We start from the raw sequence: 110,107 nt of genomic DNA, 5'->3' as shown, positions 1-110,107 counted from the left end.
CTTCACGTCTGCTGTCCAGTGAGCTACCTTAATTTAAGTATTAACTGTATTTTTCTTACTTGTCACTCATTCTTCCGCGTGTATTTGCTTTTAGGAAGCTTTAATTGTCAGGTGCTATTAATAGTGTTCCATAGATTTCGTGTTTGTTTTGAATACAGTCAGAGAGAGTCCCTTTAGTCAGCCATAGTGCCAGTACTGCTAGTGTTTGTTTTCAATACAGTCCAGAGACAGGTAGCGCTATTTTCATTGTTTTCTACAAGAAGTGGCTAGCAACCACAGTTTAGTCAATAAACAGCCGCCTTTAGTTAATTAGCAGTCTAGTTAAAGGTTGATTAATTCTCTTCAGTAAATTGATTCCTTAGGACGGATAGGATGTGTGACTGCTGTGTACGGACGCTGGAGGAGCTGGCCTCTGTTCGCGAACAGCTGAGCGTGTTGATGGCCGCGGTCAGCCGTCTTCAGGCTGCTGCCTCGGAGTGTAGCGGCAGTGGGGAGTCTGGTGCGTCGCAAGGTACACCCCAGGTGTTACATGCTTCACCCACTGTCCCTGCTGTCGAGACATCTTCGCGGGTACCGGGCGCGGTTGGGCCACCCTCTCCCCAAGGGGAGTGGCGGGTTCAGCGGCGTTCGCGGCGCATGAGGCGGAGGGTCAATGTGGAGGCTGGCCGTGTGGCATCGCCCGCTCTGCCTGTGAGTGGACATGTGGCTGCTCCTTCAGCAAGGTCCGAGCAGGCACACGGGGGGAGGGGTTTATTAGTTATTGGGAGCTCCAACGTTAGGCGGGTGATGGAGCCCCTTAGGGAAATAGCGGGAAGGTCAGGGAAGAAGGCCAGTGTTCACTCTGTCTGCTTGCCGGGGGGTCTCATCCGAGATGTGGAGGAGGCCCTGCCGGCGGCGATAGAGAGCACTGGGTGCACCCGACTGCAAATTGTTGCTCATATCGGCACCAATGACTCCTACCATCTGGGTTCAGAGGTCATCCTCAGTTCGTAAAGGCGGTTGGCGGAATTGGTGAAGGCGGAAAGCCTCGCTCGCGGGGTGGAATCAGAGCTAACTATTTGTAGTATCGTTCCCAGAACCGATCGCGGTCCTCTGGTTTGGAGCCGAGTGGAAGGCTTAAACCAGAGGCTCAGACGATTCTGCGGAGATCTGGGGTGCAAATTTCTCGACCTCCGCTATCGGGTGGAGAAATGTAGGGTCCCCCTGAATAGGTCAGGCGTGCACTACACGCCGGAAGCCGCTACAAGGGTAGCGGAGTACGTGTGGAGTGCACATGGGGGTTTTTTAGGTTAGAGAATTCCCTCCCTAGGCCCGACAAGACGCCTCCTGAGACGCGGCAAGGTAGGAGTAGGCAAAATGCAACAGGGAATAACAATATTAATGTGCTAATAGTAAACTGCAGGAGCGTCTATAGAAAGGTCCCAGAACTGCTCTCATTAATAAACGGTCACAACGCTCACATAGTACTAGGGACAGAAAGTTGGCTGAAACCAGACGTTAACAGCAATGAAATCCTAAATTCAGATTGGAATGTATACCGCAGAGACAGGCTGGACAGTGAAGGGGGAGGCGTGTTTATAGCGATAAGAAGTGCAATAGTATCGAAGGAAATTGACGGAGATCCGAAATGTGAAATGATTTGGGTGAAGGTAATGGTTAAAGCAGGCTCAGACATGGTAATTGGATGTGTCTATAGGCCCCCTGGCTCAGCAGCTGTTGTGGCTGAGCACCTGAAGGATAATTTGGAAAATATTTCGAGTAGATTTCCCCACCATGTTATAGTTCTGGGTGGAGATTTTAATTTGCCGGATACAGACTGGGAGACTCAAACGTTCAGAACGGGTGGCAGGGACAAAGAATCCAGTGAAATTTTTTTAAGTGCTTTATCTGAAAACTACCTTGAGCAGTTAAACAGAGAACCGACTCGTGGCGATAACATATTAGACCTTCTGGTGACAAACAGACCCGAACTATTTGAAAAAGTTAACGCAGAACAGGGAATCAGCTATCATAAAGCGGTTACAGCATCGATGATTTCAGCCGTAAATAGAAATATTAAAAAGGGTAGGAAGATTTTTCTGTTTAGAAAAAGTGACGAAAAGCAGATTTCAGAGTACCTGTTGGCTCAACACAAAAGTTTTGTCTCAAGTACAGATAGTGTTGAGGATCAGTGGACAAAGTTCAAAACCATCGTACATTATGCGTTAGATGAGTATGTGCCAAGCAAGATCGTAAGAGATGGAAAAGAGCCACCGTGGTACAACAACCGAGTTAGAAAACTGCTGCGGAAGCAAAGGGAACTTCACAGCAAAAGTAAACATAGCCAAAGCCTTGCAGACAAACAAAAATTACGCGAAGCGAAATGTAGTGTGAGGAGGGCTATGCGAGAGGCGTTCAATGAATTCGAAAGTAAAGTTCTGTGTACTGACTTGGCAGAAAATCCTAAGAAATTTTGGTCTTATGTCAAAGCGGTAGGGGGATCAAAACAAAATGTCCAGACACTCTGTGATCAAAATGGTACTGAAACAGAGGATGACAAAGGCCGAAATACTAAATGTCTTTTTCCAAAGTTGTTTCACAGAGGAAGACTGCACTGTAGTTCCTTCTCTAGATTGTCGCACAGATGACAAAATGGTAGATATCGAAATGGACGACAGAGGGATAGAGAAACAATAAAAATCGCTCAAAAGAGGAATGGCCTCTGGACCTAATGGGATACCAGTTCGATTTTACACAGAGTACGCGAAGGAACTTGCCCCCCTTCCTGCAGCGGTGTACCGTAGGTCTCTAGAAGAGCGTAGCGTTCCAAAGGATTGGAAAAGGGCACAGGTCATCCCAGTTTTCAAGAAGGGACGTCGAACAGATGGGCAGAACTATAGACCTATATCTCTAACGTCGATCAGTTGTAGAATTTTGGAACACGTATTGTGTTCGAGTATAATGAGTTTTCTGGAGACTAGAAATCTACTTTGTAGGAATCAGCATGGGTTTCGAAAAAGACGGTCATGTGAAACCCAGCTCGCGCTATTCGTCCACGAGACTCAGAGGGTCATAGACACGGGTTCACTGGTAGATGCCGTGTTTCTTGACTTCCGCAAGGCGTTCGATACAGTTCCCCACAGTCGTTTAATGAACAAAGTAAGAGCATATGGACTATCAGACCAATTGTGTGATTGGATTGAGGAGTTCCTAGATAACAGGACGCAGCATGTCATTCTCAATGGAGAGAAGTCTTCCGAAGTAAGAGTGATTTCAGGTGTGCCGCAGGGGAGTGTCATAGGACCGTTGCTATTCATTATATACATAAATGACCTGGTGGATGACATCGGGAGTTATCTGAGGCTTTTTGCAGATGATGCTGTGGTGTATCGAGAGGTTGTAACAATGGAAAATTGTACTGAAATGCAGGAGGATCTGCAACGAATTGACGCATGGTGCAGGGAATGGCAATTGAATCTCAATGTAGACAAGTGTAATGTGCTGCGAATACACAGAAAGATAGATCCTTTATCATTTTTCTACAAAATAGCAGGTCAGCAACTGGGAGCAGTTAATACCATAAATTATCTGGGAGTACGCATTAGGAGTGATTTAAAATGGAATGATCATATAAAGTTGATCGTCGGTAAAGCAGATGCCAGACTGAGATTCATTGGAAGAATCCTAAGGAAATGCAATTCGAAAACAAAGGAAGTAGGTTACAGTACGCTTGTTCGCCCACTGCTTGAATACTGCTCAGCAGTGTGGGATCCGTACCAGATAGGGTTGATAGAAGATATAGAGAAGATCCAACAGAGAGCAGCGCGCTTCGTTACAGGATCATTTAGTAATCGTGAAAGCGTTACGGAGATGATAGATAAACTCCAGTGGGAGACTCTGCAGGAGAGACGCTCAGTAGCTCGGTACGGGCTTTTGTCAAAGTTTCGAGAACATATCTTCACCGAAGAGTCAAGCAGTATATTGCTCCCTCCTACATATATCCATGAGGATAAAATCAGAGAGATTAGAGCCCACACAGAAGCATACCGACTATCCTTCTTTCCACGAACAATACGAGACTGGAATAGAAGGGAGAACCGATAGAGGTACTCAAGGTACCCTCCGCCACACACCGTGAGGTGGCTTGCGGAGTATGGATGTAGGTGTAGATGTAGATGAAAGGACCGTGCACTGTTTCTGCATTACGAGAGTTTGCCGGAGCAAGGCGTACCTCAAGCCGTGCTGTCGAACGTTAACGTTGAGCGTTCAAGTCCAACGTGCTGCTGAACGCTCAGGAACAATGCAACTCGTGCATACGGTACGTGGGCCCCAACGTGGTATACGCGATCGCAACATACTCCAATGGCGCCGGTGGTCTAGCGGTTCTAGGCCCTCAGTCCGGAACCGTGCGACTGCTACGGTCGCAGGTTCGAATCCTGCCTCGGGCATGGATGTGTGTGATGGCCTTAGGTTAGTTAGGTGTAAGTAGTTCTAAGTTCTAGGCGACTGATGACCAGAGGTGTTAAGTCCCATATTGCTCAGAGCCATTTGAGCCACTCCAACGGCAGTTGAGGGATGTCTCTAGTTCGTAAATCACATTGTTTACTCAAAGGGCGCGCGTAAAACTCATACATTAGCTCTATTAAAACGCACATTTCCTCCATCGTCCACGAAAAGGAAAGTACCATGTCCAATCAATAAGGACACAGATTTATAAAAGTTACATTAAAAGCAGTGAGGTACAAATTTGGAATACTTCTCCGCATAAGAATAACATTATTTCATCATTCCCACATTTTTGTACTTGGGAAAAATTACGGCTGTAGTTTCCCCTTGCTTTCAGCCATTCGCAGTACCAGCACAGCAAGGCCGTTTTGGTTAATGTTACAAGGCCAGATCAGTCAATCATCCAGACTGTTGCCCCTGCAACTACAGAAAAGGCTGCTGCCCCTCTTCAGGAACCACATGTTTGTCTGGCCTCTCAACAGATACCCCTCCGTTGTGGTTGCACCTACGGTACGGCCATCTGTATCGCTGAGGCACACAAGCCTCCCCACCGACGGCAAGGTCCATGGTTCATGGTTCATGTCCCGAGGACATGCAGCTTTACTGTATGATTAAATGATGATGGTGCCCTCTTGGGTAAAATATTCCGGAGGTAAAATAGTCCCCCATTCGGATCTCCGGGCGGGGACTACTCAAGGGGACGTCACTATCAGGAGAAAGAAAACTGGCGTTCTACGGATCGGAGCGTGGAATGTCAGATCCCTTAATCGGGCAGGTAGGTTAGAAAATTTAAAAAGGGAAATGGATAGGTTAAAGTTAGATATAGTGGGAATTAGTGAAGTTCGGTGGCAGGAGGAACAAGACTTTTGGTCAGGTGAATACAGGGTTATAAATACAAAATAAAATAGGGGTAATGCAGGAGTAGGTTTAATAATGAATAAAAAATAGGAGTGCGGGTTACCTACTACAAGCAGCATAGTGAACGCATTATTGTGGCCAAGATAGAAACGAAGCCCATGCCTACTACAGTAGTACAAGTTTATATGCCAACTAGCTCTGCAGATGATGAAGAAATTGAAGAAATGTATGACGAGATAAAAGAAATTATTCAGGTAGTGAAGGGAGACGAAAATTTAATAGTCATGGATGACTGGAATTCGTCAGTAGGAAAAGGGAGAGAATGAAACATAGTAGGTGAATATGGATTGGGGGGAAGAAATGGAAGAGGAAGCCGCCTTATAGAATTTTGCACAGAGCATAACTTAATCATAGCTAACACTTGGTTCAAGAATCATAAAAGAAGGTTGTATACCTGGAAGAATCCTGGAGATACTAAAAGGTATCAGATAGATTATATAATGGTAAGACAGAGATTTAGGAACCAGGTTTTAAATTGTAAGACATTTACAGGGGCAGATGTGGATTCTGACACAATCTATTGGTTATGAACTGCAGATTGAAACTGAAGAAACTGCAAAAAGGTGGGAATTTAAGGAGATAGGACCTGGATAAACTGAAAGAACCAGAGGTTGTAGAGAGTTTCAGGGAGAGCATAAGGGAACAATTGACAGGAATGGGGGAAAGAAATACAGTAGAAGAAGAATGGGTAGCTTTGAGGGATGAAATAGTGAAGGCAGCAGACGATTAAGTAGGTAAAAAGGCGAGAGCTAATAGAAATCCTTGGGTAACAGAAGAAATATTGAATTTAATTGATGAAAGGAGAAAATATAAAAATGCAGTGAATGAAGCAGGCAAAAGGGAATACAAACGTCTCAAGAATGAGATCGACAGGAAGTGCAAAATGGCTAAGCAGGGATGGCTAGAGGACAAATGTAAGGATATAGAGGCTTGTCTCACTAGGGGTAAGATAGATACTGCCTACAGGAAAATTAAAGAGACCTTTGGAGAGAAGAGAACCACTTGTATGAATATCAAGAGCTCAGAAGGAAATCCAGTTCTAAGCAAAGAAGGGAAGGCAGAAAGGTGGAAGGAGTATATAGAAGGTTTATACAAGGGCGATGTACTTGAGGACAATATTATGGAAATGGAAGAGGATGTAGACGAAGACGAAATGGGAGATAAGATACTGCGTGAAGAGTTTGACAGAGCACTGAAAGACCTGAGTCGAAACAAGGCCCCGGGAGTAAACAACATTCCATTAGAACTACTGATGGCCTTGGGAGAGCCAGTCATGACAAAACTCTACCATCTGGTGAGCAAGATGTATGAGACAGGCGAAATAGCCTCAGACTTCAAGAAGAATATAATAATTCCAATCCCAAAGAAAACAGGTGTTGACAGATGTGAAAATTACCGAACTATCAGTTTAATAAGTCACAGCTGCAAAATACTAACGCGAATTCTTTACAGATGAATGGAAAAACTGGTAGAAGCCGACCTCGGGGAAGATCAGTTTGGATTCCGTAGAAATGTTGGAACACGTGAGGCAATACTAACCTTACGACTTATCTTAGAAGTAAGATTAAGAAAAGGCAAACCTACGTTTCTAGCATTTGTAGACTTAGAGAAAGCTTTTGACAATATTAACTGGAATACTCTCTTTCAAATTCTGAAGGTGGCAGGGGTAAAATACAGGGAGTGAAAGGCTATTTACAATTTGTACAGAAACCAGATGGCAGTTATAAGAGTCGAGGGGCATGAAAGGGAAGCAGTGGTTGGGAAAGGAGTGAGACAGGGTTGTAGCCTCTTCCCGATGTTATTCAATCTGTATATTGAGCAAGCAGTAAAGGAAACAAAAGAAAAATTCGGAGTAGGTATTAAAATTCATGGAGAAGAAGTAAAAACTTTGAGGTTTGCCGATGACATTGTAATTCTATCAGAGACAGCAAAGGACTTGGAAGAGCAGTTGAACGGAATGGATAGTGTCTTGAAAGGAGGATATAAGATGAACATCAACAAAAGCAAAACGAGGATAATGGAATGTAGTCAAATTAAATCGTGTGATGCTGAGGGAATTAGATTAGGAAATGAGACACTTAAAGTAGTAAAGGAGTTTTGCTATTTAGGGAGTAAAATAACTGATGATGGTCGAAGTAGAGAGGATATAAAACGTAGACTGGCAATGGCAAGGAAATCGTTTCTGAAGAAGAGAAATTTGTTAACATCGAGTATAGATTTAAGTGTCAGGAAGTCGTTTCTGAAAGTATTTGTATGGAGTGTAGCCATGTATGGAAGTGAAACATGGACGATAACTAGTATGGACAAGAAGAGAATAGAAGCTTTCGAAATGTGGTGCTACAGAAGAATGCTGAAGATAAGGTGGGTAGATCACGTAACTAATGAGGAGGTATTGAATAGGATTGGGGAGAAGAGAAGTTTGTGGCACAACTTGACTAGAAGAAGGGATCGGTTGGTAGGACATGTTTTGAGGCATCAAGGGATCACAAATTTAGCATTGGAGGGCAGTGTTGAGGGTAAAAATCGTAGAGGTAGACCAAGAGATGAATACACTAAGCAGATTCAGAAGGATGTAGGCTGCAGTAGGTACTGGGAGATGAAGAAGACTGCACAGGATAGAGTAGCATGGAGAGCTGCATCAAACCAGTCTCAGGACTGAAGACCACAACAACAACAACACGTTTTTGTAAAACCACAGGGTCAGTCTTACTTGATCAGTGTTCCTACTCAGTAGCAGAATCTTTGCAATATGTGAATTACGAAGTGTAAAAGAAAAAGGAGCAAAATATCTTTATACAAGTAGCGCAAGCTGTCCTGTAGATTAAGCCAATCGAACAAAGTCACCCCTCAAAAATTGGCGAATATATATTTACATAACATAAAATATTATAGTATATACTTATATTAAACTAATAATAGAGTACCAGAACCCAATAAAAACGCGAATGTTACGAAAAAAATTTGGAAGTGGCACGACGAGAGCGAAGTCCCAATTACACTCTTCTGTAGCGTGCAGAGACGCTAGTCATTACGCTGCAGCAATTACTTACTTAAAATGTCTAATCATAGTATCTTAGCTCTTGCAGAAAACCTTAATCGTAGATATGTTACTAATTGAAGTTTAATTCTAACAAATTATACCATGAACAATGCGTTTTGGGTAGATCTTCAGTGTGTCGCTGGCTTCAAATAGGCCACTCTCATAATACGCAAGTTACAATAATTCTTTTGCCACGAATATGATGTTTTTCATTATTTTATTGGAACGAATCACACAGTTAATAACAAGTTTTCCAGTGATTCTCAATTTGCTGGTGCTCAGAAAAGGCATATATACATATAGGCTTGAAATGAATGCCAATATGGCGCCTCACAACTCTGTACTGAAGGGAGACGGCGTGCGTGTGACGTAGGTGGCGTTGTGCCACCTCATTGGTCAACGCTCAGACGCGCTCTCAGAATATCTGACATGCCAGATTTTGCTCTGCACGTTCGGAAAGACTCCCGAGCGTGCTATTCCACGCTATGACGTCAGAAACTCGGCACGCTCAACTTTCGGATGCACGGTCCGTGTGCCGACGGCTTCAGCATGTGCTCGTATACGTGGGCGCGACGAGATTCTTTTTTTTGAACGCTAAAGATTTGCGATGTACCACGACACACTGAACTTGTAAGTAGTAAATCGGTAACTTCAAATAGGCTATCACGTAGAATCCAGATAGTGAAAGATTCGAAATTGTCTTAAATTGAATATTTGCAATAAAAGACTGGACATTACCCAAAGTTAGAAACTATTAATGATGGACCGATATAGGGACTGGACTTTGAAACCGAATTATGAGAAAAGAATTAACTTTCGTAAAATCAGTTAATGGACTCTGGAACTTCTTAATATCTTGGACTGAAGTATATGTAATTAATTCCACCCAGATAGGAAAAACTACTTCCTTACAGCAGTGTTAGGGTGTCAAAATAGTGAAATAAACCAGCATTCAGTGTTATTACTGCGTTAATAACTTCTTTCAATCAATTCAGTATTGTGTTCTCAGCAAATAATTATATGTGTGACGACATCGATTGTCCAAGGAATGCGGCGTGCGTAAGTACTCTTTGCCGCATTAACAAATTATCGCTCTGTTACGACCTATTAGGCTCCAGTAAACTGGAAAACTTTAGTGGAGATATTGGTGTTGTGCATGTAATGAAGCTATGACTAATACCGGAATAGGAACTGATATATCCCTATGTGTGGCTGTGTTTAATTGCGCCGAGGAGCACATACACTACTGCCCATTAAATGTGCTACACCAAGAAGAAATGCAAGTGATAAATGGGTATTCATTGGACAAATATATTATACTAGAACTGACATGTGATTACATTTTCACGCAATTTGGGTGCATAGATCCTGAGAAATCAGTACCCAGAACAACCACCTCTGGCTGTAATAACGGCCTTGATACGCCTGGGCATTGAGTCAAACAGAGCTCGGATGGCATGTACGGGTACAGCTGCCCATGCAGCTTCAACACGATACCACAGTTCATCAAGAGTAGTGACTGGCGTATTGTGAGCCAGTTGCTTGGCCACCATTGACCAGACGTTTTCAGTTGGTGAGAGATCTGGAGAATGTGCAGGCCAGGGCAGCAGTCGAACATTTTCTGTATCCACAAAGGCCTGTACAGGGCTTGCAACATGCTGTCGTGTATTAACCTGCTGAAATGTAGGTTTTCGCAGGGATCGAATGAAGGATAGAGCCACGGGTCGTAACACATCTCAAATGTAACGTCCACTGTTCAAAGTGCCGTCAGTGCGAACAAGGGGTGACCGAGACGTGTAACCAATGGCACCCCATACCATCACGCTGGGTGATATGCCAGTACGGCGATGACGAATACACGCTTCCAATGTGCGTTCACCGCGATGTCGCCAAACACGGATGCGAACATCATGATTCTGTAAACAAAACCTGGATTCTTCCGAAAAAATGACGTTTTGCCATTTGTGCACCCAGGTTCGTCGTCGAGGACACCATCGCGGGCGCTCCTTCTCACGTCAGCAGGTTGTACGTGCCGCCACCGGCGCCAAGCTTGTGTCAATGCTCTGAAAAGCTAATCATTTGCATATCAGAGCATCTTCTTCCTGTCAGTTAAATTTCGCGTCTGTAGCACGTCATCTTCGTGGTGTAGCAATTTTAATGGCCAGTAGTGCATTATTGCTGTGTCAGAGTCACAGATGGCAACACTCTTCAACACATTTGCTTTTGAAGCGAAACTAATTACTTCTACAACAGTATTTATGTATTAGAAAGTCGAGTGAAGCATAAAACTGCGAAACATTTCGTTCCCTACAAAGTTTTTTTTCTGTCAAGTTAAGTACCTGTCATAATAAGGACAACAAAAGAACTAGATTCATCTTATGCACAAAATATGTGTTTACGTTCCCTTTTTTTCAGCAGAGTAAGCTGCAGTTATACAAATATTCGAATGTATTTGTTCATCGTTAAGCTACAGCTAATGTCACTCAATCAGGGAGATTCGGTTGCTTTTACATGAATCTCATGATCATTCATGTCTTTTGATAACTTATTAACGCTTGGAGCGCAAAAACGTAATAACTATTTCGCAAATTAACTAGAAAAATATTGAAAAACAAACTTTAATTTTACGGCTGCTTTCTCGCCACTTGGGGCACTACTGTCGCACCAACTGTCAGACAGTAACAATTTACACAGTAGTGAGTGTCGCGGCTGTATATGTTAGACTGTGCCACCAATATTACAACAAAACATACCAATAACGATGCATTTTCGTGAGATCCTTGATGTACTGATGCTTTGAAATAGCATGTTTTTATAGGACATAGGTTACAAAATAAAACACACCAACTATGGGCTTCAAATAATTAGGACGAAACCGAATCTGGCGTCACCCAAGTTCCGCTTTTGATGTAGACCTGATGGAGCGTGCATGAGGCCCTTAGGAGCTGTAATATGCAGAAGCCACACCCCCAAACCTCTGCCAGATAGAGCTAAACAGCGTTTCAAGGTGTAACCTTTTTAAAAAGCATCACATGATATAATAACAGTCCCCAGAACTTTGATTATGATTATGTAGATTTGTTATAATTTGTTATAATTTAACTTCTGTCGTCCATTAAAGAGAAATGTGTTTTAAGGTATATTTTGGGGCAGCACAGCTTCAGAGCCATTAACTCGGAGCCACACCTGCCCTGTACGCAAATTTCAGACAACATCATGCAAAACCTTATATTTTTACAAAATTTTTCAAATAGTTATGTAAAGGGAAGCTGTATTCACATTGTGCATTTTTCCTCAATTCTATAATTTTTGTGATTTTGTTTCGAGTAATTGCTTCTGGAATTGTGCTGTTTGTCAAAACAGATATTTCACTATGTCTTACTATTTGCACTGAGGATGCTGATAGTGAAATTCCTTTGAATTAGGGGACTGTGCAACAACATTTGTAATAGTACAGAATTTCGGAATTCAGCTGAAATAAACTAGGAACTTTTCTGAAACGCTTTAAGATTGAGGAATTTTCTGTATCCGTGTTGTTTATAAATAAGCAAGTGTGCATACAACTAATTTTATTAGAATTTGAATAATACTTTAATAGAACAAGAGCACTTTAAAAAGCTGTTGTTTGTATGTCGTTTTCCAAAGCTGTTTCACAGAGGACGACTGCTCTGTAGTTCCTTCTGTAGATTGTCGCACAGGTGAGAAAATGGTAGATATCGAAATAGATGAGAGTGGGATAGAAAAACAATTAAAATCGCTCAAAATAGGAAAGGCCTCTGGACCTGATGGGATACCAGTTCGAGTTTACACAGAGTACACGAAGGCACTAGCCCCCCTTCTTGCAGTGGTGCAACGTAGGTCTATCGAAGAGTGTAGCGTTCCAAAAGTTTGGAAAACAGCACAGGTGATCCCCGTTTTCAAGAAGGGACGTCGAACAGATGTGCAGAACTAACGTCGATCAGTTGTAGAATTTTGGAACACGTATTATGTTCGAGTACAATGGCTTTTCTGGAGACTAGAAATCTACTCTGTAGGAATTAGCATGGGTTTCGAAAAACACGATAGTGTGAAAGCCAACTCGCGCTATTCATTCACGAGACTCAGTGGGCCATAGACACGGGTTCCCAGGTAGATGCCGTGTTTCTTGACTTCTGCAAGGTGTTTGATACAGTTCCCCACAGTCGTTTAATGAACAAAGTAAGATCATATGGACTATCAGACCAATTGTATGATTGGGTTGAAGAGTTCCTAGATAACAGAGTGTAGCATGTTATTCTAATGGAGATAAGTCTTCTGAAGTAAGAGTGATGTCAGGTGTGCCGCAGAGGAGTGTCGTAGGACCGTTGCTATTCACAATATACATAAATGACTTTGTGGATGACATCGGAAGTTCACTGAGACTTTTTGCAGATGATGTTGTAGTACATCGAGAGGTTGTAACAATGGAAAATTGTACCGAAATGCAGGAGGATCTGCAACGAACTGAACGCATGGTGCAGGGAATGGCAATTGAATCTCAATGTGGACAAGTGTAATGTGCAGCGAATACACAGAAAAAAAGATCCTTTATCATTTAGCTACAATATAGCAGGTCAGCAACTGGAAGCTTCTAATTCCATAAATTATCTGGGAGTAGGCATTCGGAGTGATTTAAAATGGAAGGACCATATAAAATTAATCATCGTTAAAGCAGATGCCACTCTGAGATTCATTGGAGGAATCCTAAGGAAATGCAGTCTGAAAACAAAGGATAGTAGGTTACAGTACACTTGTTCGCCCACTGCTTCAGCACTGCTCACTGGTGTGGGATCTGTACCAGATAGGGTTGATAGAAGAGATAGAGAAGATCCAACGGAGAGCAGCGCGCTTCGTCACAGGATCATTTAGTAATCGCGAAAGCGTTACAGAAATGATAGATAAACTCCAGTGGAAGATTCTGCAAGAGAGACGCTCAGTAGCTCGGTACGGGCTTTTGTTAAAGTTTCGAGAATATACGTTCACCGAGGAGTCGAGCAGTATATTGCTCCCTCCTACTTATATCTCGCGAAGATACCATGAGGATATAATTAGAGAGATCAGAGTCCACAGAGAGGCATACCAGCAATCTTTGTTTCCATGAACAATACGAGACTGGAATAGAAGAGAGAACTGATAGAGGTACTCAAGGTACCCTCCGCCACACACCGTGAGGTGGCTTGCGGATTATGGATGTAGATGTAGATGTATTTAGATGATAATCTTTTTTTTATTCGCCAGTCTTTTGAGTGGTTTGATATGACCCACAATGAATTCCTCTCCTGCACCAACCTCTTCATCTTAAAATTGCACTTGCAACCTCCAGCTTCAATTGTTTACTATATGTATTCCAATATCTGTCGTCTGCTTCAATATTAACCCTCTACAGCGGCCCCTAGTAGCATAAAACTTATTCCCTGATGTCTTAACAGGTGTCCTGTCATCCTGTCCCTTCTTGTCAATGTTTTCCCTATATTCTTTTCCTCGCCAATTCTGAGGAGAACCACCTCATTCCTCACCTTATTAATCCACATAATTTTCAGCATTCTTCTATAGCACCTCATCTCAGATGCTTCTATTCTCTTCTGTTCCAGCTTTCCGACAGTCTCTGATTCATTGCCATATAGTGCGGTGCTCTAAATGTACACTCCTGGAAATTGAAATAAGAACACCGTGAATTCATTGTCCCAGGAAGGGGAAACTTTATTGACACATTCCTGGGGTCAGATACATCACATGATCACACTGACAGAACCACAGGCACATAGACACAGGCAACAAAGCATGCACAATGTCGGCACTAGTACAGTGTATATCCACCTTTCGCAGCAATGCAGGCTGCTATTCTCCCATGGAGACGATCGTAGAGATTCTGGATGTAGTCCTGTGGAACGGCTTGCCATGCCATTTCCACCTGGCGCCTCAGTTGGACCAGCGTTCGTGCTGGACGTGCAGACCGCGTGAGACGACGCTTCATCCAGTCCCAAACATGTTCAATGGGGGACAGATCCGGAGATCTTGCTGGCCAGGGTAGTTGACTTACACCTTCTAGAGCACGTTGGGTGGCACGGGATACATGCGGACGTGCATTGTCCTGTTGGAACAGCAAGTTCCCTTGCCGGTCTAGGAATGGTAGAACGATGGGTTCGATGACGGTTTGGATGTACCGTGCACCATTCAGTGTCCCCTCGACGATCACCAGTGGTGTACGGCCAGTGTAGGAGATCGCTCCCCACACCATGATGCCGGGTGTTGGCCCTGTGTGCCTCGGTCGTATGCAGTCCTGATTGTGGCGCTCACCTGCACGGCGCCAAACACGCATACGACCATCATTGGCACCAAGGCAGAAGCGACTCTCATCGCTGAAGACGACACGTCTCCATTCGTCCCTCCATTCACGCCTGTCGCGACACCACTGGAGGCGGGCTGCACGATGTTGGGGCGTGAGCGGAAGACGGCCTAACGGTGTGCGGGACCGTAGCCCAGCTTCATGGAGACGGTTGCGAATGGTCCTCGCCGATACCCCAGGAGCAACAGTGTCCCTAATTTGCTGGGAAGTGGCGGTGCGGTCCCCTACGGCACTGCGTAGGATCCTACGGTCTTGGCGTGCATCCGTGCGTCTCTGCGGTCCGGTCCCAGGTCGACGGGCACGTGCACCTTCCGCCGACCACTGGCGACAACATCGATGTACTGTGGAGACCTCACGCCCCACGTGTTGAGCAATTCGGCGGTACGTCCATCCGGCCTCCCGCATGCCCACTATACGCCCTCGCTCAAAGTCCGTCAACTGCACATACGGTTCACGTCCACGCTGTCGCGGCATGCTACCAGTGTTAAAGACTGCGATGGAGCTCCGTATGCCACGGCAAACTGGCTGACACTGACGGTGGCGGTGCACAAATGCTGCGCAGCTAGCGCTATTCGACGGCCAACACCGCGGTTCCTGGTGTGTCCGCTGTGCCGTGCGTGTGATCATTGCTTGTACAGCCCTCTGGCAGTGTCCGGAGCAAGTATGGTGGGTCTGACACACTGGTGTCAATGTGTTCTTTTTTCCATTTCCAGGAGTGTACATTCCCAGAAATTTCTTCCTCAAATTAAGGAGCATGTTTGACACTAATATATTTCTCTTGGGTATGAATGCCCTTCTCGTGATTACTAGTCAGCTTCTGATGTCCTCCTTGCTTCGTCCATCATGGGTTATTTTGCCACCTAGGTAGCAGCATTCCTTAACCTCATCTACTTTGCGATCACCAATCCTGACGTTAAATATCTTGCTGTTTTCATTTATACAATTTCTCATTATTTTCGTCTCAATCCATATTCTGTATTCATTAGATTATTAATTCTGTTCAGCACAACCTGTAATTCTTCTTCGGTTTCACTGAGAGTAGCAATGTCATCAGTGAATCTTGTCATTGATACGCCTCCACCTTGAATTTTAATTCTATTCTTGAACTTTTCTATTGTTCCTGTTATTGGTTCTTCGATGTATAAATTGAACAATAGGGATGAAAGGTTACATCCTTGCCTTAAACAGGTTTTAATCGGAAAACTTCGGTCTTGGTCTTCCACTCTTATTGCTCTCTCTTGGTTTTTGCACACATTGTATGTCACTCATCTTTTGTTATAGTTTACCCCTACTTTTCTCAGAATTTCGAACATCTTGCACCAATTTACTTTGATAACGCATATTCCATGTTGAGAGATCTTATGGACATGTCTTGATTTTTCTTTAGTCTTGCTTCCATTATTAACTACAATATCAGAACTGCCTCTCTGGTGCCTTTACCTTTCCTACATCCAAACTGATCATCAGGTAACACATGCGCAGTTTTCTTTTTTATTCTTATGTATATTGTTCTGGTCAGCAACATGGATGTATGAGCTGTTAGGTTGATTCTGCTGTAATTTTCGTACTTGTCAGCTATTGCAGTCTTTGGAATTGTGTGGATGATCGTTTTCTGGAAATCAGATGGTACATCGACAGACTCATACCTTCAACATACTTACACGAATTGTCGTATTCTTGCCACTTTCTCTAATGATTTAAAAATTCTAATGGAATGTTATCTGTTCCTTCGCCTTATTTCATCTGTGTCTTCCAACATTCTTTTAAATTCTGATTCTAATACTGGATCTCCTATCTCTTCTATATTGAAACCTGTTTGTTCTTCGCCGGCCGGAGTGGCCATGCGGTTCTAGGCGATGCAGTCTGGAATCAAGCCATCGCTACGGTCGCAGGTTCGAATCCTGCCTTGGGCATGGATGTGTGTGATGTCCTTAGGTTAGTTAGGTTTAATTAGTTCTAAGTTCTAGGCGACTGATGACCTCAGAAGTTAAGTCACATAGTGCTCAGAGCCATTTGAACCTTTTTTTTTGTTTGTTCTTCTATCCCATCGTCAGACAGGTCTTCCCCCCCTGTAGAGGTCCAATATACTATTTCCGCCCATCAGATCTCTCCTCTGCATTTAACAATGGAATTTCCATTGCAATCTTGATGTTAGGGCCCTTGAAGGTCGTTTTGACTTTTCTATATGCTGAGTCAGTCCTTCTGACAATCATTTGTTTTATGATTTCTTCACAATTTTCATGTAGCCATTTCGCCTTAACTACCTTGTATTTCCTATTTATCACATTCTTAAGTGATTTTTATTCTTGTATTCCTGAATTTCACTGAAAAGTTTTGTACTTCCTTCTTTCGTCGATCAACTGAAGTATTTCTTGTGTTACCCATGGTTTCCTCACACTTACCTTCTTTGTACCTATGTTTTTCTTTCCAGCTTCTGTGAGTGCCCTTTTTAGAGATGTTTCTCCCTCTTCAACTGAACTGCCTACTTAGCTATTCCTTATCACATTGTCTATAGCCTAAGAGAACTTCAAGTATAGCTCTTCATTACTTAGTTCTTCCGTATCCCATTTCAGAGAGCAATGCCTGTCCTGAACTAGCCTCCTAAACCTCAGCAACTCTTCATCACTGCTAAATTGTGATCTGAATATGTATATGTTCATGGGTATGCCTTAAAATCCAGTATCTGATTTCAGAATCTTTATCTGACCATGACGTAATCGAACTGAAATCTTCCAGTATCTCCTGGCCTTTTCCAAATACACCTCCTCCTCTTGTGATTCTTGGACTCGGTATTACTAGCTGAAATTTATAACAGAATTCATTAGTCTTTCTCCTCTGTCACTCCTAACACCAAGTTCATGTTGTCCAGTAACCCTTTCTTCTACTCTTTCCCCTACAACTGCGTTCCAATCTCTCATGACTATTAGATTTTCATTTCCTTTTACATACTGGCTTACTCTTTCAGTATCCTCATATACTCTCTGTATCTCTTCATCGTCTGCTTGCAGCATCAGCATGTATAACTGAACTATCATTGTTGGTGTTGGTTTTCTGTTGATTCTGATAAGAGTAACCCTATCACCCTATCACTGAACTGTTCACAGTAACTCACTCTCTGCTCTATCTTGCTATTCACAATGAATCCTACTTCACTTATACCATTTTCTGCTGCTGTTGATATTATGCTGTACTCATCTGTCCAGAAATCCTTGTCTTCTTTCCATTTCACTTAACTGGCCCCAACAATAACTAGATTGGGCCTCTGCATTTCTCTTTTCAGATTTTCTATCTTCTCTACCATGTTCAAGCTTCTAACATTCCATGTCCCAATTAGTAGGATGTTATCCTTTCGTTGGTTATTCAATCATTTTTTCATGGTCACCTCCCCCTTGTCAATCCCCTCCCAGAGGTCTGAATGGGGGGACTATTCTGGAATCTTTTGCCAATGGAGAGATCATCATGACACGTTTTCAATTACAGGCCAAGTTCCTGTCGAAACGTATTATGTGCCTTTAAAGCAGTGGTTTCCATTGCCTTCTGAATCCTCATACCACTAATCATTGCTAATTCTCGGCCATTAGGGAAGTTTCCACCTCAAGGGCAAAAGAGTGCCCATATCTCTGCTCTTCTACCCTCTTTGACAAGTCTGTTGGCTGGAAGTCTTTGGCCGCCATTGCTGATGATTTTCATTCCAAATTAAAGCAGTGAAAGAGTTCAAACCTGGGACCAAGGACCTTTTCATTACTAATAAATGATGCTGCTTGTGGATCATGGGTGCAATGATATCCTATGTATATTCAAATAGCTGCTTCATGTTTTTATTTGTTTGGTGTACTCCTAAGATAGGAGATGGAATGTGACAGCAGAAATCTTTAAATTCCAGCTAGAGCTACCACTGCTGTACTGAGTTCCAAGAAGGACCTCATAGTATATCGAACATATAATTCCAGGAGTGTGAAAAACCACAATACTAACGAAAAATGTGATTTATGTAAAATTTTTCGTTTAGTACAAGTTCATCAACATTTAGAAATGGAGGGATTATTTCAGTCAATGAATAACAGAAAAATAAGAAACTACTGCATCACTATTTATGTGATCTGAATATTGAAAATGTTAAAAAGCAAAGCGGTATTAATTTGAGAAAAATAAAAGAGAAGAGATTTATTGAAAATCAAATGTTAAACCATTAACTCTGATATTCACCTTTCACATTACAAACCAATTGGCACATATTACATTTAATACAGAGTCGTGAGACACAGTCTGAAAAGCTTGGAAATGTGTTGCAGAGGATGTGCTGAGAAATAATTGTTAAGAAGAAATGGGTATGTTTCTTCGTTTCTGAGTTAACTAGCATTAAAGTTCACCAATAAGGCCGTTTTTCAGGCAGATTCAAGTGGCCCAGCAGATACAATTTATGTCAGCAGTTCTCATATCATAGATTATAACACATGCGACTGTTCACAACTTGGCACAGATTCCATATTTCCTATCGCCTCCTGTCCAATTTTTGTATCACTCTCTTGTTTCGTTTTAGGAAACCAAATGAAGAACACAGTCTCTGTCCTTACTGCTTGAATTAGTGTGCACAGTGGTCTGATTGGCGATTTTAATTCGAATTGAATAGAATTTTTTCTTAAGAGTTATTTCTCAGCACAATCTACCCTGAAACACCCTTACATGCTCTCCAGACTGTTTCTGACCTCATGTCTATGTTGAAATTCAAATTCGAATGTGGTAGTTCAACCGTCACTCTCACAGGTGTGCGATGTTTTCATATTGAAGGCTCAGAGCTCAAACTTGTGTAGAGCAGGCTACAGTGCAGACTTCGATTTTTGTTGACAATAGTGAGCTTGTTGTGTTGAGTTATTTTAGTATCTTCATTTTCCGTTTTTGTGGTGCGAGTGCGCCAGATATATATGTTCTTTCTGTGTGTGGCCATGTTCTATGACATTATAAAATTATATCTTTGATCGGAGTTTTATTCGCATGAACCGTGACGCTCAAGCTCTGGAACCATCGTATTTCATTGGTCTGTTGTGGAAAACCTTTGTTTTCGTTTTGAAATGGGTATTTTAAGTTTGACTTACATTCAGCCTACACGAAGATGGATAAATTGAAAACATACAGTATCCAGAAATTTGATGGTAAAAATTTCCAACTGTGAAAATATCAGTTGCTGAAAAAGTGCTCGATATCGTCGTGGGGAAAGCGAGGCCAAATGAAGCAGGTGAGAGTCAAACCGCTTGGGACGACTTAAGGGCGAAGGCGATGCTTATTCTATCTATTGCGATGGAATTTGACCAATTGCAATCTGTTATGACGTGTGCAAATGCAGTGGAGATGTAGGCCAGACTAAAGACGATTCATGAACAGCGATCCGCAATTAATAAAATGGTCTTGAAGCAGAAATTTTTTGATTACAGAATGTCGCCAACAGGCACAACTGCATAACACATCAGTCCAGTGCTGTGGTACAAGCGTCCGCAGCTCGTGGACGTGCGGTAGCGTTCTCGCTTCCCACGCCCGGGTTCCCGGGTTCGATTCCCGGCGGGGTCAGGGATTTTCTCTGCCTCGTGATGACTGGGTGTTGTGTGATGTCCTTAGGTTAGTTAGGTTTAAGTAGTTCTAAGTTCTATGGGACTGATGACCATAGATGTTAAGTCCCATAGTGCTCAGAGCCATTTGAACCATTTTTGTGGTACAAGCAGTAGCTGATATTGGGAAACCTGTTACAGAAGTTGACAAAATGGGTAAAATTTTGGGAAGTCTGCCAGAAAAGTTGTGTGCTAAAGATCAACAAACGTTCGATAATTTGACTTTAAGGTTATTGAAAGAAGGACAAAAACTTTTACAATGTCATGAAAACTTTCGTAGCTGTTAATGTGAACAAAACGCGCAAGTTCGGTTCAAATATCGTTAACAACTGTGCGTCTGACATGGTCAGTAGAAAAGACATTTTAAATCTGACTACAGAAAACTTTTGCCGGCCGCAGTGGTCTAGCGGTTCTGGCGCTGCAGTCCGGAACTGCGGGACTGCTACGGTCGCAGGTTCGAATCCTGCCTCGGGCATGGGTGTGTGTGATGTCCTTAGGTTAGTTAGGTTTAAGTAGTTCTAAGTTCTAGGGGACTTATGACCTAAGATGTTGAGTCCCATAGTGCTCAGAGCCATTTGAACCATTTTTGAACAGAAAACTTTTAGCCAAACTTGATACGAAAACTGATACGTCTGAGCATGAAGCTTCGAATGCAGAGCATGTATATGTTTTTGCTCCAGGTTGCGAAAACATTTGGTTAGCTGGCAGGGCTGTGTCAAAACATATGATGTCACACAAAGAGTGGTTCAACACACTTAAGCCATTTCAGTCGGATGACTCATTTGTTCAACTTGGAGACAACTCTATTGTCAAAGCAGAAGGCATTGGATCAATTGAAGTATTGTCATTAGTTGAGGGCAAATGGAAATCTCACACTTTGGAAAACACTTTATAGATTTCTAAGCTGAAGAAAAATTTATTTTCAGCGGGATCAGTCACAAAAAGAAGAATGAAAGCTATTTTTTACGACAAGAGAGTGGAAGTTCGCGGTTCAGGTCTAACTGCAGCAGGAATTGAGATGGACCACCAGTCTTATCAAATGTTGTTTAAATGTCCAAATGTGCTACAGGCAAATCCTGGGTCCCACCATGATCTGGCATGGGAGACTTCGGATCATTAATTTCGGTAGTCTCAAGAATACCGCTGATCTGAACTTAATACCTGGTTTCAGTTGAAGAAGGTTGAAAATCTTCACTGTGAACTGTGCCATTATAGCAAGACGAAAAGAAAATCTTTTAATTCAAATTTGCAATCAAGATCGAAACTTCCTGGCGAATTTATTCATATAGGTTTGAGTGAATCGATGAGAAAACCGTCTCTTGGAGGTGCACATTTGTACATAATTTTCAAGGGTGATTGCACTACATACAGGTTCGTGTATTTTCTTAAAAGTAAGCATGATACTTTCGCTGTGTTTTTGGAATTTCAGAGACTGATTGAAAGACAAACTGAAAAAAATCAAAGTTCTGAGAAGTGACAATGGAACTGAATTCATAAATAAGCAATTTGAATATTACTTCAAGCAAATTGGTATAATACACGAGAAAAAAAGTCCCTATACTCTACAGCAGAATGGCCTAATTGAACGAGAAAATAGGTCCATCGCTGATTGTGCACACACTATGTTATTAAGTATGATGTGTCTCACGAATTGGGGCACAGGCAGTAAATTGTGCTGCGTATATCTTAAATCGCCGACCATGTAAATCAAATGACAGTGTTACGCCATGTGAATAATGGTTTGGAAAACCTCCTTCTTTAGGACATATGAGGAAGGTTGGATCAACAGAATATGTACATGTTCCTTATAAGTTTAGATCAAAATGGGATAGTAAATCAAAGAAATCGATCATGATTGACTATGATGGGTATAGTACCAATTATCGCCTCTACAATCCTGAGTCAAAGAAAATTACAATCTACTGCAATGTATCTTTCAATGAAGAACAAATCCATAGCTTAAACATAGAACAGAATACTGAATTTTACCTGGGAGACCATTCTGCAGAAGATGTTGAAGAGGAATCTGAAGAGGATAATACTGGTGAACAAATGAAAAAATCAAAAAGATGTTCGAGAGGAATCTGAAGAGGATGATACTGACGATCAAATGAAAGAAAATCAAAGGATGAATCTTAGAGGTCGGTCTAATCTGTGAGCATCCGATATGATTCAATCAGAGTTTTATGAGCCATAGCAGTTTCACAAGATATGAAAATTAGGCAGTTTGATGTTAAGACTGTATTCATGAAAGCGGATTTGAAAGAAGAAGTTTACATGGAACAACCGAAAGGTTTCGTTGTAGAAGGCTCAAATTACGTTTGCAAACTGAAGAAGAATCTATGTGGACTCAAATGATCACCACGTTGTCAGAATCAAAAATTTGTACATTTTCTGACAATGTTTGGCTTTGTGCAACTGAATGCAGACAAATGTGGCTTCGATGTTTTAACAGATGACACTGATGTTTACCTGACGCTTTATATGGATGATTGCTTGCTTATTTGTAACTCTCCAAAAATACTGCAAAATATTTTGACAGCGCTGGGATCAATGTTTGAAATTACTGTGGGCAATAGAAAATAATTCTGTTGATTGGAAATTGAGCAAAGCCATTCTACAAAAGAAATCTACATAGTCCAGCAAAGATAGATCTATTGTTTATTTCACAAGTTCAACATGGATGAGTCAAAAATGGTTCAAATGGCTCTGAGCACTATGGAACTTAACATCTGAGGTCATCAGTCGGCTACAACTTAGAACTACTTAAACCTAACTAACCTAAAGACACCATACGCATCCATGCTCGAGGCAGGATTCGAACCTGTGACTTTAGCTGTCGCGCGGTTCCAGACTGAAGCGCCTAGAACAGCGGGGTCACAGCAGCCGGCTCATGGATGATTCAAAACCGAACTCCACTACTTTTGATGGTGGAACCATATTGCTAAGCGGGCAATCTCCCGCAAACCAACATGAGATAAAGCGGATGGAAAGCAAATCTTATCGGCAGGCAGTCGGCAGGTTAATGTTTGCAGCAACTGTCTCACAGCCAGGCACCATGTTCGCTGTGAGCATGGTGAGCAAGTTTTTACATAATCTGGGTCTCAATCATTGTCATGCTGTTAAAAGGATTATGAAGTACCTACAGTGGAACAGGGACGTGACCATAAGCTACAAAGCTGACTCTACTGGACTGGTGGTCTACTCAGTTGCCGACTTTGCTGGTCTACTCAGATGCCGACTTCACTGGTGACTGTGACACTCCTCGGTCAACGACAGGCAATGTGAATTTGTTAGCAGGTGGGCCTGTGACATGGTGTTCACGTCGACAGAAACGTGTAAGCAGATCAACAAAGGAGGCCGAGTACACAGTAGCTTCAGATGCTGGTGCTGAAGATATTTGGTTGCGTGGTTTTCTCAATGAACTTGGTTTTCAGTTAGACAAACCAACAACACTCCATGCTGACAATCAAAGTGGTATTCACCCGATTAAAAACACAGAACACCACAAAGATACCAAGGACATTGACATTAAATAGCATTATATACGTGATCATGTTGAAAATAATGAGGCTGAAGTTTATTATGATTATTCTAATAAACAGTCGGCAGACTTATTACAAGAATTTTAACTACAGACAAATTCATATTAAACAGAAAACCTCTGTTAATGATCTCAAAACAAACTCAATAAAACAAGACTGGGAGTGTTGACAGCAGTGAGCATGTTGTACCTAGTTTTTTTTTTTTTTTTTTTTTTTTAAAGGGGGTTTCATTTTCACTTTTCGTGGTGTGAGTGCGCCAGATATTTATTTTCATCCTATTCGTCCACGAGACTCAGAGGGCCATAGGCATGGGCTCACAGGCAGATGCCGTGTTTCTTGACTTCCGCAAGGCGTTCGATACAGTTCCTCACAGTCGTTTAATGAACAGAGTAAGGGCATATGGACTATCAGACCAATTGTGTGATTGGATTGAAGAGTTCCTAGATAAGAGAACGCAGCATGTCATTCTCAATGGAGAGAAGTCTTCCAAAGTAAGAGTGATTTCAGGTGTGCCGCAGGGGAGTGTCGTAGGACCGTTGCTATTCACAATATACTTAAATGTCATTTTGGATGACATCGGAAGTTCACTGAGGCTTTTTGCAGATGATGCTGTGGTGTATCAAGAGATTGTAACAATGGAAAATTGTACTGAAATGCAGGAGGATCTGCAGCGAATTGACGCATGGTGCAGGGAATGGCAATTGAATCTCAATGTAGACAAGCGTAATGTGCTGCGAATACATAGAAAGAAAGATCCTTTATCATTTAGCTACAATATAGCAGGTCAGCAACTGGAAGCAGTTAATTCCATAAATTATCTGGGAGTACGCATTAGGAGTGATTTAAAATGGAATGATCATATAACTTTGATCGTCAGTAAAGCAGATGCCAGACTGAGATTCATTGGAAGAATCCTTAGGAAATGCGATCCGAAAACAAAGGAAGTAGGTTACAGTACACTTGTTCTCCGACTGCTTGAATACTGCTCAGCAGTGTGGAATTCGTACCAGATAGGGTTGATAGAGGGGATCCAATGGAGAGCAGCGCGCTTCGTTACAGGATCATTTAGTAATCGCGAAAGCGTTACGGAGATGATAGATAAACTCCAGTGGAAGACTCTGCAGGAGAGACACGCAGTAGCTCGGTACGGGCTTTTGTTAAAGTTTCGAGAACATACCTTCACCGAAGAGTCAATCAGTATATTGCTCCCTCCTACGTATATCTCGCGAAGAGACTATGAGAATAAAATCAGAGAGATTAGAGCCCACACAGAATCACACCGACAATCCTTCTTTCCACGAACAATACGAATAGAAGGGAGAACCGATAGAGGTACTCAGGGTACCCTCCGCCACACACCGTCAGATGGCTTGCGGAGTATGGATGTAGATGTAGATGTGGATCCAGTATACGGCTGTCTTTCGTGACATTATAAAATTATATCTTTGTTTTAACTTTTGGTTACAATAAAGAAAGGACCAATAAGTTATTTGTACTCCAATCTACAGTATTTCGCTCCAACATAATTAAAGACATCAATTTTCGAATCGAGTAAGACTTCGAGAAGATCGTCGAGATTTACCATAGAATATAGATCTAGTTTCTGATCGCCTTTGAAATGACAAGATGTCAGAGGCGAAATGGATTGGAATCTTTGGCCAAATTTAGGAGGGAAGTCAAATGGGGATTGTTGTGAAGTGCCGCAAGTGTAATTGTAGAAAGTGAGTGAGAGAGTTACCGTTGTGGGATGTTGACAAATCGATGTTTTTTATGGTATTGCGATCTGTGATATGTTATAAAATACCACGCGTTCTAGTACGCAGAAAACAAGATAAATCCACACGGGCGAGTATAATTGTAATTTGTGATTAGCGTCTTATCAGTGTTCGGTAGTGAAAGTTTCATAATTTTAATTATAGATCCACTTTTTGTCTGCGTTTCAGTGTGGTGGATATGAATGTAATATATGCCAATAACTTGAATCGCTTGTGAACCTCTGTGTTTATTTTACCCTTTTGCATAGTAATACGAATAGAACTGTTCCGTTCATAACCACGGTATGCTTGTGTTGCCCACTTTCTATTTATGTTTTTTGAACCCACCCTCAAACGCGTTGCCAAATGTACGTTAGTGTTAGATTAGGTTGGAAGGTGATCATTTGTGACATGGGGACGCCAACGATTGTAATCAAGTAATGATTGTGAATGTCAAGTATCTGTTGTGGGGACAAACATTAACTGGTGCATTCCATTTATTAGTCCATCTGCGTCGAAGCTGTTTGAGTTACAGGTAATGACGTTAATGTAAACGTGCAAGTATAGGTTATAGTATATCTGCAGTTTGAAACCCGTACTCGTTCCCTTCTAAATCATGAAGGAAATTTTTTGCGTCCTTGTATTTCTAAATTTCAGTTTTCTACTGTGGATAGTGATGTCGTACTGAACAAATTTATAGTATTTTTGGGTAAGATTGTCAGCGGTAATTCTGTTTGGTGGATTGTTAATGTTGAGTGCATAGGAATGTACTGAAAAGTATTGCCTCCCGTTGGTACTAGTTGCCAAGTCCTTGGTGACATTGTTGGTATTTATTGTGGATGTAGAGTGGAGTCCTGTTAAAAAGTGCTCCACTTTCGTAGAGCGGTACGTATAGGCCATAATGTGACTGTTTTATTTCGTTCATAGTTGTAGAACGCCTGAATCGGTGCTTCAGTAGTGGATCATTTTGTGCTTATGGCTGCACATGTGGACGCGTTTGGAGCGATACATTTAGAATAAGTCACATAAATTTTAATGTCGAGAATGGATGACACCCTGAACTTACAATTGAAGAAGCCACAATCACAAACGTGTCATGTACATAGTGGTAATTGGATTACCAGTATGCCTCTTTGTTACAGGTGTGACAAATGCACATTACTTTGCCAATTCAGTGTTAAACTGTGAAAATGTAGGTAGTATATGAAGTTTGTAATACACTAGAAACTTCACACATCTTGTATAAATAATACAGGAACTGCATTTTTCAGAATAAAAGACATTACATCATTATAACCCTGTTGGTGTGACAGCACACTAAAATTGAATAGTTAGTGAACTATTTGTTTTATACTAACGTAAGAAATATAATATTCATGCATTTAAAATGTTGTGATATCTTGCTGACCACAATTCTGGCACATCATATTATTTCCCCACCTTAGTCATCGCTGTGACATAGGCTCTCCAGTATAAAACTTATCAGATTGTTGGAGATGCCTTGATAAACGAATGTTGAAGATTGTCACTTTTTGGCATTTTTTTTGTTCCGGTGGATGAAATTGACATGAATACTTCAATGTTTTGTATGGAGACCCTGAATTGCTTGTATAGTCTCCCATAGTTTAGAGGCGGCATAAATAAGTGCTGTTACAGTTGTGACTCCTTGACTGTTTGTTTGCACACAGAAGTTAATGTGTACATATGTTAAACTATCATCTCATTCTGTACAGATGAAACATATTATTCAAAATGTGGAGGCTTCCAAGTCACTTCGCATGTCTTGCACAGTTCAGCTGCATGAAGGTGCTGGAAGAGATTATTTTATATTGTTCCAATACAATTATAAAATTTGTTTGAATTTATCTTCGAAACGAGTTACAATGTAGATGTAATCAGTATACTTTAGTTAACACATCTTACATAAGTCATAATATACTGCTGTTAGTATGGCACAAAGCTAGTGACAAACATTTACATCACTACATTTACATCACTTGCTTTACAGAAGTATTGTCACAATTGGTACAGACAAATGTGGTAGGGGAAGCTGCAGTTGTTGATCCACCTGCCTTATACTTACGAACCCTTTGTTTTCTTAGGACCTGATGAAATTTGGTTACATTCTATTAGCAGAGGCCTCTCTAGAATGCTTCTGATAGTATTAAGCATACCACTGAATTTCTGTATGGTGAAGTGTTATGTGTTCAACCTCAGCTAATTCATAGTTGACAGGGTACAGAAGCCATAATTGACATCAATACTTATAGAAAGCACATTGATTTAACTAGCACAACACTCATGTTTTATGAGCAAATCTGTAAGGAATGTTGTAAGCATTAGTACAGTGTTAAGTATTATGATCTTTTCCTCTCATTAACTTTTTTTTTTTTTTTTTTTTTAAAAAAAAGCGCCTTAGTTTAAGTTAGTGAAATTTCAAAAGAAAGTAGTCAGAACAATTTTAACAATTTTATTCGAACACCAAAGAGAACCATGCACACCACTATTTAAGAAGCCAAATATATTATCCCTTTCATGCCAATGTTGTTGTTGTGGTCTTCAGTCCTGAGACTGGTTTGATGCAGCTCTCCATGCTACTCTATCCTGTGCAAGCTTCATCATCTCCCAGTACCTACTGCAACCTACATCCTTCTGAATCTGCTTAGTGTATTCATCTCTTGGTCTCGCTCTACGATTTTTACCCTCCACGCTGCCATCCAATACTACATTGGTGATCCCTTGATGCCTCAGAACATGTCCTACCAACCGATCCCTTCTTCTGGTCAGGTTGTGCCACAAACTTCTCTTCTCCCCAATCCTATTCGATACTTCCTCATTAGTTATGTGATCTACCCATCTAATCTTCAACATTCTTCTGTAGCACCACATTTCGAAAGCTTCTATTCTCTTCTTGTCCAAACTATTTATCGTCCATGTTTCACTTCCATACATGGCTACACTCCATACAAATACTTTCAGAAAAGACTTCCTGACACTTAAATCTATGTTCGATGTTAACAAATTTCTCTTCTTCAGAAACGCTTTACTTGCCATTGCCAGTCTACATTTTATATCCTCTCTACTTCGACCATCATCAGTTATTTTGCCCCCCCCCCAAATAGCAAAACTCCTTTACTACTTTAAGTGTCTCATTTCCTAATCTAATTCCCTCAGCATCACCCGACTTAATTCGACTACATTCCATTATCCTTGTTTTGCTTTTGTTGATGTTCATCTTATATCCTCCTTTCAAGACGCTATCCATTCTGTTCAACTGCTCTTCCAAGTCCTTTGCTGTCTCTGACAGAATTAAAATGTCATCTAAATAATTACTATTAAAAACAGTCTTGATCACGATTTCTTTAACAAGGTGACCGGTTTCGACCACTACTGTGGTCATCTTCAGACCATTGAGTAGGAACCTCTTTCTGTGATTCTCCAACAGAAAGAGGTTCCTACTCAATGGTCTGAAGATGACCACAGTAGTGGTCGAAACCGGTCACCTTGTTAAATAAATCGTGATCAAGACTGTCTTTAGTAGTAATTATTTATAAGACATTGATCACTGCTGTTCCCATAATGCATTCAAAAGTAAAATGTCATCGGCGAACCTCAAAGTTTTTATTTCTTCTCCATGGATTTTAATACCTACTCCGAATTTTTCTTTTGTTTCCTTTACTGCTTGCTCAATATACAGATTGAATAACATCGGGAAGAGGCTACAACCCTGTCTCACTCCCTTCCCAACAACTGCTTCCCTTTCCTGTCCCTCGACTCTTATAACTGCCATCTGGTTTCTGTACAAATTGTAAATAGCCTGTCGCTCCCTGTATTTTACCCCTGCCACCTTCAGAATCTGAAAGAGAGTATTCCAGTCAACATTGTCAAAAGCTTTCTCTAAGTCAACAAATGCAAGAAACGTAGGTTTGCCTTTCCTTAATCTTTCTTCTAAGATAAGTCGTAAGGTCAGTATTGCCTCACGTGTTCCAGTATTTCTACGGAATCCAAACTGATCTTCCCCGAGGTCGACTTCTACCAGTTTTTCCATTTGCCTGTAAAGAATTCGTGTTAGTATTTTGCAGCTGTGGCTTATTAAACTGACTGTTCGGTAATTTTCACATCTGTCAACACCTGCTATCTTTGGGATTGGAATTATTATATTCTTGTTGAAGTCTGAGGGTATTTCGCCTGTTTCATACATCTTGCTCACCAGATGGTAGAGTTTTGTCAGGATTGGCTCTCCCAAGGCCGTCAGTAGTTCCAATGGAATGTTGTTACTCCCACGGTCTTTTTTCGACTCGGGTCTTTCAGTGCTCTGTCAAACTCTTTGCGCAGTATCGTATCTCCCATTTCATCTTCATCTACATCCTCTTCCATTTCCATAATATTGTCCTAAAGTACATCGCCCTTGTATAGACCCTCTATATACTCCTTCCACCTTTCTGCTTTCCCTTCTTTGCTTAGAACTGGGTTTCCATCTGAGCTCTTGATGTTCATACAAGTGGTTATCTTATCTCCAAAGGTCTCTTTAATTTTCCTGTAAGCAGTATCTACCTTACCCCTAGTGAGATAAGCCTCTACACCCTTACATTTTTCCTCTAGCCATCCCTGCTTAGCCATTTTGCACTTCTTGTCGATCTCATTTTTGAGACGTTTGTATTCCTTTTTGCCTGCTTCATTTACTGCGTTTTTATATTTTCTCCTTTCATCAATTAAATTCAATATTTCTTCTGTTACCCAAGGATTTCTACTAGCCCTCGTCTTTTTACCTACTTGATCCTCTGCTGCCTTCACTACTTCATCCCTCAAAGCTACCCATTCTTCTTCTACTGTATTTCTTTCCCCAATTCCTGTAAATTGTTCCCTTATGCTCTCCCTGAAACTCTCTACAACCTCTGGTTCTTTCAGTTTATCCAGGTCCCATCTACTTAGCTTCCCACCTTTTTGCAGTTTCTTCAGTTTTAATCTACAGGTCATAACCAATAGATTGTGGTTAGAGTCCACATCTGCCCCTGGAAATGTCTTACAATTTAAAACCTGGTTCCTAAATCTCTGTCTTACCATTATACAGGGCTATTACAAATGATTGAAGCGATTTCATAAATTCACTCTAGCTCCATTCATTGACATATGGTCACGACACACTACAGATATGAAGAAAAACTCATAAAGTTTTGTTCGGCTGAAGCCGCACTTCAGGTTTCTGCCGCCAGAGCGCTCGAGAGTGCAGTGAGACAAAATGGCAACAGAAATCGAGAAAGCGTATATCTTGCTTGAAATGCACTCACATCAGTCACTTCAGGACGAAGTTCAACAAAGATCCACCAACTGCTAACTCCATTCGGCGATGGTATGCGCAGTTTAAAGCTTCTGGATGCCTCTGTAAGGGGAAAACCGATGGATTGGTCGTGGTGGAGATCATGATCAGCAATTCATGTCATGGCCTCCACGCTCTCCCGACTTAACCCCATGTGATTTCTTTCTGTGGGGTTATGTGAAAGATTCAGTGTTTAAACCTCCTCCACCAAGAAACGTGCCAGAACTGCGAGCTCGCATCAACGATGCTTTCGAATTCATTGATGGGGACATGCTGCGCTGAGTGTGGGAGGAACTTGATTATCGGCTTGATGTCTGCCGAATCACTAAAGGGGCACATATCGAACATTTGTGAATGTCTAAAAAAACGTTTTGAGTTTTTGTATGTGTGTGCAAAGCGTTGTGAAAATATCTCAAATAATAAAGTTATTGTAGAGCTGTGAAATCGCTTCAATCATTTGTAATAACCATGTATAATCTATCTGATACCTTTTAGTATCTCCAGGGTTCTTCCATGTATACAACCTTCTTTCATGATTCTTAAACCAGGTGTTAGCTATGATTAAGTTATGCTCTGTGCAAAATTCTACCAGACGGCTTCCTCTTTCATTTCTCTCCCCCAATCCATATTCACCCACTATATTTCCTTCTCTCCCTTTTCCTACTCTCGAATTCCAGTCACCCATGACTATTAAATTTTCGTCACCCTTCACTATCTGAATAATTTCTTTTATCTCATCATACATTTCTTCAATTTCTTCGTCATCTGCAGAGCTAGTTGGCATATAAACTTGTACTACTGTAGTAGGCATGGGCTTTGTGTCTATCTTGGCCACAATAATGCGTTCACTATGCTGTTTGTAGTATCTTACCCGCATTCCTATTTTCCTATTCATTATTAAACCTACTCCTTCGTTACCCCTATTTGATTTTGTGTTTATAACCCTGTAGTCACCTGACCAGAAGTCTTGTTCCTCCTGCCACCGAACTTCACTAATTCCCACTATATCTAACTTTAACCTATCCATTTCCCTTTTTACATTTTCTAACCTACCTGCCCGATTAAGTGATCTGACATTCCACGCTGCGATCCGTAGAACGCCAGTTTTCTTTCTCCTGATAATGACATCCTCTTGAGTAGTCCCCGCCCGGAGATCTGAATGGGGGACTATCTTACCTCCGGAATATTTTACCCAAGAGGACGTCATCATCATTTAATCATTTTGATTTACTTTTGTTTACTAGGACAAGTCAGATTCCAAAAATTTTCATGCCAATACATACTAGAAATACATTTCACTAAGGAAAGCATTAACAAACTTCAGAGGTATGGATCACCACCTCATGACAAAAGTTGAAAAACCTCTTTAAGACTAATTCACCCATCCAACAAACTTATACAATTATGGTGTTAAATGTATGGGAATAGAATTATGCTATCACCTTGCGACATCAATAAAAGGAATTTGGGAAGTGAAAAAATTTAAAATGCATGTAAAATCTCTGAATAAAATACTGTTTTTACGCCATCCAGGAATTTTTGGAATCTGACTTGTCCTAGTAAACAAAAGTATATCAAAACAGTCATCACTTAAGATATTTTCAAGCGTGTCTTTATGCCTTCTGTAGAAATTAAAGTAAACAAGTTAGAAACTGTTACTATTTGAGCATGTGTCATTTTGTCCACTCCTGCAGCACATAAGATGATAAACTACATGAGGTTGGAGATTACAACCTTTGCTATCCAGGTAAAAATAACACAATCAGCATTATAGTGTTAATGCCTACTGTTTTAAAGAGCTCTTAGCTAATTTTTTTTGAAAATGCTGTTTGATATTCCTCGTGTAGGCTATTTGTTGTAATATGCATTTTTGTATTGACTTAACGCATCAATTGTACAAGTTACTGTACTGATTTTATCCACAGGACTAATAATAGAAATAGTAAATAATAATATAATAATAAATAGAAAGATTGTCATATGATCACATGAGATCCTTTTTTTCTTATACTCATGTGCCATGATTATTCTTGATGTTGACTTTGTCTCCATAGACTGAAATCTTGAGGCCGAAGACTTAAGTTCAAACTTCTCTCGAATACACCGAATAAAGATAGGGGGCCTATATCTTTTTTATGAAATGTTATATGTTAACTCAAACAGTGAAAAATCTGTGATGGAATAATGACACTGTTATGAAAAGGATAGAGAGCTGTTGCTGGCAGCCAGATGCAATGGTCATGTATGTGGTAGAGCTGCTTTTGTGTGAATGAGTGTGTATGTTGTCTATTTCAGAAGGCGGCCTTCTGTCTGAAAGCTAACATGTTTGTTAGTCTTTTCGTTGTGCCTGTCTGCGACTCAACATCACTGTATAAGGCGAGTAGCACTGTATCCTTTTCATAATATTGTGTGTATTAATTCGAAATAACTCGGGGAAACACTCACTGTAATACATTTCTGTCATTAAATAGAACATCAAAGACACTGAGCTGTTCTCGTGATTTCATCCTTTTATCAACACCAGTCTCACCAGTGTCCGGAGTGCTATGTATCTCCGGGAAAGGGCCTACCTCCATGGAGCTACTGCTGACCCAGCAAGTGATGACCTGTGATAAACTATTATCGGATGCCCTGTCTTGTAGAAATGCAGTGTCCAGCCTCCCCGTTTCACGTACACACAAATGAATTTTCGAACAATATGCGTGTTCACATTTATTAGCCACTTGACGAAATTTGTATGTGCAGGTGATGATCGTAGTTTGTCATCAACAGATACAGGTAGTAACTTATTGCTTGAAACTTGCCCACGAAAGGCAAAGGTCCCGAGTTAGAGTCTCAGTCCGGCACACAGTTTTAATGTGCCAGGAAGTTTCATATCGGCGCACACTCCGCTGCAGAGTGAAAATTTCATTCTGGAACTTATTGCTTGTGTGAAGTGGTTACTTACACTTCAATGGGACTATGTTTGGAATTTTATTAATTCTCACTTTGTTCATTCCAGAGGCACTCCTCTTTCTTTTAAGGGTGTAAAAAGTTCAAAAATTACTGGAGTCTGCTACTCAAAGTTAGTCAGAACATATACTGGTGCCATATAGTGGCATTTAATGATTACCAGCCATAAACAATGTTTTCTTAGATCTGTGCTGAACTTGTTGCCAAATGACAAACTGCCTATTGGCTTCTGTCTCGGGTTCTTCGGCCGACGTTCATCTAATGATTTTTCTGACATTTTGCCAGCACGAGTGGCTGGCATTGTCAAAGCTTCACCCTCCATTGCCAGTGGTGAACTGGAGCCGAGCTAGCGGCCGCAGACTGTATGTACCTGGCGTGCCAACGTCCGAGGGCTTCTCCGCGGTCATTTCTGGTGCGGTTCTCCTCTTGTACCTGCGACGGTCGTTCGCTGCAATACGGGAAGCCAGGATCCGTTTATCTTAAGGCTTTCCTCTTTCTTGTTCAAACTGTTCGCGTTTTTTTGTATTTCTACAGCTTCTCTGAACAAGTGCGTGTGATAGTGCTTCTCTACAGCCAGAACTTCCGTGTTGGCGAATTTTATTACGTGGTCGGTCTCATTCAGTGCACTGGAAATGACCGCGGAGAAGCTCTCGGACGTTGGCACACGAGCTCGGCTCCAGTTCACCACCGGCAATGGAGGGTGAAGCTTTGATAATGCCAGCCACTCGTGCTGGCGAAATGTCAGAAAAATCATTAGATGAACGTCGGCCGAAGAACCCGAGACAGAAGTCAATAGGCAGTTTGTCAACAAGTGGCCACGAAAGCCTTAACAATTTTGTTGCCAAATGTTTCACACTAGATGTGATTGTGACGTAACAGTTCCAAAAGTGCTTTTTGTGTTCATAAAATAGAAATATTTCTTCTATTTGTGCTTAACAGAAATGAGCTACTGCTATAGTAATTTAATTCTTTTTGAACACTATTGAAAGATGGTTTTTTTTTAGAAAATCATCTGTGTTGACTGGAGCTTTCAGGTTCTTTTTTCTTTTAAACACGAAACGTGATGTGCCATTAGACGGGTTCAGGAAGCTTTCTCAACATCTGAGTGACAGTGTGTCACTACACACCCTTTGATGGTCTGTATGTCATCGGTTTGAAATTATAAATGAACATGCCGAGGCCACCTCTATACCTATTGTAGTGTAATATAATAAAATTTTCAAATCTCACATTTCGAATTTCAGTTAAGGCTCTTTTGTAAAGAAAATGTAATAAAAAGGTCAAAAATAGTATACATTCCAAAATATGTGTCCTTCGACTTTCGCAGGATATTCCCATTAAAATACTGATCTTCATCTTGGCTCGGTACATGCAATATTTCAGACATGCGTGTTAAAAAATTGGTTGTAATGATTTTTTGGAGAAACAGTTTTAGTAACATTACTCCCGAATGAAACATTTTTCTGTTTTAGATACCAGTATGTATTCAGATGTCGAGGACATCGAAGTGGAGGACACCTCGACAATCCTCGCGAGGAGACAGAGGGAAGATGAGCTTTCTGCCAGGATGCAGGAGCTGATCGCTAATTTTGACAAATATTTGGAGGAAAAAGAAAAGCGCGTCACCGAAGACGATAAAAAGGAAGTGGATTCGCTGGTGGAGAGTATCTGCAAGAGTGGGCCGAGTGACATTCAGGAGAGCTGCACAATCGATGCCGCCTCGTGGAAGCCACCGGAAGAGGTCGTGTGCGCGCGAGACTGTTTCCGCGTCTTCTCTGCGGACACCCTGTCGCTGTCGTGCTTCCCGGAGGTGGGGGCGGCGCGCTGCAAGTACTGCGAGCATCTGACCAGCCCGGGCACATGGCAGCAGGTCTTACCACACGTCGAGGTCTTCGCCCAGCAGACCCACGTGCACCGATGTGCTGTCGCAGACACCTTCCCCAAGTTCCTCTTCTACCAGATGTCGGTCTGCGACGACGCGGTCGCTGTCAGGCGCTTTTACCATGCCCTGTGTGCGTGCCGATTTGAGCCACCCTTGATGCTGGACGATATTTTGACGGTGTTCTACAACTGGGGGTTCAATAAGAATCTAGTGGATTACAGTTTTGAAACCAACACAGATGTGCAGGTTAGTTATTTTCATATTCTGTACGTGATAGTTGCAACCTCTCTAAAATGACTCGGGATTACAATTCCAATTGTAAAGATCGTGCTCTCTTGTAAGATGTAATCAGTTTTTTAAAATTTATTGCTACTTTGCATTGTAGGCCTACCCATAAATTGTCCGTGCCGTGCCTTTTTTTCTGTTCCAATATGTATGTACGCCCAAGTTTCCAATAGCACAACTACGCTTGTGTGTTTCTCTGTGCATACTTACCTAGAAATGGGGGCTGTGCTTGCACATTCCTTCCCACCTTTGTTTCAGTAGGACTCTTTGTGCTTTTTCAGCAGATGACTGGCAGGTGGGGCCTGTGTGTGTTTCATTGTGTAATGTGTTAAGGTTATGTCGAGAGGCAATTTATGTGTGTTGGTACCTGTTGACTCAAAAGGAAGCCCGTTTAACTTGGTAGATGCTTACAGACAAAAAACAGCCACATGGAATGCAGTTACCAGAGATGATTTGTATAAAAATTTGGGATATGATGCTCTGGGTATCAGTTGTCAGGTAGAAGGCTCCAATCATAAAAAGTTACTGTAAGTTTCAAAATGCAAAAAAGGAATGAGAAGCCAGAAATTTATGAAAAGTGTGTATGACAACTGTGGATGAATATTTGAGCTTTGGTGGCTTAACAACACATGTCTGAAGAAAAGAAATGATAGGGTCTGTGTTGCTCCGCAACAAACTATTGGAAATTTAAATGAAAGATACGAAATTGGAGAACAGAACCTTGGTTCTAATGGGTTTTGGCACCTAAGCAATTCCTAAATATAATATTTCATGATTAAAGTGGAGTAAACATTTTTTTATGAAATAAAATACAAATGAGACACTGAAAGTTAATTTAGCTTCACATAACGAGTAAGACTCTTTGTTAAATATTTCTCAGTTTCAGAAATAATCACTAAAATGCTTTGTTTTGAAATTTGAAATAAATGGTACTAGCTAATGAAAAATTGCCAGACTTAATGCTACAGCTTCCGCAGCTGAAAGACTAAAATCTTGATGTGACTACCTCATGAAATTTGCAAACAAAATATAGTTACTTTTTATTTCTTGTACCTCTGTTATTTAGCTACTTCTTGACCCACACTAGCTTTTGCAAAAAAAAAATCCCCCCCCCCCATCTTAGCAGACCCAGCAGAAACTCCCAAGAAAAGAAGGGGATCCACAGTAGACGGCTTGGGTAATGAGGCAGTGTATGTACATGGGAATGTACATGTGTTCTTTCCACAACTTTTTGTGCCTGTCCTTCCATTCCCAGGTATCTGTGATTGCACATGAGGAAAGTGACCTTGTGTGGACATACCATTAAGTTATGTAAGTTTGCAGGCTTTCGTGGCTGTTGTCACTGAAGTTAAAATGTTCTGGGTTATGAGGCCGCATCATGTTTCATCTAAAATGATCGTTGTTTCGACCCCTCTGCTGGGATCTTCCTCAGGATCTTCTGGTGTCCACTACTGTGTTCTAGCAGTAGTGGACACCAGAAGATCCTGAGGAAGATCCCAGTAGAGGGGTCGAAACAGCGATCATTTTAGAAGGAACACGACACAGCTTAATAACCCAGAAGATTTTAACTTCAATAGTGTTGTTAACAAGTTCCTTTAACTGACAGGAAAAATAGTTTTATAGCTGGTAATGATTCATTAAAATATTGATACTTTTCTTTACTTATTGATGGTGTCCATTGTTGTTAAGTGATAGGACATTGTTCTCGTTTGCTGCTAACGTTCTAGGCTTGTAGCTTTTTGGACTGCAGTGCATTTATTCATACACAAATCTCTTACATTCTGAAATAATACTTAACACACACGATTCTGTAATTTTCCACACTTATTCATTAAACAAATTAAGCCAAGAGTGCACAAAAACTGGGCAGATACTGTTACCATGCAGCCACAGCTGCGGACATTGATGTAATCTTTTAATTAGAAGAATAAGGCTTACTTCTTTGTTGAAACTTGATTGTATGAATAGTAGTTTTACCTTCCCTTTAAATATGAAGATCAGAAGTTTGCAGAGTGAACTGTTAATCATACTTATAACCTTGTCACAGATGGGACAGCGAATGGATATAGCATTGAACATTGAACCAACATTTTACAAGAATCTGTGAACTTTGCACTTACTTTCTTTTGAAAAAACTAAATTCACACTATTGAAGCAATTTTCTGTGATGAAACATCAATAAAAGCAAAGGTACCTATAAAAGTAGCAGTTAAAACAGTCACGGATGGGATGAGGACTTGGTATGGGTGGGACTAACGCAATGTAGAATCTGGTTTTGTAAGTTAAAATTAATTTTATTATATTGACTTATATATGTAGATGGATGTGTGTGTGGATATGTGTGTGTGCGAGTGTATACCTGTCCTTTTTTCCCCCTAAGGTAAGTCTTTCCGCTCCCGGGATTGGAATGACTCCTTACCCTCTCCCTTAAAACCCACATCCTTTCGTCTTTCCCTCTCCTTCCCTCTTTCCTGATGAGGCAACAGTTTGTTGCGAAAGCTTGAATTTTGTGTGTATATTTGTGTTTGTTTGCGTGTCTATCGACCTGCCAGCGCTTTTGTTTGGTAAGTCTCATCATCTTTCTTTTTAGATATATTTTTTCCACGTGGAATGTTTCCCTCTGTTATATTCATATCATTAATTTGAACCCAACAATGACGTTTGTTATTGTCACTGTTAAATTTCGAAGTCTTTTCTGTCGTCTTATTTCCTCCTTCTGTTTTTGCCAGTAGTTTCCCTTTGTATTCACCTTCTGCTTTTTACCGTAATCCACTATACAATTTTATCCCGCCGATATATACTCAACAATACGTAATAATACGTAACCCACTTCCAAACCATAACCAAAAAAATTTTTTCTTCCGCTACTGCTATAAAATCCACCGTTTCTAGTTCACAAACAGTTCCTTTCAGCTATTAAACAACCTTTTCGGCTAGTTTTAATAACTTTTGCTTTATTTCGATTTCCGTTTCTTCACATCACCGATCATTTTTAGCCGCTTCCCACAGGTTTTAACGTTATTATTTCTCCACCAGACAATTGTTAGCCTCATTTCCATAATCTGCCACCACCATACCACTACTTTTAATACATCCTCACGTAGTTTTTTCAAAATTTTCCCGAATTTCTCCACCCTTTAACGTGTTTTGGCGGCAACACAACCACCTAACCTTTATGCACATAGTTTTCTACCTACACTATTTCACCACAGGATCAACATAACCCAGCTCCAACCAACCCCTTTTCGCCTCTTTTCACACCAGATCTCCATTTGCTTTCTACTTCACCTTTATCTCTCCCCACATATTTTTATATTCATTTTCATTTCAGCCTCACGTTACACTTTCGACCTTCTAGTACCATGTCACCCACACAACACCCCCACAACGACCCCATTAAGTTTTATTTACATTCCCTCCGCAGACATGCCTTCGCCCTAGCCAAATTACGCTCCCATATTCTATTTTCTCAGGCTTGTCTGACATTTGGCATTACCCCCAAAGGCCTCACACTTAAAGTTCCCATCTCTGGCTGCAACCCTTCCTTCCATCAGTCCCTATACCAGTTCCAAACTGAACAATCCATTGCCCTCACCCACCTAATCCTTCACCTACACATCAACTCAGCCCATGAACACACCCGTCAACTCCTATCCTTAATAAAAGTCCTTAATCTTTCCTCTCCCACATCCACACCGGCTGTTCAGAGCATCCTCCTACAGGCCAACCGTAAATTAGAACAGCATGCCACCCTCCACCTCAAAAAACTATCCAATCTCCTGGTTTCCCACCTCCGGAAAGGCAACTCACTCACCCTTCACAACCTTTCCAGCAAACCTCAACCACCTCTCATTGCACACAAACCCAGTCTCTCCCATCTACTCAATCTCCCACTTCCAGCTCCACTCCCTCCAAAACCTCAAAATTCCTTTCAACACAATCTGGAACCACAACACCCTAATTCAGTAGTTAACCTTTCCTCCAAACCTCTCTCCCAATCCGAAACCTCTGTCCTATCCAAAGGCCTCACCTTCAGCCCCACTCCCAGATTCAACCAAACAGCCCTCGTCAAAGATTTACTGTCTTACACCCGTACTCTCTGCTGGAAATATCACTTTGCCACGAAGAAAAATGATCCTAATCCTACTCCTAATGATCCAACTCCCCAAGACACCATCCAAATTGAACCCTGCCTGGAACAGTTCCGTCCTCCGTCACAGCGGGACCCACCTCCTCTTCCTCAAAATCACCCTCTCCAAACCTTCCAGGAATTTCTGACTTCCAGCCTTGCATCTCAATCCTTCTTAAAAAACCTTAATCCTACACCCAACATCACCACTGCTGAAGCCCAGGCTATCCATGATCTGAAGGCTGACCGATCCATCGTCATTCTTCCGGCGGACAAGGGTTCCACGACCGTGGTACTTGATCGTCGGGAGTATGTGGCTGAGGGACTGCGTCAGCTTTCAGACAACACCACATACAAAGTTTGCCAAGGTAACCCCATTCCCGATGTCCAGGCGGAGCTTAAAGGAATCCTCAGAACCTTAGGCCCCCTGCAAAACCTTTCACCTGACTCCATCAACCTCCTGACCCCACCGACACCCCGCACCCCAACCTTCTACCTTCTTCCTAAAATCCACAAACCCAATCATCCCGGCCGCCCCATTGTAGCTGGTTACCAAGCCCCCACAGAACGTATCTCTGCCTACGTAGATCAACACCTTCAACCCATTACATGCAGTCTCCCATCCTTCATCAAAGACACCAACCACTTCCTTGAACGCCTGGAATCCTTACCCAATCTGTTACCCCCGGAAACCATCCTTGTAACCATTGATGCCACTTCCTTATACACAAATATTCCGCACGTCCAGGGCCTCGCTGCGATGGAGCATTTCCTTTCACGCCGATCACCTGCCACCCTACCTAAAACCTCTTTCCTCATTACCTTAGCCAGCTTCATCCTGACCCACAACTTCTTCACTTTTGAAGGCCAGACATACCAACAATTAAAGGGAACAGCCATGGGTACCAGGATGGCCCCCCTCGTACGCCAACCTATTCATGGGTCGCTTAGAGGAAGCCTTCTTGGTTACCCAGGTCTGCCAACCCAAAGTTTGGTACAGATTTATTGATGACATCTTCATGATCTGGACTCACAGTGAAGAAGAACTCCAGAATTTCCTCTCCAACCTCAACTCCTTTGGTTCCATCAGATTCACCTGGTCCTACTCCAAATCCCATGCCACTTTCCTTGACATTGACCTCCACCTGTCCAATGGCCAACTTCACACGTCCGTCCACATCAAACCCACCAACAAGCAACAGTACCTCCATTATGACAGCTGCCACCCATTCCACATCAAACGGTCCCTTCCCTACAGCCTAGGTCTTCGTGGCAAACGAATCTGCTCCAGTCCGGAATCCCTGAAACATTACACCAACAACCTGACAACAGCTTTCGCATCCCGCAACTACCCTCCCGGCCTGGTACAGAAGCAAATAACCAGAGCCACTTCCTCATCCCCTCAAACCCAGAATCCCCCACAGAAGAACCACAAAAGTGCCCCACTTGTGACAGGATACTTTCCGGGACTGGACCAGACTCTGAATGTGGCTCTCCAGCAGGGATACGACTTCCTCAAATCCTGCCCTGAAATGAGATCCATCCTTCATGAAATCCTCCCCACTCCGCCAAGAGTGTCTTTCCGCCGTCCACCTAACCTTCGTAACCTGTTAGTTCATCCCTATGAAATCCCCAAACCACCTTCCCTACCCTCTGGCTCCTATCCTTGTAACCGCCCCCGGTGCAAAACCTGTCCCATGCACCCTCCCACCACCACCTACTCCAGTCCTGTAACCCGGAAGGTGTACACGATCAAAGGCAGAGCCACGTGTGAAAGCACCCACGTGATTTACCAACTGACCTGCCTACACTGTGATGCATTCTATGTGGGAATGACCAGCAACAAACTGTCCATTTGCATGAATGGACACAGGCAGACAGTGTTTGTTGGTAATGAGGATCACCCTGTGGCTAAACATGCCTCGGTGCACAGCCAGCACATCTTGGCACAGTGTTACACCGTCCGGGTTATCTGGATACTTCCCACCAACACCAACCTATCTGAACTCCGGAGATGGGAACTTGCCCTTCAGTATATCCTCTCTTCTCGTTATCCGCCAGGCCTCAATCTCTGCTAATTTCCAGTTGCCGCCACTCATACCTCACCTGTCTCTCAACAACTTCTTTGCCTCTACTCTTCCACCTCGACTGACATCTCTGCCCAAACTCTTTGTCTTTAAATATGTCTGCTTGTGTCTGTATGTGTGGATGGATATGTGAGTGTGTGCGAGTGTATACCTGTCCGTCTTTCCCCCTAAGGTAAGTCTTTCCGCTCCCGGGATTGGAATGACTCCTTACCCTCTCCCTTAAAACCCACATCCTTTCGTCTTTCCCTCTCCTTCCCTCTTTCCTGATGAGGCAACAGTTTGTTGCGAAAGCTTGAATTTTGTGTGTATATTTGTGTGTCTATCGACCTGCCAGCGCTTTTGTTTGGTAAGTCTCATCATCTTTCTTTTTAGATATATTTTTTCCACGTGGAATGTTTCCCTCTGTTATATATATATATATATATATATATATATATATATATATATATATATATATATATATAAAATGCAGTTCATATTCAAATAACCTTGTAGGGAAGCTTTGTTACCTATGGATAAGATAAATTTCATTACAGTAGTTATGAGTACCTAATTATTTTAAAAAAGATGCAGAGTACTTCTCATCCACTTTCAGAAATGTCTAAATTCTGATTTTCTTAATGAGGGAGCTGTGCATTTGCTACATGCCTGTAATTGGCCGATTTCTTTCTTGCAGTTCTAAATTCCAAGAAAATAAATGTTCTTTTTGACAGCTGTTTCTGACCCTTTAACTTCGCTTTCTGCCTGCAGAGCTGTGAAATATGACAGTTCATAACTCATCTTTTGTATAGATGAGAGAATCTACACTGGTTGTACGTTGAAAATTCTGATTTCAATATGTGGATATTCTTATTCAAAAATATTTATATCTTTTGTTACTGGTATATTCATGTTACACTTCTGTTTAGCCAAAGAAACATCTTTGCTGAGGGACTGAAGACATTTACATGATCCTATTTCAGAGTCACAGGTATCTGATTCGTCTTTAGTCAGTACAGTTTTTTGTTTAAGCCTGTACTTCCGTCATCTTTCGTCTTCCTACTTATGGTCTTCAATCAAAATTTTTTCATTTGAGCTGGCCGTTATCTTAGTTTTCTCATCTTTTTTAATCCGCTTCTTTCTTTCTTTTTACGGTTGTATTTCCTGGCATACTTATGCAACTTTCCCCAAAGTCTTCTCATATGGCACTGCGACATTGTTTTCCCAATTTTATGAATAAACAGTCAGTCATAATTAGTGTAAACAGTTAAGGCATTAGTTATACCAAGCAGCAGAACTTCAGAATGAAAATAAATGTTAAGTGGTTAAGATCCTAGGAACAATCCAAAAAACTTGCAACATTTATACATTGTCATTTACATTTAAAACATTGCTTTATGGATCACTGTGTGTTTTTATTACGTGTTTACAAGTCTGCCCGAAAATCAACAAATTGCTGTAACTGCTGAATTACAGAGTAAACTTGTTACGTTTTTTGTCACAGGTGGCACACTAAATGTATAGCTCTTTTTGGAAATTAGCTGCATGTTCAGTATTACATTTCTTTAAAAACTGAAGTTTGCCCAAAAGATAAGGTTCTGCTTTTGAAACTTAACAAATGAAATGACAATGATTGCTGCAACTTAAATAGCTGCCAGTATAAAAAGCAAGCTTTTGTTCTCTGCTCACTTCAACTGTATTTCCTTAAATAAGTTTGTAATTTTTTAATTTTTTCAGGGTAGTGAAATTTAACTTTTGTAGAGTCACAAAACTGACATAAATTTAATGAAAAAAGTTTTTAAAAATCTAAATTTCACATGTAATTGCCCAGTTAATATATTAGGATGAGTATTTTTGTCCAGAAGCAGTATTATGCACAACTCCCATTTACCACGGGAACCTGACATGGCCCCTGCAGTGTGACAGAACATGTTTAGGTTGGCCTGTCCCACTTTCAAACTTTAGTGATGACGAAAGATGTTTGTGACATGTCGGGACATCCCACTGTGAGACATTATTACGGCATGTGCAGAACGGCTTAGCCCAACATTTCTACAATGTGAGACTGCAAATGAGCATTTTTATCTGCATTGTGGGGCCACTTGATCCATGGTGCAATGCTTTGAAAGGGTTTAGAAGACGAGGTGGAAAAGAGAAAGGTCACAGGTACATTGGACATTGTGATAAATAACTGTTGAATTTACTTAAGTAAAATATACTTCTTGTGTTGATCTCATATGTTGTGTGTGTTACAGACGATCTGTCAGTTGCTTATTATATGAGAGTGTGTTGTAAAAGGAAATGTGATTACAGAAAAGTTAAAGGTTTAATTGTTTGTGTGATTCAAGTAGCTCAGAAGACAATGCTTTTTTGGCACCCATCAATGCATGAGGAGATGAAGTTTTGTGACGACTGGTGGAGAACGGTTGGGTGGAACTGACTAGCGTGTTCACCGCGGCAAACATCGAGAACTGGCGACCGAAACATATCTCATTTAATAAAGCTGCTCATATGAAATTTGAAGGTTACAGAGCACACATAAGAAATGGGAGACTGAAACCGTGGTGATCAATTAGGAAGTGACAAGTCATGCCCCAGAGTATATTCTGTAATAAAACTTGAGCATGTGCCAAGAAGTGATGTCCCCCCCCACCCCCACATACACCTCTCTCTCTCTCTCTCTCTCTCTCTCTCTCTCTCTCTCTCTCTCTCACACACACACACACACACACACACACACACACACACACACACACACACCTCCTGGGCTCCATGATTAAGACAATGTACACCAAGCAGCAGAATGGTCCAGTATTCGTGCCGGGAACTAGCAGAGACTGTGTTTGTGTACGGCCAGGTGGATGGAGACAGTAGAGGGGCAGCATGGCTATACAAAAACAGGTACCCTCATTGATACCAACTACATCAAACAACATTTCAAGCTCTTTAGGCATTTGTGTGATCATGGGCCATTTGAGAAAGACGAATGTGCAGGGAGTCAGTGAACTGTGCCTACAACAGACTTGAAAGACTAGGTTCTACTGGATGTAGAGAAGAAACCTACTACAAGCTCCATGAGTGGCCTGCCAGTGTGGTGTAAGCAAAGTACAATTATTTGTATCCTGCATGACTATTACTACTATCCCCATCACATGCAATGAGTGCAACTGGTTACCAGCAGTGGAGAAGGATTTTGTCAGTGGTTTCTGCACAAGAGCATCACAATCATGGGATTTCAGTCATTGGTGTTCTTTACTGACAGAGCAGCTTTTACCAGACCTGGCATCATGTCTGCATAATTGTCATTCGTGGGCCGTAGACAATATTTGGGGAATGTTGAGATGACTCATCGACATTGGTTTAGCATGTGTGTGGGTGCGGATTCTTGTGACCACCTAATTGAGCCAGTTCCGCACTGCACATCAACAGAGGAACGTACGTGGAATAGTCTACCTTTGCCTTTGGCAATATGACAGGTTATGATATTTCTGCATGATAGAGCGCCACCCTACTTCTGCATTTGTCGTAGACATGTCAGCATCAACTTTCATGAGTGTTAAATGGGATGTGGAGGTGGTGTAGCAGGGCCTGCTAGATCACTGGACTTATTTTAAATACCCTGGAGTTTTGCCCCTGAGGGCATCCGAAAAGTGTAATGTATGCTGAACCAGTTCTTCATGTACAGATCCTTCAACAGTGTGTTCACAACACCTTTGACACTGTTTGGAGAGAGGCTGGAATGTGCAAAAGAGTGTGGCACTCCATGATGTAATGTGTGAATGTGTGCATTGCATCCTGTGAAGGCACTTTGAACATCTGTTGTGATTTAGTTGGGTCACAGCTCTGTATCTTGTTCCAGGATGATTTGTTGTTGTTGCACGCACACCGTTCGTTTCCAGACTCTTGTTCTTAGGACCTTCTTTCTTCTATTTCCACTCAAGAATCCGTCTGAGCAGTTTGTTGGTTTTATTAATGTTCATAGAAGGCGAACCTCAACAACAGTCAGTTTATCTGAGTTTGTTCATGGATATTTTCTATTTGCATATGAGATACCTGGGGTCTCAAATGGCTCACAGCTGGCTAACGACATAATTGTGATTTATTCAGGTTATTGCACAAGTTTCCTTTGTTTCAGTGTAATTACCTGCACAACAGTGATCCTGCCCTGAAATTTAGCATTCCATGACATAATATTCTGTAGCATAACTCAAGGTCTAGGTCAAAATGGTAGGTGGTATTTCAGATGAGTTGTTCATTCCATACTCAACACACTGTCGCATATTTGACACATTTTCACTATAAAAGCTAAAACAGATTAATTCAGAAAACTTATCTAATATTAACAGATGTTGCCGGCCGGGGTTGCCGAGTGGTTCTAGGCGCTACAGTCTGGGACCGCGCAACCGCTACAGTGGCAGGTTCGAATCTTGCCTCGGGCATGGATGCGTGTGATGTCCTTAGGTTAGTTAGGTTTAAATAGTTCTTAGTTCTAGGGGACTGATGACTGCAGCAGTTAAGTCCCATAGTGCTCAGAGCCATTTGAACCATTTATAACAGATATGTTGACAAGTATTTTGATGCTTATGTACATACATAAACTGAGATGAATTCTGGGGAAAATGAACACACAACAGTGACAAAACAACCCTATACTATGATATATTTATTATCACTGTGGGAATAACTCCACATTATGTTGTCTTGCTGCTCTTATATTGCATTAGGTGAACTTGTGTACGAGGTAAATTTTGGCCACCACTTCATTTGTAAATGTATCGGTCTTGCAGGACTCGCTGTTGACATATAGCTGACCTTGTAGTGGAAAACAATCCCCATACACATCCAAGCAGTACTGAATGCAAGTTTAAGAGCAAAGTGGGCATTACTATTGTCAACAGTAAGTACAATGAGTGAATGGAACATATTTGTCTCCAAACAAAACATACAATGCATACTCTCAGCATTTGAATTGTTGTTGCAGGTGTTTTAAGTTCATTGCAGAAACAAAGATAAATGGGGTAAGAAATCAAACGATATGAAATTACATAATGAGCCATTGAAGACCACGGGTTGCGCATACTATTTCGTTGCTGTGCTCTTCAGTCCGAAGACTGATTTGGTGCAGCTATCTGCGCTGCTCTATCCTGTGCAAACCTCATCTCCAAATAACTTCTGCAAACTACATCCATCTGAATCTGCTTCCTGGATTGATTTTTTGGTCTTCCTCGATGATCCCCCCCCGATGCTTTCCTCCAGTACTATGGTGGTGTCTCAGAATGTATCCTATCAACCACTTCCTTCTTCTAGTCAGGTTGTCACAAATTTCATTTCTTCCCAGTTCTCCTCAATACCTCCTCTTTAGTCAAGTGTTCTACTGATCTGATATTCAGCATGCTCCAGTAGCACCACATTTAAAAGCTTCTTGTCTCGACAGTTTATCGTCTATTTTCACTTCCGTACAAATACTTTCAGAGAAGACTTCCTAACACTTAAATCTATAGTCAGTGTTAGCAAATTTTTCTCCTTCAGAATCACTTTGCTTGCCATTGCCAGTCTCCATTTTATATTCTCTAAACTTTGGCTACCACATCTATTTTGCTGCCCAAATAGCAAACCTCATCTACTACTTAGTGTCTTGTTTACTAATCAAATTCTCTCAACATCACCTGATTTACTTAAACTGCATTCCATTGTCCTTGTTTTGTTTATGTTGATACTAATACGTTCCTTTCAAGACACTATCAGCTCTGTTCAACTGCTCTTCCAGGTTCTTTGCTGTCTTTGACAGAAATAAAATGTCATCGGGAAACCTCAAAGTTTTCATTTCTTCTCTCTGAATTTTAATTCCTACTCCAAATTTTTCATTGTCTTCCTTATTGCTTGCTCAACGTACAGATTGAATAACATCAGGGATAGGCTACAACCCCTGTATCACTTCCTTTTCAACCATTGCTTTCCTTTCATGCTCCTCAGCTAACTGTTGTCTGGTTTCTGTGCAAGTTGTCTATAGCCTTTGGCTCCTCGTGTTTTATCTCTGTTACCTTTAGAACTTAAAAGCATGTACTAGTCAACATTGTCAAAATCTTTCTCCAAGTCTACAAATGCTATAAACATAGGTTTGCCTTTCCTTAACCTATCTTCTAAGGTCAGTCGTAGGGTCACTATTGCCTCCCATGTTCCTACATTTCTCTGTAATCCAAACTGATCTTACCTGAAATTGGCTTCCACTAGTTTTTCTTTACTTCTGTATGGAATTTGTCAGCATTTTGCAACTATGACTTATTAAACTGGTAGTATCAACACCTGTCGCCACCTGCTCTCTTTGAAATTATGACATGTCTTGAAGTCTGAGGACATTTCACCTGTCTCGTGCATCTTGCACACCAGATGGAATAGTTTTATCGTGGCTGGTTCTCCCGAGGCTATGGCGGAATGTCATCTACTGATGCTTCCTTGTTTTGACCACCAACATACTCAGAAAAATCCCTAAACAACATTGGAAGTTTTCTGTGTGTTTACCCTGCATAAAAAAACTCAACTGTAGGGCAATCTGGTTATCATCTGAATTCATGATATTCACTGCAACATATGCTAGAAATGACTTTTTTAAAAGACGTCCGTGGGATAGCATTTAGTAATGGGTTAAGTTCTGTGAATATGTAGAGTGGCAGAATTTCATTTGTAATGCATCATGACATTACCGCTATGATGATATGAAACTAAAGCAGAGCTATAGATCCAAACTTTTATGAAATACAGTAGAGCGTCGATTATCCGAAGTAATTGGGGGACATAGGTGTTCGGAAAACTGGTTTGTTCAGATAATTGAACTGTACATCTTTATTTGCCAAAAAGAAGTACTGTACAGTAAATTTATTCATAAAAACGGGCATCTCTTTTAGTATTACAACGTAACATACAAATGGTGGTGGTGGTTAGTGTTTAACGTCCCGTCGAAAACGAGGTCATTAGAGACGGAGCGCAAGCTCGGGTTAGGGAAGGGTTGGGAAGGAAATCGGCCATGCCCTTTCAAAGGAACCATCCCGGCATTTGCCTGGAAGGATTTAGGGAAATCACGGAAAACCTAAATCAGGATGGCTGGAGACGGGATTGAACCATCGTCCTCCCGAATGCGAGTCCAGTGTGCTAACCACTGCGCCACCTCGCTCGGTTAACATACAAAGGCAACTTCAGTAGGAATATATAGTATGTGGCACAGTTTATTAAACAAAAATATATACATATTACGTACGCATTTTGCATGAACAATACACACAGTATACAAAATTAACGTTTAAAAAATCCTCTATTTTGGTCTGTCTAAGCAAGCCTACACGCTTACGAGCAGCTAAGTCACTTACTTTTTTCACTACAGATATCTGAGACTGATCACTTTCATCTTGGTCTTAAAACCATCGCAAGGCAGTATCTGAACAAGTGAACGCCTCAGAAGCTGTTGGTATACTTTCATCTTCACTTTCTGCAGCACTGATAGATGAGAGGCTGGCGACATCATCTTTATCAGTGACGACATTTACAATCTCGCTGTCCTGCATGATTTGGTGTCCTGATTCGGGAGGACGACGGTTCAATCCCGTGTCCGGCCATCCTGATTTAGATTTTCCGTGATTTCCCTAGATCACTTCAGGCAAATGCCGGGATGGTTCCTTCGAAAGGGCACGGCCGATTTCCTTCCACATCCTTCCCTAATCCGAGCTTGTGCTCCGTCTCTCATGACCTCGTTGTCGACGGGACGTTAAACACTAATCTCCTCCTCCTTGGTGTCCTGGACCTGCATCATCGATATTCATCCATTCTTGAACGTCTTCATCACATTCGTGGCAATCTATTTCTTTTAGCATACCGAGAATTTTGGACATATCATTCTGTTCGTCATTTTCAATCATACCTTGTGAATTTTCATCTGTGTCCAAAATTTTATTCCAGGCTTTCTTCAAATCCTCTTCCTTTACACTGATCATGTAGGACGCATCTTTCAAGTCAATATTCTTATGATTTCTTAAGAGACTTTCTTCTCCATCCTCTTCTCTTTCTAACAATAACTTACACAACAATTCTTTCCTGTAATATCGTTTGAAAGTCTCAATAGCGCCTTGATCCATGGGCTGTAATAAGGAGGTTACATTAGGTGGAAGAAATATTACGTTTATGAACTCATCTTTTTCGTTTAAAATATCACACGACGGATGAGTTGGTGCATTGTCAAGGAGAAGTAGTGTATTCTCCCTCTTCCCATTCTTTAGCTGATGAGCTTTTACAGAGGGTACAAAAACGTCCAGAAACCACTTCATAAAAATCATACTATCCATCCAGGCACTCTTTTGTGAGGTGTACACAACAGGCAAAGTTGACATATTAACATGCTTGAAACAACGCAGTTTTTTACTTTTACCAGTGACGAACATAGGCAGTTGGTGACTTCCAGTAGCATTAGCACAAGCCAAAGCTGTAATGCGGTCCTTGCTTGTTTTAGGACCAGGTGCTGCTAATTCATGACGTGAAACAAGAGTTTTTCTCAGTAAAGCTTTCCGGTTAAGTCCAGTTTCGTCAGCATTGTAAATGTTTTCGAGAGCATAATCTTCTTCCCTTAATACGTCCCTTAGTTTGACTGAAAGAATCAGCTGCTGAAGAATCGGCCGACAGTTTTTCTCCCTGTATTGTAAGCTCACGAATGCCGTGTCTTGACTTGAAGCATTTTAAGCAGCCCGTGCTCGCTTTAAAGTTCGAAGGCCCTCCAAGTTTTTCGTTGAACTGCATTGCCTTCTCACACAGAATGGGACCTGAGACAGATTCTCCTTCCGATCTCTTTTGTGTAAACCACTTGTAAACAGCATCATCTAGATCTATGTTAGTGGCAAGCTTCATAGTTTTACGGCTTGTTGATCCATCAGTAGCATCAAGCATAGCTATAAAATTTGCTATGCTCGTCTTTTGTTTTTTTATATCCGTAATTGTCGACTTCACCACCTTGTACTCATTGGATAAAGTGGTTGCAGATTCACCTTCTTCTAACCTTTTAATCATCTCGTACTTGTCCCTCATAGAAAGGACGACACGTTTACGTCTAAGCATTTTGTATCGTCAAGTTCACTTCTTCACGCAGCAGCACACAAGTGGTCGTCACAGAGAACAGAAGGTGACAGTTTGCACCGTGAGAAGCTCTTCTTGGGGGGCGCGCAATCCTTCAAACTGCGCAGAGCGGCATGCCTCAACTCTAAGCCGGCGCAGCTGTTGCTTTGATACTGCCGCTACTTCTCCTGCCAGTGCCAAGCCCACAGAAGTGTGTTGATTGTTGAAACACAGCGACTGGCGGCTTGGCCGTTCATCAGTGCCTTGTGAAGGCCCCATTAGAAGCAATGTTCCGCCAGCAGTGGCCCAGTGCGGCGACTACTGTGGGAAACTTCGTTTGGGAGTGAGGGGGATGCTGGAGAGTAACAGGTGCGAGCGAGTACACAGTTCGGTTAAGCGGTCATTTGGTTGACAGACATTCGGATAATCGACGCTCTACTGTATACATAAAATATTTTGGTTGGTTTAGGCCGCTGGTCTGCTTTGTCCCTTCAGTTGTGGCATATTGTACACAGATCATAACATGAGGACCATTGAGATCCAATGTGTAGTGCATAAGCATCAAGCACACTTAGAACAGATGAGCAAATATGCTGTTGCCGAACATTGCCTTTGTATTGGAATATAATTTGTAATACAATAACACAGATTCTGGTGTGTACTTCCAGCTATTGGGATTATTAAGGAAGCAGGTGAAATTAAATTAGTGAGTGATCTTATAAATGGAGATGAGGTTTATGCCTGGGTCATTTAGTATTTGTTATCAATAATGTGTGTTATTTTTGGACACATTTCTTTTGTACTATTGACTTATTTAGTCATAGTTATTAAAAGCTACAGCACAAGGTCGTTTCGACATTTTGCCATTATTTAAGCATACGTCGTGGCTGGTATGATGTGGTCCATATTGCAATTTGGAGCATAAATATCTGTTGTCTTTCTTTCATGTTATGATCACTTTATTTCCATGTACTTTTATTTGTTTCTTGGTAAAATATTTTTGACAGCTTTGGCTCCAGTGATGTTATATGTTTACTGTGAGAGAGAGAGAGAGAGAGAGAGAGAGATTACAGAAATATCATGATCATATGATCATAACATAAAAGAAAGACAACCGATGTTTAGACTCAAAGATGCAATATGGACTATATCGCACCAACTAAGACTTATGCTTCATAATGGCAAAACACAAAAATGAGCATGCAGTAGAAATCTGTACCAAAAATAAAATGTTGTTCTTTGATCTCGTCCAAGCTGTGGGCCCAGTATATTATATTAAAATTACTTCATAGTTGACACTTTGTGTTGGAAATGTCTTCCTCAAATCAGAGCACTTAATGTCATGCTCAAACTGTTTGTCGTTGCCAAACTGTCCCAACAACTGGTCAGGTCACTTCCAGTTCCTTGTCTGGCTTTTTTCTAGTTGTGTTTGGATCCCAAATCCTGGGTCCGGCCTTTTTATTTCACATTTCATCACACGTGATTAACATGCCCAAAACACCACATACAAAATTATGTTAATGAAATAATGCACATTTCGTACACACCACTAGCCGAAGGCTACTGGATTGTATTGCACAAGGTGAGATTTGGCTTCATGTATTCAATTATCATCACAGAGATCGGCTTGCAGTAGCTAAACTTCATATGACATTGCATGAAACCGAACTTTTTGAAGGCAGCAAATGATCATTGCAACTGGTACTTCAGACAAGAAGACTATAGTTAGACAGTTTACTGTAGCATGGTGGTAAAGTCATAGTTTAAGCTGCAGGAGGTCATGGGTTTAGATCTTGTCAGGTGATAAATTTTTTTCTTACAATCATATTGACCAACTAGGATTACGTTAACAAGTTCAGTTCCTCTTCTTCATTTGTTGTTGTTTCCTGTTTTTCCAGTATTCCCTCATTTTTTCCCCCCATGAAGTCTCTTCCTGTCTTCTGTCCACGTTGTTCCCAATTTTTTTTATTTCTTCTGCTTTGAAAGCCTTCCAAATTTAGTATTTTATTTTTAAAAAGGTTTGTTTCTGCTATTTCTGATTCTTTGATGTTGTTTCTTTCTAGATCTTCCCTTACTTCTGTAATCCATGCTATTGTTGATTTCTTCTTCCAGAAATATAGGAGTATTTGTTTCGTTAGTCTGTGTCCATCCATTCGGTAGAGGTGTCCGAAAAAGGTTAATCTTCGTTTGGCCGTTACTTCAGATATTTTCTCTATATTTTTGTAGATCTCTTCATTACTTATTATTTTCCAACCATCTGCAGTTTTTATTGCACCCATTATTTTTCTAATAATCCTTCTTTCCAGTACCTCTAGTTTGTTCATCTTATAGTTGATTCTTAGACATTCAGATCCATATAAACATTCTGGTTGTACCACTGTGGTGTTGTAAATATTTTTGGTCAAACCATATGCTCTTTCCATATTGTTAATTTTTACGTCTATTGAAGATTTTTCTAGTCCATTCCATTGTATAGTTTCTCCAAGATATTTAAATTTATTTACTCGCTCCATTTTACCTACTTGTGTTTCTGTGAAATTTTGCGCATTTTTTTATATTTGTCATGAATTTTGTTTTTTCATCTGAAATTTGGAGACCAGTTCTGCTTGCTATTTTTTCCAGAAGGTTATTTTTTATTTTTTAAGTTTTATCAAAATGACTTTCATTATCATTACTTTCAATTAATTGGTTTCAATGTAATTGTTTTATTTCTAATCTTTCATGGCATCATGTTCATCATAGTGTTAAGTTTTTTATTTGCTCTTATTTTTCTTACTATCATTCTTTTTTCATTTGGAATCTGCCTGGGTCACCCAATAACTTGTAAATGAGTTTCAACTAGGACAGTTAATCAGTTGGTACCACATCACCTTGCATAGAAAAAGCGATGTGTTGCAGCTCATTTGTGGCACTGAAACGGAATTTTCTCTGTCATGAGTTTGTGTGTATAGGTCAGCCTTAATTGCCAGTAAATAGTGTGGAGGAGACACGAGTGACTTGTAATGGAGAAAATTGAAACAATTCATTTGTTTGTATGCCATTACTGACAGTAATTATATACATATATATTCCTTTAAGTGCTCACGATTTATCAAGAACACATTTGAGGGAACCACCCAAATAGTTAATTTCATGTGCAGGTCTAATTTCATCAGAATTGTTAAAGACATAGTTTCCCAATGACTAATAATAATGTGTTTAAATTTCATGGGAATAGTTTATGTAAAGAAACTTCCATAATTTAAGAAGTCTCTCTCTCTCTCTCTCTCTCTCTCTCTCTCTCTCTCTCTCTCTCTCTCACACACACACACACACACACACACACACACACACACACACACACACACAGAATTTGGAGTGAACTAGTAAATAATTCCAAATGTAACAATAGTTCTGAACTTTAAGTCCTTTGGCTCCTATTTCCAAGAAATATTTCGTTTCTCGAAAACCTCTTTCAAAAGTTTTTCTTAATAATTATTTTTGTCTTAAGAATATTCCATTTTAACTAGTGCATATTTCCAAAATTCAGTGATATAGTGTGGTAGCCATAATTATTCTGATTACAAAAGTGCCCACTTTCACTTTGATGACATGCTGCATTGCTAATTATCTCCCCATGGGAGTAGACATTGTATTCACAATGTAGAACCTGCACTTTTGTCAATTTTCCCATTATCCATTCCATAGTTAACCAGATTTCTTCTTTCATTGTAAATATTGTGACCACTAATTTTGCTTGCTTATTCATATGCTTTTCTGTATGTGGGAGTTCTGAATAATGATCCAGGCAGTACCTGTTTAGTTATCAATGTGGGAACACCTCTGTCAGAGTAACATTTATGTGGTAACTTCATTGTGTGGAGAATACCTAAATGTACTTTTTTTCCATTTTGTGTTATATCTGAACTGCATGGAAAAACTGAATTTAAAATTTGTAGCTACTGTAAAGTATTTCATAGCAGAATGTGTGTGTTCACACGTTATGAATATACTGTACAAATTAATTGGACAAGTTTATTGTAATGTTAATACTTTACAGTGTGTCAAGTTAAATAATGCAGTGTTGTATCCATCATTTCAAAATTATCACTAATCCAAAATTGTCGAAATGTGACTGATCAGGTGAGGTACATTGCAGACAGATAAAAATGAGTGGTAGCAGCAGTGATACTGTTCAGTATTCTGTAGACAATTCTAGTTGCAGCTAGTGATTGGACAACAGACTTTTTCTAGCAATAGATTAATCGGTTGATTGTTTTTAAGTTGAATGAAACAACCGATTGAAATTAGTCTCTGTGGCCATCTGCATCTACATGATTACTCTGCAATTCACATTTAAGTGCTTGGCAGAGGGTTCATCGAACCACAATCATACTACCTCTCTACCATTCCACTCCCGAACAGCGCGCGGGAAAAAAGAACACCTAAACCTTTCTGTTCGAGCTCTGATTTCTCTTATTTTATTTTGATCATCATTCCTACCTATGTAGGTTGGGCTCAACAAAATATTTTCGCATCCGGAAGAGAAAGTTGGTGACTGAAATTTCGTAAATAGATCTTGCCGCGATGAAAAACGTCTTTGCTTTAATGACTTCCATGCCAACTTGCGTATCATATCTGCCGCACTCTCTCCCCTATTACGTGGTAATACAAAACGAGCTGCCCTTTTTTGCACCGTATTGATGTCCACAGTCAACCCCACCTGGTAAGGATCCTACACCGCGCAGCAATGTTCAGAGGACGAACGAGTGTAGTGTAAGCTGTCTCTTTAGTGGACTTGTTGCATCTTCTAAGTGTCCTGCCAATGAAACACAACCTTTGGCTCGCCTTCCCCACAATATTATCTATGTGGTCTTCCCAACTGAAGTTGTTCGTAATTTTAACACCCAGGTACTTAGTTGAATTGACAGCCTTGAGAATTGTACTATTTATCAAGTAATCGAATTCCAACGGATTTCTTTTGGAACTCGTATGGATCACCTCACACTTTACGTTATTTAGCTGCCACACCATACAGCAATCTTTTCTAAATCGATTTGCAACTGATACTGGTCTTTGGATGATCTTCCTAGATGGTAAATTACAGCATCATCTGCGAACAACCTAAGAGAACTGCTCAGATTGTCACCCAGGTCATTTATATAGATCAGGAACAGCAGAGGTCCCAGGACGCTTCCATGGGGAACACCTGATATCACTTCAGTTTTACTCAACAATTTGCCGTCTATTACTACAAACTGTGACCTTCCTGACAGGAAATCATGAATCCAGTCGCACAACTGAGACGATACCCCATAGGCCCGCAGCTCGATTAGAAGTTGCTTGTGAGGAACAGTGTCAAAAACTTTCCGGAAATCTAGAAATATGGAATCAACTCGAGATCCCCTGTCGATAGCGGCCATTACTTCGTGCGAATAAAGAGCTAGCTGCGTTGCACAAGAACGATGTTTTCTGAAACCGTGCTGATTACGTATCAATAGATCGTTCCTTTCGAGGTGATTCATAATGTTTGAATACAGTATATGCTCCGAAACGCTACTGCAAACAGACGTCAATGATATAGGTCTGTAGTTCGACGGATTACTCCCATTACCCTTCTTAAACACTGGTGCAACCTGTCACTCAGTCATGGGGTTTGAGTGGTTTCATTCGACGCAAGAGAACCGACTGACTTTTCACTCAGTCTCTGGGTTTGAGTGATTCTTTACTTACACACTTTTCCACCTTTTTCCGTGGGGTCGTCGGGGCGGGCACACGGTGTGAGTGCCAGGGCCAGGGTAACAGCTGGTGTGACGAGGTCGCACCGTAGCGTGCGCGACTGCACCACTGCTGGGACGTGCACTAGTGGCAGCTGGCCACTGCGCCACCTCCTCGTGCCAGCTGTGATCCCGGCTCCGGCAGCTGCAGCACACTGACACGGGGCTTGTGCGATGCAGGCACTCTCAAATTTTAATTTTATTTATGGATATCATCTCTTTTGAGTAAAACATAAGACGCAGTCACACAAATGTCAGTGTTCCTTTCTCCTTCGTATACCCCTAAGAGAACTCCTTTGCTTGCTCAGTTTTGTACTCCCAACAAAACTTTTATTAGTTAGGTGTTAATTGCACATATAACAGTTTAATGCACAACTATCTATTTATCAGTTTTGAATGGTGGAAAGAATAATTAAGCTTTCAATACATAATGAAATGCATGTGTCTATTGCTTGTCTTCGCAGGCACCTGTGGATGTGTGTATCCCGGTTTGTATTACATATCAGTGCTTTGCTTCACCTGATAAAAGTACCAATAGACTGGTTTCACTCAGAAGAATAGATAGATAACTCGCTCAGCTGAAGTGCCAAGCAAGCTTTCAATTTAATGAAACAAAAAATGCAAGCTCTGACCAACAGAAAAACTAAAGACTGCTTTCACCTCAAAACGAAAAAATGAGTAACCCATTTCGGTTGCTCCCTCTATCTGGTTTCACATGAAAGAAATGAATGAAGAAAAATCGCATCGATGCGTAAAACCTACAACCGACTGATTCAATTGTTTCCGTTCGGTTGCTTTCATTGACTGGTTTCACTCAAAAGAATGAATGAATAATTCAACCGATATGTCAAGTCAATTGACTTCAACAACAGATTTAAAAGAAATTTGCAACACAGAGGATGATGAAGAAGAAGAAGAAGAAGAAGAAGAAGAAGAAGAAGAGAAGCAAAATGATGTTCCTATAAAAATTAATAAGCTTGAAGTAGCCATTGCATGCATAAACAATATATGCAATTTACAGCACACACAAATTCTCCCAACTTGTTGGAAACAGGAAATTAAAACAAGTTTCCCTCCTTGATATGCGGCGAAAAAAGTGAAATGTAAAGCAAATAAACATGGGAATAATATGTATGTATATACAATAATAAACAAATTTAAAGTTTGAGCAAAAATATAGAAATGCCGTGTTATTTACCAATTAGTGTAACAGTCCAGTGTTCTATTGTCCAATACACGGTAAATGAACATCTACTGTGCTGGAGTGAAGGTACGTAAATACAATATATGCATAATTAAAAATTTTAATTGCACTTTTGTACATCATACCTGACAAATTTTACGTAGCCCAGTCAGATTTGTGTAATCCGAAAACTTGTCCAATTTGGAAAATTATTTTAGTCCCAGGCGATTCTGTTTTGAGGAAGTTTTACTGTACGATGATTACACTGATGTGACAAACACTAAGAAATTTAAAAAATACATTCAAACAAATTAATTGAATAAAAATAATGATAGTCATTTCGATAACTATTTAAAAATACAAAAATTTCACACCTCGAGAGATTTGGATCCACAATCTTCTGCACATCAGCCTTGTATGCTAACCACTACACCATAATGTATCTGAAGTAGAGCTGACTATTTTAAGGTTCTAGAACATCACACAAAATAAGACATTCTTTTTTCGTCAATTACTCGCAAATGAGTGCCCACCAGAGTGAATGGCTGCAGAATGAAATACTTGGGACCCTGCCTAACCTACATGAGCTTATAGACAGTTTCTAAAAGTCGGTCCCTCCCATGGAGGTCTCTCCTTTTAAGTTTCCATGTTTACTTACATTAACTTAAGATTTTTCAGTTCTCATTTAAGTACCGCGTACTGCATTTTTTTGTTATTTCAATCTAGCACATATTTTCATGGTGAACATGTTAATTGCTTTCAGAGTGAGTAATTATTAAAATGTTTGACATATCCCTAGGCTCCAATGAAATGTCATGTCCAATGCGATTTCAACAACTTTTCATGAATTTGAAACTACATCCAGTTCCATTAAACACTCTTTGTGAACCACAAAATATAGTGAGGTATCATTTTCCTTTCACTAAATCACATTTAAGAAAAGTGAAAACAAAATTGTTTGGCATCATGATCACTACTTTTGTATACACAGTTTTCTTGTTAGATCATGAATTCATATTAAGAGAGATTCTCAACTTTCTCATGGTACTCTGCATATTCCAATGGTAAAGAACTGAGGTTGAGGCTGCAGCGAGCGATGAGAACAACCGAATGAAAACAATTTATTGAGTCGGTTGTTGGAAAACAATCGACTTTGAAAGAAAGTCTTCACTTCAAATGCAATCATCTGCACTACATGAAATGTTTTCCATTTTCATTAATTCAGCAATTGCTGCTGCATTTTCTTGAACTTTGATGGCCACAGAAGTGTCTTGTTCTTCTTAATTCTGTTCTAATATCATCATTTCCAATTGTTTCTCTTCTTGTGCAGTCTGATCTTTGGAAGTCGCCTTCATTCTTCTGAAAAATATCATCCTCAAACAAAAGCATGTTCAGTTACTCGTCATTCACTACCTTAAATTCCTTGGTTTACTTTACATTTCGATTTGCGAAGAACGAAATTGATGTAAATGTTAAAGACAAAGTGATAATCCACACCATTGTTTTACAGATCGGTTAATAACCATTTCTTCTAACTGATTCCTACTTGTATTTATTACAGTGCATATGCTTTTTTTATATAAAGACTTCCCTCTTTCTCTATTTGATGATACAGGTATCTACATTTGGACGTAACCTCCTACTGGCTGTAGAGGCTCATTTGGTCGAAAATCTTCTCAGGGTCAGTAAAGAACACTTGGTTCTAGATTAAATTCTCAGAGAATGAATGCATCATGTAGTACTATCTGGCTTATGAGTTGTATTCATAAAGTTTTAATTATCATCTCAAAAAAATAATTAATTTTAACTAGGTGATAATTAGAACTTGACTTTCCCTCATAGTTCTGTGAGTTCTAGAAGGAAATGTGTGTGCGTAAGATGGGGGTAGTGTGTGAAACTAATTTAAAAAATCTGAATTATAAGAAGTGTCACTGAAGAAACCATCCACACAGTTCTACATGTACATATTGTCAAGGTGGCGATGCGGATAGACTCCGTTGCTGCAAAAGTATTGTAATTTTAATAATTAACAGTATTCTGAGATTCTCTTCGATGGTGTTGAACTACACTTTTCGCACTATGGTCATTGTCAACTCTAAGCAAGGTACTTCGCATAATCGTACCTTGCATTGATATCAGTAAGAAAGAACTGAAGCTTGAAAAATTTTGATGTGTAACCCTGTGTTGGCCTCTGACTAATGATACTCGCAAACAATACGAGGGTATAATGAATTACTATATAGAAGAGTACAATTACTGCACAAACTTGTCATTTACTTGTTGTGTGACAAGTCGTGTCGAGGGATGAAGTGTGCCTTCAAGATAGTGTTGAGTGCAGTAGCTTCGTGAGCTCTGCAGGCACTGTGTGTATGCGTGTACAGCTCTCCTATGATGGGGTAGTGCATCAGTCTAGGAATAAACGCCAAAAGTATTGAGCTTCGAAGACTTATAAAGATTGTCCTGTACATTTATTCTTAATCCCAATTTTGAATCCTGATGTTCTTGTAATGTTCTCAATTTTGTTGTGAGGCTGATAGCATTTTTAATGTGTAGATGAAAACCTTACATCAAAATTGCAAATTTTCTTTGTCGATTGCCAGTTCCAGCTCAATGACGAACAGTCTTCAGATCAGTCTAAAACGATGTTCAGTGTGTTCAATTATTACCCATCGTAATATTCTCAGAGCAAAGTACACCTGCAAAGGTGAAGGGAGATTGTAGAAAACTGCTTGAGGGTGACTTAGCTCTAAGCATACAATGTACATGACAAGTAAATGATAAGTTTGCACAGTAATTGTACTCTTCTACATAATAATTCATTATACCATTGTATTGTTTGCGAGTATCATTTGTCAGGGAGGCCAACCCGGGGCTACACATCACAATATTCGGGCTTCAGTTCTCTTTTACTGATTTCAGTGCAAGGTACTACTATGCCAACGACCATACTTAGTGTTGACAATGACCATGGTGCGAACACAGTGTCTACTTTGAAACTGATACATTGTTGCTATCAAAACCTGTTGGTAGTACAGTCCATTGACAACAGTTGAAAGAATGTTCCTGTGAGTATTTCTCGTATGTGCTCGAGGTTGTCCCACAGTGACGTAATGTGATGACTGACTACTGAACAAAGGAATGTCTTATACGTTAGAGTGCAGGTTCTCAAACTTTTCCTTTCTCACTATGAGAATCCCGATACTTCGATGGAACACCTTGTTTATTTTGAAGGTTCCTGAAACTAATAATTAAAAAAGAAAAGAGAGAATTTGTTTTATTCACGATACTTCTATTTTAGATCGTAACTGATGACACAGAAATCATAAATATTTTAAAAACTTAGAAAAACTTGGAAAAAAACACCATGTTAGTAATAGTTTTTTTTGTGAAGCACTTATTCACTTCCCTTGGGAAACCCTGCCTTACAGAGGTGCTGATAAAACTGTAAATCCTAACTGAACTCTTAAGTAATCACTAATAAGTGATGCAGCAACTAAAAAAAGAGAGAGAAAGAAAGAAAAAGAGGTAGTGGTATAATCATTGATCTTGCATACAATAAACATGGGGTTAGGGAAATCAAGAATTTCAACCTGAAAGTCTCGGGGACATTCTTTCACTAAACAGTCACCAACTTGTAGGTTCTATGTCTCACCTGTGCTTTTGCCAAATTATAATCATTTAATTTTTTTGACACAGAGAAATTAAATGAATAGAAGTTGTACAAATCTTAGTATTAACTAATTAATGGCGCAGGTACTGAAATCAAAATGCGGACACGAAGCTGACAGCGTAGCAGCTGCGAGTGCCTCGGAAACGGATCCCGGTGGCAGTGTGTCGGGCTTCCCAGTCAGCTCCCACACTGTGAATGACACATTGAAGTTCGTCCTGCTCAAACTGCCTCATCTTGGCGTACCATCGCAGGACGAGGGCAAGGTGCTTGCTGTCCTGCGGGTGTTCGCTGCCACTCTGGCAGACAGTTCGCTCGTCTTTGCCGGCATCTACCTTCGCCCGTTGATGTACAAGATGTTGGACTGCTTGCACAGTAAGTGTCAGTACAGTGTTGTGGTAGCAGCACTAGTGGGCAGTGTAGTAAGCCCTGGATGGGAAATACTAACATAAATTATTTACTGAAGAACGGAAAAATGTATGGAAACATACCTCGGGGAAGGGTACTTTGCGTTCTTGAAACTGACTACTGAATAGAAGACAGGTCTATAACCTGTCTACAATTTAATTCAGTCTGAACACAGCAATCAATCAGTCTATGAAATGGAGGAGAAATATCAGAAGGGATTAAGGTTCACTGAGGAAAGGGAAAAAAAGTTTTGATGTTTGATGACAGTATTGTCCTTGTCAGACTGCAAAGGACATGAAAGGGCATTTAAATGGTGGTGTCTTGGAAAACAATATGAAATGACTATCAACAAAGGTAAAAGGATATTGGAATGTAGTCAGATGAAAGTAAATGATGCTGAGGGAGTTAAGATTAGGAAATGAGATACTAAAAATAAGGCAAGTTTCACTTTTGGGGCAGAAAAAACTGATGATGGTTTAAATGAAGACTGGCTATAACAAGAAAAGCATTTTTTAAAAATAAAAATTTGTTAGCATGTAATGTAAATTTAAATGTTGGGAAGCCTGTTCTAAAGGTATTTTTCGGGTGTGTAGCCACGTACAGAAGTGAAACATGGATAAAAAACAGTTCAAACAAGAAGTGAAGGTTTTGAAATACAGTCCTACAAAAGAATTTTGAGACTGGATGCGTAGATCAAATAACTGAGGAAGAGGTACTGAATCAAATTTGTGAGAACATATTTATGTCAAAAATCTGAGTAAAAGGAGGGATTGGTTGATGAGACACCCTGAGGCATCTTGAGGAATTGTCAGTTTGGTAACAGTAGGAAATGTGGCTAGGTAGAAATTGTAGAAAGAGACCTAGACATAAATGCAGTATGCAGGTTTAATTGGGTGTACATTGCAGTAGTAATGCAGAGGATAGACTAATGTGGTGAGCTGCACTGACCAGGTCTTTGTACTGAAGACTACCACAAGTGGACAGTGACAGTCCAGGGAATAGTACGTCGTTGAGCTGTTGTACTTAGCTGTAAAATCCTATTGTGAATTCTGAAAGTGAGTTTATTTATGGTGTTAGGTTGGTGCATAAGTTTGTAGCCGTTTTGTTCTGCATGTTGGTATCCTGATTGCTGTGGGTTTATTTATTATCATTTTTTTTATTTGTAGTTCACTGTTCAGGTTTATGTAGTCATTTTGTCATGTAGAGATAGTGAGTGGAGCTGTGGATGCGAGAAAATGGAATGTCAAGTGGAGAAATATGAATGTGTCAGACATGTTGTTCTGTTTGATTTCAGTAGAGGGACGACAGCAGTGGAGGCAACCAGAAACATTTGCCCCATGTTTGGGGGGGGGGGGGGAGGGGGGGGGGGTTGGTAGTGCCATCATACACCGTAGGGCAAGAAAATAGTTTTCTCAGTTTAAGGAAGATAGTTTTGATAGTAGTGCACTCCACGTTCAGGAAGACCTTCAGGGTTTGATGGAGATCATTTAAATGCATTAATCCTCAATTATCCACTTCATTGTACTCGAGAACTGGTGCACGTGATGAACTGTGATCGTTCCACCATCGTGACACTTGCTTGCAGTGGGGAAGGTTCAAGAATCAAACACATTGGTACTACATGCTCTCACACAAACTCACAATAATTAGCATGTGGCCTTTGTGCATCTCTGCTTGATCATCAGTTGGCTCGTGAACAACACCAACCATTCCTATGCCGCATCATTACTGGTGATGATAAAAGGTGTCTTTATGCTAACATAAAGAAAAGGCAGGAATAGTTGAGCCCAAACTGTTCTTGCTTGATGAGACACTTGTAACTAATTCACTTTACCTGTATTGTTGCTCTCGGTAGCTGGCACCTCTTCTCTCGATCTTTATAACCGACTGAAAAGTGATGGTGACAGGTGGATAGTTCGAATAATGTGGCCCACACAGTATGTAATGTTTGATATGTCACTTCTAATGCCACTTTTGAAGTGTTAATGGTTAATACTCAGTTCAGATTTTATAGTTCTGTTGTGAATGCAGATAAAGGAAATTTACACACTATGATTGGTTACAATTCTTTCTATACAGGTGTAGTGCAGAAGACCTACTCTTGATTAAATAATTAGCAATTGTTTATAGTGTGGTGAAAGGATAATCAACATACGTCACAAGATTAACCACAGTGTTGAGGCGAAGAATAATTTCATCAGGATAACAGTGTTTCGCATTGAGCAAAAAAAAAAAAAAAAAAAAAAAAAAAAAAAAAAAAAAAAAACTATTAAATGAGGCTGCCCAGGTATATACGTTTGCACTAGTTAGCATTGCCTATTGCTTCATTAAATTGTTATTGCAGCAGTATCCATTGAAAAAATTAATCACAGTCATCTAAGTTGAATGCAAATTTGCAGTGCAAAGTAATTATAAGATATTTTCATTGAGTTTATAAATGACACACAACAGGGTACAGAATGCTACTAAAAACAGAACATTTTGTGAGCTTTTAAAAGTGTGGTGAACGTTCCTGTACCGACCAACATAATTGTAGCTTCTGTGATTTCTGGCTCCAGACTACAGATTCCAGGGCCCATATGGCCTTACGAAGACTAGCATAAGAACAAATTATTTAGTTAACTGCATGATAATTTGAAAATGGGTAGGTTAAATTTGGCTGTTTTAGGTGAACTGCAATGTTTTTCTAAAATCTAGATTACAAAAAATATTACTGGTTAGAAGTTTAGAAAAAATGTGGATACTGTTGTACTTCTGTGCATAGTAAATTACATGAAACTAACAATGAGTGCTGTACATCACATCCTTATACAGGGTGATTCAAAAATGCATGTAAATATTTCAAGGGTGTATTTGTGAGGTAAATATAAGACAAAAATGTTCTATACAATTTTTTCCATACCTGGCTTATTACAGAGTTATGAACAAAACAGGATAATACATTCAATACAACGTAAGGTATTTAATTCCCAGAGTTCACAGTTCAATTACAGTGCATTTGGACTAACAACGCAAACTGATAAATAAACGTGACGTAACAAACTGAAACAATTCCTCGCGAACACTGTATTAATTTAGGTCCTGTTGATTGAACTACAGCAATGCACAATAACTAAGGAAAATTGAAGCATTTTACAGACTGTACTGTACTGTACTGTATTTGCACAAATCTTAATGCAATGCATGTTCAAAATGCTGTCCCTGAACTTGCAGACAGACCCGTGCTCGTCGCATCAATGATCTCTGCACATTACACAGTCCGTTCAACTCTCCACGAATAATTTCACAACCACCTTCAATTCTTTGTTGTAGCACTTCTCTGTTCGGTACTGCAGAAGAATACACCAATGTCTTTAGTCGGCCCCATAAATAAAAGTCTAAAGGGTTCAGGTCAGGTGATCTGGCTGGCCAAGCAATTGGTCCTCCGCGACCTATCCATCGATGTGGATACGCAGAATTGAGGTACGCCCTTACGTTGCGGCTGTAATGGGCGGGAGCACCATCGTGCATAAACCACATGGTGGCTCGTGTTGCAAGAGGGACATCCTGTAACAATCCAGGCAATTCTTCCTCCAAAAATTCGCAGTACGCGTGCCCATTCAGCCTTGGAGGCAGAACATGAGGTCCGAGTAAGTAATTCCCCACAATACCACACCAAATGTTTATGGAGAATTGATGTTGATATCCACGCACAATTCTCGCGCCAGGATTCTCGACAGCCCACTGGTGCATATTATGCGAATTGATTACACCCGCACGAGTAAACATGGCCTCATCTGTGAATAATATCCGCCGAATGAACATTGGATCATTCAAATGACGCTCTTGTAACCACTGGCAGAATTGCTGATGGCGAGGATAGTCTTCAGGTGTCAATTCGTGCACTTTTTGCAGGTGAAATGGATGCAACTGTTGTCTCCGAAGCAGCCGCCATACAGTAGATTGTGGAAGTCGTACAGCTGCACTAATTTGTCTTGTACTGATAGATGGATCTTGGTCTACCAGGTCCAAAACATGTTCCTCGACGTTCACTGCATGCTCAAGTGGTCGACCTGAATGTGGCCCAGGACGAATGCCATACTCCCGCATACGTCTGTCCACAGATACAAACGTCTGATGACTTGGTAACCGTCTTCCTGGAAACAGCTCACTGTACCTTCGTCTTGCTGCAAGTGCATTTCCATCTGCTGCACCATACACAAGGTGCATATCAGCATACTGACTGTTTGAGTACATCATGTGCACGAAACCTTTAGCCTTCCGACGATGAATGAACGACAGGACGTACTTTTCCGTTACCAACAACATCAGCGCCATCTTCCGTACAGTAGGAGTAAACATCACGTGCAAACAAAAACAAACACTATTCATGCAGTTTCGAATCAACTGTTGGGAGATACGTATGTGAATTACGTACCAGAATATGGCATCCTGCTGCTTGCACTGCCGTCGTTTTGATACGGACATGACTTTCGTATTTAACGATAACTCTGGAATTAAACGTTTATGGAAAAACATTTATAGAACATTTTTGTCTTATATTTACCTCACAAATACACCCTTAAAATATTTACATGCATTTTTGAATCACCCTGTATATAATATTCTCATGTCACAGTGTTAGTTGCCATACTCCTCTGATACGGCTTGATCGATTCTGATGAAATTTTGCATGTACATTCAGTAGGTCTGAGAATCGGTCGTAATCTATTTTTCATACCCCTAAGTGATAAGGGTGGTCCACCCTAAAAAAAAATTTTCTTATTTTTTGGATAGAACTTTTTATTTTTTTAGGAAGTGGCATTAAAAATACTCAAACCCTAAATTTTCACCCTTCTACCAACAACGCCTATTTTTTAATAGCGGTTTTAGTAATTTAATAATTTTCATCCCCAATTGATAACTGATCAATTATCACTAGATCAGTTATTCCCGCCAGGTGTCTACCAGTGATAGTCTTTCACCGTTCAGTAGATAGGTAATTGAAGAAAACTTACCAAAAGCAACGACTTGAATATCCCTCTTTCAATTGACGTAACTAGACCGAGAAGTTTAACTAGGTAGCATGCGCCATTCGCCAAACTGACATTTAGGCCTAGTGCACAATCATCGATTTTTACCGTACCGAAATATATTGCACGATCAAATTATTTGAGTGGAACAAAGAAGATCCTATGCTCTCCTTTGTTCCTCTAAAAGAATTTAATTGTACAATATTTTTAGGTATGATTAAAAATTGATGCATGTGCTTTTGGCCTTATTCATAATGTTGGCAAACACGTTTAGACACAAACATGTTTGTATGTTCATGGACGAGCTGTGTATTGGCTGCAGTTGTTAAATCTGCACGATCTACTGTAGAAATGCTAGAACTAATAATGGCAGATACTGCCGGACTTCCCCCTAAGCCTTTTCTCACTCCCTACACAGTTTTCGGCCATTATTATTGTTTGTGTCACGTGATTCCGCCAAGAGCAGCTATTGTGTTACATGTATACATTATTCTTATAGACTAGAGATAGTTTGTGGCAAAACAACATTTGACGGGTTAGCTATAACATATAAAGATTTTCAGAGGCAGAACGAAGTTTGCCGGATGTAGTTAGTTGTCCAGAAAAATTAAGGTAGTAAAAGGTCAAAAATTTAACAGTGGTTAGGGCAAAATCTGCAATAAAAATTGGTAATAGGTCAGAATTTAATTATTTCAGAACATATTTAGTTTCAGGTAATTTGAAATGTTACTGGAAAGTTGGAATGCTTAGTTTTTGAATGGTGTTGGTCATTATTGGATTCTGTCAATTAGCTTATCGTTTTTTCCACTTAATGGACTGTGGTATAATCAATTAACTACACACATCAAAAAAGTTTTGCATCATCCTGGTTCCCAGAACTCCTGAAAATAGATGTTGACTGCAGATATTGTATCACAGACACAGTCCCTTTGACTGTTCAGAGATGTCACTAAACCCGTCCAAAGATGTAAACAACAATGCTTGAGCAATGCCTATTAGATGGAGGAGCTCCGACAGCCGATCAGTTCCAGTCATTCCACCAGGAAGGAGGTACATGGCTCATGTTGTCTGTAGTTAAACCATGGCTAGATGGTCAATACCATGGTTCGATCACGTCCGCATTGTTACTTTGTGCCAGGCAGGGCTCTCAACAAGGGAAATGTCCAAACATCTTGGCGTGAACCAAAGTGATGTTGATCGGACGTGGAGGAGATACAGAGAGACAGGAACTGTCGATGATGCACCTCACTCAGGCCGCCCAAGGGCTACTACTACAGTGCATGACCGCTACTTACAGATTATGACTCAGATGAACCCTGACAGCAATGCCACGATGTTGAATAATGCTTTTTGTTCAAGCACAGAACATCATGTTAAGACTCAAATTGAAGACAGTAGGCTGCAGTGATACGCAACTTCACTCCCAATGTCCATGGTGAGGTTCATCTTCGTAACCATAACACCATGCAGCACGGTACACATGGGCCCAACAACATGCTGAATGGACCGCTCAGGATTGACATCACGTTCTCTTCACCGATGAGTGTCGCATATGCCTTCAACCAGACAATCGTTGGAGACGTGTTTGGAGGCAACCCAGTCAGGCTGAACGCCTTAGACACACTGTGCAGCCAGGTGGAGGTTCCCTGCTGTTTTGGGTTGGTATTATGTGGGGCCGACGTACTCTGCTGGTGGTCATGGAAGGCGCAGTAACGGCTGCATGATACGGGAATGCCATCCTCTGACTGATAGTGCAACCATATCGGCAGCATATTGGTGAGGCATTTGTCTTGATGGATGACAATTCGTGCCCCCATCATGCACATCTTGTGAATGACTTCCTTCAGGATAACATCATCGCTGGACTAGAGTGGCCGCATGTTCTCCAGACATGAACCCTATTGAACTTGCCTGAGATAGATTGAAAAGTGCTGTTAGTGGACGACGTGACCCACCAACCACTCTGAGGAATCTACACTGAATCGCTGTTGAGGGTGGAACAATCTTTACCAACAGTGCCTTGATGAACTTGTGGATAATATGCTACGACGAATACAGGGATGCCTCAGCCACAATGAATACAGGGCTGCATCAATGCAGGAGGATGTGCTACTGGGTATTAGAGGTACCAGTGTGTACAGCAATCTGGACCACCACCTCTGAAGGTTTCGCTGTATGGTGGTACAACATGCAATGTGTGGTTTTATGAGCAATAAAAAGGGCGGAAATGATGTTTATGTTGAACTCTGTTCCAATTTTCTGAACAGGTTCCAGAACTCTTGTAACCGAGGTGATGCAAAACTTTTTTAGATGTATGTATAACTTTTGATTAACATAATCTACAGCCAAATCAATGACATCAATGGAATCAGTGCAGTAAGAATAAACTGTGTAATAAATTTAAACTGATTGCAAGTTTTCATGTACCTGTCACATGTTACACAAACAACTATTTTGGAGGTATTATAAATTTGGAAAAAAAAATTAAATTTTAGGAGCCGACGACGAGAGTACCCACTTGTTACATCTGACTGAAGATCCTGTATTTTATGGATTTATTGTGATTAAATCAGGACTATGAAATTGCACTCATTAAGAGTTGTATGTAAAGGTTTAAAGTGTTATGATGCCTGGATGGTCAGTGTGTTGTTGTTGCTGTAGAATGCCAGTATGACATCAGCATATTAGGGTGGGCGGCTGATGTGAGAAACCAGTTTCCTCGCTGCCATGGAATCGTAAATGCAGTGGTAATGACAACACATTTTATTCGGCAGAGTCCATACAGCCGATGTGGGTGCATTCCCGATCACGGTCAACTCCAGGCAGCAGTGTCGGTCCCAGTGGCTGTCTGGCTCACAGTGCGATGTTTTCCTTTCGTGTGTATATATATGATGAGTTGACTGCCACACCATGAGTAGGGAACATTCGTATCTCAGAAAAAGCCACAAGGGTATGAGGAGTAAATATTCTCTTTACATCACTTTGTTATTAGACATAGACAGAAAACCACTGTGGAACTAAGCTAAGTAGCGAATATAGACGGAACTCCTCATGTGCCAAGTGACAGAACTGTTGCTATGAAAGGTGCTAAAACTATAAAAATAAATGGACAAGAAAAAATTCATTACACCATTGTCCTTTCATGTTGTACTGATGGTATTAAACTTAATCCAGTGATCATTTTTGAGTGCAAAATGATGCCAAAACCTTCTGAAATGCCACCAGTTTTTGTTCACATACATGACAAAGGTTGGATGGACGAGGCTGGTATGACGAAATTATGGTTCAACAGAGTGCGGGATAAAAGAAAGGTGCTTTATTGAAGAAGAGTTCTCTTCTTGTGCTAGATCAGTTTGGTAGTCATTTGAAAAATTCTGTGAAAGAGAAATTGAGACAGGGAAATATAGAGCTTGCTGTTATTCTGGGAGGACTCCCTTCACAATTGCAACCCCTAGATGTCTTGATAAATAAATCATGTAAAGTTTACAAGATGTGATTCAGAAGTTTCAAGGCTGATTCATTTCCGAGTAGAGGAGCACGCGCGGACTGGTTCCGCCGGGTGGGAGAAGTATTGGGGAGGGTCTCAGGGAACGAACTGATGCTGCGGCAGTTGCCTCCAGAACTGTGGGGAGTGCGCATCGCTTGTAGCGTGAGTGCGTGTCATTGACCTCGGCCGAAAAGTGGGAGAAGTGAAAATGGAGCGGCACTCAGAGCAGCGTTATGCGATTAAGCTTTGCGTGCAACTGAACAAAACTGCCACGGAGACTCCCGGTATGATTCGAGAGGCCTTTAAAGAAGATAGAGTTTGCCACGTCCGCCCGGCAATCGAGGGCGATCGGATTCTCCACCACGATAACGTGCCCGCTCACATGTCGCGTGCCGCCACCGAAATTTTGGTCAAGTTCAACATGACAACACTACCGCAGCCACCCTACGACCCCGACTTGGCTCCAAGTGACTCTTTTCTCTTCCGCCGAATCGAGACAGGCCTAAAAGGGAAGCGATTCGACACCATCCAGCAGGCTTAGACGAGAGCCCTTGACAGCATGACGCCCGAGGCCTTCCAGAAGGGCTGCGAACAGTGGAAGACATGCAGGCAGTGCTGTGCTGATGCTGAAGGATCATTTTTTTGAAGAATTTTCGTGTGCTGTACTTAAATGTCCAATAAATTTCTAGTTCTGAGTTAAGTCTTCAACCTTTTGAACCACACCCCGTGTATGTGAGAGGAGTGGAAGAAATGGATGATGGATGAAACCAACATCAATTCACACTAAAGGGAGCTTTAAAACATCCTTCAAACAGTGTGTCAGTGTATGAAACAGTCATGGTCTAAAGCGAGAGAAGACATTATTGTTAAATCTTTCAAGAAGTACGGCATAAGTAATGTTCTCGATGGCAATGAAAATCACCATATTTATGAAAAGGACAAGTAAGGAAGGGGGGGGGGAGATTTGCTGGGTCAGTTCAGTTGTATAAACTAAGACTTCTTTAGTCTGGCTTTGCAGTTTAATAATAAAAATGGAAAAAAGTTATTTTTTCAGAAAAATTCCTTCAAAATTATGGTACGTCTTAGTCTGTAGCATCTTATAGTCCGTAAAATACAATATATTTTTCACCTTACATAAAATGTTTATAAAAGACACGACTGTCTTTTGCTGGTATGAACGTCTTCAGTGTAACTCTTGAATAACCCATGTTACATTAAAATGGAAGGCACAGACAGCAGATCACTGTGACAGCAGAGCTGCGTCAGTCGTCACAGCCTCAGTGATGTCAGGATGGCAGTGACAACAGGCTCGTCTGTAGGCTGGCCGTGCCGTGCCCGTGTGTGAATGCAGCAATCGGACAGTGCCTCGCCGTAGGGTCTGATGCTAGAAGCGTGCAGGTGTGAACTGCGAACCCGGACCTCTCGGTGGTGCCCCACAGTCGGTCGAAGGCAGTTTGCAGCAGGCAGGCCACAGCCGGAGCCTGCCAGTCCGGGTCCCAGTAGTAGCAGGTCCGGGCGCTGTCTGTAGACTGGTAGCTAGTTGAGGCGGCGGCTAGTTGGAGACGAAACTGGACAACCCACGTCGGGTCGACGGCTGTCGAGGAGTAACGGTCCTTGTAGACAGAGTTGACAACAGGTACAGTGAGGCTGAAGCAGGTACTATTTATATTCATTTGTCCACTCCTGTTTTGATGATTCTCTTATTTGTCATGTAGAGGGGCCCTGGCAGTGCGGCACAAGGTAACGTGACGCCTACTGCAGTCGGCCGACGGCACACTTCGTGTCGCTTCGGCATTTTCCGGGCGCACACGTCAGAACTGTGTGTGCAGCAGGCTGGTCTGCCAAGCTAGAGGCTGTGAAGTTAGGGAAGGGGTTCGCATGACAGAAGATTCCGTAGTCCCACGTGGGTGCCTATTTTCATATAAGGGCTGATTGGATTTGTTAGTCTGAATGAACCGTTCATTGAAGTCTGTTGCAAAGGTTTACAGATATTTAAATTAAATTGTTCTCGGTTCATGTAATTTAGATTTATAAATAGTGATGCCGATCATTTTTTAGTTTTGTTTACCGTATTTACTCGAATCTAAGCCACACTCGAATCTAAGCCGCACCTGAAAAATGAGACTCGAAATCAAGGAAAAAAAATTTTCCCGAATCTAAGCTGCACCTGAAATTTGAGACTCGAAATTCAACAGGAGAGAAAAGTTTTAGGCCACCCTTCCAAATCTAAACAAAGTTGGTCCATTTTAATATGAGAGACAATTTAGGTCGAATGAATGACGATACAGCTACAGTAGTTTGGTTCGAGTCGTAAGCTTAGCAGTTAAGCTTTACCAGGTAGCCATTGCTATGCGTCAGGTGCTCCGTCCGTATTTATACGGGTGCCCTTCCCTTTTCACGTGCTTCGTCTCGTTTGAATTGATTGCTTATTTTTCTTTGACCAGATAAGTGCCGTTCTCTTTGTTATAGGTGTTTGTCACTCTAAGCTGAAAATGCATTACTGTACTGTGTCATGCATTGTTTGTCGCATTCGGATAATGAGTGTTTATGGCCTGTCGCCGCTCGCGGCATGGCTTGCTTTTGTGCGCGCTACTGCCGCTTACAATGAAAAAAACAAGAAAAAAGAGAGAAATTGTCTCATCAGCGAAACAATGGCAAGAGACTGCTATTTGTTGTTACTTACACTGCTGCTTTCTTTGATAATGATCAGCAAGAACCAAATAATAGACTGCGTATGATAGAAGATGTTCTGAACGAGAGTTTAGCAAAAATGTTTCCCCGTTTGAAAATCTTAGCAGACGCCTCTTTACTACATTACATTCTGCACGGAAATTAGTCATCTTAGATTTAAAAATCTAGTCAGTTGCCGTGCTTCATTTCTGACTGTATCACTATTAGGCATAAGAATAATACGAATATAAACATGACATATGTATATTCTTCCGCGTGTGCTGTTGTCTCACTCTAGTTTCGTAGTTTATTAGGCAGACAGGATTTAAATGAGACATCAGCAAACACGAAAGAATACATGGCAAAATGTTTAAATTCGTATTATTCTTATGGTGAAGAGAATACTGCATGTGATTAACAATTCATAAAAGTTCCTATTAGCAACCATCTCTTCTCACAGGTAGGAAAAAATTCAGAATGTAGAGTTGGCCATATTGACAGTCTTGCCAGTCGGATTTTCGTAGTACATTGAAATGCTGCTACATTCGAAGATGAACAATACGAAATTTGTATTTACTTCGTTGGATGATGTATAAAAATGCAGTGGTCGAAACTCGGGGCGGAGAGAAAAGCTCGTCTTCCACCTTTTTTTAAATTTATTTACTGGCGCAGAGGTTTTGCTGACAGTATTTATCTTTGTGCCTGCAAAGCAAGCCTGTGTAGTGCTACATATATTCGATGGCAGAAGTTAGTTGTGGCGGCACCTACAAGTATTTTTCAGAACTTCGGCTTACTTTGCACTTGATTCTAAGCCGCAGGCAGTTTTTTGGATTACAATAACTGGAAAAAAAGTGCGCCTTAGATTCGAGTAAATACGGTATTTGTAAGTTCAGTTTGAATGAATTTTACTATATGATGTTAAGTTCTTTAATATTATGGTCTCGCAGCCTCAATGAATGTCTTAAAATAGGTCCCTGTATGTCAGAGATACCACACAGTTGCAGTTTGGAAAATATGCTATTTTCCAGTGCTCCTGGCTGGTAGACACTTAACATATACACTGTCAGTAGCAGATAAATTTCAGTAAAGTGTGTGTGCAGCGTGCACACACACACACACACACACACACACACACACACACACACAGTGTGAAACAGCACAAGATGGATAGGTTGTATTAGATCAATTATTGGAATGGCGAAATGCCGACAAAGGTTTAATCTGGGAGTTCTGGGTAGCTATAGTGGACCTGTGATGGAGACCATGTACAGAATGGTTTCCAGTCCATTTCTAGTGTCAGTGTGATTTCTTTATCTACTTTGCCATTCTTATTCCCAAATTTTATAGCATACATTTTGCCCACCATATCAGCACTGCAACTGTTACTTGTTACTATGTGTTTTAGTACGCACAACCCTACTGATTCTACTATCAGTGATTGTTTTAACTGTCTTGTTTTACTATTTTTATGAATATGCCCTGTATATTCTGCTTCCTGCCTTATTGTGTATGATAGCTCTTCATTTTTAATCTCACATTATGTATTTTATATGGTTTATTAGCTGTCATTATTTACCACAGTTTAGTTGTTCAACATAATGTTATCCACACAGGTGGTGTGCAGTTTGAGTGCCGAGTGTGCTGTTGACCAAATATGAAGTGCTGTTGACTGATCAGTCTTTGATGCGTATATCTCTAACATTACATTTGTTGCGTGTTGACTTATTTTGTACAACTGCAGTTGTATTTCAACCTGAGTGGGAATAACGTGTTCGTACACACACTATTCATGTCAGTGATAACAGCCAATCATTTCATTGTAAGTACTCTGTGCTCACAAGCAGTTTCAGTCCATGGCTCTATATGTGATGTATCTGCCTTCTATTTATTTACAGATTGCCAAAGGACACACAGTTCCACAAGGCCATTTTATTATTAAACTGTTTGCATGGTGTAACGTGGCATCAGATTTTTCAAGTATGTGAATGTTGGCAAATTGCAGATTTTATAATTGGGTTGTTTTCAAAATCAGGCTTCTGCAAACATAATTAGTTTGTTTTCTGTATTAACCCAGGCATGTTTCGACACCTATGTCTCATCTTCTGTGGGTCAGCTAGCTATGAAGAAAATTAATGTGTATTTATCAAGAATTGTTTCGTGGGTAGAAGTTATGTGCATTTCTGTACTTACTTCTCCCCCCCCTCCCCCCCACCCTGTTGCGTGTCTGGGTGGCGTCTCGATCAATGGCTATTCAGTGCACTGTTTCCACACAGTTTTTCACAACATTTTCACTTACTAGTTCACTTCACGTGCACTTAAACAAAATGTTGTGAAACGTGATCTGAGCAGATACTTCAGACTCCATTCTCAGTGAGAGGTGTTACGTTATTGGCACTGCTCACTTGTTCATTGTTGGTCTTGTGTTTGTTGTGGCTTTAATTTTGAATGTTTTGTCAGAGCTGGTGTGGTGTAGCTGCTGGGACAGGGCTGTGTGTGTGTGTGTGTGTGTGTGTGTGTGTGTGTGTGTGTGTGTGTGTGTGAGAGAGAGAGGGGGGTGGGAGTGAGCTGGAAAAAGGGGTGAGGAGGGAACTGAGAAAACAGATTATTATTATTATTATTATTATTATTATTTTTTTTTTTTAGTGTTATGCTTTATGTGGGGAGATGCCCTTGTATAGTTAGAGTGTTCCAAACAGTGTTTTGTTGTACAGTGCTGTAATTTCATTCAGGACTCACTCCTTGTATTATTGCTTTTTGTATGTGGTAGTTCTCCCGTATTGCGAGTTTTTTTATATAGACTGTTGCTTTCTCGTAGGATCTTAAGATCACTGTTAATGTTATTTCGGTGGTGGTTTCCTGGTATTAAATGATATGCAAACATGGCGTGTGTACTATCACTTCTGGCCCTGAGGTGTTCACGGTACCTCATTGCAGACCGACTGGCATGAACTACAAGCTAACTGATATATTCCAGCTTTGGAGAATTTGTCTGCTGAGTTGTTCTTAGTGCTTAGGTTTTTCTATACTGTGTTATTTGTGCGGAATGATATTTGTAGCCCTTGTTTCTTCAGTATGTTTCCCATCCTGTGGACTTTTTGTTACTGTATGTGTTTGTCTGGAGTTTGTGTTCTTGGTTTTCTGTCGTGGCTGGTGATTTGGTCATGGTTTGTTCTCCTTCAATTTGTTTTTAAATTTTGTTGCTCGGTTTGTGAAAACATGTCTGGGTAAACACAAAAATAAAATAATTGTGTTTGAGTAATGATGATTTTCAAAACAACCCAATTTTAAATCGCAAATATGGAAGAACGTCAAGAGAAGCTTCAAACCTTAGCAAAATGAGTATACAGATTTTATCATATGTACCATTCCTCTGCCATTACGTTTCCTGTTGTTTTGTTGCATGTTTGTAGATGCTGGACAGTGGCACATGAACCTAAGTTACTGTACCACTATAAAAATGATTACAACTAAAACCAGAAAATGATAAAGAACCCCAGTTTCACCTTGCTTTATGGCTGTAAATATCTAGTCCTAAATTGAAAAGTGTTCATAACTGTTCTTCAAAAATTACCGTATTTACTCGAATCTAAGCCGCACCTGAAAAATGAGACTTGAAATTAAAGGGAAGAGAAAAGTTTTATGCCGCACCTCCAAATCAAAACAAAGTTTGTAGTATGAGACACAATTTAGGTCAAATGAATGACGATACAGCTACAGTAGTTTGGTTCGAGTCGTAAGCTTAGCAGTTAAGCTTTACCAGGTAGCCATTGCTATGCGTCAGGTGCTCCGTCCGTATTTATACGGGTGCCCTTCCCTTTTCACGTGCTTCGTCTGGTTTGAATTGATTGCTTATTTTTCTTTGACCAGATAAGTGCCGTTCTCTTTGTTATAGGTGTTTGTCACTCTAAGCTGAAAATGCATTACTGTACTGTGTCATGCATTGTTTGTCGCATTCGGATAATGAGTGTTTATGGCCTGTCGCCGCTCGCGGCATGGCTTGCTTTTGTGCGCGCTACTGCCGCTTACAATGAAAAAAACAAGAAAAAAGAGAGAAATTGTCTCATCAGCGAAACAATGGCAAGAGACTGCTATTTGTTGTTACTTACACTGCTGCTTTCTTTGATAATGATCAGCAAGAACCAAATAATAGACTGCGTATGATAGAAGATGTTCTGAACGAGAGTTTAGCAAAAATGTTTCCCCGTTTGAAAATCTTAGCAGACGCCTCTTTACTACATTACATTCTGCACGGAAATTAGTCATCTTAGATTTAAAAATCTAGTCAGTTGCCGTGCTTCATTTCTGACTGTATCACTATTAGGCATAAGAATAATACGAATATAAACATGACATATGTATATTCTTCCGCGTGTGCTGTTGTCTCACTCTAGTTTCGTAGTTTATTAGGCAGACAGGATTTAAATGAGACATCAGCAAACACGAAAGAATACATGGCAAAATGTTTAAATTCGTATTATTCTTATGGTGAAGAGAATACTGCATGTGATTAACAATTCATAAAAGTTCCTGTTAGCAACCATCTCTTCACACAGGTAGGAAAAAATTCAGAATGTAGAGTTGGCCATATTGACAGTCTTGCCAGTCGGATTTTCGTAGTACATTGAAATGCTGCTACATTCGAAGATGAACAATACGAAATTTGTATTTACTTCGTTGGATGATGTATAAAAATGCAGTGGTCGAAACTCGGGGCGGAGAGAAAAGCTCGTCTTCCACCTTTTTTTAAATTTATTTACTGGCGCAGAGGTTTTGCCGACAGTATTTATCTTTGTGCCTGCAAAGCATGCCTGTCTAGCGCTACATATATTAGACGGCAGAAGTTAGTTGTGGCGGCACCTACCAACATTTTTCAGAACTTCCGCTTACTTTGCACTCGATTCTAATCCGCAGGCGGTTTTTTGGATTACAAAAACCGGAAAAAAGTGCGGCTTAGATTAGAGTAAATACGGCATTAACATATGCTTGTTTATACAGTTTATGTTAAAGTAATTTTAATTAATAACACATTGCAATAGACACAGCTTTCCTTCTGCATTTGTGTGCCTTTTTAGATATTAATTTGATGTACTGGGTGGAAAATAAATTTATGGCACTTGAGATCAGCTAATAGGACACATTCTAAAGCATGAAGTAATCAGTTCAGTGATAGAGGAAAATGTGTGGGGTAAAAATTGTAGTGGGAGATAAAGGCTTTACTACTATAAGCAGGATCACATGGTGTAGGGTACAATAGTAATGCAGAGAAGAGGAGACAGGAACAAGATAGACATCTGAAGACGTACATCTGACCAGTGTTTTGACTGAACTGAAGGCCCACCAAGAGTAGGGGGGACAGGGACGGAGATTTATCAGGTCCTGCACTATTGAATTGGGGTTTAAGTGGGGTTTAGTATTAGATTTTAATATAAACAATTAAATCCTTAAACGACAATATCTAGCAAATTGCAGCATGTCATTTAAAATGATACACTTGTGCAGTCAGGAAATGTAGTTCCCCAAATCGGTACAGACTGATTATCCGGCAGATGTTTGGTAGTGGGGCCGAAATTATGTCGTCGCCATGTAACATTAAATTGTAAATATGAAACTGTCCTGTAAATTAAAAATCCTCATAGAAGCACCTTAGGAAACAGCTAAATATACATTTTTATCTGAGTAATAATTATTTTGGAAACACATACTGCACAGTAATTTTAATATTTGCTAGGTAATTGTTGTTGAAGATAATGTGGCCAATCAAAAGCAAATATCACTGAGCCCATAAAATTTGCCAACAAAATGCTGCAGAGAGTGTTAAACAAGTGCAGCCACACATCAAAAATAACTTTCATAAATACTACACAAGTAGCTCATTGTGTGACTATGGAACACAGTCCAGAGCAAACGTACATTTACTAAGAAAGGATAAATGTCAGACTATAAAAAGCATTTTCTACTGAGGAATAAAACAGTGTCATAAATTACTTGAAGAGATAATGGATTATTGAAAGGAATTACTCAGTCATTTAGAAAGTGTCTGTCTATACAGTGAAGGACTGCCTGCATAACACAGTACAGGAGATCTGTAAAAATGTAACCCAAGTAAATAAAACAATGGCAAGTCCAGGATTGAAAAACAACAATATTTTGAAATGGAAATACTGCTGCTCACCATATAGGGGACATGTTGAGTTGCAGATGGGCAAAAAGACCGCTATACATTTAAGCTTTTAGCCAATACGCCACACACACACACACACACACACACACACACACACACACACACACACAAAGTGTCTGGCCACTGTTGTCTTTTCAGTTTGGCTGTCTGCGACTCAGTGTCTCCCCCTATATTCTAAGTGGGAACCTTCTTCATAAAATTGTTGTTAACGCAAGTAAATAATAGTTGAAAAAATTATCGTTTCATGATACAATTTCATGCTATAACGGTTTTTCTTTTTCTCTGGAAAATCTTACACCAAAACTCTGCCATAGATAATACTGGCATATTAATCTCTTTCTAAGTTCAACATCACTCTCATGTAGAGAGATACTGTTTTCAGGTAGGGAAGTCACAGAACACAGTGGAAACTGGAAAATAATAATAATAATAATAATAATAATAACAATAATAATGGGTGGTCCAATCATCATTCAGCTGTCCTGAATAAGATTTTGCATGGTTTCCCTGAATCACTTCAGGCAAATATTGAGTTCCTACTGTATGGCCACAGCCTACTACGTGTTACACCCTTGTTAGGCTTTACCTCAAAAGATGCTGCTGTTGCGGTCTTCAGTCCAGACTGGTTTGAATCAGCTCTCTATGTTGCTCTATCCTGTGTAAGCCTCATCATCTCCAAGTAACTGCTGCAACTTACGTACTGAATCTGCCTACTGTAATCATCCCTTGGTGTCCCTCTATGATTTTTAACTGCCACGCTTCCCTCCAGTACTAAATTGGTGATCCCTTGGTGCCTCAGAATGTGTTCTACCAATCATTCCCATCTTCTAGTCAGGTTGTGCCACAAATTTTTCTCCCTACTTCTATACAGTACCTTCTCATTAGTTATGTGATCTACCCAACTAATCATCATTTTTTCTGTAACATCTCATTCTAAAAGCTTCTATTCTCTTTTTATCTAAACTGTTTATCGTCCGTGTTTCACTTCCATACATGCTTACACTCCATACAAATACTTTCAGAAAATACTTCCCAACACTTAATTCTGTCTTTGATGTTAAATTTCCCCCATTAAGAAATGCTTTCCCTTGCCATTCCCAGTCTACTTCAGCTATCATTAGTTATTTTGCTGTCCAAATAGCAATCTCATTTACTGTGTTTCGTTTCCTAATCTAATTCCCTCAGCACCACCTGATTTAATTCAACTGGTTTCCATTATTTCCATTATCGTTGTTTTGCTTTTGTTGATGTTTATCCTTTTTTCAAGATACTGTCCAATCCATTCAACTGCTCTTCCAAGTCTTTCGCTTTCTCTGACAGAATTACAATGCCATCTGCAAATCTCAGTTTTTATTTATTCTCCCTAATATTTTGTTACTACTTCACATTTTCTCTTGCTGCTTGCTCAATCTACAGACTGAATAACATCTGGGATGGACTAAAACTCTGTCTCACTCCCTTACCAACCTTTGTTTCCCTTTCATGCCCCTCGACACTCTTAACTGCTGTCTGGTTGCGATAAAAGTTATAAATAGCCTTTCGCTCCCTGTATTTTACCCCTGCTACCTTCAGAACTTCAAAGAATGTTCCAGTCAATATTGTCAAAACCTTTCTCTAACTCTACAAATGCTACAAACATAAGTTTGCCTTTGTTAACCTATCTTCTAAGATGAGCCATAGGGTCAGAATTGCTTCCTACATTTCTCCAGTGTTTTCATTCTTCTGTAAATAATTCATGTTAGTATTTTGCAACCATGACATTTTCAACTGATAGTTCGGTAATATTAACATGTCGGCATCTGCTTTCTTTGGAATTAGAACTGGAATTATTTCATTCTTCTTGAGTACTGAGGGTATTTCACCTCTCTCATACATCTTGTACACCAGATGCAAGAGTTTTGTTGTGGCTGGCTCTCCCAAGGCTATCAGTAGCTCCGACGGAATGTTGTCTACTCTCGGGACCTCGTTTCAATTTAGGTCTTTCACTGCTCTGTCAGATTCTTCTTGCAGTATCGTATTTCTCACCATCTCTTCATTTACATCCTCTTCAATTTCTACAATATTGCCATCCAGTACATCTCCTTTGTATAGATCCTCTACTCCTTTCACCTTTTGGCTTTCCGTTCTTGGCATTCATACAGTTGCTTATCTTTTCTTGAAACGCCTCTTTAATGTTCCTATAGGTGACATGTATCTTTCTGTAGTGAAATATGCCTCTAAATCCATTTTTTCCCCCTATAGTCACTCCTGCTTAGGCATTTTGCATTACCTGTCACTAATTTTTTAGATGTTTGTATTCTTTCGCCTGCTTTATTTGCTGCATTTTTGTACTTTCTCCTATCATCAGTTAACTCCAGTGCCTCCCTGCACACATTGTGCTAGCTGGTCTTTCATTAATGCCTTTGCTCGACAGTCCCCATCCGTCAGTACACGACATAGGCCGGAGCTCGGCAGTTCAGCTATGGTCGTTCCTTGGCTTTTCCGCTTCAGTCACATCACTAACAGTTGAGCTGAGTAACTTTAGAAGGTATGAAATGTCTGTGATGGATTTGTTATTCAGCTAACATTCAATTACCAGTCCATGCTCAAAATTACTGAGCTCTCAAGCGACTCATTCTGGTGTTACTGTTTCTCTACTGGCAATGTAATACTTGGCCTCCTTTCTACTGGTGGGTCCATCTTTCGCAACCTCTTAGTGGTCAATTCCGTATTACGTAGGGGTGTGCAGGTTCTTTTGGTCAGATAGGGCACATGTGTTAACAAATTTCATAGTTCGATGTTTTTGTTGTTATCTCTGCAGCATATTTCCTTATGTGTTGTACAGCAGTAAAGACTGTGGTATAACACCAAAACTGCATTAGCATAGTAAAAAAATCTATACCTGTTGACAGAAAATGGTGTCCTTTAAACATTTCGTACAGGCTGCATGCACCTATTGAGAGTAGTTAAAGATATTGAGATGTGTCCAATAAAATACATAGGTGCGTTACGGTATCTCTAAGGGAAAGAGCATTCAGGGGCAAAGAGAAATCTAATTTGAAGTCCGTATGTTTGCTGGGAGGCCTCATCTGAGGTGTGGAGGGAACCTGCCTGCAGCCATTGAGCGTCCAGGGTGCAGTCGTCTACAGGTTGTGGCTCATGTTGGCACTAGTGACATCTGTCAATTGGGTTCTGAGGCCATCCTCAGCTTGTACCGGTGCTTGGCAGAAGTTGTGAAGGTCTTGCGCACAGGCAGCAAGCGGAGCCCACACTTTGCAGCGTTGTTCCCAGAGTTGATCGGGGTACTTTGGATTGGAGACGATTAGTCGGTCTCCACTAAAGGCTTTGTCGACTGTGACGGTCTCAGCTGCAGATATCTGGAGCTGCATTGTCACGTGTGGAGTTGTAGGACTTCCCTTGATACGTCATTGGTACACTATTCAAAGGAAGCAGCTGCTCATGTAGCACAATACTTGAGGAGTGTACATGAGGGTTTTTTAGGCTAGATGATAGTTGGGGGTTCTCTGGCAAACACACTCCAGTCAAAATGCAGATTGTAAAATGAGATTGCATTCACAGTAAAGACACTTCGACTGTTAAAATTTTATCAGTAAATTGTCGAAGTACTTGTAACAAAGTTCCACGATTTACAGTCTTGCAGGAAATTTGTCATAGTCAGATTTGATTCAGGATGGAGAGCTGTCTGAAACCGAAGTAGAAAGCTCTGAAATATTTAGCGAGACACAGAACAAATAGCCAAAGACAGATTAGATGCCGTAGGTGGGGTTATGTTCATTGCAATCGATAAAAATATTATCCCTGATGAGGTCAATTTTTAGTCTCAATGTGAAGTTACCTGGGCACGTATAACAAGTCTAGGTGAAATAAAGTTAATCGTTTGATATTTTTATCGACCATCCAATTCCGCTATGACAGTTTCATTCGTTCAAAGAAAGTCTATACTCAGTAGTGCAAAAATACCCAGATCGTGCAGTATTAGGCGGAGACTACTTCAACCTACCTATTACTGTCTGTGATGTCTATGGATTCAGTACAGGGGGTACAGACAGGTAATCTTGCAAAAAGTTCTTTTTAACACAATTTTCCAAAAAAATTCTTAAGCAGCTAGTTAAACAGCCCACATGCAGTGGAAATGTTACAGACTATATAACAACAAATAGGCCTGGTATTATTAATTGTCAGTATAGGAAAAGGGATTAGTGATAATGATGTCATCATAGTGCCAATGCTGACTGAAGCTAAAAATCAGTCAAGAAGGCTAGGAGAGTACTTTTGCTAGAAAGAGCAGATAAGCACCTTTTAGCATCACACTTTAGACAATGAATGGATATCATTTAGTTCCAGTATGATGGATGTAGAGGAACTATGGGCAAAGTTTAAATGGATTCTAAATCGTGCTCTGGAGAAGTATGTGCTGAGTAATGGATTATGGATGGAAAAGACCCATTGTGGTTTAATAACAAAGTTCAGAAAATTCTGAGGAAGCAAGGGCTGTTGCGCTGTCAGTTTAAAAGAGAAGGCTCAAATGATGACAGGCAAAAGTTAGTAGAGATGTGCATCTGTAAAAACTATCACAATCATACCTTACAGGGGAGAACATTAAAAAATTTTGGTCCTACATAAAATCGTTAAGTGGGTCTAAGGCTCCCATTTAGTCACTTGTTGCCCAGTCTGGTGTGGCGATAGAAGACAGAAAAACGAAGCAATTGAATGGTGATCTGAAACTGGAGAGCGCATCCTGTCAGATATTCAAAATGACCTTAAACCTCTGTTGCCTTTGATATTGACTCTGCTGCATGCACTGCACCAGACACGAGCACAGTGTATGGAATACTGCTCCCGAGATAGGAGGGAGAGGATATACATCATCCACATGTCACAATCAGCATCTCCCTTCTGGTCACCCTGACTTTTCTTTGTTTGCTCGAGATTATTAACGACGACATTGCAGTTATCTGGGTTAATGTGTCAGCGGGCTGCACGGATAACTGAAAAAATCATACTCCAAAATACTTCTTTTTTCTACTGCCACATTTGATAGCCCACAGCATCACTTCAGTATTACATGCTGGTAACTCAAGACTTATTTACGACATTACACTTGATACACACTGTTTTTTCTATGATTTGCTCTCAGTTCAATTTCAAGAAGTATATTTTTTTCCACTTTTTACCCGTGACTGTTCTTATTTCCAGAATAAAATTCAATTTAGTGAAACAAATTTTGTTGTGCATACTTTAGTAACAGAACAAAGCATTTCAGTGTGTCGGTGTGTGCGATAATGGGTTCCTCGATCACACAGTCGTTTCTCTCTCCCTCTGCCGAGGACTCCAGTAGATTACTTACGTGCTTATCTACAGCATGCTCATTATTAGGGTGCAGATCGAAGCCTGCACAATTTCTGATCGTTTTAAATGAAAATACAGACACAGTATACTTCAGGCTCCATTTCTTATTTTTTCAAAACATGGCCAAATTATGCACTGATAATCCACAAACCGCATAATTGGCACACTAATAATATGGAGGTTGCTGTACTTAGATTTTTTTGCAGCATTTGTGATTCATATCATAAGGGTGTAGCCAGTTTACAGACTATTTTACACAGTTGCATTTAAATACGGCTGCATGCTGACCAATCACAGGTTAGTTTATATAACAGTAAAAACATTTAGTTTAGGAAAAAGCAACGTGTATTTTTTTGTGTTGGAGTAGCTAAAAAACTTGAAACAATAATTCTATGAAATAGGAAGAGCTGATTTTGAGAAACTTTCATCAGGTTTAGCTTAATTCTGTCAGGCATTTTGTATAACTGCTTAAACAATCAGTTTTTACCCCATTGTGAGCTAGTCATTTATAATCATATGAATTTTTTCATACAGAACCGTAATGTAAACAATTTACTATGTTCTGAATAACAGTAAATTATTGCATAATAGAATTACTAGGGACATTAAATAAGTAATGCAAATCTGTTATGTTGCAAAAGCAAGTTGGTCGTATTCAGGATTCCAATACACGATATTCTTCCCCATTCTTATAGCTAAAAAACCCTATTCTTCCACACAATCTCCATTCGGCGTGACAGCATTATGCCACCTTACTGCGAGGGTCCGTACTTCCGCACGGTACCACGTCAGAGCTGACGTCTCGCCGCATCGGTAACCTCCCTGTCGTCAACAAACTGCTTCCTGTGGAGTGTATCCTTCATTGGGCCAAAGAGATGGAAGTCGGAAGGTGCGAGATGCGGGCTGTAAGATGGATGAAGAACAGTCCAGTGAAGTTTTGTGTGCTGCTCTCAGGTGCGCAGACTCGGGGGAGGTCTCGCGTTGTCATGGAGGAGGAGGAACTAGTTTACACTTTGGGGTGACAAAAATGCTGGAGTCATTTTTTCAATTTCCTTAGGGTAGCACAGTACACTTCAGAGTCGATCGTTTGCACTACGAGGGAGAACATCGAACAGAATAATCTCTTCAGATCCCAAAAGACCGTTGCCGTGACTTAACTGGCTGAAGGTGTGGCTAATTTCCAATTTGAAGTGACATACCCACGTTTCTTCACCTGTGATAATGATCGACAAAAAATTACCACAATCTGACTCATTAAATGTGCGAGCAATTCTGCGCAAATAGTCCTCCGTTGTTCTTTACGGTTTTTTTTTAGGCGGCGAGGAAGCCGGTGGGCTCACACCTTCGTGTACCTCGACTGGCGGATCAGTGTGAGCACTACCGATAGATGTCCAGTTGTGCAGCTAGGTTTTTGGCTGTCATTTGTCAATCGTCTGAAATGAAAGTGTCCACAAGTTCCGACATTACAGCAGTCACAGCTGTGTGTCGATGGACGGCACACGGGTGATCGGACAGGTTTGTGCGTCCTCGTTGCAGTGATGGCCGATAGCTTGTCCGACGACCTGCTGTGCTTTCATTCACTGACGTGTCTCACTAGACACACTGCGAGAGTCTACGAATATCTGTGATGCTCTGGTTTTCTGTGAAAAGAAACTCGATGACACCTCTCGGCTTGGAATGCACCTCCGTAACGGACACCATTTTTAATGCTACGTATAACACCGCCGTGTAGCGGAACTTTATGAAACTGTAGGGGCCGAAATGGGAATTTTCCACAATGTCCCACAACAAATTCTGCAGTTTATCAACTGAAATTGGCCGAGGAAAAAAATGTTGCATTACTTATTGAGTGCCCTTAGTATTTACTCTGGAGCTATGGTTAAGATGTGTAACTTGTTAAGTAGGGGTAAAGTTGACTGTAGGAGACTGCATTTAATTCTTACTGTGTTGCTGTATACTGCGCACGTATTTTTTAATAGTGGCCTAGCTCAGAATATAATTCTGTGTATTACCAATTGAAAATGATCAAAATGTGGTAACTTTCCAATTTGCGACACGCGTTGATGCACAGTTTATAAGTGGTTTTGATCTGACAATGTAAGGCTAGTATGAATCTGCTTGCTGTGTTGTTTTGCCTCCATTTTGGGTACAGACAAGAACTGGCATATTTTATCTTACAATAGTATTACTGACAACGTAATGCCATTGATTGTAATTGACGTTTTTGGAAACCTGCATCGGTGTTCATTTTTTAAATAAAGAAACAGTGCATCAGTTTCATTGTTTAAATCACAAAGGACTACAGATTTTCAATGTGATTATATGGCTGTGTAATTTCAACATCAATCTTGTGAATTAAGTACAATCAATAAAACAGCTGAATTGATTCTACAGTAGCAGTATACTAAGAAATTACTGCTGAAGACCTCTCAGGTTTCATTCACATGATTGAACAGCAAGAAAACTTCGTCAGCTATTTTCAGATTGGTTTATTATAAAATTCCTGCATGTTTGCTTGAATGATTGGCAGTCGGTATACGAAATACTTTGTGTCATCAGTTTATCTTTGTTAGTGGGAGAGCTCTGTGGTTGTTTAGAATATCTCAATAGCCGATGTGTTGTACACATGACATTAAGTATAATTTTAGAAAATATATTCTTTCTACGTATGAAGAGCAGTGCGTATAAGTACTGAGACATGGAAATAATTACAGTTAAGTAACTACGAGGGTTGTTTTTTTAAGTAAGGGCCGTTCGCGCGTATAGTCCCGTAGTTCGCGCGGACGCCACAACAAGCCACGGCGCACTTGCCGGCATCCTTCCCGTTCACACTGATGCAAGTTGCAGCTCTGTAGCTGACGTGTACACATCGCTGTGCTACTTTATAATGTTTACGATTATTGAATCGCCCGCCGCATGTGAGATATGGTAAGTGATACGTTTTTTGATCGCGAGAAGCCTATCAGCTGCAGAAATTCATCGTCAGTTAACAGAAGTTTATGGCTCGAATGCAGTGAGTGAAGGTAAAGTGCGTCAATGGGTTAGAGAGTTTAAAAATGGCCGTCAAAACGTCCGTGACGAAGAACGCTCAGGCCGGCCCTCTGTGATCACTGACTATTTGGTGGCTGCATTCGAAACAGATTCGTGAGGACAGAAGATTCACAATTTCCACTCTTTCTTTGGAATTTCCACAAGTTTCAAGATCGGTTTTGTACAAAATTGTGTCTGAAAACCTAAACTTTAAGAAACTGTGTTCTCGGTGGGTACCCAGACTCCTCACAGAGGACCACAAAGGGAAGAGATTTGCCACTTCATTGGACTTTTTGATTCGTTACGAGGAAGAAGGGGATGACATGTTGAGTCAAATTGTCACTGGAGATGAAACGTGGGTATCCCATATCACTCCCGAAACCAAGCGACAATCGATGGAATGGCGACAACCTCACCCGTTAAGGTCAAAGCCAAACAGACGCTGTCAAAGCGCAAGATTATGACAACTGTGTTCTGGGACCAGCGCGGTGTTGTGCTAGTGGACTTTATGCCACGAGGAACGACAATCAACTCAGATGCCTACTGTGCAACTCTATAAAAGCTCCGCAGAGCAATTCGAAACAAAAGGCGCGGCATGCTGACAAAAGGAGTTTTGCTCCTGCACGATAACGCTAGGCCTCACACCTCTCAAAAGACTCGGGATTTGATTGATTCTTTTGGCTGGCAAGTTTTGGACCGTGCACCATACAGCCCCGACCTTGCTCCTAGCGATTTTCACCTTTTCCGGTTCCTGAAACACCATCTTGGCGGGCAGCGCTTCAGTGACGACGGTGAAGTGAAAGCGGCCGTGAACTCTCGGCTGTCGGAGCAGGCAGCCGAATTCTTTGAAGAGGGAATTAAAAACTTAGTTGTACTGTATGACAAGTGCTTAAATAAACAAGGCAACTATGTAGAAAAATAGGTAAAAGTGTGTAGAATCAGAAAATAAAAGTTTTTTTACAAAAGTACCTGTATCTTTTTTTAAAAATAAAAACGGCCCTTACTTAAAAAACAACCCTCATAATTTGGTGTGCATTATTGTCATAATCATAACTGTAAATCTAAATGCAGGCAAGAGCAGCCTGTGATGGAACATTTCCTGTAGCCATAGATTGTTGATATGTTTTCTGGAATACAATTTAACTTTAAACAGACTGCATCTCTTCCTATAGATTGATGTTGTGTGGTGCTGTCTGAACCGTTTGCTCGTATCTTTTTACAGTCGAGACGTGGCCCGAGGAGAAGTACCTGAAGCTCGTAAAGACGCTGCACATTCGCGAGTTCAGCGTGTTCGGGCAGTACGCGTCTGTGAGGGCGCTGGTGGATCGGCCTGTGCGAGATGACAGGAGTGCCCTCAAAGGGTGTGTGGCCTGGGCTATCCTGCAAGTGCTCCACGGTGTCAGTCCCGACAAGGTTTGTCGTTCTTTGGCTTCTCCCACTGTATGTCGGTTCTTAGGGTAATTTCGGGTACTCTGTGTCGGACGGGCACAGTATTTCGACGAGCAATCCTGTCGCCATCACAGAGTGTGCAGACTCGTTGATCTGCTTGTTGTGGGCAGGTGATTTATCCCCCCTTCCCACATCTCCAGAATTTTTCCGTACACTGGTGTGACTACAGTTATGTTCTCGGTGAAGTTTGGGCCTTGTGCTCAGTATAATAGAGAAGGAGAATGAGGTACTCGGCTGACACGACCAGATGTTGGCAGTGGCGGGTGGAGTGCCATGGGCCGTGCCATTGATGTTGCCTCTCCCACGAATACTGCACTGAATGTGACCATAGCATACGGAACCACCCCTGAGACCGGAGGCAGAGGATTTGTAACCCGTATGCCCCTGTAGGTGATCAAGCACTGCGCCTCGTAACTGAACGTTCGTAGTACCTGACAACATTACATACTACCCCTGTCATTTCTTAATTCTCTGCCTGTTTATAGTACCGATTTAGTTGTTCTTTGCTGGCCAATGCCTGGAACAATTTCATCATTGTGTGTGTTATTTCAAGTACGTATGGACACTTTCCACTGAAGCAGCTTTGTTGCACAGGTTCTGGTCATCTATTATCCAATATTTGTCTTGTGGTTCCGTGAGCCGTTGTGACTTACACAGTTTGCATGAGAATGACTGTGGTCAGGTAATCAGTATTCTACCATCCTTCATTCAGAGCCCTGTTTTGTATCACATTTTTATTCAGCCTTGCATCTTGTCCTGAAGGCAGTTCAGTACCGACAAATGATCACGAGATACACAGAATTGGCATCATTACAACACCGAAAGAGCATAGAAAATTCACCTGACGTTATTTGCACATATCTTAAAGACAGAACTATTAACAGTTAGATTATTACTTTTGCTACTTTCGGGCCCCAACTCTTCACACTGTCCCCTACGTTGATCTTCTTGCATCTTTGTATACACTAGTGGTTGATCAGTTTTACAACAGGGTGCCCATTTTCTGTTATTAAATTGTATACATTATGAATTCTTATATCACTGTGGTATCTGTTAATGATTACTGTGGTGAATGTTTTTAAATACGATAATATTCGTGTCATTAGCTGTTGGGAGGCGGAGGCTACTGCACATGTTACAATCGGCATTCTCTTCTCTGTGTGTTCTCAGGCAGACTGCCTATTACCTCAGCCACTGCTGGTGGCATCAGTAGTCTTGTAACCGGAATCTGACACGATTGAGAGACACAGGCCGACTGGCAGTGGGCATTGACGGTGAGTCACAAAAACCCACAGAAAGACTGCCCCTGCGCTGCCAGCTTTATAGGGCTCTAGTGAGTGCCGAGAGGCTGTCACGGCGGGCGTGGCAGCAACTGCAGCAACGGCAGCACTCTCGGCAGCTGTTGTCTGCGTCCACGTTTTCTGGTGGGCTGTCCAAATTGTCGGACCGGTATACCTGATAACCTCCCCCTGAAATGGGCACACAGAGCCTGAAGTGCGCTGGCCGATGTTTAGGGAGGTGAACGGGTGGTGTCCCGTCAGTGGAAGTGCCAACTGGGAGAAGGAACACAGGACGCCAGGCACTGCACTGGGGAACTGCAGTGTGGTGGATGACCGTGGACCGGCCAGAGGCAGTGGTGATGTCTCGACATCCGTACCTGTACCGACGGGAGCTGCCGCCAGTGTCCTAGAGTGCAAATGGTACTCGTGACGTGGAGGGACACGTTAGGGCGGGGACTCCAACTCGGAGTGATCCACTGCTGGAGGTGTGGACGGAGTTGGTTCATGTGCCGACATTCTGAACCTCTCGGGCTATCGACTATCGTAAGGCACCACCCACGAGTGGCAACCACTGTAGCTGGCATCTGTGAGGCTTTTGCCCCATAGGAACAGGCTCAAACAGCCGGACTGGTAGGGCATCCTCCTGCATGTCAGGTCTGGGGTTACTTGAGTTGGCGTGCTAGGAGATGGAGGAGGGTACACGGCTGATGACCATGAAGGAGTTCTGCCGGGTTGTGGTCATGGACGGGGGTGGACCTGTAAGTGCTCAGGAACACCGTGAGTGCTGCTGTTGCCGCGTTTAACATTTGTTGCTTGTACGTGCACACCGGCAGCTTGCTTCACCATCGGAGGAGGGGTGAAATGGAGGGTTACACAGGTTTTTGATGCCATTAGCGGTGCAGAGCTGTTCGAAGGCCGTAGGAGTCAATTGAAGCCCGTTGTCCTTGACGGTGGTGCGGGGTTTCCCTTCATTGGCAAGAATCTAGAAGGCCATTGAGCTTAGCCACTCTGGTGGTGGATACCGTGCTGGCCACCGAGAGGTAGTTACAATAAGTGTCCTCAACAATAAGCCACGTTGAGCTGAGGAAGGGGCCGGCAAAATCTAGATGAATGCAGTCCCGAGGGTGACGGTGAGTAGGCCAAGGGGCGAAAGACGGGTGGAGCGAGGACTTTCATCTGAGACGTGCCCCAGTGCCCGTGATGGAAGAGTTTCAAGGCTCGAATGCATGAAGTATTTGGGTGACAATATGGTGGGTACCTGCTTCTGCATCAAGCAGGAGCACATTGGAGATGGACATACGAACAATGAGAGAGGCAAACGCAGGCCTAGACCTTGGGACCAGATGACTTTTAAAAAAAAAGTGGGCCACCCACGGAGGCCACAGTGCGACATGCCGCAAGATAGGGAGCATGTGTCTGCCACCACATGAGTAGCAGTGATGGGAAACCCATCCAGGGTGTATTGTCATACCATATCGATGTTAAAAGCAGGAGAGCTCCAGTTTTTTAAACACTGTGTCTGGTCCTGAGAGTAAGTGTGGGAGGGCATCTGCAATTGCATGTTGTTCAGTAGGCTTGCACGTGATGGTGTAATTGTAGAAGCTAAGGAAAAGGGCCCAACACTGTAGCCTCTGGGCCATCCGCTCTGGAAGCCGAGATTGAGACCCAAAGAGTGCTATGAGCAGTTTGTGGTCTGCAACGAGTGTATACCACGACCCAATTACGTACACTTGGAATTTCTTCAAGGCAAAGATGATTGCCAGTGCCTCTTTCTCGATCTGGGAATAATTGTTGGGCAGGCATCAGTGTTCTGGGTCATAGGTGATAGATTGCTCCGTACCATCATCATTATGATGTGCCAGCTCTGCACCAATGCCATAGGGAGAAGCATCCGCAACCAAAACAAGGGGGCTTGATTAGGGAAAGAGGGGTTAAGGCAGTGTGCAGAACATAACATGCGCTTCAGCTGTCTTTCTTTCACATGTTTGAGGGGCTGCATAATGTGTGCTGCCTGCAGGAGGAACTTAGACTAATAATTTACTCCTCCAAAAAAGCCTGCAACTCCTAGAGGTTTTGGGTATGTGGGAGAGAGTCAGTAACAGAAACGTTATGGCCAGTGGGCTGACTCCAGTCTATGGGGAGCAAGTGGGCCAGGTAGACCACATGTTCCTGGAAAAACTGGCATTTGTTCAGACTGTACTTGAGCCCTGCATCCCAGAGTGTAGTAAAGAGGGTATGTAGGTTACGCAGGTGGTCTTGGCACCTCGTATGTGTAACAATTAAGTCATCCAGGTAATTGGTACAAGCTGGGATGGACATGGTTAACTGTTCCAGGTATCTTGGGAAGATCATTGGAGCAGAAGAGATCCCAAAAGGTAAATGCTTGTATTTGTATTAGCCAAAAGGCATATTGATGACGACAACGTGTTGTGATTTCTCATCTAGTGGTATCTGTAAGCAAGCTTCAGCAAGGTCTATTTTAGAAAAACATTAATCTCAAGAGGAGATCCTCTTCATGTGGTATGGGATAGGTTTCTCCAAGAGCTTGGACATTGATCGTTGACATAAAATCTCCACAAAGCCAGAGGGAACCATTTGGCTTTGGTTTACGACGAGGGGTGTGGCCCGAGCACTAGTTTTGACCAGAGCATTGTGAAGGCAATAGAATTAGAGCTTAAATGGCTGTCCGTAAGGAGACTGGAAGAGTACGTGCGTGAGAGAAACGGGCACCGCATCTAAACGTAAAGAAATATGTGCCTCAAAATAGGTGGTGCACCTCAAGCCAGGCTCAGGGATTCGGAAGAGGCACCAAGTTCCTGGAAGGGGACTGTGTCTGAGATGACCTGAACTTTGTCTGTGATGGAGAACCCGAACAGTGAGACAGCATCCACGCTGAAAATGGTGCCACAGGAATGACTGTTGACAACACGCAGCATTAGCAGCTGTGTAACCATCTTTCAGGTGGCCATAGTGCTGAATTGACCTCTGAGGAGAATAGTGCAGTCACCGTATGCGACCAGCTTGCGAGAGGGCAGGACCGACACTGAGTAATGTCGGGAGATTGACCGGGGAAACAGTCGCTCCCGTGTCTACTTGGAAACGAACGTCCTGACGAGTAGTTGTGAGATCAGTAAACGAGTTGTGGGTGCAAGGATTGACCTGGCCAACGGTGGCCTGAAGCTCGTGTACCAAATGCTGACACAAGTTAGGAGTAGGGTTAGACTGATCTGATGGCAGACAGTTCAGAGACGTCAATCCTTGCTACAAAAATGGAGTGTACCCACAATTGGGGTAGTCTGCCGTTCAGGACAAGAAGACAGACCCGGTGGTTGTGCCAACACGGCTGCACTAGCTGCTCAGAGGTCATTGGCACATTCAAAAGTAATGAATCACGCTGCCACCGTCGGGACGATGGCTGGCGAGAATTTGTCCCCGTGGCAGCAGTTGAACTGCAGCGATCTGGGTGCTGGTCTTAAGATGTTCATTTGCTGACTGCGCCATCTCGAAAGAGTGCCATTTTCAGTATCTCGTCAAAGAAAACTTGAGGGCTTCAGTGCAAACATCTGGATTGGGAGCCAATTGAACCACTTTGTCACGGATCAGGGAATCGCCATATGAAGTTTTGCAGGACGGATTAGCAAAGGTAAAATCGCAATGACGACTCGGACCTTGCATATCTGTCACCCACGATCAATAAGACTGGTCCACTTGTTTCTAGTACTGATGTAACTCTAGGTGCAATGAAACCACGTACAATAGTTGTGAATTATAGGTCAACAATAATGAACACATTTTCTCGAAAGTGAGTGCAACAGGGTTTGACAGGGAAGCTAATTTCTTAAGTAAGAAAAAGGTCTCCGGGGAAGCCGAAGAAAGGAAGAGCAGTTGTTGGAGACGGGCATCAGAAACCTGAAAAGCAGCGCAGTGTTCCAGCTCCTGTCAATAAGTTTCCCAAACCTCCTCGGTATTGTTAAATAGTGGAAATAAGAGTGGGCAAGACTGTCTGGTATGTGACCACAGTTGCAACCAGCCGAGGGCATCGACGGTGAGTTGCAAAAACCCACAGGATGACAGCTATGGACAACAACTACTAAGACAAAAACCACAAACATATACGGCGGTGTAAAAGTCCGAAGAGTAAACCAGATCGATAGTCTAGACTTAGCGAGATCAGGAACCGACAACAGTGCATACGATGAACAACACAAGAGTGCAGTCAAAACAGGACTGGCTTCTGAGCCGCTGCGCTGCCGGCTTTATAGGCCCCCCGTGAGTGCCAGTAGGTTGGTGTGGAAGTCGTGGCCCACACGTAGAGCAGTGACGGCGACAGCAGCACTCGCATGTTATAGGGGGCACCACCTAGCAGCTGTTGTCTATGTCCATGTCTTCGGGCGGGCTGTCCAAATTATCGAGCCGGTATACCAGTTGTAGTTCATCTTTTGCTCAACCTTTGACTCTCTCACTTGCGCTGAAGATGACTTGACCAGTCGCAGTAACTCTTTTATTAAAATGATCGGAAAGGAACATGCTGTTTCTGAAGGAGACATCAGAACCTGATAATAACAGGGTCATTTAAGGAAATATTGTGCGTATCCGAAACAGCACCGACAGTACACCTGTGGACTTTTGTTGTGTAAGGTTTGTTTCTCGACTGTCTGCATTCAGCGGTTGTTATGCTTATGGCAGGTTCAGATGTGGTAATTAAGTCTCTCCTTGTCTCATATCCGGATGGTGACTTACCTGGGAAATCTGGTAAACTGGGAATTCTTGGGGAAATTTAATTTGACAAACTGCGTATTGGCTTCTGTCTAGCATTCGTCTGATGATTTTACTGACGTTTCGCCAGCAGGAATGGCTGGCATTGTCAAAGCTTCACCCTACATTGCCGGTGGTGAACTGGAGCCGAGCTCGCGGCCGCAGACTGTATGTACCTGGCGCACTGATGACCGAGGTCCTCTTCGTGGTAATTTCTGGTGCAGTTCTCCTCTTGCTACCTGCGACAGTCGTCGCTGCAGTATGGGAAGCCAGGATCCGTTTACTTTAAGGCTTTCCGCTTCCTCGTTGAAGCTATTTGTGTGTTTTGTATTTCTACAGCTTCTCTCAACAAGTGGGTACGATAGTGCTTCTCTACAGCCAGAACTTCCGTGTCGGCAAATTTTATTACGTGGTCGGTCTCGCTCAGCGCGTGCTCTGCCATAACTGATTTCTCCTCCTGCCCCAACCTGCAGTGTCGCTTATATTCTTTGATCCTGGTGTTGCTTGATCGTCCAGTCATTCCGACATAAACTGTTCCGCATGTGCATGGTATGTGGTTTATTCCCGACTATGCAAGTGGGTCCCTTTTCTCCTTTGCTGGTCTAAGACACCCTTCGATCTTCCTTGTCGGTTTGAAATTAGTCTTTCGCCATGTTTGCACAATATATGGCCGATTCTGTCTGTCACTCTGGGAATGTGTGGCAGAGAGGCCGTTTCAGACATTTATTTTTCTGATTTCTTACTTCACCGAGTGTTTGGCTCTGTTACACTTCTAATATAATTTGTGGAATACCCATTGCTCCTCAGAACACTTTCCAAGTGTTGCATTTCACGTGTGAGGTGCAGCGGCTCACATATTCGTTCTGCTCATATTAAGAGCGTATTAAATCATACCTCTTTCCTGGCTCTGATGGTGGTTTGATAGTTTCTGCAGGTACTAGTCCGTGGATGTCAGTTTTTGATACATGTTGTGTCCCAGGCTTTTGCCATCCCTTGTGACCAGAACACCTAGAAATGGCAGTTTTTTATCCTTTTCTACTTCCATGGTAAATTTTAGCTAGCCACATTACCTCCTTAGGTAGGGAAAAGCAGTAACTATTTAAGTCTTCAGAAAAATGAGTAGTTCTTGTATATTATTTTCATTTCCACTAAAAAATATGTTGTGTGATACGTAATATGCAGATTCAAAATTTGTAAAAGGCGAGCTAGCTATCAGTTATCATGGTGTGGTGAACTTCAATTTTCCTTTGAGTGGCTACTTTACCCCAGTTTAAAGGTATAATTCTTCTCTGTTCACTGGCATATTATAATTTTCAGGTTAGCCATTATATTGCAACAATTACAGTAGTAGTTTGTTAGTAAGTTGCCTTGTGGTGAAAGACATGAGCTGCACCAAGATGGAAAGTGGAAATGACAACTCTCCTAGTTTTCATTTTAAAGTTATTGTTTTGTGGACATAATTCTGATACCTCAGGCTGTTGTTATTTTGTTAATTTGGTTAAAAATGTGCTGTATTCAAACACAATGTAATCCTGTTTTCCTGAACACATTTAGACACGTCATATTCAGTGGGTCTCATTTTATGTCTTAAAACTACATTAATTGTAAAGATTGAATTGTTCACTTTGGCTTTTTTATCTGTTCATAGCTTGGGAGCTTGCAATTTTTTTGCCTTTGTAGCTTTTTTTTTTCCCCCGGTATCACACAAATGAAAAATATAGCATTTAGTGAGTGCAACAACATAGGTTTTTCCTAATCATCGTTTTTTTTTTTTTTTTTTTTTTTTTTTTTTTTTTTTTAATGAAAACTTGAGAATTGTGGGCAATATTCCAGCAAATTTGTGGAATATGACATACTTTCAAGTTGGAAACAAACGCAGAAAACAATCTGTTCAGTTTCACCTTTACAGTTAATGTACTTTCTTTTTTTTCGGGGGGGGGGGGGGGTGAGAGGAGGGAGGTTCTGTGTGTGTGTGTGTGTGTGTGTGTGTGTGTGTGTGTTAAATACATCTTGATTTGTGGAAAGTGTAGGTTTAAAAACCCACATTTAATTTGCAAATACAGAAAAAAAATGAGCAGGAGCTTCCAACCCCACCAAGGTTGTTATTGCATGTTCACAAGTTCCAAGTGGTCTTGGCAAATGCTGTGTGGGAAAACTGATATCCATTTTAGTATCTGCAGTATGTGAAACTTTTGTCATCTGTAATTTGCTTGGTTGAAAGGCAAGACATAGCTAGAAGAAAAGCTACATCAAGCAAAAGATTGGGAGTGACACTGCAGTTTCTCACAATCTGAAGAAGCTACGAAGACCTAAAAGATCAGCTGCTTAATTTTGTGTGTTGGGTTGTGTAATCCCTGAAACATGTCATGCCAGCTACAGTCTCTTACATGAACAGTTAGTGTGCCATTATAGTGGTCGTATGACGAGTGGTTTGATGCAGCTCTCCGTGCTAGCATATCCTGTGGAAGCTGCCTCATCTCCGTGTAACTATTGCACCCTACATCCACGTGAACCTGCTTTCTGTAGTCAAGCCCCGGTCTCCCTCTGCAATTTTTATCCCTCCCCCTTTCTCACATTACCAAACTGGTGATTCCTTGATGCCTCAGGATGTACCCTACCAACTGACCCCCTTCTTTTAAGTCAGATTGTGCCACATTGCTCTTCAAGGGGACATTCGTCATGAGCTGTTAAAGTGTCTTCAACTTGGCCCCTTTTCAATTGGTGAAAGTTAGTAGAGTTCATGCCACTGCAGAATGTTTATGCTTGTGCCCAAGCTTGGGTGCTTAATAGTATAGTGAACCATAGCAGTAAGCCGGTCGGTGTGACCGAGCGGTTCTAGGCGCTTCAGTCTGCAACCGTGCGACCGCTACGGTCGCAGGTTCGAATCTTGCCTCGGGCACGGATGTGTGTGATGTCCTTAGGTTAGGTAGGTTTAAGTAGTTCTAAGTTCTAGGGGACTGATTACCTCAGATGTTAAGTCCCGTAGTGCTCCGAGCCATTTCAACCATTTGAACCATAGCAGTATGTAGCCATCGTAAATCTAGTGTCGATTATGGTGGGGTGTTGTGTTGTGCATAGCTTGTTGATACGACTCACAAAAATAAGCAAAAAGGTTGTACTGTATCCCAATGATTTGCCAACAACTTTTGTGTCACTTCTGTGATGCATTAATTCATTAAAAGTTTGTTTCGTTTATAAACCATAAGTGGGCTGCTCTGGGAGGAGGTGGTGGGGTTGTTTCAGCAGCCAGTGTCTTATGAGCTGATCACATGCTTCCTCTCCCAGCAGCCTCTGCTCAGTGGCCATGTTAGATATGCCATTATTAGCCTCATTAACAAGTACTTGAACCCATGTGCTTGTACATTGTGTGTGTGTGTGTGTGTACACACACGTTTGGGGGTGGGGAGGGGGCACCTGGGAGGGTGAATAAGGAGAGGGAAGGGGAAGAGTAAGGAAGGCGCAAGAAGTGATGGAAAATAAAAACGAGCTGTGGTTTGTGGCACTCCTCTTCCCAGATAGAAAGATTGGATGAAGTGGCATTCATCCAACTTTACGCTGGTCATTCTACTCTGACGTGCAGCTGTTTACTTTGACAAGGGGATCATGCAGTATGTGTAGAATGTTATTTCAGTTCACTAAATTGCAGCTGAGAACTGATGAAGGAACAGTTTTCTGATTTGGCCAGACTCCAGCTTAAGCTCTTGGGTTGGTTTTAGTGCATTGCAGAGTGGCTGGCTCACCAATTTTTAGCTTAGTGAACAGCCAACTACGTGGCTCTGTTGTAGTGTTGTAATATGTGCTTCTTTGAGGTCGGTCTACTTCTTTAAGAATAGACACGTGACAAGCATTTCTTGCAGGTTGTGTGTGTGTGTGTGTGTGTGTGTGTGTGTGTGTGTGTGTGTGTGTGTGTGTTTTTCATGTAAGAAGTTTTAGCACAATATTTTGTTTTATTTTAGTACAGTTTTTCAATTTCTTAATGCTTCGAAACACACACACACACACACACACACACACACACACACACACACACACCAGACTTCAGAATGGGCCCTATACACCACAGATTTGTACATCTGAATAGAGAGCACACTACGTGTTGCTGACCGTACATAGTGAAACCATCTGGATGTGAGAGGTGACGCACAGATGGCAAGACTTGATTCATACATATTGTAATGTGACATTGCAGGTGAAGTACGTGACGCGTCTACGGCCAGAGTGCTTCAACAAGTTACCGCCGGGCCCCGTGTCGTACTCGGAGCTGCCTCCCAGGCAGCTGTACCTGTCGCTTCAAATGCTGGGAGACTGCGCGTCCTCCGCAGCTCGGGCCGACGCCGAAGACCCGGCCTTCTACGGCAGGCTGCTGCGTCACATCTACTGTCTGCAGCAGGAACTTCCCCGGTACGTAGGCTGCCGCCTGTCTCCACGCTGTCTTCGGTAGGCTCCGCACCTGCCACAGACAGAGATCGTTTAGGTGTAAAATGCAAAACACGGTGGAAGCGGTCACTGTATACAGCAATCAGAGTGAATGACAGTCAGACTCATTCAAATGTGGGAGCAAACATGGTTACTTGCACATTCAGTGTAGTCGTAATCTTAAATGCCATGTTATATTGAGCTCACTTTAGGGCATTGTAATATATCTATCAGTTTTCTGAAAATCTGTTAGCTTCAGACTTTATAATGTTTCACATGTAGAAACAATAATAATTGTGACAGGTAACCATCTGCAAGTGTCAGGTAACTTGACACCGGAGGAGGCATAGCTGTATGCTGTGGTGTAGCCAGGAAATGGCAGCTGGGGTGTGTGTTTTGGGCACTGTTTCAGTGGGTATGTAATTTTTGTGCCATGGAGAAAATGAGGTGGGAAAAGAAATAAAAGGGGAAGAACTTGGAGAAAAAGAGGGGGCCCAGTAAGGGGGAGAGGAGGAGGAGGAATTGGAAAGGATTAAAACGGAAAGGCTGCAGGGATGTAGGAAACAAAATTACGGGGATATTCCGATTGGAGTGAGTTGAGCAGGAGTTCTGTAAGACCTCCCTCTCCTTAACTTGGTACGTAGATGCTGTTTTTTTTTCTTTCTTTCTTTTTTTTTTTTTTTTAAAAAAAAGCTGATCAGTGAAGCCTCTTGCCATTATGTTCAGTGAAGTGATTCAACCAAAGTGCTGATAGTATATTTTGTGCCAGTTGCAGCTTTGTATTCATAGGTGATGAGCAATGTAAAAGGAATTGTGTAGAAGCAGTGCAGCTTTAGATTGTGGTTTTTCCATGTTTTGTACTGAATCTCACAAAAATTTATTGAAATATGTATTTTATACTGCATTGCAAAAGATATTGATCTCAGTAAATGAGCAAACAGGTTGAGTAACACTGAGGTTTAAAAAGAGGGGGCATCCTTACAAAGTTGGTTTCCCTAGACACCAGTTATTTTACTGGGGCTGTATAACAGTGTTAACTGAACGAGAGGCATGAGTGAACTAATTGTGATCAGTTGTGGCTTTGATGGCAACTCCGTTAACAACTAAAAGTCTGTCACTTTGTGATCCAGATGGCTGTTATTACTGAGTCACGTGTCTGTTTTATGTACTTTCCTTAAGCTGGCCACTCCCATGCCATTCCCTTTGGCTTCATGTGCTAAGCAAGTGTTTTATTTCTAGTGACTTTAGCATTAGTAAGCTGTTCCACTGAAGTGAGCTGTGGTAACACTCAATACATGACAGAGGTGATGTAAAAAAAACACTTGGTAACTGAACAAAAAGTCAGAGCAGGAAGTGTGTTTGTAGATGAAGAGACTAATCGAGGGGACAAATTAGACCACCTTGAAATATGGTCCGTACTTGCAGCAAAACTTAGTGATTGTAGAAGGACTTACATAAGAGGGGTCAAAAAGAAACTATCATTATTCTATAGATTGACACATTTTTGTTTTCTTGTGGTACCGGGGCTGGCTGGAAGTGAAACATGGACGGTAAATAGTTTGGACAAGAAGAGAATAGAAGCTTTCGAAATGTGGTGCTACAGAAGAATGCTGAAGATTAGATGGGTAGATCACATAACTAATGAGGAGGTATTGAATAGAATTGGGGAGAAGAGGAGTTTGTGGCACAACTTGACCAGAAGAAGGGATCGGTTGGTAGGACATGTTCTGAGGCATCAAGGGATCACCAATTTAGTATTGGAGGGCAGCGTGGAGGGTAAATATCGTAGGGGGAGACCAAGAGATGAATACACTAAGCAGATTCAGAAGGATGTAGGTTGCAGTAGGTACTGGGAGATGAAGAAGCTTGCATAGGATAGAGTAGCATGGAGAGCTGCATCAAACCAGTCTCAGGACTGAAGACCACAACAACAACAACAACCGGGGCTGGCTGTATGGGTGATGTCAAAAGCTATTAAAAAAACTTCCACCTCAAACTACACTCAAACTACACCCGGCGTGGGCGGCCAGCGGGACGCCGCGTGGTGGGAGGGGTGGGGGTAGCTGCAGCCACGCCCAGTGGTAGGCGCAGTCCATCTCCGTCCGCCATGGTGGAAGGATCTCGCGTCCGCTCACGCCGTTGCTCTTTGAGCACCCCTCCCACCACTCGGCACTCCGCCGGCCGGCCGCGCCGGGGTACGACTCGGGACCCAGCGGACATAAATGCCACGGACACAGTGCAGACAGATCATTCCATCAGCACCACCTGATGATGGCGGAATGGTTATCTGCCGAAATATCGTGGAACTTCGACAATCGGATCCGGCTGGTCACCCGAGAACCTTGGATACACCATGTAAAATGTTTTACTTTACATATAGTAATACCTTTTGGGCTTCCCAACATTTCTTTGTGGCTTTGTCTTTCTGCCTATTTCATCCTCTTCTGCCTTGACTATTTCAGGTCCCAAAGATACATCATAACCTCTGTTTCTTTCAGTTTATTCAGGCGTATCTCCTTAATTTCATACCTTTCTCCAATTTCTTCAGTTTTATTGTCCAGTCATAACCAGTAAATTATCGTCAGTCGACATCTACTTGTCAAAATGTATTGCAGTGTAAAGTTTGGTTTCTGAATGTATGCAATGATTAAATTTTGCCCTGTACAGAATTCTGTCTGGTGGCTTCCTGTTTTTTTACTGTCAGTGTTCCATTTTTCCCTCTTTGTTATCCTACTGTCAAATTTCTACTGTATCTAACTTCGACCTGCCTGTTACCCTTTAAATTCACAAATCAACCTACCTAATTAGGCGGCCTAATATTTCAAGCTCCAACCCATGGAATACCATATCTGTTTTTCTTGATAACATCCTCTTGAAAGATATAATTGGGAAAATATTTTACCTCTGGAATACCCGAGACGATGATGCCATCAGTTAAAATTGTGCAGTGGAGTTTCATGTACTTGGGAAATATAACAGCTGTCGTTTTCCCTCGATTTCAGCCATTCACAGTACCAACAAAGCAAAGTTATATCTGCTAATGTTAGGAGAAAGTATCAGCCAATCATGCAGGCATCGTCGTCTCCCACAGCTTCCTCATCTCCTCGAAGTACTGGTGTAAGTAAAGCTGTCAGGATGGGTCGTGAGTTGTGCTTGGGTAGCTCAGACGGTAGAGCACTTGCCCATGAAGGCAAAGGTCCTGAGTTAGTCATGGCCTGGCACACAGTTTTAATCTGCCAGAAATTTTCAAATAAAGTTTTACAAAACAGTTGGGCTTATTTAGAAAATAAAAATATCAAACAGATAGTGTAGGTGGTGCTGTGGCTATAGTCTTACTGAGGCCTGTTCAGAACTGGTGGAGTAATAATTTTAAAGTTTAAAATTCGTGGACTTATTGTACAACTATTGTCAGTTTCAACATGGACCCTTAGGAACCGTATGTGAATCTCTCTACTGTGATAAGTATCTGCTATAGGGAAGATGGCTTTAGCCCATATGCCTTTATCTGCAGAGTTTTAGCTTTGATAAAGGGCAAGTGGTTCAGGTCATCTGCCTCGGCCTCTTGTACTATTTTATTCCCTCTTCGTTTTCTACATATGAGCTGCTATGGACTAAATTTATTTTAATTTTCTTCTTTGTTTTCTTGCGCATTTCTCTCATTATTTCTTGATATTTCTCTCATACCTTTTCTGTCCAAGTGGCTCCAATCTTCTCTTGGGTTTTTCATGGTGACCTTTGGAATCTTGCAGTTTCTTTCTGAGTGGCAGTCATGGAGTAAAATGGGGTTTGCTTGTGTGTCTTCCAATGTCTTCGCACCATGTGTTATCCATCTTTAATTTACCAAAATAAGTAAAGTCTTATTGTCAGTCTGTTGGGATTCGTTCCTTCGATGTGGCCATAGAAAACCATTCTTCTTTTCCTAATCATGTCTGTAATTTTTTTCACTGTGTTTATAAAGGTCAATTATGACCTCTTTTGTGTGGTTAAAAACTCCCAAAATTTTATATATTTTCTTGCAGTAGTTTCTAGTGCTTCCACTGTCACCTTTTTGTTCAGAGTTAAATACTTTGCTGCATAAAGTGTGTCTGCGCGAATCATTATAGTGTTAACACATTCCGGTCGCTGCCCTCAGAAACTAAGAGTGCGCATTTATTGCTGTTACAGTCGGCGCTCGGAGAATTTCCGAGTGCCGCCCCCAGAGTTTTATTGCAGGTTGCTGCACATTATATCTGTGCGGTCACATCTGGAATGGAGTTTTTCGTACTTGTAGTACATCGGACGACTGCTAGATGGTGTTCCTGCCTCCTCTAACCACTATGTGACTCAAAAAAGGCACCAAAACAATTCCCGCGCATTCGTTCTTGCTGTGTGCTTCTGTAGTTCTCTTTGCCACAAACGTTTGTTGTAAAATGGGGGACAGTTTGACTGAAGAGGGAATTCTGAGGCTGATCGAAGAATCTGGATTGGAAATTGATGGTGATGGGTTTGAAACTGAAAATCGTTCTTCTGGAATAGATGGTAATTATAATGGTCAGTCATTGTGTTTAGGAATCACAATTACATTATGGGCAGTTTCACTCACTCTTATCATTTATTTGGAAGGTAATGAGTGTTACGAAAATGAAAATGGGCCATCAGATGTATTAGAAGAGAGTGAAGCTCCCATTCAATGAGGCAGAGGCAGAATGCAACAACAGCAGGAGTCCCAAAGCAACGTTGTTGTGTGGGTAAATGATGATGATCAACATCAGTTAACGCTCTTTGAAGACGTAAGTGATGTCCTGGCACCTTTGAACGCCAAAAACACTGAATTTGACTGTTGAAGTGTCTTAATTGACGCAAATGTCATAGACAGAGACAGAAACAAACCACTACGCAGCAGCAACAATTTCCAAATTGTGGAGGCAAAATAAGATAACTTCCAGAGAGACCAGATGGTGGTGTGAAGAATGTAGTGTAGGATTGTGTCTACCTGACTGTTTCAAGCAGTACCACACAGACAAATTTTGCTCAATGAAAAGAATTGTGTAAATTCAATGAAATAGTTCTGTACATTTATTTTATAATAAATTCTGATTTATTGCAATTACAAACTTTTTTCCTACTTCTGAATTTTCCAGTTTTCAAAATATGATGATTCTGTAAGTATGTGATATCTTTCAAAAAGCTTTAAACAAATGTTGAGATATAGAGTGACAATACAAACATTATCTTTTGGTCAGGAGCCATGCAAAAAGGTGCAAAAGTGTAAGACGTATAAGGGGTTGCAGCAGTCCCTGTAGCCCGACTACAATGTGTTAAGTTTAGCATTGAGGTATATTGATTTCTTGTTACACACAAGTGTACTGAGGTAGTACGCTGTTTCCCTCTTATTAACTTTTGCTTCAATGGATTCTTTCTTCGAAATTTCTTGTTCAGTTACTTCTCCCAGTTTTTCCATATTTAGTGTTGGCAGCCTTAATGTTTGTCAGAAATCAGGTTTTCTCAAAGGAGCTCCGTAAGCCTACTTTTTCAGCAGTTCTATCTGTCTAATTGTTGTTTCCATTAAGTTTGGAAAATATCTAGGTCATCTGCGAATGCTAGATAGTTTATTTGTAGGCTGTTCCTTTCGTAACCTAATCTAACTCCCTCATTAATTTGGCTTTCTGTTAATGATATTCTCCATTCTCTTATACTTTTTCCGGAAGATAGTTTCAGAACAGTGAGGAGAGACCATCTGCCCGTCAGTCCAATTTCAATCTCAAAACTTCTAGAAGTTTCACCTTTAAATTTTACTTTAGAATGGGTGTCTGTTAGCATTTTCGTAATTAGAGCAGTGGTTACACTGTCTAAACCCAGATCATCAGAATTTCAAACAGCAGCTCCATACTGAGTCACAGGCTTTTCTGAAGTGAGTAAAAGTGGTTTAATAATTTTTAGGGTTTCTTTTCAGATACATTATGTTGACTTAAATTGAGAATCAGCTCTAAATGTAATCTGTGTCTTCTAAAAACATATCGATATTAATTGGAGAGTTGTCATTCTGCCGAAATAAATAGTGCTTTTGATGAGATTTTATAGGTAACCGGTATAGTTGTCGTGGTTGTTTTGTTTTACGAGGCCATTTCAGAAAGTAACTGTCATTCTAGCGTGGCACTAGTATTTGTGCGAGAGTGCTACCGTCACCACATCTGCATGTTGTTTGATACAGGAAGTGTCCAGCTGTGGAACTATGAACCTCTGTCTTGCGTGGGTTAGCTTGTTATAACCTCAAAATACAAGCACTGTAGTAATAAATCCTGCGCAGTATGAACAGTAATTAGATTTATTCCAGTGCAAGATGTTCCAGCAGCAGATATTCATCAGCTGTGGTCCAGGTGAATGAGTGAAGGTGCTGAGTGGCAGTGGGACAGACCTTTTTATTTTTTATTTTTTGGTAGAACAAACTTACCGGATGAAGAGAGGAGAGGTAGGTCTTCTGTTGTGATTTTTTTTTTTTTTTTCCAATAAAATTTATGATCAATTCGTGAACATCAAAGATTCACCATCTCTGAATTTTATGAACAATTCCTGCAAATTTATCATATTGTTTGTACAGGGTTGTCCCCAATAACTTTGGCTATCGAAAGTTCTGTACTCGGTGGCTACTGAAATTTCTCACAGAAGTTCGCAAAACCAAATGAATGGGCTTTGTCTTGGACTTCCTTTCATGGTACAACACAGTAGGAGATTTTTTGAACAGAATTGTAAAGGATGACTGGGTGGCATACGTAAGTGCCGGAACGGAACAGTAGTTGATGACATGGGGGGATACAAATTCTCCGCGGGGATACAAATTCTCCGCGCAAGCCAAAGTAAGTTTGCCAAGCTTTGTCATTGAGGTATGCTACGGTGGCTATGCTTTTTGGGATGCCGAGGGTGTGTGGAATGATGATTGCTTCAGCTGTATACTGTGAAACTTTGAAGACACTTCAGCAAGCCATTCAGAATAAGTCACTGTACACTGACATATGGTGTTACGTTTTTGCATGACCATGCTTGTCCCCACAGTGCTCGAAGAACTCCATAGGGATTTTGAAACAATTCAAATGGGACATTTTTGATCATTGCCACACAGCCCAGACTTTGTGCCAAACGATTTCATCTCTTCGGTCACATGATGTTGCAAGCATCACAGAACTTAAACGATGACAGCAAACTTGGAAAGGCATCCAGGTGGCAGAATTTTGTGAATGATGATTTGTAAATGATGATTTGTAAATTAGTGAAATGCAGTGACTAATGCTGAAATTTAATTCCTTTCCATGCAAGTTTTTGTTTACAGCCAAATGGAACTTACTTTCAAATCACTGTAGTAGTAGTAGTAGTAGTAGTAGTAGTAGTAGTGGTAGTAGTGGCGTCAACTTGAAAGACTTGCACCAGGTGAACGGTCTACCCGACGGGAGGCCCTAGCCACACGGCATTTCCAGTAGTAGTAAAACTGCCAATATGAAGTTGACACTATAGTGCTTTTATAAGCGTTGTCATATTGCCTTCTTTCGCTCTCTGAACTGACTTCCCAGCTAGTTGAGTGGGCCCTACAGTTTAATGTGGACTCCAAATCATGGCGGACCTCACATTAACCCTCAAGCAGGTGCGCCTATATAAAGTGCGCCATCCACAAACATTTTCTTGTATCATTCCATTGTTGGTTTACAGTTGCAAGCCAATACCTATTCTTTCATTAGTGCTTCAGTTAAGAAAGTGCTAAGTTGTGCTGTCATATGTCCAAGTGCGCGGCAGTAATATACAATAAACGGTGAGCTAGGTGAGAAACTTATGCTCCTGCAAGAAAATGACCCAGACTACCACCTAGCAGCACAATCTTACAGTGAGTTAGTTGTCTACAAGCACACAGAACTTTGTATTTGTAGCCCCCACTCAGCAATCACACTATTATTGTATTAACTGAAAAACGTAATCAATCTCTAAATATACTAAAAGTGTCACATTGTGTAAACAGAAAAATGTGTTATTACTTGTTACAGGCAAATAGGGAAAAGATCATGTAAATTGATAGCTTCAATAGATGTTTAGAAAAAGTCTCGGATAACACGTGCAAATATTTCATTTTCAGAATGTCTGTAATGGACAGCAACATCATCAAGTGTCAGCTCGTCCACCTGGATTTCTTCTGGAAGTCAATAACAAATGACTTGCTGGAGAGGCAGGGGCGCCCCAACGCATTGCTCTCCTACATGCGGGACCTCTTGCAGCAGTGATGGTCTGCACTCACTTTTGGAATCAAACGCAATAAATAAATATTAAAAATGGCAAAGTCTTCAGCTGAATACAGATAAAGCAATGAACACCTCTTAGCTCCCATGCAGCAAATAATAATGCATTGCAAATACATTTCAATTTTTTTCGCAAACTGTTGTTGTTCTTTTATTATTTTTGAATCAATTAATACACTTCAGAATTTATTGCTTTTAATTTATTAGTGTTCATATGTGAGTATTTAAATCCAAGTTCATCTTTTGTGTGTGCTGTAACCTGAACTTGTTTTCACCAGTGGAAAAAAGCACCATTAGAAATTAGTAATTTTTTTATTAACAGCAAGATAAATATTCCTTTGTATGCCAATGAAAATACTTTACAAAGAAACAGCGAAAATAAACACAATAAATACTAAACATGGCCCAAGTCTTCAGCTGAGTACAGCTAAAACAATGAACAACCTCTTAATTCCCATTCAGCAAATAATAATGCACTGCAAATCAATGCCATTTTTTTTCAAAGGGCAATTAACTTAATTATCTGAGTGCCCTTCCGATCTCTGGAAACTCCATAAGAATTAGAGTAGTCCATCTCATACCACCCCCACCCCCCACCCCCCGTCTCTCTCTCTCTCTCTCTCTCTCTCTCTCTCTCTCTCTCTCTCTCTCTGTGTGTGTGTGTGTGTGTGTGTGTGTGTGTGTGTCTCCATCTCCTCACTGTTGTGTGGTGTACCGTGATATAATTTTGTAGGAACATTGAGTAGCATATGTGGACACAGTCTGCTAAATGTGTTGCGAACAGAGTTGGCTGTAAAGAAGTAATAAATTTAAATGTCATGAATTTTTACAGTTTTACTGCATAAACAGCAAAAATGTAGTGAGTGATAAACCTTTTTCTCCCCCCCCCCCCTTTCATCACCTTATGGGGGGTGTAAAGGAGATTAAATGTCATGAATTTTTACAGTTTTACTGCATAAACAGCAAAAATGTAGTGAGTGATAAACCTTTTTCTCCCCCCCCCCCCCCCCTTTCATCACCTTATGGGGGGTGTAAAGGAGAAATTTTATGTAAAGGTTTGATATTGTGTGGGAAGTTTGTTGCAATTCACTAAATGCTCTTGTTCTCAAATACTGGAGAGAGTTCATAGTAGCTGTACATTGTGTAACAAATAGTGTGGCAGTATGGGTTAAACACATTAAAGATTTTATAAGCTTTGTATTCGTTACTTTGCATTGTATCGTGTAGCATCAACTAATAAAAGCATTTTCACAAGTATGATAAAGTTCAGACATAACATTCCTCGAACATACTTCCTCAGGTTTCAAGATGTCTCACTACCAGATTTTGTAGAAATTAGTCCAGCTGGTTAGTTGTAATGAACTGAAATGCCATACATTTTGCTGCAGTTATTCACACATCTCATTGTTTTACGTGCTATCTCCTGAACTATTGACAGGTAGGGTTTCTTACTCTGATAGCGATTGTTGCCTGACAGTAAAGGACATGTGTGGTAAGTTTCGTTGAAATCGGTCAAATGATTTAGGAGGAGATGTGGAAAAAAAAAACAACCATACACAATTTTTACAGTTGTATTGATCCCATTGTTATATGGAGAGGGTGAAACAGAAGATCGGAAACTCATTATCTCAATTACGTGTCAAAACTGAATCAAAGTTATTAGTGGTGCCATTATCTGTTTCAGCTTCTCCTGTGTTAAGACATAGAATGATTATGAATTCTCTCTGTCTCACCACAACTGTGTATTAGATGTCCCGAAAAAAATTACCTGCTCTACTGTAG

General features: G+C 41.2%; 1 protein-coding gene across 5 annotated transcripts; it reads left to right on the top strand.

Annotated features, from left to right (window-relative positions):
• Positions 1 to 25,564: 25,564 nt before the first annotated feature.
• On the top strand, positions 25,565 to 108,751 carry LOC126212812 (uncharacterized). Of its 5 annotated transcripts, none has more exons than XM_049940222.1 (6): positions 25,565 to 25,673; positions 35,448 to 36,103; positions 62,120 to 62,408; positions 89,393 to 89,583; positions 99,844 to 100,055; positions 108,166 to 108,751. In XM_049940222.1, the coding sequence occupies exons 2-6, from the start codon at positions 35,456 to 35,458 to the stop codon at positions 108,308 to 108,310; spliced, it is 1,485 nt and encodes a 494-aa protein (XP_049796179.1). In that variant the 5' UTR covers positions 25,565 to 25,673; positions 35,448 to 35,455; the 3' UTR covers positions 108,311 to 108,751. The 5 variants fall into 5 exon arrangements, with proteins under 5 accessions (XP_049796179.1, XP_049796177.1, XP_049796178.1 ...); XM_049940220.1 differs by having other exon boundaries at positions 25,583 to 25,797; XM_049940221.1 differs by having other exon boundaries at positions 25,583 to 25,809.
• Positions 108,752 to 110,107: the final 1,356 nt, after the last annotated feature.

The sequence above is a fragment of the Schistocerca nitens genome, chromosome 11 (assembly GCF_023898315.1).
Source record: "Schistocerca nitens isolate TAMUIC-IGC-003100 chromosome 11, iqSchNite1.1, whole genome shotgun sequence".
Classification (NCBI taxonomy): Eukaryota; Metazoa; Arthropoda; class Insecta; order Orthoptera; family Acrididae; genus Schistocerca; species Schistocerca nitens.
Note: the sequence above shows the minus strand (reverse complement) of the source record. Positions and strands in the feature narration are given on the sequence as shown.

What these genes read in the sequence shown, in the direction of transcription:
- LOC126212812 (XM_049940222.1), top strand. Translation starts at nt 35,456, where the DNA reads ATGTATTCAGATGTCGAGGACATCGAAGTGGAGGACACCTCGACAATC. An exon ending in GATGTTGGACTGCTTGCACA is followed by an intron (nt 62,409 to 89,392) that starts GTAAGTGTCAGT and finishes ATCTTTTTACAG; the next exon opens with TCGAGACGTGGCCCGAGGAG. An exon ending in CTGCAGCAGGAACTTCCCCG is followed by an intron (nt 100,056 to 108,165) that starts GTACGTAGGCTG and finishes TTTCATTTTCAG; the next exon opens with AATGTCTGTAATGGACAGCA.